This window comes from Perca fluviatilis, chromosome 4 (genome assembly GCF_010015445.1).
Source record: "Perca fluviatilis chromosome 4, GENO_Pfluv_1.0, whole genome shotgun sequence".
Classification (NCBI taxonomy): domain Eukaryota; kingdom Metazoa; phylum Chordata; class Actinopteri; order Perciformes; family Percidae; genus Perca; species Perca fluviatilis.
In genome coordinates this window covers 30,486,713-30,630,345 of record NC_053115.1, presented here as the reverse complement: position 1 = coordinate 30,630,345, position 143,633 = coordinate 30,486,713, and the positions used below count along the sequence as shown (strand labels likewise).

Below are 143,633 nucleotides of genomic sequence, written 5' to 3'. Positions count from 1 at the left end.
CTCCTGCCAGCAGACGATTATGTCTTCATGTTTTTTTTTTCTTCTGGTTTGTCACGTTCAACGTCACAAACGACCCAGAAAACAGGGTTGGTGAACAGTAGAAAGCAGCATGGAGGTCAATAAAATGTTACCTGATATCTTATTCAGTCTCTCTTTCAAACCCGGTGCAGACTTATTTGGAACGATGTCCGAGCGCTGATTGCTCGGAGAAGGACGGAAATTGTGGCAGAGATGACAAAAGTTACCGACGGGGGGCCGTTATTAGCATCACCCCCAAAATTAGCAGGTCCACCCGGGTGTCAGAGTCATTTGTCCCGGGGAGTGAATGCCGATTGTAACCTTTTCCATTAGAGACAAAAGCCATACGTGTCATTGTCATGGTTCCAATGGTTTTGCTGTGTTCAGGAGTGTAAAATTGGTCAGGATCCTTTGCCAGCTGCAGGATCCGAACAAGAGACAATGCATATTGGTCTGCCAAAATAACAGCGTGTGTCTGCTTGACACACTATTAGTCTTTGTATCTTTATTGGGACTCTAAATGGTAAATGGACCTGCAATACCAGTGTAATAGCACCTTTCTATCTTACTGGACAAAGCGCTTTACAATTTGCCTCTCCCATTCACCCATTCACACACACATTCGTACACCGATGGGGGCGGAGCTGCCATGCAAGGCGCCGGCCTGCCGCCAGGAGCAACTTGGGGTTCAAGTGTCTTGCTTAAAGACACGACTACCTGGGCATCAGGCAACATCAGGTAAAGAGTCACTTCATCACTGTCATGCTTGCTGTTGTGCACTTGGCTCACCAGGTTGAATTTGTAGCATTGGGCTCTGTTGGTAATGTCTGCCAAAACAGAAAAAAAAGGCTTTCTGGCAGCACATGCCAACGAAGCAAACAAACACGCTGGTCTGTTTCTCTGCTCCATCTGTTCCTGTGTCTCTTCTCCCTGCGCACTGGAAACAGAGACCACACACTATTTCTGTCTCTTTGAATATCTCTCACACGCAAACAGCCTCGACTGTACATCATAGCCAGCGATGGCGTCTCAGTGACGTCATGTATTCGATGCGTGGGCTGCGACAAGCTGGACAACCACGGGTGTCAATGTTTGTGTGCTTATTTTATTTTTTTCCTTTCTGTTTTCTGTCCATTCTGAGGATCACCTGACCTCAGAGTGAGACAAAAAAAAGAGGACTAATCACCAAAAGGTCCCTTCTAAGAGGAGGAAGAAGACATTAATCCCTGAGGGGACATTCAATGTTCATTATGCACATCACACACACACACACACACACACACAGGTCCGAAATATCAACGCATTCTCACTCCCTGTGCGTCAAAATGCGACACTTGGTCAGGGCCCTTTGGGGTTTGTTACTGACGCAAAAAAATCTCCTTTAGCGCCCAGCCCTTTGGCGTCATATTTGGAACCTGCTTGGTCGGGACTCTTGGCGTCACTTTTTGACACTCCGGTTCGCTGTTCACCGATTTTGCGTCAATTAAAAAATTTACATTTAACCGACATGCGGCACAAGTCAAGGACAGTTACGTTTAGGGAATGATCGTGGGTTGGATTACAAAATGCACGTTTGCAGTGACACTCGGGACAAGAACGGGACAGGAACTACGGTCTCCTGGGTGATTGAGTGTTGATTGACCCATCCACCGGTGCATCCTGTACAGCCAAATTCTTTAAAGGGCATTGTTGATTTTTGCGTCGGTATCTGATGCCGAGAGCCACGTACCGAGCGTCAGTACGAGTTGGTAATGAGAACGGGATGGAAAATACACACACACACACACACACACACACACACACACACACACACACACACACACATGCAAACAGGACCTATACACACGCATTAAATGAAGAGATGTCAAAAGCAGATCTGGGTTCGGTGCCTTGCTCAAGGGCTACAGTAACTGCTTCATATGTTTGTACTGTGGTGTTTTTTGAACAAGCATTAGTTCATGTTGCTAACAGAAGCTTACCTGTCCAACAAATCTAACACAGTATTGAAGTTGTTTAGAGTTTGTGCGTATTAGTCTGTAACTCAATTCTGATAAAATATTGTGAACAGTGAATGTGCCTGTGTGTGTGTGTGTGTGTGCCCTGTCAGTTGCATGACTGCTGATGGTATTAGTCATTCACAGAGGGAACCAGCTGCTCACTGCTAATGTAGTTCTTTGACATTTTGTGAAAACAGATACACACACACACACTCACAGGCATATTCGTACAGTATGTTCCTGAAAACACATAAGCTTAACATGCACGCACCTGCAAACAACTTTTAGTTTTTCAATGACATAATAAAGCTGCCTTTTCTTTAAGCACGCAGGTGTTACGTAACATATTCAGAATGCTTAAACATTTTTGATGAGATGAACTTTACTGATCCCACTTAGGGACATTTGTGTCAAGTGCCACAGCAGCAGGAAACAAGACCAGATGCATTAATAACGTTAAAAATGTTATTTTTCTCTAAAGAAAACTCCTATTCCTAATAACAAAAGGTAGGTAATATAAACACCATCGTGAATATTATCTGTAAAATGCATTGAGACAAAAAGACAAAAATAAAGCGGGAGACAAAGAGGTCGAAGATAGTGCTCCTGGAGATAGCAGTATGATAAACAGTTTACACCTACACCTAGACATTAGACCCCCTGCTAAGTGGATTTCTCTATATGTCAAATGTGCATTTTTGGACACTGAGGTGCAGATTTACAAGGAAAATGAAGTGAAGTGCATGTGTGCACTGTGTTTTTTTTTTTTTTTTCATCTAATTTGTAGCTGCAATCTGCATGATTTACTCAAACAGCAGCTCATTACGCAGTCAGCTCCTGGGACTGACCTCCACATGCATCCTGTTCTCATTCCCAAGTCGTCAAATACTGACGCTTGGTCGGTGTCTGTCAGCGCCAGATATCGACAGCGCAGCTCGACTGCGCCGCTGTAAGATCACCTGGTATGAAGAGCGACAGCGGTAGCGGGTAGTATGAAAGACCCAAAATTTGCATAAGGAGGTAGGTTGGGGTGGTGGATGTCCGTTACACGTACGTCCCGACCCAGAGCGTCAAACATTGATGCCAAATGGCTAAAGGAGAAAGGAGAATTTTTGCGTCCGTAAAAAAAAAACGTAGGAAAGAGGATCAGGGCCACATGTGAAAAAAAATGTATTGAGTTCTGAGTTTAAAGTCGGAATCCCGTTTACTCTTCATCCCTCTCTATCCCTTTCCGCTAAACACACATTCACAGTCACATGGCCACAAAATCATTATTTACACACACACACACACACACACACACACACACACACACACACACACACACACACACACACACAACACACACACACACAGAGTGAGTGATATAGCAGATGAAAGGCTGGAATGAGGAATTGAACCTGCATTCTACTGGCACTTTCCCAACATGTGATTGGGTTTCAGTCTGCAGCACAGAGAGACCGAGCCCATTAACTAGCATGTTCCAATACACACACGCACACACACACGTACATGCTATTTCACTTCACGAGTTAGAGCAGCATTCCTACTCCCAACTCGTCACACATATGGTACCCAGAGTGTTCGTACCACTTTGAAGTTAATTTTCAACATGCAGGTTATGGTTAGGTGTAGGCAACAGAACTTCTGACGTAGATGTCATACATAATGCAAGTTAAAGGAATATTTCACCGCTGGAAAGCTGAATATATCTTTAAATTGGGTCACTTATGTAGTAGAAATGTGAAAAAAAAATTGGAAATTGGTGCCTTCTAGGCCGAGAAAAGCCAGAAAATGTGTTTTGGTCTTATATGCATGAAAAACACCAAATCCCAGAATGCACCTGCTTTGTTGCTTTGAGTCCACTCCCAAGCCACGCCTACCGCTTGACAGACAGACAGAGGCATTCAACTCAACTCAAGCGTGTTTTATTGTCATTTCAACCATATACACGAAACGTTTCATCGTGACTCAAGTGGTGTTACACATTTAACATATATAAAAACGACATTATATAAAAATGACATATGAAACAGGCTACATTTAGTACACACACTTTATAGGCTCCGTAAAGTTCAGCTAACACATACTAGCATTAGCGCTTGGTGGGCTGTAAACACCGAGCATAAACATAGCCGTGAATTAGTGCAATGTAGAATGGTCGGCATTTAACAGTCACAAACTCCACCAGCAGTTAGCAGTTAAATGGATACAAATCACCACATTTCTGCGCTTCACTCGGTGTTAACACAGCCCACCTCTTTTACCTGGCGACAGAGCATCTCTAGCTCGGAGGGCTAGCAGGCCTGGTAGCTGGACAGTCCGGTACACTATTCAGGCAGGTTTCTACAACAACAAAAACACAGCAGTCTCTCAACTCACGTTGGGAGTTTCGTTGAAGTTGGATGTAGTCCAGTTTGTGGTCTAAACGAGCGGACACTTGCAAGCAGGATCCGTAAAGTTCAGCTAACGCATACCGGCATTGGTGTAGCTAAACACAGAGTATAAACACAGCCGTGAATTAGCGTGGAATGTCGAATGGTCGGCATTTAACAGTCACAAGCTCCACCAGCAGTTAGCAGTAGCTAGTTGGATTTTATTTCTACACCAGTCCGTTTAACACAGCCCACCTCCACGGGCTGGCGAGAGCAGCCTGGTAGCTGGATAGTCCCGGTGCAAGTACACTGTTGGAGTTTCGTTGAAGGAGGAGGTAGTCCAGCTTGTTGTTTAATGAGCAGACACTTGCAAGCAGGATGGATGGGACAGGTGGACAGCTAGCGTTAGCTTTCCACCGGCAATGCGTGTGCTGAGTATTGCGTCTGTAATAACGTTTCCTGCATATTCTCCGATCTGTATCGATGTATCCCGGTGGTACACACGTCCGGTAGTTTGAATGCAGATAATTGTTGTAAATGTTTTCTGCTGAAAACCGAGAGCCTGTTTAGCGAAAGCTTCAAAATGGCTGACAGTCGTTTTCATTCGGAATACCTCGGCCAGACTCGGCAGTCCAACCCCTGTGGGCGTGTTGAAAACATGCGGAAGTAGATCCTACTACTGGCTGTAGTCCTTGCCTCTGGCCCAAAAATCTTCCGATGACGCAAAAATCGTCATTTTACGTCATCGGAAGATTTTTTTCCAGGCCCCAAATGCAGAAATCTCTCGTCTCAGGGGGACATGAGGGAGGGAGGCACGGTCATTCAGAAATACTATCGGGTTTCTACTGATACAAAGCTAAATGCTAAATCGATGAAGTATCCCTTTAAATTGAGCCAACATTGACTTTTGGTTCCACAAACAGCGGCCTCCTGGGTGAAAGTCCTGGGTTTGTTTGACTCATCCATCCACCCCGACTTCCTCCCTAGGCAGACTTTGACGCTTTTTTATTTTTTTATCCTCCCTACACCGACTTCTTTGTTCTACGTCCTCTCACTGTGCTTCGGTTGTGGTCGCAGCGAGAGACACGCCAGATGTCAGGCTTTATTCCAGCAATGCAGGTCCGTTGATTCAGACTATGCTAACGTCAGTATGCTAATATGCTCACAATAATAATACTAACACGCTGATGTTTAGCAGGTTTAATGTTTACCCTGTTTTAGGGCTGGGTACCGAACGTCGATACTTTTATGGCACCGAAAAAATAAAAAATACTCCAATCCTATGAGTATTGAAAAATTATTTATCTTTCGGTGCAAAATTTCGGTTCCAAAAGCGTCTGACAGCCAAGCTGCTAGCGTTAAGGGAGCTATGCAAATTGTCAAATTATCAGTAGTTACAATAAAACAAAATCACCATGACAAACCCATTTCTTTCCCTTCACTGAAACTAAATCAATAAAATAATTACACATTTCTAATCAATCCCATCCCTTCGCCTCTCCCAGTAAATAAACCGCCTTCCTCCGCCTAACTGAAACAATTGATTTACACTCCTGCTGCTGCCATGTCCCGCCTCGATCTCCTGTTTCAACAGGAAATACATCACACTGGCAAAGAGCTGCTTTATTAGGACTCAAGCTCAAATGACTCATCTTGGGTTTCAGTGAGATTAAACACATCCCTCTTCATTGTGATTAGAGATTAGAAGAAAGAAGGACAGAGTGACAGGAGAGCGATGGGGAGGAGAGAGGTGACAAATGGAGCGGTAAGGAGGGAGATGGAAGGTCTGAGTTGGGAGAAGGAGACAGGTTGGCGGAGACCAACAACACGGAGGGAGGAAAGGAGAAAAGGAGGAGAGGACGAGGTCGCAGGTTTGAGAAATAAAGATAGCGAGCCACGTGGGAAGGACCGCCTCATCCTCCAAGACAAATCAATGTCACCTCTATATCTGCGCGACCACACACACACACACACACACACACACACACACACACACACACACACACACACACATAAACACACACACACACACACACACACACACACACACAGATAACACAATTTACAGTTTCTCAAAACACAATCACATTTCTCTTTTCTTGGTGGTTTGTTTGCTCTCATTTCTGTGTTTGTGTGTGTGTGTGTTAATATTTGCTTGTGATCATGATTATATAATAGCGCACATGTGGAGAAGTAAGTTCCTGCTTGCTACATTAGCCACTACTTGCACAACCCAAACTGTTGGTGGTCGAGTTGTATTGCGGGTAATGTAGGCACCAGGTTTTGTAGGGAGGAGAGATTTGACTGAGTTTACTATGACAGGTACACACACGAACACACACACACACACACACACACACACACACACACACACACACACACACACACACACACACAGTCACACACACAGTACAGGGCTACCTAGTGATCAATCATGACATGGTTATATAACCTTTATCTGTCCCTTCTATATGCCTGCACATGAATACACACACACGCACGCACGCACACACACACACAGAAAAGCATGGTGTCACAGAAAGGGGAGCATGAATACATCTTCCTTGTGTCACACACATGCATTCTTGTTATCACACACACACACACACACACACACACAACACACACACAGCTCAGTGGAGGTCTTTACCTCTGGCTGTTCAGCCTTCTGTCTCTTCCGGGATGGGCCCCAGAGACACAGCAAGACTGACAGACTGACGTCATTGTGTGTGTGTGTGTGTGTGTGTGTGTGTGTGTGTGTGTGTGTGTGTGTGTGTGTGTGTGTGTGCTTGAGTGCATGTGTGTGTGTGTGTGTGTCACACTCAGCCAGTGTACACGGTCCACAGGTCTTCAGATAAATGAAAGCATTTAATAATCAGTTGTAGTAGGATACTGAAAGATGTGTGAAAAATTGTTATATTATCTCAATAATAATCTGCAATAGATAGACATGGAGGCGTCCCGTGAGGCTGATCTGGGCCACTCCAAAGAAACGTCCCAATGTTCCTTTTTCAGGGAACCTTTCCCTATTTTTCTGTAGTTATTCCTCATCAGGGTCACTGGGGCAGATTAATGTTGGGTATTGAATCAATATACTGTGAGGGAATGGCATTACATCACATTTCAATATCAAAATCAGGTGCCAAAAATTAACATAGAAAACATGCAGATGCATAAAGAAAAGAAAAGGATATGAGGGTGTTTGTGTCTGTGTGTGTTTGTGTGAGAGATAAATAACAGCAAGGTGAGGAAGAAGATGAGGAGAATGAGAGAACCCTTTCGAACTGCTCTACTCTACTCATAAAAGTTTCAATGTTAATACCCAGCGAGGCAGGATTATGATGGAATAACACACATTCTATTGCATAATCTCAGTGGACTACATGGATGTGTGTACGTGTGTGTGCGTGCGTGTGAGCTTAGAGTTGGAACGATTTCAAAAATCCCCTGATTTGAACACTGGTGAGATCCCTCCCTGTTATGTTTTCATCTCTCCTCTCCTATCTGTGTCTCTGTTTCCATCTTATTCCATCAGGTGTTTTTGTCTTACAGCGCGTCACTTTAAATATACTTTTTTTTTTTTTCCTGCCTTAAGTTTTTTTTTTTTTTTTTTTTTTTTTTTTTTTTTTTTTGTTTTTGCAGTGCCTTGGCAACGCCCCGGTTTGGGCAGGCCAGGCAGCCAAGCCGGCAGGCAGCATGGACGTGACCTTTATGTCCTGATCACACTGTCCAGGTCAAGGTTCAGTTCTATATCTGGCTGTAAGTGATTTGTAGTCTCGCATTGTCAGACCTTCCTCCACAGCGCTGCGGAGGAGGGTCTGGCTAGTCCACACAGCATTCCCGGGATGGGAGAAAAACGTGGTCTGGTTTGTTGGCATTTCTTTAAACCAATCACAATCGTCTTGGGCGGTGCTAAGCGCTGGACGCAGCAGCGGGGCCTCTGCAAAACAGGCTCAGGAAGGAACTTGTTTTGGTGGAACGTGTGTACGTTCGCAGGTTGTTTTAGTCGTTGCAACAGAAAACTCAGATTGGACAGATAGTCTAGCTAGCTGTCTGGATTTACCCTGCAGAGATCTGAGGAGCAGTTAACCGTAGCCCTCATGAATTGACCTGAGTTTAAAATTCCAACACAAAGAAAGCGCAAGGTGAATGAGGGAGATCCAGCGCAATTTCCGGGGCAGCACCTGATCAATTCCGGAAATGAAACGTCATCGATATAGACTAAGTGGCTTTAGCAACTTTGCCAGTGTGTAACGTGTTTAGTTGTTCGTTATCAAAATCTGTGTTGCCCGTTCACAAACTTGTCCTTTTTCATGAATATTTACCTCCACCATCAATTCCAAGTATTCCTTTTGGCTTGAATATTTAGACACGCTTTGTAGGGACTCTTGGCGTCACTTTTTTAAGCTCTGGCTCAGGACGTACATTTAAACTGACATGCGGCACACGAACGAGACAGGTTTAGGTAAAGCTCATGGGTGGGGAATATACCGTTCATTGAGACGCGGGACAAGAACGGGACACCAACCCCGGTCTCCTGGGTGAAAGTCCTGTGTGTTGCTTGACCCATCTACCCCCCCAAACAACCACCTTACGCGGATTTACGGTCTTTCATACTACTCACTACCGTTGTCGCTCTTAATACTACTTCATTTTACAGCGCTGCGGTTGAGCTGCTGCTCTGCCCGGTGAAGGGTGATTTTTGCATCGGTATCTGACGCTGAGACACACCGACCAAGCATAGATATTTTGCAAGTTGGGAGTGAGAATCAGGAATAGTGTTGTTTGGCTTGTGCGCTCCATTCTGTTTGTTTTGCATTTTCACAGCCAGGGGTGTGTATTAACATCGGATTATAAATTTTTTTCAGCCCACACAGAAAACAGAGAACTAGGTGACCGTTAGGAGATATTCACTTAATTTCATAACAAGTGTATTGGATTAACATCACTTACTGCACCTTTAATTATAGCGCTCTAAAGGAGCAGAAATAAAGAAAAAAAACATGAACAGTTGCACGAAATCTGATAAATGTCCTGTCTTTCCCACAGGATTTAGTGAGATAGTGGTGTGTGGATCACAGACCCTCTAAGAGGGGGTCCGAGGGCAGGGTCCCCCAGAAGAAGATTTTATACATTTTAAAGCCATAGGGCCCTATCTTGCACTCAGCGCAATTGCCTTTGTACACCGACGCATGTATCATTCCTATTTTGCACCCGACGCACAGTGGACTTTTCCCTCCACAGACGCACGTCGGTAAATTAGGGAATGTATTTGCGCTCCCGGGGTGTTCCGCAAACGTTCCCTGGTGCTACTTTGCAGTTTCAGAAAACAATTCTGCCACTGACCAGGAAAAACCTGGTCTAAAGTCAGTGGCGCTAGTCTAAAGTCAGTAGCGCGTTATTCAGATGCTATTTTATGGACGAATGCTTGGCCATAATGTAGCGTATGCACAACGCGCATACACTTCTCTCATCTACAGCAGTTCCCATTTTTGAAAACCATACATAATTACAAAGAAAGATTTTACTGAAAATGCGCTTCAGGTGTTTGGATAGATCAGTAGGCACTTTACAGTACAGTCCTCAAAAAGTCGCAGCATTCTTTGTGGCTTGTTGTGTTTTACACAACATTTCCATGACTCGTGGATGTGTTGATGACATAAATGAGGAAATATTAGAGGACTTAAGGAGACGTGATGTTGAACTACGGTGGGATTGGACACTCCGGCGGAATCTGGTCCGGGAGTGGCAATGTGCGATGTGCTCCTGGTGGAGTGGGTGGACGGAGATGGAGTAGGGGAGGGGGAAGGGGCACAACAGGAGCAAGTGGTGCGTTTGGAGGCCCACGCTCCATGGCTCCAGACTTGAGGAGATGCACCCGAGAGGCCGCAGCAACATCGCCACCCGGTCAAGACGGGCATTTATTACTTTGCCGCATCTCGGACAGCTCCCTTAGTGTGGCCCTTAGTGCGTTAGTAGACGTTAGTTTCTGTCTCCCCCATGAGGAATTCTAAGTAATGACAACAACACTGTCTGCTCATCCACATGATGCAAGCCTTCGGTGGTCCCCACCCCACCCCTCCTCCACACAGTTGCTAATAGCGTTCTACCCGTCAAATCAAGGAGGACACGGAGGATTCAAAAAACATGATGGACTCTTCATCATCTTGTAATGTCCTCTTTGTCTGCTAAGCTGAACGCTGCTGTTGTTCTTTCTCAGCAGTTACGTAAAACGCCTCACTCGAGCTGCTGCGCGTGAATGTCGCCGGACTACGCCATTAAGTGAACATAGCCGTACTGAGAACTACAGAGAGAGTTGTGTGGAGCTGTCTTAATTAGCTTTGTAGCAACTCATTTAGCAATGGCTTGAACGTAACAGATGTTCATTAATATAAAATAGTTGCGCACTGTAGCTTTAGAATAAATTAATGAATGCAGTAAATTGCGACACAGAATATGGCATTATTTTCCCCAAAATATATGTATTGTTAATAAATGATTTATCATTAAAAGGAAGAAAAGAAAAAGGTATTTGGGGAAATATCAGAACTGCTCATTCAGCTCTCAGCCGGCAGACTGAGCTCTGGCAGGAGAAGGAGAGATCAGGAGACAAACTTCCAAGCCATGTGCAGACAGCGTATTATCAGAATAGAAGTACAGAAAGACCACCACAGCATCTAAACGGACCAAAGTGAAAAATCTGTAGGTGAGTTTATATTAGAGTGCGGATGGGCCGCATTTTTCTGTACGAGCCCGGCCCGTTCCGACAGAGCAGTAACCGAACCCGGCCCGAGCCCGACCCGAGCCCAACACAGTTAAAATCTCGTATTTTTGTCATACTAATGACACATGTACGTTTGTTTGTGTGGAAAGCCCGCTTTTATTAAGCAACTGTAGGAAGGCATTCGTAAATGTCAACAGATGAGCGCATCAGCGCACACGGGGCAACAAGCGCACGTTAACACAGGCGCGCACCTACATAATAAGCTGTTTTAAATTTAAAATGTTCAATGCCTTATCACGCTGATGTGACCGAGCCCGACCCGAACCCGAACATCATTTCTAAATATCTGTCCAAACCCGGCCTGGCCCGTTGGGTACCGGCGGTACCCGACCGTGTATCCATCCTCTAGTATACGTGCTGTTTAATGGGCTGCAGCTGAGCAGCCAGCAGACGTTTGACATTAGTAGTGCACGTTTCCCTGGTGAATGTTTGACCATTCAACAACAAGACATGTTGTTTGTGTTGTGAATCAGTTACATTTCATTCTGTAAAAACTAGGGCTGTCAAACGATATATTTTTCTATAGTTTCTATAGTTAATCACGATTAATCGCATGTTTTATCACATGATTCAAATTCTATTATTTTGCATTTCAGAACTATTTTTAAGTACATATTAACAATGAAAAGCAATTCTTACCAGTGCATCTTGATTGGGAATCAAAGAATGCAAAGAACGTGACTGTATGAACTTGATTTTAAGATTTGTATTTGTTTATTATTTATTGTCAATGAGACAGCCACAGACGGTAGCTATTAGCTAATTTGAAACGCAAAGCAAAGCAGCTTGTTTTCATTTAAAATCAGCAAGAAACGCTCCGAGGAGCAGGAGGAGGAAACTCCTGACATTTTAAGTAATGCAGTTACAAGTGACGAGTTACCATCCTGCCGCCCTCTCCCCATCAAGTCCTCCCTTAGCCACCCCCTCACACCAGCAAGGCAACGGTTAGGCTAACGTTAACGTTAGTGTCTGGCTGTCTGTATGCAGGAGGAACCCGTTTTTTTTGGGCTTATTTTAACTGGCCCATCCTGTTTTCTGGAGGTCCACCTACAATCAAAATCCTGGCGCCGCTAGTGGTCAGAACATGCCAACCGTAGTCTTTAAAACCCAAGACTTCTACGATGCTGACAGCTCTGCAGTTAGTTGCCACCCGTTTTGCAAGAGCGGTAGTAATTTTTTTGGATTTGGTTTCATCCACAGGTCGGCAAGTAGCACTCTCCAAAATAGTGCTTTGCCTGAGCCCGCTAGCATCAACCTGAGTCACGTTAACTGTACTATGCTTAGCTCGTAGGTGATAGCTCAAGCTTGACGTGCTTCGGTGATATTTTAATTCGGCTTTACACAATGTGCATATGGCTTTCGACCCGTCCGGGAGTTTTGGAAAATACAGTGCCTTGCGAAAGTATTCGGCCCCCTTGAACTTTTCGACCTTTTGCCATATTTCAGGCCTCAAACATAAAGATATAAAACTGTAATTTTTTGTGAAGAATCAACAACAAGTGGGACACAATCATGAAGTGGAACGAAATTTATTGGATATTTCAAACCTTTTAAACAAATAAAAAACTGAAATATTGGGCGTGCAAAATTATTCAGCCCCCTTAAGTCAATACTTTGTAGCGCCACCTTTTGCTGCGATTACAGCTGTAAGTCGCTTGGGGTATGTCTCTATCAGTTTTGCACATCGAAAGACTGACATTTTTGCCCATTCCTCCTTGCAAAACAGCTCGAGCTCAGTGAGGTTGGATGGAGAGCGTTTGTGAACAGCAGTTTTCAGTTCTTTCCACAGATTCTCGATTGGATTCAGGTCTGGACTTTGACTTGGCCATTCTAACACCTGGATATGTTTATTTGTGAACCATTCCATTGTAGATTTTGCTTTATGTTTTGGATCATTGTCTTGTTGGAAGACAAATCTCCGTCCCAGTCTCAGGTCTTTTGCAGACTCCATCAGGTTTTCTTCCAGAATGGTCCTGTATTTGGCTCCATCCATCTTCCCATCAATTTTAACCATCTTCCCTGTCCCTGCTGAAGAAAAGCAGGCCCAAACCATGATGCTGCCACCACCATGTTTGACAGTGGGGATGGTGTGTTCAGGGTGATGAGCTGTGTTGCTTTTACGCCAAACATAACGTTTTGCATTGTTGCCAAAAAGTTCGATTTTGGTTTCATCTGACCACAGCACCTTCTTCCACATGTTTGGTGTGTCTCCCAGGTGGCTTTTGGCAAACTTTAAACGACACTTTTATGGATATCTTTAAGAAATGGCTTTCTTCTTGCCACTCTTCCATAAAGGCCAGATTTGTGCAGTATACGACTGATTGTTGTCCTATGGACAGAGTCTCCCACCTCAGCTGTAGATCTCTGCAGTTCATCCAGAGTGATCATGGGCCTCTTGGCTGCATCTCTGATCAGTCTTCTCATTGTATGAGCTGAAAGTTTAGAGGGACGGCCGGGTCTTCGTAGATTTGTAGTGGTCTGATACTCCTTCCATTTCAATATTATCGCTTGCACAGTGCTCCTTGGGATGTTTAAAGCTTGGGAAATCTTTTTGTATCCAAATCCGGCTTTAAACTTCTCCACAACAGTATCTCGGACCTGCCTGGTGTGTTCCTTGTTCTTCATGATGCTCTCTGCGCTTTACACGGACCTCTGAGACTATCACAGAGCAGGTGCATTTATACGGAGACTTGATTACACACAGCTGGATTCTATTTATCATCGTTAGTCATTTAGGTCAACATTGGATCATTCAGAGATCCTCACTGAACTTCTGGAGAGAGTTTGCTGCACTGAAAGTAAAGGGGCTGAATAATTTTGCACGCCCACTTTTTCAGTTTTTTATTTGTTAAAAAAGTTTGAAATAGCCAATGAATTTCGTTCCACTTCATAATTGGGACCCACTTGTTGTTGATTCTTCACAAAAAATTACAGTTTTATATCTTTATGTTTGAGGCCTGAAATGTGGCAAAAGGTCGAAACGTTCAAGGGGGCCGAATACTTTCGCAAGGCACTGTAAAACGCGCCATTCAGAATTGTGTTGCTGCTGCATTTCTCCATCATGCCTGCAGCCAGCAGCAGTAGGATGTGTTAAGAGGAAGTATGGCAGCTTGATGATAAGTAAAGGTGCAGCAAAGGGTCAAAATAGTAGCCTGTTAGGCACGACGCGAAGCCGAGTGAAGTGAAAATAAATTAATAAATGGCGGCATGTGATTAATGCGATTCAAAAAAATTAACCAGACCTAAAAACACTTGTATGCAGGGAGTTTGTTTTTGGCTCAAAACGTAGCAATGCAAATATAGCCTAATTAGACTTCTTAGAACACAGTAAACTGAACCCTGCCTGGTGTCGCTTTGTTCTCCGCTTGTGACTGCTTTCAGAATCAACTCAAAGATGTCAAGCCAGTAGATGATAGGATACCAACCGTCGGATAACAAGGAGACTTAAGAGTCAGTGGTTCTTGTGCTTCAGGCTGCTGCTGTCTGGCTGTAAGTCAGTGTGACCGTCTGCCTGCCTATGATAGAACACTGACGTTACCCCCTTATGCAAATAGGAAGCAATTGGATTTTAATGGAAACAAGTTATTCATCTATTCAGTATTCAATGAATTAATGCAAATGCCTGGGGCACCTAGCCTGACCAGATGAATCAGCTTTGGCAGCTACATACAATACAGTTTAATTTACTGTTAAGCTGTAATTTGAGAAAGTTTGTGACCAGGCAGCCATTTGTTTTCCTGCTTATAAAACGGACCAAGCAGCGTCCCAACTTGCTTGAGAATTTCAACACAAAGTTGAAATCAAACTCCGGTGGATTCATGAGGAATTGAGCGTCAGCGTCAGTTCTGGCAGGCCAGGTAGTCAAGACGCTGCTAACGCTATTGGCCAACAACACGGTCCATCAGCTGATCTGCTCCAGCTGAGCTGCATCAGCTGATCTGGAGTAGCGCATCAGCTGATCAACATCCCTCGCTGCTTAATGGCTACACTCAAACAGGGCGCCCTATTTAAAGCAGATTCAGTTTGCTCCTACCTGCTTGCTGCTCGCTTCTCTGCCGCCCGCCACCTCCCCAGCTCCTCCTTGTCGTGTATAACGTGGCATTTGCTTCTATGTCATCGTTGCTGCTCTGTTCATATGGGGGAATAGTTCAGCTCACACAGTCCTAAACTGTGTGAGCGTTCCCTAATGCTGCTGCTGTCCTCTGACTCTCTGCTATTTCATGGTGCTCATGAAAGGTCAGATGACTCCCTGAACAGAGCCATACCGCCAAAAATTTTATTCTGAATTTATTAGCTGAAATGCAATTATTCAATAGAAATTTCCTAAATCATTTTTATTGTCATGTGTGTTCTTGACTTAATGGACCTGACAGAACTATGGTAAACTTCTCCGCAGATCTCTGCAGGGTAAATCCAGACAGCTAGCTAGACTATCTGTCCAATCGGAGTTTTCTGTTGCACGACTAAAAGAACTTTCGAACGTACACACGTTCCACCAAAACAAGATCCTTCCTGAGGCTACTTTGCAGAGGCACCACGCTTTGCAACGCCCAAGACGATTGTGATTGGTTTAAAGAAATGCCAATAAACCAGAGCATGTTTTACTCCCATCCCAGAATGCTGTGTGGACTAGCCAGACCCTCCTCCACAGTGCTGTGTAGGAAGGTCTGGCAATGCGAGACTACGAATGAAAGAACTCAGATTCCAGACTGACACGCATTTGCGAATTATTCTTGTGATGCCAGGCTAGATTGATTGATTGATTTTTTTTTTTTCGGTAACTAAAAAACAGACATAAAAACATTCTTGGATGCTTAGTCAAACCCAGAGGATAGCACATAAAAAGTGCAATGCAACATTATTTCCAGTGTGGACAATCATGAAATCAAAAATTACAAAATGTAAATTTCTCCTATTTTTGTATATGAATTGTTCTCAAAGGAGAAGTGATTTACAGAACAGATACACGTATATGCTGCAGCAGAAAAATAACCCATGAAATGTAATTTCCGTTAAGATATACAGAGACAGAAAGACAAGTAGACTATATAGAGAAGGTTAAGAAACATATTTTAGGCAGATAAATAACCAAGACTGTGGGAAACTGAAGAAAAAATTACTCAGCAAATCAAACTCGTGGAGTGTAGAAGGACTGCCAGGTCGACAATTAAGTAAAGTAAGTAAAGAAAGACTTCTGATGAAATGCAAAACAGAAGACAGATATTCTGACAGAGGAGCAGATGGAAGGAAAAGGTGGGAGGCAGAGAGACAGGCGGTGACACGAAAAAGGCAGAGAGAGAAAGAGAGAGAGAGAGAGACTGAGGCAGGTACTTGTGGTAAAAGGTCAATGCTCCTGTGATAAGGCATGCTTGGACAGCATGCTCACAGCGAGCGGCCGGGCGCTGTCAACAGGATACCAGTCCACTTCACTGGCCACAGTTCACTCAGCAGAGCACACAAGGACAGGAGCATCGCAGTGTAAAGAGCCTTTTATGAAACATCGACAGGTTGCTGACTGAAAGTTACACAAACATGCAGGGGCGTAGCAACAAAATACTGGGCCCTGTAGAAAGGCATTCTCCACAGCAATTCATTCTAGCATCTTTTTGGGCCCTCCTCACACGAGGGCCCTGGGTACTCAGTCCCCTTTCCACCCTTCGTCCAACACCCAAACATGAACACGGACCTCAAATAAGAAAACCACCATATAAAATAGGGCTGAACGATTAATCGTTTTCAAATGGAAATTGCAATTTGACAGAATGCGATCAGCTAATCGTCAAGAGCGCGATTAATCGAATGTGAATATTTAGTTGAATGTTTGGCTTAACATTTGGTTTAACATATTTTATTCCTGTTTTTATTATATTCAGGCCTGCTGTTTTTTCCTAAGATAAATGCTGAAACAATGTTCCATATCACAGATTGTTTACAGAAATGTCATATTTTTTAGTGGATTCATCATTTATTTGTTATTCCTTCACCATGATGGTAGAAGGTGCAATATGTCGATGCTGCTATTGAACTGAGGCCTTTCAGAAATTTCAATTTACAGGAAAGAACTGATATTTTTTAATAGAATGTTTTTTTTTTTAATGATTATAACTTTAGCTTTAATGATAAATGTTCTGTGTTTGACTGTTCAATGTTCCATGCTAGTTAAAAGAAAAACACTGATATTGCTGGCAATTCATATCCATGTTCTTATCCCTGCATAAGAATATAGAGCAGTTTTGATGGTGTCTCATGTTACTATGCTCCATGACACGTTTTATATGTTACACAGTGAATATTGAACTTTAGCTGAACTTTTTTCCCTAAATCGTTGAGCCCTAATATAAAACAGGCCCGTGGGTAAAATGTTTTACTGTCCCGGAGCAAAAGAGATTATGATAAGTGTGTGCACAGGGTTGATAAGGTTGTTTATCACCAATTACAGGATCAGTTTGCTGCTGATATTTCTGACTTTGACAAACTCGCTTTCTCTGGCACGTATTAGCTGAACGGACAAAAAGTGAACGGATGTCGACAGTGGAGGGAGGAGGACAGTGGTACATGTTGACGCAGGACACTTCTGCGACGATGTATTGTGCATCATAGCTTAATGGAAAAAATAAATACAAAACCGACTGACAAAGCAGGATTATTGTTGTAAAGTTTTGCAAGCAGAGGCAGAAGGCAGGAACAGCGAAGTCAAATTAGATTTTAATTGTAACTAAATATAAACACACACACACACACACACACACGTGTGTGTGTGTGTGTGTGTGTGTGTGTGCTTATAAATATACAAAACATCTGTATTTAAAATGTAAGTTAAACATGTTAGGTTGCAATTTTCTGAGCAGCTTTCAGACCTAAAACACAGATTAAACACAGATTAAACATGAGCCTCAGAGAGGCAGGTTTTAAGGTGTCTTTAATGCAAAAAGTCAATTCTCATGGTTGAATGTGGAGCAGAGAGTAGCAGGGCTGAAGCTGGATGGCTTCAAGGCTGATACTGATCCAGAGAGCAGGCAGGCAGTGATGAGTTTTAAGGCAAGGGACTCCAATACTCTTTAAGCCAAGGACCCTTTAACTGAAAGAGAGAGATGGATCATACTTCATATATTGCATACAATTAAGTTGCATATTAAACTGTGCCTACAATAAAGCCTAAAGCCTCTGTACATACCTTTTTTTTTGCATAGAATACTAAGCTATTAAAATAATTGTTGGCATGAATTTATAAATCATGTTTTAATGTTAAACATTAGATTAGATTGACCCCAAATTGGGAAATTTCAGTGCTACAGCAGGAAAATATAAGACACACTGCACACATACGGAATAGAAGAGAAATAATAAATAGGACAGAATACAAGAACAACTATTCAAATATAAAGATGTATAAATACAAAAGGAAAGAATGTACAAACGTATACAAGTGGCAAATATAAATGTACAACCTACTTAAATAGTATTTATCAAGATGTAAAGATGTCGCACAGTGAACCCTCAGGATTAACTATCTGTGGATACAGTATAGGCCAGTAAGCCTATCATCAGTGGGAGTTCTTACAAATATTTGCTAATAATATGTTGGAGTCTTGTTAAGACATTTTTATTTATGAAAAACCTTATATAACAATAATTTGGTGCCCCCCCTGCAGTAACTCTGAGGACCCCTGTTGAAGATCTAGTGCTACGTTTACACTTGGCCAGCTATTTTCATAAACGTACATTTTAACCTCTCTGTTTTCATAAATAACTTTTTAATTGTGCACTGCTGTCAGTTTTCAGAAAAGTGTTCGTTTACACGTACCCGTGGATATATGCCGTCAAGAGCATGCCAAACCTGTAGGTGGCAGTGTAACGAGAAGCTCAAGCCCACGTTAACCAATCAGAATCTGGAAAATAGCAACAACAGAACCAAATCGCTTCCTCTCTCTTCTCTTCCTCGGCTGCCTAAACCTCCGTTTGTCTCAGTTTACATGCAAACGAAGTTTTCCCAAATCTCCACTCTGGCCGGAGTTTTTAGAAAGAATCGTTTTCAGAGGCGAATTCTCCGTTTGCGTGTAAACGAAGGGCACAAACGAAGGGAAATGTCTCCGTTTTTCAAAATAACCATGTACGTGTGAACGGGGTATAGATCTTCAACAGATGGCATGGGGACAGAACAGAGGAGAGCAGGAATCAGAGCAAACACTAGTAGTGCAGGCCACCGTCGTGAGGTGTATAACGCAGAAGGTCTGAGGCGAAGAGGAGTATGGTCTGAGCAGAAGAAGAGTGGAAACTTGACTTAGACTGGAACGTTCTGGCCAAGTTAGCACACAGGTAGACAGAATGATCTGGTGAAGATGGTGGGTTCAACCTGGGCTTTTGTACTTTTTAGGTGAGAAAATGATTGGCGGCAGCTGCGCTGGATGAGTGGCAGAGCCACCCCTGATTGGGTGACCACGCCCCCTGACCTACATGCACAGGCAGGGCAACACAGACAGGCACACAGGGGACAGGGGAAAACACACTATAGGAACTGGGAGAGACTGCCGCCCCGTAACAAAACAGTGACAGAGCAAGCAGATCGTCCCGATAAAACTAAGGTCGAAGCGTTGCACTAATAAAACACTTGAGATCTTGGATATTTCAGTGTGCCAGACAGATTCTCCTTTTCATTTAAAGCTAAATATTGTAGAATCAATAAATTGTTTCGGAAGCAACTTTTAACCCGTCGTCATGCAAACACTGATTTTGGTTTTGCTGGTTTCAGTGCAAAGTAAATCCTGATACACTTCATCGACCATTTTTGGCCACGGTAGCGTCATGGCTCTGTGGATGGCAAGGTCGAGACTGTCGTCCCCCGAAAAAAACTGCTTGTATGAGCAGCAATTATGACCCATATTTACAGTATGTTTTATTGCTATAGGCAGCGCAAACGTTTAGTGGCTGTAATTATAACGGAGCAAAGCAGGAAGTTTAAGTTTGAGTGCCAAATTCCGTGTCAGGAGGTAGGGCGGTGGATGGGTCGAACAAACACAGGGCATTCACCCAGGAGAAAATGAAAATGAAAGTAAAAAAAGTTTTTATTTTTTTTTTACTTTACAGAACAACCGGAGCTGCGTCACGTGCATAACCAGAAGTGAAGTAGCATAGCAAATGTACAGATTTTTACCCAAACCACAATCTTTTTCTAAACTTAAATAAGTAGTTCTGTTGCTTAGACCTAACCAAGTAGTTCTGTGCCTAAACGTAACCAAACCGTTGTTGGCAATAGGCTCGTTCGAGATGAACTGCGCCTCGCCTGTAAAGTGGACGAGAGCAGGCGGGAGCAGCTGGGAGCGATGACAAAAATCCGGTGTCAAGTCGGACAGTTTCCAGCCGATTCCAGCAGCCTTCAGGCTGAACAGGAAGTGACAGAAACACTGTGGCCCGATTCTGATTTAATAAAATGTTATCAGACCCATATATCAGCTCCTACACAGTCTCCAGTTGTTTTTATTATGACAGAGTTGCTGTCAAAATGCTCTACATGCGATCTTTGGCTGATTTTAATTAACAACCGTAGATGATCCGTAATCTTAACGGATTTAGTCTCTCTGACTTCTAAACGTAACTACCAGCCACACAACAGGTGTTCTGTACAGAATAAAAACTAAATCAGACAAATAGCAGTTAAAATCCCTCCAATTCAAAATCAATAAAAAGTATATTTAAAACGTCACCATGTTGAGTCGATTCTGAACCAATCAGCTGTTAGATCAGCTGAGAGGCCGGCGTTTCCCAGCGTGCCCTGGGTCCGCCTGGGGTGTTGCAGTCGGTGAAAAGCAACTGCGCTGCCTGCGTCTCAGAACTGCGGCCGCCTTGGTCTCGTGAGGTTATCGTTGCCCACGTGTGCATTACGGGATCAAGTCGGGATCAAGTCGGACACAAATCTAACCGGCATGCATTGGGCGGCGATCGCCGGTGATCGATTCTGCGCAGACCCGGCTCATCTCGAACGAGGCTATTGCCAGTCAGTCAAACCCTGTGCAGACATTCCTGATGGTTATAAGAAAAGAAAATAGTTCCTTCGTGAAACTGCTCACAACCAGGTCTGTGGAATATCTTGAGTAACCGGGTCGTAGTTTCTGGAAAGAGACATTGCTGTTGGGTTTTTCAAATGTATTTCTTTTTGGGCGCTTTGAGCACCACAAGCCGAGATCTATCAAGTTCCATTACGTTAGAGAGAAGGCTGACATCTCAACGGCCGATAACTCCAACACTGGGCAACTCACACCTAAACAATCTAGTTTGACAAATAGCACTACAGGTAAGAGGAAAGTATTTTTGATTTTAAGGTGAACTGTCCCATTAAAAGGTAAGACAACACTTAATCCTAAATCTCCACAGATGTCCCATTTCCCTTGTGAAGTGTAACATCCACAGGCAACTGTCACACAGATCTCCTGCTCTTTGTGAACTCATGAACTGAATCTTTAATGATTGATCCAGCGCCCCAGGATTTACTATGAGATTTCTGGTCTCACTGTTAGCTTGTAGAGCTGGTAAAGACAAGTCTTTTTGCCTGCTGTGATGGAGTTAAGGAGGTCAATAGAGGTGTGGAGTGAATGGATGTTTCAGTGGTGCTTCTTCTTTCACTTTTGCGTTTTAGTTTCACCCTGACAAAATGTAACCATAGTCAAAGCTGCGGTGAAATGTTGTGTTTTAAAGAAATATAGAGAAAGGCATCGTTCAGCATTTGAACCCCTCTTTGGGCTTTGATTCATGTGTTTCTGATGAGTTTTGCTTGGAAAAGGTTGGCGGCCGCCAATATCAAGAGACACAATGAGAGAGAGAGAGAGAGAGAGAGAGAGAGAGAGAGAGAGAGAGAGAGAGAGAGAGATAGATAGATAGATACATAGAGGGAGAGACCTTGTAAACTTGTCCTGCCCTGCATTGCCTCCACTGTCCCCCAAGCCACGCCCATATTCCCTCATGCACATTTTGATTGGTTGGGCTGCCAGCAACAGTCTGCTCTCCATCCCCTCTGTTTCCCCCTCCGCTCTCTCCCTCTCTCTCTCCTTTCCCCTCCCTTTCCCCCGCTCTCCATGCAGCTCGCCAGTGAATGAATCCAGTCAGACACAAGCTGTTAAACAGTACAGCCTCTCTCTCACTCTCTCTCTCTCTCTCTCTCTCTCTCTCTCTGTTGCTCTCCTTTATCATATCGCGCTCTCACTCTCTCTCTCTGTTCTTTCCCGTCTCAGAGGCAGACAGTCAGTGGAGCATCGGCACGGCAACGGGAGCGACACAGGACTTGACAGTCAGAGAAGAAGAGGACAGCGAACCTCGCTGACAGCAACACGACATCAGGAACATTTAGGGGCACAGCATCAATTGGAATGCGGTTCAAATCAAAGCAGAAGCAACAGATTGCCCCCAGTTGCAGTTGTTGCTGCAACTGATGCTCTCCTGGCTGATCCAAGCCTTGGAAATGAAGCAGATTTGCAACAGCTCCCGCAGCTGACGTCTCCTGGGTTTTGAAAGTCAGTTTCATCTGTGCGAAAAGAACTGCTTTTGCTCTCTCAAAGCACGAGGGAAAGGCAACGCTGAGCATACGGCAACCAAAAAAAAAAAAAAAAAGCTTTGATTCAGCCGGAGAGAGCAACACGTTTCACGCTGGGCGTCAACATCACCTCGGCCGCCAGCGTCCCCTCCCATCTTTCTATCCTTCGCCGGGATCTGAAGAAGACCAGGCGTCCTAGCTGTGAATGCACAAACAGGCGGAGGATGTGAGGTTGACATGCCGAGAGCACAGGTCAGGGAGTTTTGCCGTCAAACAAAAAGAGCAAGAACAGGTTTTTATCAGCGCGAAGACCAGGTAGGACTCGCAACCAAGACAACAACAAGTCCGTCAGACTATCACCTGCACTTCTGAGGACAACAGGGCATAAACAGGAGGATGTACACCAGCATCTGCCCGAGAACGGAAGCAAAACAAGAATCGCAAAAACTAGAGCAGGAATGACAGGAATAGAGAGATTCAACTCGGCCACGCACATCCACAGATAGATGTTCATTTGGAAAGAAAAGCATAAACAAAGATATATATATATATATAATCGATCAGAACACCAAACATCCTCAAAAGTGAGCAACCAACAGAGAGATCTCTCACTTCAGAAGGATGTGTTTGCATTTGGCCTGACGCTACAGAGAAACGTCGACGTCTTTCTTTGACTTCTACTTCTGCTGCCACTTGCCGCAAGTACGTTGTTGCGCCGATTTCCCTTCGGTGCGAGCGTCTCGGGGTTCTTGCCTTGACTCTTCTTTTTCCGGGGTGAGGTGGATCTGCCGTCGGGGGCAGCTGACAGGTATCCAAGACGCCGCGAGCCGTACTCCGCGTGAAGAATGCCCAGCCTCGCTTGGCCAAGCCGGCCGACCCGGGGCCGACCGCGGGCCTCTACATGGAAAGATCGCAGAGCCGCATCAGCCTGTCGGCGTCCTTCGAGGCCCTCGCCATCTACTTCCCCTGCATGAACTCCTTCGACGAGGATGATGGGGGTGAGTGGTGACACACACACACACACACAAAACCACAATGAGATTGATGGAGCCATACATAAAACATAGGACACGTGTTATATGTCACCTGTCTGCTGGAAAACTGATGTTTCCATCCACACGTCAGGCAGTATGTTATGTTAATCTGTCAGAGGACAGTCTCACTGTCCTTTCAACATGCGCATGGTCCTGCAAAAAGCTTGTATATTGTTTATGTTTAGTATTTATGTTGGCAGATTTTCTCATATCCAAAATCCCCATTTTTGTTCATGTTAAATTGCTAAATGTTGATCCAGTGGTTTGACTTAAGACACAGTATACCGTACACATTTTGCAATATGTGTAAAACATGATACTGACATTTATTTCTGAAACAGCTATCGTCTGGAAGACAAAACGATGTGATATTCGTTTAATCATCTAAGTGATCTATCAAGCAACCATACCTCCTAATGTAATGAATTGCTGCTTTTCCCTGTTTAATGCCATTTAAAATGAATATGTTTGTTTTTTGGACTGTTGGTTGGACACCATGTTGGGCGCTTGGAAATTGTGACAGCCATTTTCCCCTGTTCTGACATTTCATAGAGTCAATTATTAATCTATCATTTGAAAAGATAATAGACATATTAAATGATATTGGAAAAAGAAATGTGCTAGCTGCAGCCCTGGTAACATTACAGATACAATATAGATATGACTGATGTTTATCTGAATGGCAGATGTCCACTTAGCTGATAATGTTGGCATTTAACCAAATGAAATCCTTCAGTGTGTGTGTGTGTGTGTTCGTGCGTGTCCAATATATACTGTAGGTGTTGCGTGGTGTCTGCCACACAAAACTACAAGTGATTTCATCCTCTGAAATGTCACTCGAAATCTTTTTGAATAACAAGCGGCCCTTAAACCTCTTCATTTGAAGACAGTGTTCATCTCTTACTTTTTGCGGTCCCATTAGTTATTTTGTATCGCAGCCTGTAGAAGTCAGTTTAGAAAGGGATGAGATATGAAACAACATGACTCCTGAGACAAAGTGACCTGAGCAGACTCTAATGTCTTGACCACAATGGTCTGTCTTTACAAATTTTCTTTTCAAATATATCCTTCAATAGCGTGTGTCACGCATGTAATTTAAATTAAAGAAATTGCACGTATTTTATTGTATTTCCATTCAGAATCAATCAGATCATCTTTTTATCGTAGCAAAATCAGGCAAAGATTAGTGTGTTTACGTGTGTGCAGACACGTGTGTCTTGTGTTCAGGCGTGTGTGTGTGTGTCTTGTGTTTAGGTGTTTAGGTGTTTAGGTGTGTGTGTGTGTGTGTGTGTGTGTGTGTGTGTGTGTGTGTGTGTGTGTGTGTGTGAGAGAGAGAGAGAAGAGAAAAAAAAAAAAAAAAAAAAAAAAAAAAAAAAAAAAAAAAAAAGACCCTGTGCACACCTGCGTGGTTATGTCTGGTTAGCTATGATGAGATTGTCGGTAGGATCAAGTATTTCCTCAAATCGGGTGCATCAGATGATGTAATTCATTTAGCTCTGGAGTGGTATTATTGCTATATTACATTAATGTCATACTAATCCTGTCTGGAAAACTGCAGTACTGGGTTGTCTTTCACATACAAATTGAAGCAAAGGATACAAGTATACTGTATGTTTTTTTTTAAAGATTATTTTTTGGGGCATTTTTAGGCCTTTATTTCCAGAGGACAGATGAAGACATGAAAGGGGAGAGAGAGGCAGCAAAGGGCCGCAGGTCGGAGTCAAACCCATGGCCGCTGCGTCGAGGAGTAAACCTCTATATATATATATATATATATATATATATATATATATATATATGTGCGCCTGCTCTACCAACTGAGCCAACCCGGCCACACAAGTATACTGTATGTTGATAGAGGATCTCCCGAAATAACACAGAATTTCGTTAAACACATCACAATAGTCATGGGCTAAGCACCAGGCAGAGCCCCGGCGCCTCTGCAAAATAGCCTCTGGAAGGAACTTGTTTTGGTGGAACATTGGTGTACGTTCAAAGGTTGTTTTAGTCGTGCAACAGAAAACTCAGATTGGACAGATAGTCTAGCTAGCTGTCTGGATTTACCCTGCAGAGATCTGAGGAGCAGTTAACCATAGTCCTCAGAAATCCACCAGAGTTTAGATCGCCAACACAAAGGAAGCGGAAGGTGACGGAAGTCCGGCCGAAAAGAATAAAATCCGGCGGAATTTCCGACGGCAACGGAGCAATCCCGGTAATGGAACGTCGTCGATATAGACTGTGTCTATAAACCAAGTGAGAACGCGTCTGACACACATCTGCCGTTGTGTGCTACATGTGTGAAAGGGCAAGTTCATGTGAGAAAACAGCTTTAATCTTATTGAATGGGACGTCCTGGGTTCTTGATATTAATTCAATTTATATTCAATGATAGTAATTTAATTTTCATTGTAAGACTCACCTTACATGTCACCTTAAAACGGTAAGTAAGATGGGTTTAACTGTGTTTGTGCTTCTCTGAGTACAGGAGTGTCAGGTCAGCTAGCATATCTACTGTGTATATTTAACAAATGTCCTGGAAAATTGGATCCCAATGATGTCTGGGCACACAGGACACACACCCACAACGACAAAAAACTCGCCAAAGCTAATTCACGCTGTCGCTTGCTTCCAAGGTATGTGTGTTCGCTGACACTAATCAAGAAACAGCCGGATGAAGCGCGGCATGCTGGGAACATCACCTTTTTTTTTTTACTTCTTCTTTTTACACTTTCGAACAGATTTCAAACTGCCAACGCCCTGTTCCTCCTTCACACACCAACACACACACATACACACTCATGCGTCGTGTGCTCAGGCTCTTACTCATTCTGTCTTCCCACAGCATGGTACGACTCGTCTTGACTCTACTCTACTTTTTTTGTATTCAATGGAGCAGGTTGATGATGTGAGTGGAAGCAGGCGTGCCATGTCTGCTGCCTGGAGAAGCCAGCCACGCCCCCTGTCTGAAAAGGGGCCCGGGTATCAAAAAAGTGAGTCGAGTCGAGCCGTACCATACAGCAGAAATACGGTATAACACAAACGTACACCTACATGAGAACTCTTGCTCTCACAGATATAGGCCCTCCCATGCAGAGACGCACATTTACACACTTTTAGGATTGTCGGTTCTCACACACACACACAAACACACACACGCAGAGTCATGAAAGCAGTAGTGTGTGAGGTAATCAGAGCAGAGCGGCAGGCCGTGGTTTGTGGCTCTCAGTCTAATTGAACGCTAATATGGCTGCTGATTGTGGCTGACTGCAGATAAATAGAGGCCTGATTGCAGGTTAATTCTCTCCTTTTTCCGTCTCAATGTTTCCCTGTCAAGACTTCACTCTCTCAGCCCCCTTTTCACCCTGCGGTTTATAAATCCTGTTTGCAGGTTAACTCTATCTTTCCACCTTAAATTGTCTTTTAATCGCTTTGCCTCACCCTTTTTTTTTTTTTTACTCTCCCTTTCTTTCCCATCCCCTCGCTCTCTTTGTTTAACTGTCTCACTTCAGTTCAGTATACTTCAAATATATTTCACTGACAGGACAGGAAGGAAGACTGTTCTCACGGCAGCAGAGCATCAAGTGAAGTAATAAAAATAGATGGTAGAACACAGAACTACAGCCTGAACTGTTGTTTACATGTGGAATTAGCCGCTGATTTTGAAGACCTGGACATTTAACATTCCCACCATAGTTATGTTATATATCTTGGTGTTAGAAAATCAAAATGGGCTGTGATGGTGTGGGCATGATGCTCTAGGTTACAGGTAAGATGATGCAGGAAGTCCATTTTGAGTAATAGATTAATGAGTTGAAAGGCTTACCGAAACACTGTTCAGTGGTTCATAATGATATGAGGTGGATTTTACATCCTCTGTCTGGACTAGGAGTATGCACTTTATTTTATTTAATTGGACCAAACAGTGCGTTGCATGCATGGATTGGCCATCGGGAGTAGCGGGAGATTTCCTGCTGGGCCGGCATATTTGTGGGGGCTGCATGTGCTGCACGGTCGGAAGCTTTTTTTTTTTTTTTTTCTGATCGACCCACAGAGAGAAGAGAGATCATATGATTGGCCCACTTGTGTGTCTTTTATGTGAACGCTGGCCATTCATATCCTTGGTCTTTGGCTGACCGGCCCACAGAGAGGAGAGAGAGATCACATGATTGGCCCACATGATTGGTTGTGGTGGGCTGGTCTAGTTCTCTGCCTGATGGCGCAAGTCTACAGTGTGGAAGGTGTTTGGGTCATGTTTTTGGCCTCCAGTTCCTAATAATTTATTTGTTCAGCTAAATTCACTAAATCTTCTACAATCTGATCATCTGAGTGAAAGTAAAAGACAGATTTGATTTAAACATGAGTATAAGTGACAGATGCAACATGATAACATAACCTACACCTCTCTCTCTGACCTGAATTACAGTTTGGTGTTGTTCCTTTCTTTTCTCTCGTCTCCTCAGATGATCAGCAACAAAACACACACACACACACACACACACACACACACACACACACACACACACACACACACACACACACCCTTATGTATGTGTAATCTAGCAGCTCAGGTGTCAGATTTCACTGCTCTTGGTGACAGACTGACAGCTGAGCTGATTCTGTTAAATATGAAAAATCAAATGTTCACTCAGCCACTCATCGACTGACATAAAGCAACATCCAACATCCATTTGTCTTAAAGGAGAAATTCCCCTAAAAGTCATAATGTTTACAGTATTGTAGCGCATTCCAGAAGGTACTCACTGTCCCTCAGATGTTCTCGTTGTACATTTCCCAGAAGTGTTCTTGACAATGGCTGTCCACTTCTGCGATGAATCTCTTCCTGTATGGTTGCAACTCTAAAAATAAGCGTTTGCCATCTCTGTTTTACATAGTCAATGGTGGAATAAGTACACTGTACAAGTACACTATAAGAGAGAACACTGATACTAGAGTTTGATTTTACTCCAATACAAGTACTGCATTGAAAATGTTACTTATGCTCCCTTAGCAGAGGCACATATGATATGACGCAGTTTTTGACCTATTCATATGAGACAGCTGACACAGGTTAATCTCCCGTGCTTGTGGACTCTTGTTGTACAGTACAGGCCAAAAGTTTGGACACACCTTCTCATTCAATGCGTTTACTTTTTATTTTCATGACTATTTACATTGTAGATTCTCACTGAAGGCATCAAAACTATGAATGAACACATATGGAATTATGTACTTAACAAAAAAGTGTGAAATAACTGAAAACATGTCTTATATTTTAGATTCTTCAAAGTAGCCACCCTTTCAGTTATTTCACACTTTTTTGTTAAGTACATAATTCCATATGTGTTCATTCATAGTTTTGATGCCTTCAGTGAGAATCTACGATGTAAATAGTCATGAAAATAAAGAAACACATTGAATGAGAAGGTGTGTCCAAACTTTTGGCCTGTACTGTATGTACATCACTGCAGATTAAATTTTTTTCCTATACAGGCCTAATTGAATTCCCACTCCGGACACATTTTAAAGTATCTGCTAGGATTAATATTTAGTTAAACATGGTTTTCCCACATAAAAAGAAAAAACTTCAGACTGGGTTCAGACAGGAGGCAGAAGTGGCCCGAAGCGCTGCCCGTTTTCTTTTAAATAATAATAAAGACCTGCATTCTAGATAACTAGGACTATAGTTAAATAAATTAGCCAACTGGCTAACACTGGCACATTTACAGAAATGTTGATTAAAATGCATGGTCCTAATAAATAAATCAGTCCCTCCAGAAAAACGGGATTATGCGATCGCATAATTCAATGCATAATCAGCCAAAGTCCGCATATTGATGCAGGGCCGCATTTTTTCAAATACGACGCACTTTCGCCGCATAAATTGCCAATTTCCACACAAAATATGCGGGGCTTGCATGATTTCATAATCCCCGCATTTTCGTTGCAAAAAAAGTCCCATATATCTTAGCAGAAAGATGAAACATTGAAAAATGTTGCGTTTACTTCACACAAGCACAGCCATTTTCCCCTGTTGCCTAGGGAACGTTATGAAGTGACGTAATTATGCGACGTGAACATCATTGAAAAGCAGGGTGTTGGGCAAATCACTTTTTTTGTCTTTTTCATCAAACCATAGTTTTTGCAAAATATCCTGCATATTCCATCGCATTTTTTTAAAAAACGTGCTGCATAATCAAGGATTTTTGCCCGCAATAATCACAAAAATACTCTACATTTTTCTAGAAGCCCTGATAAATCTTAAAACCAATTGGGCTGTTCAGACAGGGCGCTCCACAATCTACACTAATAGTTTTCGGCGTCCCAATGAAATCAGCTACTAGCAGAGGTATCAGAATGTTAACTGGGCGCTATGCATTGACATATAATGGACCAATAGACCCCGTTGCTCTGGACGGAGACCAGTGAAGGCTATTAGAATCACTTTTCCGGTGATCTCTTGCTTTACTGCGCAGCCTCCAACTGACAGAGACAATGTAAATGTTACGTGAGCAAGTGAAAGTTGTAAGTCTTCTGGTAGCTGTGCCAAGAGAAATCTCAATCATTCCCAATCTTACAGAGACGGAGAGCGTAGGTATATGTAAGGAGATAACATAGGCACAGGCTAATTATTGCTAACTAACATGCTAGTTAACATTAGTAATTAAACCTAAACAGCTAATGTAAGTCGAAACTGCCTGCAAGCTTCTCCTGTACTATACGGCAATTCCTCTACTGTGCGACAGTAAGTCACGTGGTTATGACACAATCGTTAGCCTATTTTTACAAAAACGTCTGCTACGGAGCCATAACGTGATGTACAAGGTAATGGAGCCTTTTATACATTGTCGTGTTTCTTTAGAAATAAACAATGGACAAATAGAGTCTTTAAACGCTTCAGATGTAAAGTTATTCGCAGTCAAGTGACGTAAAAAAAAAAAATGGCGGTCAGTGGAATGGTAACAAGAGGTGATCGCTTTGTAGCAACAAAATGGCGCCATCGGAGGTTCGAGTTCTGAAGCGAAGCTTACCCCCTTGGCGCTATGCACTTTTGGCCATTTCTTTGCGTTTTTGCTCGCAGGTTTCTTTAAAGAGCTCCCCCTACAGCTTCGGAATAGATATTTGGCAGTTCCAATGTTTACTTGTGTCTGACCCCTCGCTCGGTCAGTCTGCCGTTTCCTCTTTCTCTGTTCCTCCGACGATGCTTTCCTAGCTTTCTGCTTCTTTATTGCCGGCTCAGCCATGACAATAGTGTGAAAAACTCCATCGCCACCTTGTTAGCCGGTTCCTGAATGGGCGTATGTGTGCAGTGCCTTGAAGCAATTCGTTACATCGCGAGACCTGATATCACGCTATACTTCCTGACGCTAGTTGCAAGGATGTTTTTTCCGCTCACAAGGCGCTACGGGGAAGCGAGACGACCACCATTCAACCCGAAAAAAGTCATATAACCATTCCAATGACTCCGAAGCTGTTCAGTTAAGGTAAATTAAGCAAAAATAAGTGTAGTTAGAATCTTTTATTAGTTTATGTTGCATGTTAGCCTGTTAGCTTGTAACTGGCAGTGGCTGACAGCTATGATGACGGTGTGCTGTGCACAGGGGGTTTCAGGTATCTTTTCTGGCTTTTGCATCTTAGACAGCGATTGGCTTTCGAATCTGTTAAGTGCCAAATGAAGCTCAGCGCAAATTCTTTCAGGAAGACGTCATTACCCCAGTCACTACTCCATTCTTAAATCAAATCAGCTGTTCAAGAAGTGACGTGTCAGTTAAACCAATCAGACTCGACCACGAGATTCAAGGGCCAATCACAGCCTTACAACTCTGCTTTAAATCTGTTCTCTCCTTGTGCTGTCAGCTGTCGTTTCAGGCAAAGCGCTCGTCCCTCCTCCTCCCCTGCCTCCTCCGGTAGTTTTGTTTCTCCCAGCTGACCGCTCCGTTGCCTCTTCGGTCCTGTCTCTGGTCTCTTCACCGCCGCCACCAGTGTCTGGCCTCCATCGGGGGTTATGTTCCTATTCCCTACCCCTTTAAGAACATTAATTCGATGGAGTCCAATCTCCAAAAGACTTTGTACATTCAATATCATACAGTTGTACAATAAATATTTTTGCATATCTGCAAACGAAGTCTCTCCTGATTGAAATAAAGGTTAGCCGCGGCCGCGGGTACCTTTGAATCTCAGATTTTAGTGGACATCTCTCCCTTCAGAAGACGAATGTGAAAACACCTCTACAAACTTTGCACAAATATATGTCAGTAAAGTTAAGATATGACATTTTAGGGGACATAAACAAAAAAAACAACAATATATTAAAGTCCATTTTCTTATTATAGATACCATACTTTAGACCTTTATACCAATAATGACATGCAAAACTACTGTGCACTGAAGAAAATGTTCCGGGCAAGCAAAGGTACAACATTGCCAAAAGCAATTTTAAAGAAGTAATGGTGTAAGTGTTTTAAGGAGTTTTATTTCCTCTCAGGCTTTTTCTTGTTCATTCTGATCTTTCCATTAATCAGATGGAGAAAAAAAAATCTCTAATATAGAAACAGAACAGGCTGCTGCTGCTGCTCAGGGAGACTAATTGAGTCTATATTTCTTTGTGTGAGTGCTGCTGTAATTCTCTGCATGTGGGAACCAAATGTTCTCAGAAGATGAGAAAAAATCAAAATCTTCCAAAGGGAGGATTCTTTTCTGGCCCCTAACTTTCTTAAATGGCTGATTTAGGACAGCATCCTGTTAGGATTAGAACTACGATAACATGTAAGTTAAAAGGTAACGTAGTACTCTATAGCTTTACATTTTAGCTATGTTTGTTTCTGAGTATACAGTATATCTGTGTGCATGATACAGAAATTAGAGAGTGTCCTAAAGGTTTAGCGGAAGCCAATGTTTCCTCCTAAGAGTCCTGGCTTTTTGTGACTTATGACAGCAACACTTTCTCACGCCCAACTCGTCAAATACTGATGTATAATGATGGTCAGGAACCCTTGGCATCACTTTTTAACACTATTGGTATCCCTTTGGCGTCATTTTACAACGTGCTTGGTCAGGACCCATTGGTGTCACTTTTTAACGCTCTGGGTATCCCTTTAGCGTAATTTTTCAACAGGATTGGTTAGGACCCATGGAATTACTTTTTAGCGGTCCGGTTACCCCTTTATTGTAATTTAAAAAACCGCTTGGTCAGGACCCATTGGTGTCACTTTTTAACGCTCTGGGTATCCCTTTGCCGTCACTTTTCAATGTGGTCGGTCAGGACCCTTGGCATCACTTTTTAATGCTATCGGTATCCATTTGGCGTCATTTTACAACGTACTAGTCAGGGACCCTTGACGTCACATTTTAATGCTTTGAGTATCCCTTTGTCGTAATTTTTCAATGTGCAAGGTAAAACCACGTAAAAGATGTACGTTTAAGTGACACGCGACACATGGATGGAACACGAAACCTGGTCTCCTGGAAGAAAGTCCTGTGTTGTCGCTCCTCATACTGCGTCATCTTACAGCGCCGTGGTCGAGCTGCTGCCCTGCTCAACGCGTTCCATACAGACGCTAAAGGGTGACGTCGGTATCTGACACTTAGGGCCACTGACCAGTCAGTATGTGTGCTTGGTCACAAGCTGTGAGAACAGCTCCATGGCAGAGAGTGTCAAATGTGTGTGAAGTGTAAGCAGGCGTCTGATATTACAGCAGCTAAGGTAACGAGATGTCGCTCATTGTGGGAGGATGTGGAACATTAGCCTTCAACGAATCAGAGGACGGATGAAAAAAGAGCGAAAGGAAGGAAAGATGGATGAGGGAGGAAAGCAAGTAGAAAGAGAGAGAGAGATGGGAGGATGAAGGGAAAATGTAAGCAGAGTTAGTTGATGGATGTTGGCACAGAGGTGGACAGAGTAAAGGGATGGAAAGCACCAAGTAGTATATGAAGAGAAAGAAATGAAGAGAAGAAAGCATCAATCATAAAGCATGCACGAAGGGGGAGACGGAACGACTGAAAGGAAGGAGAGAAGAGTGATAGAGGTGAAAGAACAGCAGTGGGAGGGAAGAAGTAAGAATTGAGAAATAAAATGGCTCAGGAGGTCTCTTTTTCCCTCCTTGCTCATTACCCTTGTCTTCTATCTCTCCTTCCTCTTGCATCCCCCCCTCCTTACCCTTCATTGTATCATCGCTCCATCCCCCCGTCTTCATTCATGTCAAGTCCCATGGAGGACAAAAGGGGAGACGAAGCAAACACACACACACACACACACACACACACACACAGAAACAAATAGGTTTCCAAGTCAAAGTAAATCTCGAATGGTTTTTAAAGAAAAAGATGTAGAGTAGTGTGATTCCAACCCGCAGGAGTGCTGCCAATGGGTAGCTACAATAATGTATAGTACCAAAATGAGGCAGAAAGATGCATGGAGCCGATGTCAATGATATGAGTTATGGAGGAGAAAGGGGGAAGGAGAAAGAGGGGAGAACGAGAGGAGAAAGGTCTCTGGTGGGCCACTGAGTTGGAGAGATGACCCAGAAAAGTCAGGAGCACAAAATGGGACTGCCAGCAAAGGAGCTCTATTCTATAGGGAGGAGGAGGAGGAGGAGCAGGTGAAGGCTGCAGGTGTTCATTTGTTATCCTGAGCAGTACGGCAGTAGGGAAGGTGTTCTTCAGTGTGTTAGAGTCTGGTGCACCAATATCCGCTGTGGTTGTTGTTTTCAAGGCAGTGTTTCTCAGCAGGATGCAGAAAAGCTGCACCAGGCAGCGGTTCACATCAGCAGCGCCACACGTTAGGGAGAGGTTTGATAAATTAGCATTTCATTACCCAGCGGTATATGACATCATACATCAGTATGTTCATCTTTACCAAATGAAGAACTGAAGAGCTATGGAGGTAAGGAATAATGTGTAACGTGTTAACAATAAACTGTCAAAAAACAACTAAAGCTATGTTATATTATTATTATACGACATAACCGTGACGTGACACTGCCATAACTATGACATGACACTGTCATGAACGTTTATGACTTCTGTCATTAAGTGTCATTCGGTTTTCGTCATGACAAGTTGACATTGTTTGGGTTGTCTTGATTAGGACAACTTGACATTAATCAAAGTGACATTACCAGAAGTTGTCTTGGTCATGACAAGTTGACATTCAATTTGTTTGGGATGTCTTTGTAATGACAACTTGACATTAACCAGGATGACATTACCAGAGGATGTCTTTGACACTTGACTTGACATAATGTCATCCTGTTTACTGTCAAGTTGTCTCAATAAGGACACAGAAATGTAATGTCAAGTTGTCATGACAAATACATATTGTTAGCTGTATACTACTATCCCTGTATGGATGGGATATTATTTCTATCTTTGTCGTCGGTCTGGCTCAGGTTAAACTTTTTGTAAAAAATGAACGAACACAAACAATGAACGCCACAGAACTATTTTATTATCCAGTTTGACAGTCAGTTGTAACGGGAAAAAGAACATAAATAAACTAATTTAACGTAAATTTTCTTTAGGGCTTTATTACGTGGTATCGGATCGGTGAATAAACTCTATGGTATCGGTATCGGACCATCTCTAGTTTTAACCTTCTCTTAAAATAATACAGTAGTCTCTCTTTGGTACACTGGGTTGGTGGATGGGTCAAACAACACAGGACTTTCACATTCTGTAACCCCACCCACGATGTTTTCCTAAACCTAACTGTCCCGTTCTTGTGCCGCATGTTAGTTAAACGCGCCGCGACACCCTTCATAATCACATGTCACCTTTTATTCCTGCACTTAACCATTCACACGTCTGCCTGATGATGATGAGAACCCATGGAGATCCAAATGGAGGTGGTCGAGTTAGACACTAGGAAGAGATGGAGACAAGGATTGAAGGTGGAGGAGGATGCAGGGATGGAAAGAGTCTGAGAAAATGAAGCCCGGTCAGGAGACAGAAGAAGAAGTAGTCTGAATGATTCACTTGTAACAGGCCAGACTGTCCTGACAGGCTGCATTGTGCCAGACTGAGTGCAGGAAGTCAAGTTGTCATGTGGGCTTCAAGTGGAGACAAAGCCACACGAGACGAGCTCCGCAACGCCTCTTCAAACATACCATTACATAATGAATGAGAGTGCGATTTCATCCTTAATGCCACAGCCGGTTAACAGCCGGGGCTTTGTGTGGTAATGACAGGAAATCACTGAGAGGCAAATTGAATGTGTTGATCCGCTTTGACAGCCACCTCCCTTATTCTCTCACGACAGGTGAAATCCTCCCTTTCCTGCTCGGGCAGTTTGTAGATTGTTCTGATACGAATGTCTGTTCATAAAGAAATAGAAATATTAGTAAGGAGAGGGGGGGTAGGGTGGGGGGGGGGGGGGGAGACCAGTTTTATCCTTTTTTCTCATTTATTTTCATCAGCCTCTCTCAGCCTCTTCAGTCTTCGCCTCTCATCACCTCTAATTTTCTGCCTTCACCTCCTGCTCTCTCTCTTGTCCCTAGTCAACTACTGTATTTATCTCTTCTTACACGCTTCTCTCCTTTTCCTTGTATTCTTCTTCTTCTCCTCCTCTCTCTATAGCCCCTTTCCCACTGGACAAAACAACCACTAACACCTGCACTAACATCTGGCTTTTGTCTTTAGTGGGAAAGGTTATAATTGGCATTCATTCCCATGACAAAATGACTCTGCAGTATCCACGGGTATTTATCGGCTCCAACGCCGATGGGCAGCGATGGAAACAAAACACCCGGGTGGACATGTTGGCCTCTTTAGCGCCACAACGCTATGAAGCGCGTCAAAAATTGGCGCTCAAATATCGTTCCATATCGGTTTGCACAGCGTGAAAGAGAGACTGAATGAGTAACAGATCAGGCCTTCATGCTGCTTTTAGTGTTTACTAACCCTTTGACACACCCAAATAAAACCAGAAAGGCATACTCGTTTACTCGTAATGGTGAAGAGGTCTGCTGCCTGATTTGAGCTGATTTTACTGCATTTAAAAAACACAGCATATATGCGCTAATTTTGGTTAAAAAAAAGCTATATGTGTTCTGGGTTGATTTCAAAAATGTCCAAACTCAAAGGAAAATAGCATCTGGGGTTTGCTTTTCCGTTGCTCCGGGCAGCATTGTTATCAGTTACGGTAACATTATACTCAACAAAGTTAGCGCTGAGATGCAGGCGAAATGTGGCAAAACAGGCATATATTGCACAGCAGACATTTTGACTTGTTGTATTCATGTATCACAGTAAGCCATAAGCCGTTTCCATTTCCATTTTCTCCTAAAAATGAATTGCATGGTGCTGGTAGCCGTCACCTTTGAACAGAGCCAGGCTAGCTGTTTCCCTCTCTCTTTATGCGACGCTAAGCTAACTGGCATTCTATTTAACAGACATGAGAGTGTTCTCATCTAACTCCCAGCCAGAAAATGAGTGTTTTCCAAAATGTGGAACTTTTGCCTCAACCAGATGTTGTTAGTGGCCTAAACCGAACAACACATGAACTCCAATCTCCAGTGTCAAGAGTGCTTTGCTCTGTACGTCCAATCATCTTGCTTAGCCTCCTCCCTATGACATCTGTACAATATAAAGATGTGTCATACTTCCCTCCAGTTTGTAAGGGACAGGGTTGAATCCCAGACACTCTGAACACACTAACAGGTATAGGGCTGCAGCTATCCATTATTTTAGTAATCGAATATTCTACCGATTATTCCATCGATTAATCGAGTAATCGGATAAGAAATACTTAGTAAGAAATACTTAGTAAACAGCAATAGTAAATATTTATTATTGCTGTTTACTAAAAAAAAGGAAACCTGTCGCTTGTATATATACAAAAGACTGGTTTCCTTTTTTAGAAAAAGCAAAAATTTGTATTGCCAAATTCCAAGACCCTTAAAAAGAAATACATTACAATAGTACATTTTTGGTGGCCCAAATGTTAATATTTTTCACCCAATTCCCCTTCTTGCCTCTGGCTCTTTGCACTGGATATGCAAAACAAAAGCCTGTTCACTGACCAGAGGGTTTACAGCAGGGCTACTCAACTACACTGTTCTGGGGGACACATTTTCAGAAGCCTAATACACAGTGAGGAGCATAGCTATATCTATGGTGAGGAGAAAGAATAAAGAATGCATGATGACGTCATTCACGTGCATATTAAGTAGCCATGCTGGGGGGAGGAGCCGGTTTGTCTCCGGCAGCAGCTACATTTCCAAAGATTAGAAGCAAACTAATAAAAAGTTACACTACAAACCGACAGCTTTCGTTTTAGCTTGGTAAAACATCGCTATTAGCAGAGTAGCATGTTGTAGGCTAGTTGTGTAAAACATCGCTATTGGCAAAATAGCATGCTGCAGGCTAGTTGTGTAAACAGCGCGGTGGACGAGAGCAGCAGACGTTAGCTACCTTGTGTCGGGTTGGCTCCGTGGAATGGATGAGTACACTGGAGGTTTGTTACAGAGGTGATGTAGCAGCATGTTTGCAGCTTAAAATGATCCCAAAATTTCTGTCGTTTTCTCTCGCCTGTCTCTCCGTTTTAGACCCTCGCTATTTTCGTCTTCCTTCATTTGTAATATGGGCCGTCAGTCTTGTGTCCGCAGAAGCGCAAACCTCTTGTGCGCTAGTAATAATCCTCCGTGCGGAAACACAGTGAGCCGTACAACCTTAATTACATTGATTAAACGAAGCTTCGAGGCAAAGAATTTTGCTTCGAGGATTTTTTGTAATCGAATTATTCGAGTTATTCGAAGAATCGTTGCAGCCCTAAACAGGTATGAAATCTGAGTTAATGCATGCACTTTTTTCAACCTGGTCTCACAGAATTCCGTGAAATGAACACGGCCCCTTAAGTTAAGGAAAAGGTCGTGGGTGGGCTTACGTTTCCATGACACGCGGGACAACAACGGCAAGGTTGGGTTTCAGTAAAGAAGAACGGCAAGGTTGGGTTTAGGAAAACAATAACGGCACGAGGGACAACAACGGGACGGTTGGGTTCAGGAAAAGAAGAACGGAACGGTTACGGTTGGGTTTAGGAAACATAACACGCGGGACACAATCCCCGGTCTCCTGGGTGAAAGTCCTGTTGTTTGACCCATCCACCTCCCTATGCGGATCTTCGGGCTTTCATACTACTCGCTGCCGTAGTCGCTCCTAATGCTACGTCATCTTCTCATTGACTTTACATTGGCATTGTTTTCCGTGGCCACACGGATTTTTCACACATTCCGTGCCACCGCCACGTAATGCGCTCTTAACAGTTCGTGATCATTTCACGAAATTCTGTGAGACCAGGCTGGCTTTTTGATGCCCTGAAATGTGTGCTCCAAGCCGTGACAGCATCAAACACACGCCATGGCTCACAACCACACCTTCCCTCCATCACTTGTTTCACCGGCGCAGTGCTGCGCAATCACAGAGAGCGAATACAAAAACCCTTTAACTTTAATCTTTGTTTATGATCCACATTTTAGTGACAATGAAGAGAGCAATGAAGCTAAACACCTCTTCGGTGTCATGCTGCTAATAAGATTAAGTTGGAAACTAAGTGTGTGTAGTTATCTAACGTGATTGCCGGTCTTATTAATGACTCTAATTGAATCTAGTACTGCTTACATCACACTTTTGAAACCTTCTGAAGAACCATAATTCAGAGAAGCGTCAGATGTATCTCGCCTTCTGCTGCAGTGTCGCTGAATAATTGAACGTGAAGGTGCACATTAGCTCTGATTTCATTTTCTGTGTAATTTCGTGATGTGATTATCGTGTAGAAAAGTGCATTAACTCTTGCAATAGAGTTACACGATCTGTAATTACAGCTGCATGCTGCAGACATCATTTCCCTTCCCTTCGGTATGTTCATTAAGTGAATGTGTGGACGTACAGAATCGATGTAAATGTGTCTTTATGGTGAAGCATAAAGCTGTACTGCCTGAACCAAGGGGCGAGCAGTAAAAGAGGCACTTCTCTCCACATGCCGCACTTTATAGCTGACTGCTGCTTCGTCCAGTCATTATCTGGCAAGATGCTGTTTGTTGCTCGCTGTGCTTATGAGTGTCTGGGGAGCGGTCGACAGCACGAGATTTGCCATCGTTGCTATGTTTAAGGACGCACGCGCTGATTTTGTTATTGCTATTCAACGGTGTCACCACATTTTCTCTCTGCTCAGCGTTGACAGTTCAAACAGTTCAGTTTAGTTTCAGCGATTACTAAACTGATTCCGAAAGGATTCTTTAAAAGTGCAACCTATTGTTAGGGCCCCACTGAAAGTGCAACATCTGTTTTTTTTGTTTTAGTGACAAAAACCCTCGCGCTTCTGTAGGAATTACTGTAGGGCTACATCCACACTAATGCATTTTCATTTTAAAACACATAACTTTTGCTATCTTTTTATCTATCTACTATTTATCTTTTTTTGCCTAGTGTCCACACTACTCCGGCGTTTTCAAAACCCTGAAATGGAGACTTTTGAAAACGCTGCTGACCCTGTTTGAGTTTGCGTTTTAGTCTGGACAGGCGGAAACACAGACCTTTGGAAACGATAACGCCTCGACATCAGCCTCGAGTATCGGGGGTTAACATGGATAAAAAAAAAATCCATCAGATCACAAATGTGTTCTATGTGTTGCATTAGAGGGCACCGACGGACAAATGTATTGTGTTGTTAAATTTGGAGAACTTAAAGACGGAAATTTGCAACTTAACCTCTTCTAAAAGTTATTTTATCTATTAAGTTTTTTATTATGCAAATATGCATGTTTGATTGCTTACAAACTCTTCTCTCGGTGCAGAATGTGTCTGTTGCATCAGCCAGTCAGAATTTAATTCATCGGTTTGCACCTTGGGACAATTCCACTTGTGACCCTCATGCATGTTAACAAATTGTCTCTGCTTTAATAAGAGCCAATCCATCATCAGAGTGTTTCCTATTTTTAAAATGATGGGGAATTATTTCAGAGGGACTCCTCCAGTGGAGCTCATCGTGAATTATAAAGAGTCGCAGCAAAAGAAACACGCCATGCTGTCCTCTGATACAATAAACATTTTAAACCGTAACAGCTGTTAGGCTTTCAGAGTGTATAAAGCACTCAGAGGAGGGGTGGATGAGGCGGATCACCTAAATAAACTTTGAATAGAACTTTTGATGGTTATTGCTTGTAAAAAGTGCTTTTTAGGGTCGTCTTAGTTTTGGAAAATTACAGAACATTGTTTTTATAACACATTCAAGAGAAAGGTGTCCTTAAACATGGCCTTTTGTGTCGACATAAAACCATTTCATTTATTTTTTATTTATTTTTTACTTATTTTTTACTTTGCTTCAGGAGCTCCTTTGGAGCCCCTTTCTAATTGCATCATGGCTTTGTTGTAGTCGGGTCTTCAGAGTAGTCTTTTCATTTCCAAAAGTCCTTGCTCAGACATTTTCCTAATTTTACAAAGTCCTTGTTGGAGCCTTTACTTCCATTTTGGACCAGTTATTCCTCCCCGCTGCCCTGCAGACTCAAATACAGACCTTGGCAGGAACAAATCACCAGAGTGCCAGCTTTAATAGAGGGGGAGAGGACTCTGTGTGTGTGTGTGTGTGTGTGTTGTGTGTGCTTTCTTGGTCAAAGATCCAGCCAAGATCATGTGAAATTTATTTTATTGGAAGCACCAACAGAATTGGTCCCCCTTTAAAGTGATTTGCTCTCCCGTCAGCAACACGGTCAAATTGTCCAGCCGTTGCACCCACGTAGAAGAGAGAGAATGAAGACACACTATAGCCAAAAGACTGTGGTTTGGTTTCAAATAAATGGATTTCACCAAGATCTTCTCAGGGAGTACAATATAGAGAGCCTAAGTCACGCCCTTCTACTTCCGGTCCGTGGGACCTATCTTTCGAAAAAATATGAACGGGAGTCAATGGAGAGGTAATAATTATTTTTTGGTCCAGTTCGAATTGTAATATGCATTTCACAAATTTGAAAAGATAATTTTACATGTCAAGAGATAAACGATTTGATGTAAAGAAGTAGAACAACATTAGGTTTTGTGTGAGATCGCTTAGTGAACTACATCTCTCGTCTCGAACAATATACGGCACCAGAGAAATATGGCTGTCTCCTTGTCGAGCTTTACCGTCTTCTTCCAAGACGAAGGCAGAAGTATCAAAAGAGGTGAAAACCATTATAAATCGGTTTAAAAACCCACGGGCATCGTTAGCTGTGACAGAAGGGCAGACAGAACCGTGAGTGGAGGGAAAATGTGGTGACGTCAGTTAAACGACTTGGACTTGTAGTCCGTCTAATTTCGTATTTTCCCATAGCATTTTACTTAACTATCTTGCGACAAACTGTGAAATTCTTGACATGTAAAATCATTTTTTATTTTGAAAAACATCATAATGTGTAATCCAAGGCACAAGTCGATCGGGACCAGAAAATAGTTTGTCTTTCGCCATTGACCACCGTTCATTTATTGACCACCGTTCATTTATTTTTCAAAGATAGGTCCCATGGAGGCAAACGGAAGGGGCGGGACTTTGGCTCTCTATGAAGATGTATTTGTTGAGTTCATTTACATAATGTATCGAGCATTAGTCGGATAGGCCAACTCTTCAAAATATCTGGACTTTATGTGCATTCGCTGCAGGTCTGTTACATGTTAAGCCCATCTTATCATGAAGACTGAACAACAAGTCCTCCAAACCAGTGCTTCTCAAACTTTTTTCAATAATGTACCCCCTTTAAAATATTTCTTTCAGTGAAGTACGCCCTGACCAGCGCAAAACGTTTTTGGTAGAAAAAGAAGCCTATTAAAGAGGTACAGTGCGGCGTTATCAGTGTCTGATTTACTAAACAACAACCTTGTTCCTGAAAAACACTAAAATTCTACATTTCAAATATTTGGAAGCCATCATTAAATTCATGTATTATTATGGTATTATTAATTATTTTAGGAATAATACATAACTAATGTTTTTATTTTTATTTTTAAACCTTACGTACCCCCTGCAGTACTCCTGCAGAACTACAAAGTACCCCTAGGGGTACAGTCTATGGCATACCCCCATTTGAGAAACACTGCAATCATACGATAATATAGGTTGTTTATTGCTACCCTGTAATATGACCCACAAGAGTGTTTCATAAATCAGCTCCGCGAGCGGTGGCAGAAAATACGACACACAGGAGTGTTCTCCATCATCATAACCACCATTAACGTTGTGAAACTGTCTCAGTTTGGTTATGTTCAGTTACCAAACTACTTAGTTAATGGAGCATTTCACCACTGGAAAGATGAATGTGTATTTAAATTGGGTCATTTATGTAGTAGAAATGTGAAATTCTTTTTGAAGTTAGTGCCTTCTAGACCAAGAAAAGCCAGAAAATGTATTTGTGGTTCATGTGCGGCTCGTACAGGTAGCCACGAGCATCAGATTCGCGCACCAGATCTTCAAAATCCCCTTCTGCCATATCATCTTCAAAACTACCTTCCGCCATCGTAGTTATCCTACTACTCAGCTTTCTCTACAGAGCAAGAGCCTAATAGCTTAGCTTAAAAAAAAGATGGCTGACACTATTTGTACATTCTGGGAGTGAGGTTCCACCCCCTATAGGCGGGTTGAAAACATGCGGAACTAGCTCTTACTACTGGCTCTAGTCTCTAGCCTCTGGCCAAAAAATCCTGGAGGATTTTTTCCAGACAAAAAATACAGATATCTCTCGTCTCAGGGGGACATGAGGGAGGGAAGCACGGTCATTCGAAAATACTACCGGGTTTCTACTGATACAAAGCTTAATGCTAATCGGTGAAGTATCCCTTTAAGTTTAGAAAAAGATCGTGGTTTTGGTTAAAATCAGATGTTACTTCACTTCCTGTTAGGCATATGATGCAGAACATGACGCAGCTCTGTTTGTTCCTTCACTGACCAATCAGCATTCATCAGCAGAATGCTAGCGTGTTATGGGCAACAACGACTCAATCTGTAAGAAATCAAAAGGACATAAGGACTCGTTCATTTAACTTTTGACCTATAACCCATGTTGAACTTGCAAAAACTACAATCAAATCTGAGATTTCTCAACGACAATCAGGCCAAAGAGACAAATTTAGCCATCTAGCGCCATAGCGTACCATTCATTTTGTACTGTACCGCGATCACCCCCAGTGGAACTCTGGTGGAACTGGAACCAAATTCGGTACAATGGGGCTGAATAGGGAGTGGAAAGGCTTTCCGTAGACCGGCTTTGGTTTGGCCCAGTCCCCCTCCACAACTTGCCTTGTGAGGAAGTTGGTGATCTTGTATTTTAGTCCCTTTCCTTTCTGCTGTGCTCCTGTCATAATTACTACAGCCACCAGAGGTCACTGCCACTCTAAACGTAAATATGTGTCGTAATTGCTGCTTCAACGAAGGACTTATGTGGGCGTGTTTTGGAGGACAGTCTCAGACTGAAAGTAGAAGGAAACGTTTTGCTTTGTCTTCTTTTGAACATAACATTTAACATGACATTTTAAAACCATGAGTTTCAAAATAACCTGAACTAAAGGTAGATTTCTTATGCTCTAATAACCTGCTTCAAACTGCGTTGTGTTGCCTTACTTCCCATTTCACTACAGTATGCATTGAAAGCCTGTCTGGTTGAGAATTCAGTTTAATGCTGAGTGTGATCTAACTTTGTTATGCGTTTACAGTAAGTCTTTTGCTTATATCAAGTAGAAGAAGAAGAGAAAGAGAAGAAAAGTTGATTTTATGGGGTCTCGTCCGTCTCACAATGAAGATGAATATCAGCATTGTAATTCTCTGGGAAATAGTTTATCAGTTTGTTGTAATGTTTCTGTGACCTAGTACCTGTCTATTTGGAGGAGCAGAATATGTGATCTTTCCTTTTATCATCGTGCTTTAGCAATGCTCTCCGCCTCTAGTTTTATCTCTGTCTATCTATCTTTGCTTCTTTCTTTCTTTTGTTTGTAAAGCGTCTTTGAGTTCCATGTAAAGCGCTATATAAAACTTATGTATTATTATTATTATTATTATTATTATTATTATTATTATCCGTATCTGTTCTTTCTCTCTCTCGTTCCTGTCGCTCACACTCTTGTCTTGTTTTTAATTCTGTCTCCTTCTCTTTTGCGTCTCGACAGATCTTTTTTTTCGGAGTCCCTCCCTCTTTGTCTCTCCCTCTTCTCTCCGTTTGCATCTCGTTGTCTCTGCATCAGCATAATATATCAAAGTTGGTTCTACAAATAAAACACATTATATCTCACAATTTATTTATTTATGTATTTAAAAAAGAAGAAGAGGCAAGGCACACCAATGTGTATGAAAATGATATGCACTGGAGATATGTAAGCCTGTGTGAGTAAATAATGTATTAATATTGTGACGTCAGCGTCCTCATATCCTCCCTGCTGCCAGCACACTGAACACATCCCTGGAGAGGTTTCAGGGAGGGAAGGAGATGGCTGACTGGGGCTCAGCCAACGTCCTCACAGTGTTACAAATTCATGACTGATTCACAATCTGTGGTTACATTTAATCTTTCACTCCTTAAGTGTTTAGCTGACCTAATACAGTGGCTAAAGTAGATTAAAAGTGTATTATAGTGTGTTGCCTTTATCTGTGACCTCCATTGGTGATTGGCAGGAATTGCAAAAAATGAATTACAACTTGGCACTCACGGTGCCCAGACGATGTTTTCCTAAAGCCGCTGACACACCATCCCGACGGCTGACCGTCGGCAGAAAAGGCAGTCGGACTGATCAGTCTGCTCCCCGAGGTCCAAAAACTGCCTCGGAACCCACCGAAGCGAAGCCGTCTTGAGCGTACGTTCTGCACGTGCGCGAGAAGTAATAAAAAAAATGAAAACCGGAAATGACGAACGTGGGTCTGGCTTCTCCAGCCGATAGTAATGTTTGTTTGAAATACGATGTCTTATGTTACGAAAATAGTTCCCTGAAACGTGTTTCTGAAAACATTTTAAGCGAGAAATAGGCCATGCAGTTGCTGAATCTGTCTTCATTTCAGATCGACAAAGGTTAGTTTGAAAAATTTTCGTCAGATTTTGAGAGGCGTTCGTCACTCATCCCGCTCGTTATTTCCAATCAGATTGGTGGAGTGAGTCCGACTTCCCGCCCTTCCGACCCAGCAAGTCAGGTCGGCCAAAATGAAGGTCGGCGGCCCCTCCGACGATTTTCACGTTGGTGTCAGGGGCTCAAAATTTTTTTCTCCAGTGCCATCATCAGGTTGACATTTGTGGTTTTGAGTCTCATATTGGATGTCGCCCTCAATATTCACTGAAAAATAACTTTGGTGATCCTGTAACGTCTTCATCATCATCATCTAGCTCCTCCATCAGGTCAAAATTCCAATTAATCCAACTAGTGACATTCCCATCAGCCTCAGATGTGCTTTGTGTTTAGTGGTACTTAGCTAATTTTAGCATGCTAACACACTATACATGAATCTAAACATGGTTCATGTTAAAAGGGGATCTATTATGCGAATTCTTTAGGTTCGTACTTGTATTCTGGGTTTCTACTAGTCTGGCTCAACGGATGTTAATTACTGGGATAAAGCCGGACATCCAGCACGTCCCTCACACACTGGATGTCCCTCCCCTTTTGCTATCTCAGCTATCTATTTTGCACAACCTGATTTCACAGAATTCTGTGAAATGAACACCTTAACTCAAAATCTGTGGCAGTTTCACGGAAAAGCAAAAAATTCCGTGATGGGCCCACGGAAGAATTCTGTGAAATGAACACGGATTGCCGAAAAAACGTGGAAACAACGGGATGGTTGGGTTCAGGAAAAGGTAGTGGGTGGGCTTACGGTTCAGTGACACGCGAGAAGAACAGGACGGTTGGGGTTAGGAAAATAACAACGGGGAAAGGACACGCCACACGCCGGAAAATAACTACGGGGAAAAGACACGCTACACGCCGGGACGCAAACCCCGGTCTCCGGGGTGAAAGGACACGCCACGCGCCGGAAAATAACAACAGTGGAAGGACATGCCGCACGTCGGAAAATAACTACAGGGAAAGGACACGCCAGGATGCGAACCCCAACCTCCGGGATGAATTTCGGCTTTATATACTACTCACTACCCTAGTCGCTCTTGATGCTACGTCATCTTCTCATTGACTTTACATTGGCATTGTTTTCCGTGGTGGGCACACAGAATTTTCACCCATTCCGTGACACCACCACGTTATCCGCGGTTAACAGTTCGTGATCATTTCACGGAATTCTGTGTGACCAGGCTGATTTTGCAAAGGCACCGTTTCTGCATCCGGGATTTAGCGCCACCCAGGACGGTTGTGATTCAGAACGGTCTAAATTTCTGAGGGTTTTGCACAACAGGGACTACTTTTACATACGGTTACCTCATTATTTGAAGCTTCGGCCACGTTTCATATAAACATCCGAAATTGGAACATTATAGATATGACGCTGCTAAACATCAGCATGTTAGAGTTAAATAGTGCAGTATTCAATCATTTGAAGATTGAATTCCTAATGCTCTAATCAGATTATGCTGATCCTGTTAGATGTAATCCAGCTCGACATTTTCATTTCTCTGCACTTATTTCATGGTGTGTGTGTGTGTGTGTGTGTGTGTGTGTGTGTGTGTGTGTGTGTGTGTGTGTGTGTGTGTGTGTGTGTGTTTAAAGCTCATAGCAGGTCAAACTCAGCGCAGGATAAAAGGTCATTAATGAACCAATGATGAATTAAGATGTTTATGACAGAAATGTACAATCAATACATGGGTTTAAGCAGAGTATTGGCAGCTGCTGGCCCGCTCAATAACTCTTCTGCGTCATCGGGAAACTTAATTTACCCTGAGTACCTCCATCCAATTTTCCAGGGACATTTTCTGTGGCCGTAAGGAGAAGAGATAATGTAAAGGGAATCTATACATGCAAAATTACACACAGAGACGGTGTTGAAACACTTCCTTTTAACCAGGTAAAGATTTTTTAAAGGTTTTTCTGAAAGCTATTGCATATAGCAGCACTCCCCAGGTATCATGGTTCGTTAATTGGAAATGCTGCTGTTGGTATGTTGCTGCAGTATGCCACATGAAAACAGTATGTCACTGTTATTCTACTGGCAGGTACTGTGTAAAATGGGAAGCTAATACCATAACAGTGCACAGTGCTACTTATTATCTCTCACAGTTTCAGAACAGGCAGCAGGAGAATAATCCAAATGCAGACGAAGGACTGGTGCAGTAAAATAATTGACTAACTAAAGGTTTACAGAGTCCAAAAAACAGCTTGTTTTCTCACTAAGTGACGGCAGTATAATGGTACATATCAGGGAAAAAAGCATGTATATATTACATTTTTATAGTTTGTGTTTATGCCGTTTCAATAGTAACCGCTACAGCTTCCTCGCCCGCCATTTCAAGTTTAAAAATAAGTTGGTGGTCCCATAGCTTCTGCTCCATAGCAAAGATGGCGGCCGTTGAGTGCGAGTAGTGTCCAGCGATCCACACGCAACATTTTGACCACTTTGAGAGCACCATCCGGGTACTCTTAGTGCATTGCATATGGCCACACTTCGTCCGTGTGGACGCATTTTAAAAGGAGAACTCTTGATTGCTAGATGGCTCTGAGTACGTACATACAGAGCCCCCCTCCTCGTCTGCTCTTACCGGAGCAGAGTGCAACCTGCTAGCTGCACGCTAGCATCGGGTATCCCCGGGTGAAGCCAGGTTTCAGTTATAATCAAAACACAGCAGTCACAAACGTAGCGATTTCCAGCGAGTTGAAATTCCAAGTCGTCCTTTTTATGCATATTAAGCCAGCTACGGACCTCCGTTGTATCAGCTGTAGTTGGTGGACCAGCTACCAGAAAATAGGTGACTTTGAGCCGGGTACAAAGCACCGCGAGCTGCCGGTCGTTTTGGCCGACATTACGGTTAAATTTAGTCCACAAAATATGAGCGTTTTGCCGCGACGAAAGTTAAGATTAGGCACCAAAACGACTAGTTAAGATTAGGAAAGAGATCATGGTTTGGATTAAAACACTCCTAAGGAACACGCATTTCCTGGGTGAAAGGCTTTAGTTTTCCCTGGGAACTGAACTCCGCTCTCTGGCTTGAAAGTCCCTGCAATCTATCAATCTGGGTCCTAGGGTTAGTTTTGGGTGGGTTAGGGTTACATAGGCCTATTTGCCATGGAATTTGGCAGTAATGGTGGAAAGAGTAACTATGTTCCCCAGTCTCATACAAAGAGGGGAACATAGGACCCGGGGAACATAGACACGCTCCCCAAATAGCAAGTGTAAGTACAGAAGTGTGCGATTTGAGACAGACTAGGGCACTAATGCTAGGTAAAAGGCTGGGGCACGTTCAAACTCAAAATGGTGTGCACCGTTTTGCAAGTTTCCTGGTTGAACGACATGTAAGATATGTTTTCTCTCGGTTGGTGGGTGGGTCTCTCGTTTAGTGGCTGTGTCACAGGTGACACCCAATCAGCAGAGATGTGTCTGTAAACTCGTGGTGATAAAAAGGCAGAGCGCTTGAGCACACAACAGGGTGTTCAATGCACCCACGTTTCAGTTGAATGTGTACGCTGCATTTTACCGCAGTAGGTGTTTAAGGCTGTGCTAATATTAATAATGGTCTACCAGAAATGTTTCATATTCTATGAGATCATCATATGTTGGTAGTGTCGCTGCCCTGTGAGAACCACGTATCTCTAAAAAGTGTTTTTAACTTTGAATGGTGTCAGAAAAACAGCCCTGTTTTCAGCTCTGTGACGATGCATTTTCCAGCTTTTCCAAGAGGCTTTTTTATTTAGCTTAATAAGTAGCAGAATTTTCTCAACACATAAAGGAACACTTCAAACTTCATTTTCAAACATTCAATTTCAAAATCACCAAATTTGGGGATGTTTTTTTTTCTGGACAGAAAGGGGATGAAAAATGCTTGATATTGTTACAATGTGTGACATCTTAAATTTCCATCAATGGATTTTTGTGGCATATAATAAACCCAGTGTTGACGATGATTGTGCATTTTGGCTGTTAGCATTCAACAATTGGTAAAAATACAATTCCTAGCTAGCATAAACCATCAATCTGTGAATTGTCTTTCCTTTCCTTGCTTGTTAACACAGTCTACTCTTTAAAAATCGTGAAGCTGCTTCACTTAAAGTCTTACACCATCCCTGGGCATTGGTGGACATTTTGGTTTTTCATCTCTATTTCTATTCTTTTCAGTTTGTTTGTGTCTTCTCTGGTTCCAGACTTTAGTAATGAAATCGCAAGACAGTAGGAAGAAAAATAAATTAAATCTTCGACTCCCCTGACCATAAACAGATCCTGATTCATGTGGTGTCTGGACTACTTAATTTATTAATGACATTTGCATCAATCAGCTCATGACTTCCACCTTAGTCACATTAGCTTGTAGCTGCAGAGATACTGTGTGTTCCAATACTACCACGCTATTAAATATGGCTAAATATGGCAAGACTTGTAGAATGGAATGTGTTGAGAAAGATGTGCAGATTGAGATGTGTTGTTTGTGGTTTTTTTGTTTTTTTTTATTTAAGGATGTGGAGAGTTACCTCTCCAAATAAACAACAAGCACTACCCCAGCCAACATTTGGTGCAGGATTTTATCCAAACCTCCTGACAGCACTGCAAATGCATCCACTTGCAGCACTGTGTGTGTGTGTGTGTGTGTGTGTGTGTGTGTGTGTGTGTGTTGTGTGTGTGTGTGTGTGTGTGTGTGTGTGTGTGTGTGTGTGTGTGTGTGGCGGGGGGGGTTTACACAGTGGGAAGTCCTAGCCCTGTCAGTGTTAGTGCGACACACTATAAGATGAACTCCCTACTTTCTCCTAAGGACTCCTTTTTCTTTTGAAACCCTTTCTAAAGTTTCAAAACTCTCAACTAGGCTCTATTCGTGTCGTGCTGAGAGTTGGTGACGTATCCCTTCGCCCACCCACATATCCTCCTGTACCTCCACACTGAGTCTGTCACAAAAACTAATGAAGACAGTCAGGGTAGATCAGCTCCTCTGGGTGATGTATGGGGGAGAAAAAAATTATAAAAACATCATGATGCATTTTAGCTTGACCTTATTTCACACACCCAGACTTTGGGAGAATCCTTGTCGGGGTGCGATAAAGAATCATATGTAGAAAGTGTATCTTCCTAAATATCGCCGTACACAAATAATTTTCCTAAAGATAGTTTATGCCATCTTAGGTAGTTCTTATCACGCTGTTTGTTCAAGTGTTCATTTTTCTGATAAGTTCGGTTAATTGATCCTATAAAAAAAATTGGGTGAAACGACACGACTGCAGCTGCGAGGGGACTCGCGATTGGTCGGGCCTGTGTATGGGCGGGATTTTGAAACTGCGGCTCCATCTGCCTTATCACTACTGCGCACTGTGCGCAGATTCTGGCTCCAAAATTACAAGATGGCACATGATGAACATGACTTTGGCTTCACTTTGTACAGTGGGAGAAAGTGGAGACGCGTTGCCCATCTTTATACGCAGTCTATGGCTAAAACCTTTTAATCCATCCTGTTCCTGAGTTAAAATGAAGCAACACTGGGCTGGGAAATGGCCGGGAAATGGCCAGGCAATGCTCCGTATGTGAAACCTCCATGGATGAATAAATGGTTAAATCAAATAAAATGGATGTACTGCAATATCCAGTGAGTGAAATTGCTCTGTCGCCGTCAGCCCACTACCTACAGAAAGAGAGAGAATCTGGCATAAGGTACCTGTCAGAGCAAGATAGAGGAGAAAAATATGACTTTCCCATGGTGGTGCTATACAGCCTATGACGAGCGATGACTAATGCTGGAGATGAATAAGAATCTGCTTTTTGAAACCTCTTGGCACCACAAATGACAGGCGAAGCAGAACGTTGCGGGCCGGAAGACAGAGTCAGAGCTAATTACTTTATTGGTAGATAAGCATTTTGGAACCTTTCTCCAAACTAAGGGTTTCTGCTTAGTACACCATGCTATTTTTGAACACCTGGGAGCTACTCTACCAATGAACAATTGCAGATTTGCACAAGGAAGCCTGGGCTAAAATGCCTTGCTCAAAGACACATGAAAAAGAAGTATCAAATGTATCAAGCTGGTGTTTGCTTGATGCGTAAACGGTGAGAGCAAGTCTTTTGTTTCAATAACGCCTCTGTTTGACATCAAACAGCCACCATTAGTCCAGAACATGTATGCCACATGCAGGAAAATAATTCAACTTCTAATACTCTGTAAGTGCCTCGATGTCTGAATAATGGCTTATTAGTATTGGTAGACAATTGTCCCACCCTGGCCTGTTGATTAAGTCATGTTTCCAGTTATCAGTCATTACTTCCTGTTTTGTTTTGTATTCTCACCTCTCGTCTCATTTCAGATACTCAACTTCCTGCCTTGTGCGTTTTCCTGCCTCAGCTGTGTTCAAAAACTCAATATTCCCTGTATAGTGTTTATTAAATAGTGAACTATATACAGTAGGGAACGACCAAATGAGATTTCGGACACAGGTATAGCGCCAGTTATTTGTGTACATACCGAAACAAACACTTTTAATCTGTCCCTGAAACAAACCGAGCACTTATAAGAATAGTAATAGGTTATTTATTTATTTATATATATATATATATAGATACTCAGATTAGCTTTGCATTGTGGGTATTTTATAGTGGACTATATAGTGAATGAAATTTAAGGCGGAGAATTCAAACACAGCTTGTCTGTTCTGCCCTAGTCTATATCCTCGACGTTCCACTTTTGGGATTTCTCCGTTGCCGACAGAAATTCAGCCAGATTTCAGTCATTTAGGCCGGATCGCCGTTGCCTTGGGCTTCCTTTGTGTTGGAATTTTAATCTCCGGTCGAGTTACGAGGACTACGGTTAACTGCTCCTCAGATCCCTGCAGGGTAAATCCAGACAGCTAGCTAGATTAATCTGTCCAATCTGAGTTTTCTGTTGCACGACTAAAACAACTTCCTTACGGTGACTATTTTGCAGCGGCACCACGGGTTGTCCCGGTGCCTAACACTGCCCAAGACGATTGTGATTGGTTTAAAGAATTGCCAATAAACCAGAGCACGTTTTTTCCTCCCATCCCGGAATGCTGTGTGGACTAGCCACACCTTCCTCCGCAGCGCCGCGGTCTGGCAATGCGAGACTAGTTCCGCCCTGATGTTCTCCACCTGTCCATCAGCCCTCATGTCACCTGTCCCTCGTTACCACCCTTGTTACCTTGTGTATTTAGTTTGTGTGCTCCCTTTGTCTCCCATCAGTCGTTGTCTACCCAATGTCAAGGTTACCAGGGCCACGTTCAGCCCACACAAAACGTAGCAAACCGTTTATTCAATGCACCAGCAATAGTAATGCAGAAACATCAGATACACAGTACAACCCAGTCTCATGGCAGTTCGTGAAATAGTCACGTTATTTAATCTATTGATTAATGTTCACGGGGGCGTTGTTGCGTGTGGCGTTTTGTTTCCCCGTTAACCATCCCGTTATTGCCGCGCTTTCCCTGCGGCCGTCTCCTGGTGTGTGAGGCGTCCTTTCCCCGTTGTTTTTTTCCTAAACCCAACCTCCGCCATCCCGTTATTGTCGCGTGTCCCCCACAGCCGTGTCCCGGCGAGTGAGGCGTCCTCCCACGCGGCCGTTTCCCGGCGTGTGAGGCGTCCTTTCCCCATTGTTTTTTTCCTAAACCCAACCTCCGCCATCCCGTTATTGTCCCGTGTCCCGGCATGTGAGGCGTCCTCCCCCGTGGCCGTGTCCCAGGGTGTGAGGCGGCTGTGTCCCGGCATGTGAGGCGTCCTCCCCCGTGGCCATGTCCCAGGGTGTGAGGCGGCTGTGTCCCAGTGTGTGAGGCGTCCTCCCCCACGTCCGTGTCCCAGGGTGTGACGTTTGCTTTCCCCGTTAATCTCCCTATAGACCATTTTGTGCTGGCCACCACGAAAAAAACCCGAGATTAACATGTTGTTGTACACGAATCAATAGATTAAAAATAACGGGACAATTTTACGAACTGCTATGAGACCGTGTTGTACAGTAATAGGAAAACACTAACAGGGAACATTTCACTGCACAATAAGTACTTTTACTTTTGATACTTAAAGTCAATTTTACTGTCTCCTGCTAGTTGTACTACAGCACTTACTTAAAAAACAATAAGCATATAGCTATTTTTGAAAACATTTTTGTATCGCTTTTCAGTGTTGTAGTTTGTAGACGTGCCGAAGCACTCGTCTTGCCATCTCAACACTAGAACACCGGATCTAAACAGAGGTATGAATTAGCACAACTTTTATGCATTTCTTTCACATCTACTGCAGCCATATTCATTGCGTTCACTCGGGAGGAATCACTTAACATGGCAAGGAACTTGTAATGACATCACGAACATGTTAAGAGGCTAAAAGCACGTTTAAAACCTGCCCCGTTTCAGCCTCCTGGGTGTGAAAGCTAGCAGTAGCATAACTCAGTGTAGTGTGTTTTTTCTCGCTGATGACAGCACTTCGTGACAACAAACAACATAGCTACGTGTTAAAATCGACCGGAATTCTCCTTTAAGTAAAGGATCTAAATAGTATTCCACCACTGGCACTGGTTGGATCTGCACAACAGAAGCTTTAACATGTTTTTATCTAGTGTAGTATGCAGACATTTGGCTTATTTGAATATTGCAAATTCTAGGGGACATTTATGGCAAAGCTGCTTAGAAATCTTAACTCTAGAATGAGTCCTGGGCCTGTATGTGTTTTGAGTCATTAAGGCCAGTCACAAGGAAGCCTCTGACCTACCTTGTCTATCAGTATCTCTGTCTGTCAGTCAGTCTGTCAGTGTGTTGGCCAGATAAGTTGGCTGAATGGGGGGCAGCTATTCTTGTGTCTGCTCTGCTTTCATTAATATCTCTCTGCTGGGAGACAAACTAATGAGTCCTGGCTCTCTGATTGCTACATCACAACTTTTGTGCGTCACGTCAGACACTTTTTGTGCTACCTCACAGTTGGTGCTCTGCATCACATGCTGTGAACTACATTCATACAAACACAGTGGGCTATTTTAGCAAGGGAATTTTTACTTTTTCAGTGCACAGAGAACAGATTGGGGGAAATGCTCTTGCTCATATTGAAATATGAGATTATATATACAAATATGTCAATATATACAAATATACATATATATGTGTGTGTGTGTGTATATATATATATATATATATATATATATATATATATGTGTGTGTGTGTGTATATATATGTGTGGTGTTCACCTTCAGCAACCGTAGCAAGATATAATAACAACACGGTCTCATGGTAGTTCGTGAATTGTTTTCGTGGTGGCCAGCACGAAATGGTCTATATGGAGATTAATGGGGAAAGCAAACATCACAACCCGGGACACGGCCGCGGGGGAGGACGCCTCACACGCCAGGACACAGACGCCTCACACGCTGGGACACGTCCGCAGGGGACGCGTGACAATAAGGGGATGGCGGCGGTTGGATTTAGGAAAAAAAAAACACGGGGAAAGGACGCCTCACACGCCGGGAGACGGCCGCAGGGAACCCGCGACAATAACGGGACGGTTAACAGGGAAACAAAATGCCACACGCGGGACCCGATCCCCGGCCTCCTGGGTGAAAGTCCTGAATTGTTTGAGCCATCCACCACCCAAACCAACTTCCTTACGCGGATTTTCGGCATTTCATACTACTCGCTACCATAGTCGTGCTGTGATCGCAACATATGCTTCCCATTTATATACATTCGTTTACATTTTCGTGCTGGCCACCACAAAAAAAACGACCATTTCACAAACTGCCTATCAATAAATCGATTACTTGCAGCTGTTTGACTTTTAAAGGACACTGAGAGGACTAACTGACAGAGTTGTGTGGGTGTGGTGAAATAAAGGGGAGAAATCTGGTTGACAGAAGCATACTTTGCAATTCCTCTGACTTCAGACACAGTGAGCTACCAGATTTTTATTTGGCTGGACTACACTTAAGATCCCAAACATCTGGATAGAAATAAACAACAACAGCTGGTCACAGACGGGAACAAGTGGTCCGACTTAGCTTTCCAAGCAGATGTTGGCTGTCCAAACATCTGTTTCCTTATACCCCTAAACATTTGTGTTTCAGGATCATTACCTGTAGCTGATGTGGATTGCTCACTATTTAAAAAGCAACACGTAGACTAAATCAGTGCTGTAGACAGAAATAGTATTTTGGGCGGGCCAGTACAAAAGTGAGTGGGCCATTTTCAAAAAGACAAAGTAGCATAAAGGACAAACTGAAAAAAACAGCTACCATTTTACCTTCCAACATATACTGCATTACAACGGCAATAGAAGTACTGTCTACAACATGCTCAACCAACAAAGCTCAGTCTAAAATGTTTGAACACAACAAAATAGAGGAAAACCTGTCAATTTTAACCTATTCAGGCTCAAATATATTTGAGCCGGCAGAACCAGCAGCATTAGCTCTGCACAGCACGGTTATAAATTGAACCATTTTATAGCACAAAGTGGCAACTAAACATGAATCCAAAGAGCAGAGAAGGCATTTACATACTGCATGACATAGAATAGCCTACATCAGACAAAAATCACACATGTAACATATCCTTTGTGCATTCATAACAGCATTGTTGCTTCAGGACTATGGTCAGATCATGAGCAACAAATGCTCTACCAGCAGTAAAAGAAAATCAAAGAATAATAAACTTGCAGCCAAGCATTGTTTGAATTATAAAAGCTATAATGAAAAGTGGCCAGCAAAGCGCCAAATCTTACAGTGTATCGAGTCCACGGCAGTGACAGGATTAAAGAAACCTGAAAAGTACATCACTCACAGATAACTTATGTTCTTATTTAATGTGGGCAAAACACAAACGCGTTTCAGCTAGAAGCCATCAATCAGTGTTCACGATTTCTTACTAAATAGGAAGGTTAGTAGGTAACTTAAATAATAACGCAAGAAGCATGAAACACATTTTACTTAATGTTACCACTTAAACACACTCCTCTCTCGCTGATGGGCTGTCAGCTCCAAATGTTCTGCAGAAAAGCTCGTCCTTATTTACACTGTATTCCATCCAAGAAAACTGTCCATACCACTTTAAAGAGAAGCCATTGTTGTCGCGGTATCTTTTAACAGTACATTGCTTAACCCTTGTGTTGTCTTCCCGTGGAGCATGCAACTTTTTGTTTTCCTTGGTCAAAATTTAAAATATAAACTTTTTTTTTCAGCGTTTCGGGTCATCTTTTTTAAAAAATGTTATCACTTATCTTTCCTCTACGTTTTTTTGTCACTTTTCCTGAAATTTTTGTCACTTTTCCCGATGTCTTGTTGATTTTTTTCTGCGCTTTTTGTGACGTTTACATTTTCTTTTTACGTTCTTTTATCTTTTTGTTTCTCCCAAATGCTATGAAATTGTAGCCTGACAAGCCAGACCCACATCAAGATGTTGGGTCTGGGAACTCCCCATTGACAGGGCTCAATCAGAAAGGCGGGATAAACGGTTATCTTTCAAATTCCCTCTGCGCGCAATAGGATAGCGCTACAACCAGGCAGAGCAACGAAGAAGGTAGCGGAGCTAGTTGATAGATTAAACTTTTGCCGTATCCGGTCGGCAAAACTCCGAACACATCTTCCTTTTTGAAGAATGACTTCAGTGCCGTTCTTTGTTGTTTTCTCAAAGAAAAGATTAACTCCAAGTCTTCCAGAAGACCTCTGTTCCCAGCAGCAGCAGCCATAAGCCCCGCCTACCGACTCTATACACGATGTGATTGGCCTGACCAGAGTTTGGTTTTTCCAGCTCGCAAGCCAACGGAGAGTGCCTAGACCCCCCTGGCTGCAAAATAAATTTGCTGCCGCTAGGGTGCGTCTAGATTTCTAAGCTAATGAATTTTGAATAAAACACCCACATTCAATGAAAGTAGTGAACTGATAATTTATTTTTGCTTGTGAAGAGTGTTGTATGTAACCATCTACGTTATTTTTGTTTGCAATTTGGTTGAAAGAAACCCAAATTTCTGATAGAGAAACTATTGAAAATTTGTCAAATTTCATCAGAGGAAAACAAGAGGGTTAACACATCCATGGTACATTGTCTAAAAAGCCAGCTAGCTAACGTTAGCTCCTGAAGGCAGCCAGGAGAGTCTGCCTGATGTTACCATAGTAACCAACTATGTTCCGACGGCGTCCTAATTGTTTGAGCCTTATTCTATGGTTTAAACCGTTTAGTTTTTTTCAGAACAGAAGACACATTAAACACATACAACTAGTTCTGTTACTATTTTTTTCACATACATTTGAATTTTTTTATAAAAAAGCATATTGTTTGATCAAACTTGACTAAATCAGCTCTCAAAGGCCTTCTCTCGTTTTCGTATATGAAAAAAAAAATGATGCGTCAGAATAATTTGATATATGAAGAATTCTACACAATCATAGCAACTTTAAATTCACTGTATGACATTGAAATAATGGCTCTAAACATGCTTTGCACAAACACCATTCAAGGTTCTAATGACTTTTTTTGGACCACATTTATTTTGGTGTCCGTTTCTATGTATAGTTATGTAATGGTTAGGGGAATTGCCCGCTTATATTTTCATGCGTTTTGCAATCAAAATCTAAAGGTTTTTCAAACAATAAGTCAGTTTCCCTGGTAACACCTGGGAGGGTTTGACTAATATCTGGAACAATTCTTCCCATCCCATAAGGTTCTGCTCCAGTAAATAGGACAGACCTTAGATACAACCTGGCAATGGGAGATATGTCTAGTCCGCTCAGCTCATAGAAGCCCTTGGCAATGGAAACCCTGCTTTAGCTGTGTCTCAAAATAGTACATGTGCAGTTACAGTTGATTTTTTTTTCACATTTTTGGGACTTACCAACCGGCAGAGCGGCTAATACTAGACGCTGACTGCAGCTAAAAGCACAGAAACAGAGATAGATGCAAAGATGCAGACAGGCAAAGAAAAAGAGAAAGCATCTCAGGTCTAATGGTATGTGGAGAGCGAATCGGGATAGAAATGTAGTAAATAAGAAAAACTGTCAATCTTCTACATTTTAATCTTTTATCCTGATTGCCTGGTGAGATTGCCTTTCACTCTGCTACGCGTAAAGCTTGTTGAATTAGATTGAACTGAAGTGAGATAATATCCCATCAGCGCCATGAAAAGGGTGGCCGTGAAGCAGAGTGGCTGATGTGTCTCCAGCCATTATCCACTTGCTATATTAGTTATGTAACTCTACTCCGCCTCAATACACCACCTGTGACAAGAGGGGACAGCAGGTTATATATACACAAACACACTCAGACAGCAAAGCTAATAGCATGCCTGTGTGTAAAAAAAAAAAAGCTCTCCGAGAAGGCCTCACCGCATGTTTGGGTTCCAACCTGGTCTCTGGTGGGAACTGTGTCTGGTGGGACAAGCTGAGTCCCGTATCACTCCATCGATGACTCTCTCATTATTCCCGTTTAAATAATCATTAGTTTACTCAGTACTGAGCAGTAAGTCGAGGTTTCGAACACTCAGTCAGTCAGTCAGTCAGTCAGTCATCATCATTTTGCATCATCACTGACAGCTGTGGAGTCACCCATTTTCAGCGTTGCATTATGGGACTAACGCCGCCTTCCCACTGGCACTTGAAATCAGCTCCGATACGGCTGCGAAACGACCGGAAGTCATTCCTTTCCTATGGAGATTCGCGGACCGCATGCGAATGGGGTCCGAACGAGTGCGGTGCGGAAAAAAATCGTGTCAGTTGGTCATCCGGATGTGTTCAAAAAATGTAACTCTTGCGACAGGCTATGGACGGTTCCTATCCGACAATTCCAGCGGAAGTTAGCACTGCTATGGTACTGATAAACAAACTTGCTAATGCTAATTGGTTAGTTAGCAGCAGCCAACAAACTATTGACATTATACCGCTATACACATTTAACATTTAACATTTAACCGACCTGACATGTCAATGTCCTGGGCAACTTTTCTCCACGCAGCAGCTTTTCTATTTATATCTCTATAACCCTCATCAGAGAGGTCATAGAGAATCGTACATTCAAACACTTATTAGTCGTTCTAGTCGCTCCGCCATTTTTGTGAGTTGCTTCCAACGCTTTTCAACGGTGTAGTACCCCCGCTGGGGGCGTATTGCGTATTACGGAGCTGATTTCAAGTGCTAGTGCGAAGGCGGCGTAAGTGTACACGTTTCACACTCAAGCTGTGCTGGAAACAGATTCCCTATCATGGAAATAGTGCACTATAGTACACTTTGGGGTTTGTATTTGCCGCGGTAAATTTCATTCGCTATATAGTCCACTATAAAATACCTACAATGCACTGCTAATTTGAGTGTACATACGATGTACCCTACATTATACTCTCGTATCCCGGTATGCAATGCGGCCACGTTTTCCCGGAGGGGAAGAAGAAGCAGAAATCACCTCTAAAACTGAAAAGGAAAAATGGAGCAGGCTTTCGTTTCTAAACCATGTAAATGTAACACGGAACACACACATATATATACATACATACATATATACATACATACATACATACATACACATATATATATATATATATACATACATATATATATATATATATATATATATATATATATATATATATACATATACATACATACATACATACACATATATATATATATATATATATATATATATATATATATATATATATATATATATATACACATACATACATACATACATACACACACACATATATATATATATACACACACACACACACACACACACACACATACATGTTACAATCCTCCTGGGTGCTCGGTTTGTTTCAGTGACGTATTAGAAGAATTTTAGTTTCAGTTTGTTTACATGATGCTGGGCGCGCCCGCCTCCGTCACACAAACAAAGGGCGCATCTCCTGACGCAAGTCACGCAATAATGTGTTTTCAGTGTAGTGTCCGAAATCTGGTTTGGTCGTTCCCTATATAGTTCCCTATTTAATAAACACTTTATAGGGAATAGTGAATGAGTGAATGAGGAAGCGGTTTCGAACACAAGCTTCAATGTTTAGACACTCAAGTAAAAGGGTGGCGGTACAGCTTAGTGCAGGCTGTTCTCATGAACCATATGTTCATATAGCTATGCAAAGTAATGCACTGTAAATGTGTTCCACTTAATTATTGCTGCCAGCACCACATTTACTGCCGCTGTATAAGAGCGCCAAGATCCGCGTAGAGGAGGAAATCAGGGTGGTTAGATGGCTCCAAAATAATAGGGATTTCAAGTGGTGGAGTTCATGTCCCAGAAGAAGTCAGGTGGTCTGGTGTTTTAACCCAAACCACAATCCTTTTTTTCTAATCTTAACTAGTCGTTTTGGTGCCTGAACTGTCGTCGCTGCAGGACAGTCACCTTTGTTGGCTAAACTCAACTGCAACCGCCGCTGAAACGACCGTCACCTTTTTTCGGCAAAATTGAACTGTAAAGACCACTAAACTTAACTATTATGTGTGACCGGTTGTCACGTGACCGGCCGGCGGTCACCATCATTTCCTAGGATATCATACGAAATGTTGTGTATAAGTTTTTGTACGATATCATAAATGCGTTGTATAGTGTACTAAATAGTGAATAGGGTGGGATTTTGGAGACAGCAGACAGTTGTCGCTGTTCCCAGGTGCCACACCGACAACTGTTCACAGACAGACAGACAGACAGAGACAAGGCATAAAAAGAGGACATACACACAATCATGCACCCACACACAAGTGCATGCATTTAAGAACCACAACTCTTCCTTCACATTCATTGGTGGTATTTCAGGAATTGTGGACTTCTTATGAAACATCTTAGAATTAAACAAAAAAAAGTCTTATAATTATTAAAATAGTTATTTTGTTTACTGTTATGGTGGACTCTGCCTAGCGTGAGAGTGATCACTGCCACCCCCTTCTCTTTTTTTAGCTGAGCCTTGGTGTGTTAATTGTAGAGACTTTTAAAGTGGCCCACTGTCTGCAGACTGTGAAGCATATCATTCTGTTAATTTATTTCCCAGCGTTACGGGGCTTATTGGGAGCGTTTGATGCTGGGGACACAGTGTCTACCAGTTTCATTTGAGTTCCTGCAGCAAACAAAAATGTTTGCGTCAGCGTCAGTTCTGGCAGGCCAAGTAGTCAAGACGCTGCTAACCGCTATTGGCCAACAACACGGTCTCATCAGCTGATCTGCTTCAGCTGAGCTGCATCAGCTGATCTGCAACAGCTGATCTGCATCAGCGCTTCAGCTGGTCAACTCCCCTCGCTGCTCAATGGCTACGCTCAAACAGGGCGCCCTACTTAAGCTGCTTCAGTTTGTTCCTAACTGCTTGCTGCTCGCATCTATGGAACCCACCTCACCCCCAGCTCCACCTTGTCTTGTATAACGTGGCATTTGCTTCTATGTCATTGTTGCTGCTCTGTTCATATGGGGGAATAGTTTAGCTCTCCCAGTCCTAAACTGTGTGAGCATCCCCTAATGCTGCTACTCCTCTGAACAGAGCCATACCGCCAAATTTAATTCGTAATTTATTCAATACAATTTCCTAAAGCATTTCTATTGTCTGTGTGTTCTTGACTTTAGTGAACCTGACAGAAATAAATTTGTTTCATGAGAAGTCTGTGACTTCATGCAGACCTTTGAATGCTGATCCTTGTAAAGATGAGCTAGACTTGTGACTGTTTTACCACAGTGATGCACATTGGGCTGCCGGTCCCACAAGCATTAAAAGTGCACCCTGACCCTATTTTCATTGCTTGCAATCCAGTGACTTTAGGTTAATGCCACTCTGAAGCTCACTGTAAATCAATCTGAATGAAATGAACGCTGTGAATGCAGGTGTATACTTCATGCTGTAAATATCCAAGGCACACCAGGTATTATGATAATAATAATAATAATACATTTAATGTATGTAGCGCTTTTCAAGGTACTCAGAGAAATGTCTGTAGTGTATTATGCACATTTAACACAAGTTTGACCTTTCTACTGGGCTGCACTGCCTGTAGTGTTAATGTATGACAGTGCCACTGTGCCTACTCACAGTCTAACACAGTAGATAACGGTAACATAAGGAGCCAGTCATGAAGCAGTAACCCAAATCTGCCAACGTCTTGTCCCATGTGATCTATAGAAATAGCACCGTTCTAGGTCGCACTTTAATAACTACAGAACTAACTTAATGGCACTCTGTGTGTGTGTGTGTGTGCGTGCGTGCCTATGTTTACATGGACACATTATTCCGGTTTTTGCCCTTATTCTGAAAAAGACAATATTCCGACTAAGCTGTTTGCATGGCTAATGAAAGTGAATATTCCACTAATATTCCCGTTTGCATGCAGCCGTGCAAAATAGGATTTTTTTCAAAGGTTTTCCACCGGACTTGTTGGACCGTGCAAACACAGCATCCCTCCCTTTATTCCTTCAACCACCTTTTTTTGAAAAAGTCAGAGTTAAAATGTTTTGCTCATATTCAAAAACCTGTTAACATCCAAGTTGGAAAATGCTTATTCGGAATATCCCAACAGAATAAGCTGTTTACATGACCCATATCAAATTCAGAATATTACTTTGCATGTAAAAATACACTGGGCTAGATTTATCAAGCCTTTTTCGTCTGTTTCCAGGCGCTAATTGGTCGCAAAGACGGACTTAACCGATGCGGGCTATTTACAAACAGGGCGCACTTGGGTAAAATCGCAGATTGTCTGCCACATGATCGAGAAGAGACAAGTTGCGCTTTCAATATGCGTTCGTGGGAGGGTTGTGGGGAAAGTGGGAGTTCCACCGAAAAATTAGTGCAAAGTGCACCTAATTATATATTCCGTGGTATTTACAAAGACTGTCAGTAAGAGCGCGCCTCTATTCTGCGGGGGAAATTCTCCGCCTCTTAAAAGCAGGTCTAAACCAGCCGCAATCGAGTTTCTTCGTAGACCTTTATGCCGCTGGTGAAATGGCAACAGTAATTTGAGCAAGACTAAGACATAGGCGAGGATGAAAATATTTTTAACGCAAGAATCACACTTTGTCAGTGAACACAACATCATTTAGCGTTACAGATTAAGCAGCCATGCAATATTAGAGTTACTGGAAGAAATCAAAGATGACATTGAATCTCCCACTCAGCGTTCACATCCCATTCCAGCAGTTGTTAAACTCCTCGCTACATTACAAATATTGGCATCAGGATCATTTCAAACAGTCATAGCATCAGCAGTGGGAATACCGCAGTCTGCACTCAGCCATATGTAGTATCTGGACTTTTAACGGACCTTTTATAAACTTTGTCTTAAGCTTTGGGTAACAAAGAAACCCAGATGAACTTTAGCCTACATTCGTTGGACACTTCTCTGAACATCTGGGATGCATTATCAATGGCCTTCCGAGATAGAGCCACTTGGCTTGAAGCCAATGGTCAGTTATCGATCCCACCCCAATCTATGGAATATAGATGTGGTCCACACACAAAGAACTTTAGAGTGACTTTAGAGAATCTGAGAAGCTGTCCTCTCCGAGTTCTGCAGAGCTTGTACATGATGCTGATTTCTTTGATGTAAATAAACCTTTATAATCAAGAAACAGTGTCGACGGATTCCTTTCCACACAGCAATGCAGCATCGCTACAAAATACACCACACATATCATAGCACAAGTACCGCTTTGCTACAGCGCAATTTACGGTATAGTGGGCGGAGAAAGACGCTGATTGCCTGATGGGTGTCAGGGTTGATAAATACTACGCAAAATGTGGAAGCATAGCGTGCGCTATTACCGAACTTGCATAAACAGACGCAGCGCAAACTGCGCTAGTGTTAGTAAATTAGGCCCTCATTGTCTGGATTTGATCAGTGGCTTGAACACTGGAGGTGGAGGAGGGGCAAAAATACATGTATTTTACTTCACTGTTTTTACCTTTCATCCACTAATTCGGTGGATTTTAGCTTTTATTCAGTCAGAAGACTTGAAATTCACTAAGCTCCATTATGTAAATGATTGAATTACCATTTTAATAAAAATAGTGGGGTGTGTGTGTGTGTGTGTGTGTGTGTGTGTGTGTGTGTGTGTGTGTGTGTCCCTGTGTGTCCCCACTATTAAGAGGAAAACAACTTACACGTCCTGTCCTAAAAACAAGGTCAAAGTCCTCGTACTAGAGAACTTCATTATAAACTCAACCTCCATCAACACACACGCCCACACAGGACACCTTGCAGCCAGAGAGAGGTCCCATAAAGTGTGCCGTGCATCGATTTCCAGGTCTATTTTGCAACAAGATGTATGTCTCTGCTCTGAGGAGGAATCGAGTGCTTTTGTCCTTGGCCTTTTTAAAGCGATTGCTCATCACTGTGTCCGTCCTTATTCTGACACTGATGGGCTCACAGCAGGACAAAGACATAAACAGCTTCAACTGAACAGATTAGAAAAACATGTGGGGATCATTTATGTTCTTTTTAATATTTTAGTATTAAAATGTTTAGTTTTTTGTTACCAAACAATTAGTCCGGATCGACAACTGTTAATTTAACGGATGGTTCTGGCACCGCTGGAAGTTCTGCCGGATGTCCCTCACATTTACCCTTTCTTTGTGTTTACGCTCTAAACTCCGGTCGCTTTGGGGAACAGCAACTGGAACCTCCGTGCGAGCAAGCTTACGTTACATGCTGAAAATGGATAGTTTTGAAGAAAATTTGGTTAGTGCAGTAAGGTAGGCCTGCATGGTTTGTTCAGGGAATGATTGTTAAGATTTAGGGCCCTATTTTAACGATCTGAAACGCAAGTATCAAACGTGAAAAGCAAGTAGCTTTGTGGGCGGATCTCCGGCGCTGTTGCTGTTATACCGGCGGGATAAATGAGTCTTGCGCCCCACGCATATCTAAAATGGGTTGGTCTGAAGTAGCTAGGTGTGGTTTGGGCGTAACGTGCAATAAACCAATCAGAGTGTAATCTCACATTCCCTTTTAAGAGCAGGCGCACTTGTTCCATTGTGGATTGCTATTATGACGGTGGATTTGCCAGCGGGAGCTGTCCGGGATGCGGCAAAGTAATAAATGCCCGTCTTGACCTGGTGGCGATGTTGCTGCGGCCTCTCGGGCGCATCTTTAAGTCTGGAGAGGATTGCTGCAGCCATGGAGCGTGGGCCTTCAAACTCACCACCTGCTCCTGTTGTGCCCCTTCCTCCTCCCCCAACTCCATCTCCGTCCACCCGCTCCACCAGGAGCGCATCGCGCATTGCCACTCCCGGACAAGATCCCGCCGGAGTGTCCAATCCCACCGTAGTTCAATATCACGTCTCCTTAAGTCCTCTAATATTTCATCATTTATGTCATCAATACATCCAGGAGTCATGGAAATGTTGTGTAAAGCACAACAAGCCACAAAGAATGCTGCGACTTTTTGAGGACTGTACTGTAAAGTGCCTCCTGATCTATCCAAACACCTAAAGCGCATTTTCAGTAATAGTTTTCCTTGTAATTATGTATGGTTTGCAAAAATGGGAACTGCTGCGTCCGTGTAGATGAGAGAAGCAAAGTGTATGCGCGTTGTGCACACGCTACATTACGGCCAAGCATGCGCCCCTAAAATAGCATCTGAATAACGCGCCACTGACTTTAGACTAGCGCCACTGACTTTAGACTAGGTTTTTCCTGGTCTGTGGCGAAATGGTTTTCTGAAACTGCAAAGTAGCACCAGGGAACGTTTGCGCCTGAACAGTGCCTCCTCTTTTCGCTGAACCGCCCCCGGGAGCTCAAATTCATTCCCTAATTTACAGACATGCGTCTGTGGAGGCAAATGTCCACTGTGCGTCAGGTGCAAAATAGGAATGGTACATGCATCGGTGTACAAAGACGATTGCGCTGAGTGCAAGATAGGGTCCTTAGAAAGAATATATTTACGCCATTTAGTATCTAACTGAGACGTTTTGGGACCGATTGGGGGGGGATTGCCTATGGACACAATATACACGGCGATACTACGGTGGCCGGGAAGTGCAATGCAACATTACAAAGAATGAAACACTTTTACAAAGCTCGAGACAAATTTACATTTTGGAAAACAAATTTACATTTTGGAAAACAAATTTACATTTTGGAAAACAAAATAACATTTTAGAAAACAAATTTACATTTTGGAAAACAAAATAACATTTTCGAAAACAAATTTACGTTTTAGAAAACAAATTTACATTTTGGAAAACAAAATAACATTTTCGAAAACAAATTTACGTTTTAGAAAACAAATTTACATTTTGGAAAACAAAATAACATTTTAGAAAACAAATTTACATTTTAGAAAACAAATTTACATTTTAGAAAACAAATTAACAAGATGCAAAACACTTTTACCAGTCCGAAACAAATTTACAAATGACAGATTCTTCACGGAAGGGAATGTACCCACATAACCGGAAGTGATGAGGTGTTGTTGGTGAGCGCAAGTCAATTTGTGTTGTTGTGAGTGAGTATATGGCGTGAATGAAGTTTATGGTGACTTTACGTGGTGGTCGGTGTTTGGAGTTTTTATATGACCGCGGACCTGACGGAAACATTGGAAAAACAGGGAACGTATCGACAGCCGCGGCCGGATCGGAAGCTACAGCAGGGGGCAGCTGAGTCCGTCTGCAGCTGCAGGACCTGGAGCTCACTGCCCATTCCTGGGAGCCAAAACCGACACCACGCAGCTGGAGACCCAGGCCGTATTGCTGGGCCCGCTGGAGGGAAGGGAAGCCCGGAGAGAATCAGATCCAGGCTAAAACGGAGCCGGACTGTCACAGCCTGCTGAAGTTTAAATCACAGGTTTCCTAAAGGGAGTCTGGCGGGACTCGGACTGTGGACCACCAGAAACACCGACTTAAAGTCTCGTTAAATAAATAAATACATGCAGAAATAAATGAATCATTAGTGGGGGAGTGAGCCTGGACATTTCAGTCTGTTTAAACTTCACTTTGAAGCAGAACCTCTTAGTTCAGAAGGGTGAAGTTTCCGTTTGTACTCATATCTGTGAACTGATTATAATAAATATTCTTTGTATTAACACATTAATTAGTCTCTTTGTCTTTTTGTTTAAAAAACTAGAACATCGCATGAGATTTTGACGATTTATAGTGATTTTATTTCCGTTAGACCTTTGCCTACATTGACGCCTGATGCATTAAGGACGGCCCATAGACAGTATATAAGGCAGTGCCTCCCTGTTCCAAGATGGCGGCTCTATTGGTCCGATCCATAACTGCCGTAGTCATGGCGACATGTATACAAAACCTCATCACTTCCGGTATGTGGTACATTCCCTTTCCGTGAAGAATCTGTCATTTGTAAATTTGTTTCGGGACTGGTAAAAGTGTTTTGCATCTTGTTAATTTGTTTTCGAAAATGTAAATTTGTTTTCTAAAATGTTATTTTGTTTTCCAAAATGTAAATTTGTTTTCTAAAATGTAAATTTGTTTTCGAAAATGTTATTTTGTTTTCCAAAATGTAAATTTGTTTTCTAAAATGTTATTTTGTTTTCCAAAATGTAAATTTGTTTTCTAAAATGTTATTTTGTTTTCCAAAATGTAAATTTGTTTTCCAAAATGTAAATTTGTTTTCTAAAATGTATATTTGTTTTCTAAAATGTTATTTTGTTTTCCAAAATGTAAATTTGTTTTCCAAAATGTAAAAGTGTTTCATTCTTTGTAATGTTGCATTGCACTTCCCGGCCACCGTACGATACACTGGTAAGAGCAAATGACGTTATGAATCCAGCAAATTCAAATAACTCACGTTACTGTATTGCTTAAACAGTTAACTTTGGTGCAATCATCCACCAAAAGTTCCTTGCTGAGACCATTTACAGATGCCCCTTTTTTGTGACCTGAGCTTAGCGTGCCCAATACGATTGTGATGGGTTTAAAGAAATGCAAACAACCCCTGACCGTTTGTTCTCCTATCCAGGAGTGTATGTGTCTCCATGCAGCGCTGTGGAGATAGGTCTGGCAATGCGAGACCACCAAACAATCAACTCCCTCAACTGGCCTAACTGTTTTCTTTGAAAATATTGTATCTACTTTGGTGGATAAAATCCCAGTTCCACATGTGTATAGCAGCTGAATTAATGTGTGTGTGTGTGTGTGTGTGTGTGTGTGTGTGTGTGTGTGTGTGTGTGTGTGTGTGTGTGTCTGTCTGTTTTCCTGCAGTGGATACAGAGGGCAGGAAGTTGAAGGGAACCATCCAGAGGAGTACGGAGACGGGTCTGGCTGTAGAGATGCCCAGTCGGACCGTCCGACAGGCCAGCCACGAGTCTATAGAGGACAGCATGAACAGCTACGGCTCAGAGGGGAAGTAAGTCACTCATTACGCAAACATAAACCTGAGTCTGACTAAAAAACAATGTAGTCGGTTTAGCCGGATCCAACACATTCTTATACTAATTTAAATTTTTTTATTAGCTGCGACCAGACGAGCTATAGCTCGCTTAGTCGCTCGGTCGACAGAAATTTCCCATCCCTTTGGCGTCCACAGTTTTCGCCCTAGGTGGCTAAAATTTGGCATGACAGTGTTTCTGAGGATGTGTGTGTGTGTGTGTGTGTGTGTGTGTGTGTGTGTGTGTGTGTGTGTGTGTGTGTGTGTGTGTGTGTGTGTGTGTGTTAATGCATGAACGTGTGGATGCATTTTTGGATGTGGTCGCAGCTTTTGCGAATTTGCGCTTGTTAATTTGGGCTTTTATTGGAATCCTTATACTATAAGTATAGAGGCAGAAAGGAAACAAGGGGAGAGAGAGAAGGTCAAAGGTCTGCAGCCAGAATCCAACCGTGAATGTTGCGGTTATGTTGCAGTGAAATTGGGTTACAGTTAACCGTGGGCCCAGGAACTAGCCTGGAAGCCCCGCCCACAACATATTTCAGGTCAGGAAGGTCGGTCTGGACTTGATCCGTTGTGGAGCAACTATGCTCAAACCAGAGCTGTTCGGGCCAATCAAATTGTCAGGGCGGAAACTGCCACCTCTGCCTTTCCTCTGTCGAAGCCTGCCTTTGACTTGCAGCTTCTCCGTTGCTCTGATTGGTTGTAAGGCTGTCCAATTCAGTGCAGAGGCATTGTCTTTCCTGGTTCGGTTGAAACACGCCCCATAATCACAGCCCAATGGAGCAGTATCAGACTCCTATTCTGACTCATATCTGAGTAGGATGACGTCAGGCTACCCAGGAACAGAGTTTGCTTTGATTCTGAAACCAGGATATTATTTGATCCCATAGAACTAGGGTTATTTCCCCAAAGACTTCTATAGAAACTGACTTATTTTTGTAACCAGTGGAGTCGCCTCTGCTGGAAATGAGATAGAATGCAGGTTTAAGGCTCTTCCGCATATACCTTTTTCACGGCAGACATTTTGACTTGTCATAGTAGGAAAAGCACAGCTGAAATTGATAACCTTAACAATGGCTCAATTCCATCCAGTGTCCCAGTAAGATATTTCAGTGAGTCAGCATGCACAATACCAGGGCCTCTCCTGAGTGGAATGCAGCCATCCCTGATGGTTTTGAATACACCTGTGCTTTTACTACTATGACACGTCGACATGTCTGCCGTGAAAAAAGGTCTATTGGCTTCACTTTTTGGACCCGGAAGTTGCAGGTAGTTTAAGACCACATTTAAACGACATTTGTAGGATTCATTGGCATCTATGGAAATTTTGCACTCAGAAAAGCTATTTTATTTTCTTCCACCTGCTCGTGTGTTTCTATCACCCATCTAACAGAAACAGTTGGCAGGGGTGACGAGAGAGAGAGAGAGAGAGAGAGAGAGAGAGAGAGAGAGAGAGAGAGAGAGAGAGAGAGAGAGAATACACTAAATCCCAGTGGAAAAGCGCCTCTGACATCAGCAATACTAGTGTAGTACTTCTGAACACACATGCAGACCACATGCCAACCTGGCTACCAGCTTGAATTCCTACAGTTACATAACAAGACGAGGCAGACAGACAGATGGACAGATTGGGGCTGGGAGGGTTTAAAGACACACAGAGGAGCGAGGAGAACAAGGAGAGTTTGCGAAAATCAGAGAGAGGATGATTGCATTGAGCGTGTTTGCATGCATATTAATATTCCATTTATATTTGGACCAAGTAGATATTCTCTTTATGAGCTGCTGCATGGAGATGTTGTTCAACTTGTATCCCAAAGGAAACAGACATTTTTTTGCTAAAATATGACGATGCTAGCTGGTTTATTCTGTAATGTAAAGTTGATATACACTCACCTTAAAGATTATTAGGAACACCTGTAAGATTTCTCATTAATGCAATTATCTAATCAACCAATCATATGACAGCTGCTTCAATGCATTTAGGGGTGTGGTCCAGGTCTAGACAATCTCCTGAATTCCAAACTGAAAGTCAAAATGGGAAAAAAAAGGTGATCTAAGCAACTTTAAGCGTGGTATGGTTGTTGGTGCCAGATGGGCTGGTTTGAGTATTTCCCAATCTGCTCAGTTACTGGGATTTTCAGGCACAACCATTTCTAGGGTTTACAAAGAATGGTCTGAAAAAGTAAAAATATCCAATATGCAGCAGTCCTCTGGGCGAAAATGCCTTGTTGATGCTAGAGGTCAGAGGAGAATGGGCCGACTGATTCCAGCTGATAGAAGATCAACTTTGACTCAAATAACCTCTCGTTACAACCGAGGTATGCAGCAAAGCATTTATGAAGCCACAACACGCACAACCTTGAGGAGGATGGGCTACACCAGCAGAAGACCCCACCGGGTACCACTCATCTCCACGAAAAATAGGAAAATGAGGCTACAATTTGCATGAGCTCACCAAAATTGGACAGTTGAAGACTGTAAAAATGTTGCCTGGTCTGATGACTCTCGGGAGTCAGAATTTGCCGTAAACCGAAAGAGAACATGGATCCGTCATGCCTTGTTACCACTGGGCAGGCTAGTGGTGGTAGTGTAATGGTGTGGGGAATGTTTTCTTGGCACACATTAGGCACCTTAGTACCAATTGGGCATCATTTACATGCCACAGCATACCTGAGCATTGTTTCTGACCATGTCCATCCTTTTATGACCACCATGTACCCCTCCTCTGATGGCTACTTCCAGCAGGATAAGGCACCATGTCACAAAGCTCAAATAATTTCAAATTGGTTTCTTGAACATGACAATGAGTTCACTGTACTAAAATGGCCCCCACAGTCACCAGATTTCAACCCAATAGAACATCTTTGGGATGTGGTGGAACAGGAGCTTCGTGCCCTGGATGTGCATCCCACAAATCTCCATCAACTGCAAGATGCTATCCTATCAATATGGGCCAACATTTCTAAAGAATGCTTCCAGCACCTTGATGAGTCAATGCCACAAAGAATTAAGGCAGTTCTGAAGGTGAAAGGGGGTCAAACACGGCATTAGTAGGGTGTTCCTAATAATCCTTTAGGTGAGTGTATGGTTCAATGTTGGGTTACTCAAGCAGCATACAGTAGGTGTTAGAGTCACCACATACTGTATGCAGCTGTATGGAAAAAAGACGTGATTGAATCTTTGATGTAAATGCCAGATCCACACCAATGCCTTAATCAGATTGAGGCTAAGTATCAGAGAGTCAGATGCAAAAAGAGTGAGAGACTGAGAAAGTGCACCAGGAAGGGAGAGGTGTAATCTGTGTTTTCACAGAGTTTTGGTTCATTTTCTCAAACCGTAAAGTGTTTACTCCTCTCGCGCCTCATCCAAGTGGGCTAAACTAAACGCACGTCACAAGCCAATCACATTCTGTCCAGTCACAGTTTTAATTGCAACCCTGTGTCTTGGAAATTATGTTTTTATACTTCTAATTTGCAACTGCAAATATGCTTTTTAAAGAAACATAACGGCGAGATTATAATGGGTAAATGTGTTAATTAACATATCTGGCAAGTCACAAATTGTTGATCCTGAATGTATCAGCAAAATGTTCACTGACAACTTTTCATTTTTTTTACTACAATATCTGCTTACAGCAACTAGAGCATGCTAAAACTTTTTTGTGGTTATGTTTATGCATTCACAGCACTCGGTTAAGGTTAGGGAAAGATCGTGGTCTTGGTTGAAGAGATATTTTTCTGGTTTGAATCCTGCTCTGTGTCCTCGCAGAGCAGCCAAGGTCTACTGCGGTATGGCAGGTGGCTTGAAATGCAGATCTACCTTCCGCTTCCTTTGTGTTGGCATTCTAAACTCTAGTGGATTTCTGAGGACTATGGTTAACTGCTTCTCAGATCTCTGCAGGGTAAATCCAGACAGCTAGCATCTGAGTTTTCTGTTGCATGACTAAACCCGGACACATACAGCCGATAATCGTCCGTTGGACAGTCTGGTGAGGTCAGTGACTCAGTGTGTTCCTTGCCGTCGTCCGTCCGAGGGGCCGTCGTCCTTCATTTTGGCCGATTTGACATGTATAATCGGCGGGGTGGGCACTGCCGGCAGTCGGGCTCAAATGACCCATCTGATAGAGTGCTAACCCGGAAACGGGGAGCGGAATGAGGTGACTAGAGTCTCTCAAAATCTGATGAAAATCTTTTAAACTGACCTTTGTTGAACTGAAATGAAGACAGATTCACAACTGCATGGCCTATTATGTTTTAAGAAACCCGTTTCGGTGAACTATTTTAGTACAATATGAGATCGTATTCTGAACGAGCCGCCATGACAGTCTGTCTTTGAATTTCCGGAGAAAAGAGACCCACGTGACGCGTTCGTCCAATCAGCTGCCGGTTTTCATTTTTGGGGCGATAATACAGATTAGCGCCGCCTGCTGTTACGGAAACATATTAGGTCTCGACGCTTAGGTGTGTTCCAAGGCACTTTTTTCAAAAATTTGGGGAGACTGATCAGCCCAACTGCCTTTTCTGCCAACGTTTGGCCGTCGGCTCGGCTCTGTGTGTCCGGGCCTTAAAACAATCTTTAAAACGTACACGTTCCACCAAAACAAGTTCCTTCCCGAGGCTATGTCACAGCGGCACCGTTGCTCCATGCGGCACTTGGCACCGCCCAAGACGATTGGGATTGGTTTAGAGAAATGCTTTTTTCTCCCATCCCAGAATGCTGTGTGGACTCGCAAGACCCTTCCCCGCAGCACTGTGAAGGAAGGTCTAGCAATGCGAGACTACACAGACAATAAGTCTGAAGTCAGAAAAGGCAGAGAGAGAGGGGTGCGCCACAATCAGCTTATTCTCCACGAAAGGACAAGTTTAACATTAACCATACAGTTTAACCACTGTTATTTCTAGAAGCTTAACTTTCAGTTAATTCCCTGTGACCCTGCATAGGATTAGCGGGTATACATTATGAATGGATGGATGAAAATTACAGAAAAATAGCTTACTTTAAGCCATGATTTTCTGGGAAGCATCAAAGTCATGGCCTTAACAAATGATGTTCTTCCTAAATTCAAAAGATGGAAAATGTCTGAATAATACTATTGTTGCATAATAATTGTATTATCTCGTGGTTCTTTCAGACAGAGGAGCTGAGTGGTTCAAATGCTAATCTGTTTATATGCTCTAAGCTACAAGCATAAATACATTTAAGAGAAACTACAGTTGAGTCATTAAACTCAGCTGTACCACAACATTATTTAAATCAGCAGCAGCAAACCACTGCTTTTCTTCCTGTCTGTCTGTGTTTCCGTCAGCTGTTTGGCTCAGTCTGCTGATTGAAAAGCTCTGTTTCTGCGAGCATGAATAAGCACTTTGTTAGCTTACACCGTCCAATTACACTTATGAGCTTATTGATTTATCGCAATTAAGAACCAGGCTAGTGTGTGTGTGTGTGTGTGTGTGTGTGTGTGTGTGTGTGTGTGTGTGTGTGTGTGTGTGTGTGTGTGTGTGTGTGCGTGTGTGTGCGTGTGTGTGTGTGTGCACCTCATGTGTCAGACATGGTCAGTAAAGACACTGTTGACATTTGGTTGGGTTGTTCAAGGAATGCTGGTTATGGTTGTGTTAATCGATATGAGTCCCAAAGTGAATTAACCTGACAACATATTGTATTTTATGTGATTTCACTGTGTTATGATATCAGTCTAGAGTCTTTAGAGAAGTGGGCATGGTTAGCACACTGCCAAAAAATGTGGCTATATGCGACCCAGACCACATCTGAATGCTGTCTGAGTGATTGGATCTTCACGCGTCTTGGGTGCATTCACACCTGTACCTAGAGCCATCCACTTGTGATTTAATCACCCAAGACACATGTTAATGCCAGGTCTGAACTGGGCCTAGAGACAGGGTTGAGATTTGCCACTGAAAATTCTTACAGTCAGATTGATGTAGGAAAAACCCTACATTCTCATTTTTTAGCCAGCAACTGTTTGGTTCACCAGCAGAATTTATCAACTGTAGCTAGCTTGCTTATTCTATTCTGTTAAATCTATAAGTTGGTCCAACTTTTTTCTGTGTCTGGCTGTCTTGTTTGAAAAGGACAATATGGCAAAATAAACATAAGTATGTAATGGCTATGTACCGTATGATGTCATAATGCATGGTTATGATGCAAATAAGACAAGATAAAATGTGTTGTGTCCTGGTTAGGGCTGCACAATATATAAGGAAAATATCTAATTGCGATTATTTTGACTGATATTGTGATTGCAATATGATTCACGATATTGGAGGGAATTATAATTTTTGTATCATTTTTATTGAAAAAAATATTTAAATGAAAAATAAATTGAAATGATTAAAGTGTGATTTTTGCGACAATCTGTACCAAACAAAGATTTTTTTTTTTTTCGGGGATGTATCTGCAGCACCACAATACTTAATTAAGAAGAGTTTGACACATATTTTGCCTTTTAATAAATATTGCCCCTCCCTGCGATTTGGATATTGCAGTAGTCCATATTGCGATTTCGATAAAATTGCGATTATTTGTGCAGCCCTAGTCCTGGTATTATTGTACAATACTACTATAATAAAGAAAAATAAGCATGAGGTTAGACTTAATCTTTTCTTGCTTTGGATGCTTACTATAACAACCTACACAAAGACTAAATTCGATTTTTCATTCAGTTCGTGTTTCCAACTTCATATGTTGGTAAGGACCACCTGAATGAAGCAATAATTCCTCACCTTCATTCCCTCTTAACACATTCAAACCAGGCTTTGACTTCATTTTCATTTAAAAAACATAAATGATGATGAACTGTTAGAATATAATCCTAAATGCTGAATGATATAGGACCTTGAATATTTAAAATAATTCCAGGGTGTCATCTGTTCGCAGCCGCGGTTTACATTGAGCGTCACATTTCTGCGAAACCGCTGCGTAATCCCCAGATGTGCCTCACACACATCAATAATATAATCTAAAGCTCAGGATTTTTATCACCCAGTAATACCCACTCGGCTAATGTTGTTTGACTCATTACATGTCAGCACTCTTTATACACACACACACACACACACACGATTTTATCCAATTATTTCTCCAAAATCTAATTGTCACAAACTGGGCCACACGGCCACGACAGAAAAGAAAGATGCACACAACAATGCCCATTTACAAATGATTTATAAGAGAAAATTTAAACTAACAGCGTGATGTGTGATCAGTAAGTTCAGTAGTGTCAGTCGTTACATGAGTGGAAGACTGCATGCGCAGAATAGCAACCAAAAGCCATGATGATGTGTCAGAAAGGAGAGAGCACACCTGAGCCCAAGAGGCTTTTAAAAGTTCACTGGCCCACAGAGCCCAGGTGTTGCCAGTGTTACTGATGAAACCCAGGAGCTGCCACTCTACTGATGACCCACCTGGAGTACCTGCAAGAAAATCAGCCAGCTACAAAATGGCACAGTAATATGTTGATTTATTAATACAATGTACAAGCATTAGGAGCACGCATGCACAGGAGTGGAAACCTGGACCACACAAACATTTAAATATGTAAATAATCAGAAACACACATGGACATAAGAACACACAATAGCACAAACAAATAAATCTGCATAAATTAATACTAAATTTTAAAAAATGACCTGCAATAATTTAACGTTTGCCAACGTCTGCGTAAATGACTAATCTTGGCTAAGTGATTTTGTGTGTTGATCATAGTGGAGAGAGACTGCCTTGTAAATAATTTTGTAAGGACAGCTGTGTTTGGCTACTCAGTGAGAGGTTAATATTAAATGTGAGCCTGTGTGACTTTGTTGGAACAATCTAGTAAATATTTTAGTACTTTTTTTTTTCTTTTATTTAACAATGACGACAACGCTGTTGGGTAATTTACGTCACAGTCGTTGTGGAAAGACTGATGTAAAAAAAATAATACACCTGTTTCTTTAAATGTGCAGCTAACGTAGTCTCATCAGAGCAGGGATATATAAAGATTGAAGAGAGAATGAAATATGAAAGAAGAGACAAGGGGGGTGGAGATGGTTAAAGTGATGAAGAGGAAGAAAAGGGAGGAAAGAAGATAAGAACTGCCATAATAAATAATAAACATACTAAAGTTATGCGGTTACAATAGTCCTGGTCCAGGGTGTTGGACCATGGCATGGATGTGACTAAGTGCTTGGTCATCCAAAAAAGTGGTACAAATCAGGTGTTCCTGTATGTTTGGTGATATAGTAGTCTTGCATTGCCAGACCTTCGACCACAAACCTGCTCTGGTTTATTGGCATTTCTTTAAACCAATCACAATCGTCTTGGGCGGAGCTAAGCACCAGACGGAGCCCGGGTGTCTCTGCAAAATAACCTCAGGAAGGAACTTGTTTTTGTGGAACATATGTACGTTCAAAGTTGTTTTAGTCGTGCAACAGAAAACTCAGATTGGACAGATAGTCTAGCTAGCTGTCTGGATTTGCCCTGCAGAGATCTGAGGAGCAGTTAACCATAGTCCTTATAAATCCACCGGAGTTTAAAATTCAACTGCAAAGAAAGAGGAAGGTAACGGACACGCCCAAAAAGAGGGACATCCGGTGGGATTTTAGGCGGCAACGGAGCAATCCCGGAATTGGAATGTCGTGGATATAGACTAGTGATATAGTAACTTGCAGGGCTTTTGGTTAGCTTTGTAGCCGGGAAACTATAGCTAGCTGCAAACAAGCTAGTGCTAGCCAGTCACGACATTCCACCAAGCTAGCTGGATTGCTAAATTAGCGATAAAGTCAATTCAAGAGACGTATTTGTACCATTGGCTCCCGTCTCACAACTGACAGCAAACATGCTTCCTTTGTGTCACAACAACCAGGCACCCCTAGCAATGGAGAACACTTCAGTTGATTAGCCTTGTGGACTTCAGGGCCGTGGGCCAAACTTGAACATAATATATTGGCATTGGTTGTAGGATTTGTTAAGGAAATGTCCGGTCCAACTCCACATTAATCTGTTTCCTCTCTTTGTGGCAGTCGTCCAGCCCAGTTCCATGACCCGCATGTTAGCCGTTCATTTTTAGACACAGAAGGTGCAGACAAAACTCAAAACTTGCAATTTGCAATGGTGGACAAAGTTGGTAACAACTTCAGTGGCAGCTTCTGCTGTGGCTTCTTTTATGTGGCAGCGACTTCCACCTTTTCACTGCTCCCTCTCTTTCAAGGATATACTGTAGTGGCTCTTACACCTCAGGCAGCACTCAGCAAATATAGCAGCCATTAGCTATAGTCATAAAAAAATTGTGTGTTGTCACCAGGGGTTAATGCATAGACTGTTCAATGTTAGCGGATGGGACATGGACCAAACCAAAAAAGTCAAACACGTCAAATAATTTTTTTCCAAAGATGGTTTCGGTCATTTAAGGTAGTATTTACACACTGATTTATGTTTAAGTGTTCATTTTCTGATAAGTTTGGTTTTTATTAGTTATTTGATGCCAAGAAAAACAGGTGAAACGTCATGATCGACAGCTGTGATTGACTCGCGATTGGTCGGGCAGGTGTATGGGCAGGACTTTGATACGGGGGCTCCACCGCCTGAGCACTATATAAAAGGTATACTGCGCAGACTCTGGCTCCAAAATTACAAGATGGCGACGCCCGTATCCAGAATATTTTGGCTTCACTTTGTACAGTGGGAGGATGTGGAGACGCATTGTCCATCTTTTTGTACCGTCCATGGTCGTCAAAGTGTTGCCAGCTCTTTTCTAATGAAAGTAGGTAGTACTAGCTCCAAAAGTCGCTAAAGATGCCAGATGATGTCATACACTCATTTCCACATTGGTGACATCATCACGTATCATTTGCATAATGCTTATTGGTTGTGTCAGCTAACTGCCTGCTGCTCACGGCCAAAGGGGAGAAGGAGTAAGACCCCGTGCTGTTGGCAGAGAATCCCTGGACTGTGATTACTCTGAGCAGCATGCATGGAAATGAATTATAATATAATATATCTTGCTTTTCCTCTGATGGTTTGAAGTCGCATAATTGTCGCTAGTGGCTGTTTAGCAATAAAGTCGTTAAGATGTTCTAAAAAGTTGCTAAATCTAGCGAGAAAGTCGACAAGTTAGCAAGACTGGTTACACAGGGTTATTTGAAATGTTGTGGCCATAGCTTCTGCAATTTTTGACTCCATCAAGATGGTTTACAAATACACTTCTTTCACTGCAGACATTTAAAGCACACTCATAGCATTAATGATGGCTTTGTCGTGTAAGAAAGCACGCATGATTTTAATTTTAATTATACAAATCAATAGTAGAAATTGACGTTAATCCAACTAGCGAACTGATTGTGAGATTGTGTAAGTAAGCCACAGCTGTAGAGACTTTCTTGCCATCGAATAAGTGGTTTTGAAATACTTTCCTTACTCACTTAAGATGTTTTCTGAGTGAGGAAAGACTAGTTTCCAAGTTGTCAAAAATTCACTTCATTGTTTCTTCTGTTTTTCCTTTTCATATATATATATATATATATATATATATATATATATATATATATATATATAGATAGATATATATATATATATATATATATATAGATAATATATATATATATATATATATATATATATATAGATAGATAGATATATAGATATATATATATAGATATATAGATATATAGATATATATATATAGATATATAGATATATAGATATATATATATAGATATATAGATATATAGATATATATATATAGATATATAGATATATAGATATATAGATATATAGATATATATAGATAATAGATATATATATATATATATATAAAAGAAATTATGTTACATTATGTTGATAAGACAATAATTTTAACTTGAGCATGTCCAGGGTGTTAGCGGTGCAGTGTCATACCCATAGCACCTTTTAGTCTACTTTTTACTTGTCTCCAATATGACATGGAGTTTGCATACTACGCAAAATATTAAAATACTTCTAATAGTAGTATACACAACATTGTTAATATACTGTATGTTTCCTTTAAAAACTAATACTTGTATGCTGTCACACAAGTAAAATTTCCTATGCAGGCATTACATTAAGCATGGAGGAATTTCACATTATAGTATTGTTATTTTTTTACTGACAGTAACCAGTCCAATGAAACTACCAGCAGAGTTAGGGAGGTGTCAATCTATCAATCCCAGTCACACACCCTGAAAGGAGGTTTACCGCCCGAAGTAATTGGGTGGGTGGACCATGGCTGCAGGACCTATAGGCAGAAAGCTGCTCACAGAAACCAATGCTCATCTACCATTAGTGGGGGCTGACATCCTGGTTCAGACACAAGTAAAGCATCACAGATAGATGATATACATCAGCATCAGAACCTGTTAGAGTGGATTTGTCCTTGCATCGGACACACACACACACACACACAGTTGTAGTATACCTGGCACTTTGCCACAAAAGCACTCTAAGCTGATTTCTTTGCATACACACACAATAAGGACACAACATTAAAGCAACAGTCTGAGTTTAATTTCAGGGAGCCAATTTGAGAGTTGGGAGTTTAATGCCTACCAATACACTGGAAGACTCTGAAAAGACTTTGAAAAGTCTAAAGTCTGATGATGGGAGCGCGACCCAACTCTAGCAAGACTCTCATGATTTCATTCCTATATTGGAAATTGCTTGAAAAGTTTTCTTGGTATAAGGTTGGCATAAGTTGAAAAAGGACTGATCACTTCCTGTTTTTCCCTTCTCCCATCTCCTTATTCCTCCAGGCCGTTTTTGTCCTTTTGCTCTGTTTCTTCTCTCTTGCATTCTCAAGTCAACACAAGAGTTAACCATCTGTCTCTTTGTCTGCCTCTTTCACTCTCTCTCTCTGCAGCCTGAACTACAGTGGCATGTGTTTGGCATCGGATGCACAGTTCAGCGACTTCTTGGATGGGATGGGACCCGCTCAGTTTGTTGGGCGACAAACACTGGCGACAACATCCATGGGTAAGAGAGGACGTATTTTTGCCATAACCGTTTTGCAAAGCTTTTCCCCCTATGAGCCACAGGAGCCTCTCAGCAGTTCATCCATGTTAACGAAGATGCAAGACTAAAAAAACTTAATCTAACTCTAATCTCTAACTTGAGATGGAAAATGATTAAGATTCGATGTTCATAACTATCACCTTTTATTTTGTGAAAAGCTTCTGAAACTCTCCACATAAAAGATGGCTTTGAAAATTGAAAAGCAGCGTATTTCATCATAAAACTGCACCAAATGACTGCTAAAATCATTTCACATTGGCAAAAGAAAGTGTCCTACTGCAGAGTTTTTCCTTATCGTCCCTTTGCACATATTCAAATCCAAGCCGTATATACTGGATATATATTGTATGCAGCCTGTCCTCCACAGCAGTGATCTACTGTAAGTGGGTCAGTTTCCTCGCTGGCAGCCAGACAGTGTCCTTGGCCCGCCAACAGTGACACTGACTGGACCAACTCCACTCCAAACCTGCAGTCCAGTCCAACATTATATAATGTCAGAGAACCCGGAATAACTTGGCCGTTATCTGCGTTCTGTCACTTTCAAAGGAATGCATTTGTCATTTGGGGATATTTAGCTGCAAACTGTCATCCAATGTTCCACTTTCTTTACCTGCTCTTTGTCGTTTGGTGCTGTTTAAAGCCGAAACAGTGAGTTTATCATAGCTTAGTTGCTAAAAACTGCCATCTATTGGGGCTAGAAATGACGTTGATGAGAGGGCTGAGGCTGAACTAGGGCTGCACAATATGTTTTTTTTTTTTTTTTTACGTCATCGCGATATCAACTGTCGCAATAAACACATCGCGAAAGGCTGCGACATATTGCCAAAGACACTCAGGGCCCTATCTTGCACTCAGCGCAATTGCCTTTGTACACCGACGGATGTATGATTCCTATTTTGCACCCGATGCACAGCGGACTTTTCCCTCCACAGACGCACGTCTGTAAATTAGGGAATGTATTTGCGCTCCCGGGGGCAGTTCAGCGAAAAGAGGAGGCGTGTTCTGGCGCAAACGTTCCCTGGTGCTATTTTGCAGTTTCAGAAAACAATTCTGCCACTGACCAGGAAAAACTGGATCAGTGGCGCTAGTCTAAAGTCAGTAGCGCGTTATTCAGATGGTATTTTAGGGGCGCATGCTTGGCCATAATGTAGCGTGTGCACAACGCGCATACGCTTTGCTTCTCTCATCTACACGGACGCATGCCGTTCCCATTTTTGCAAACCATACATAATTACAAAGAAATATATTACTAAAAATGCGCTTTAGGTGTTTGGATAGATCAGGAGGCACTTTACAGTACATGTGCCGTCTTCGGTATTGCTCTATACACTGACAGCCAGCTAAACTCTCCTAACATCAAGACTCTGAAGAAGACAATCGTTCCCACGTCCACAGGTTTATTGACGTTTCAAGGAAAGTGGGAAACTGTAACATACAAAAACAGACTAATCAATTCTATGCTAGCTTTTAACATACTATATAGCCTCTGTTCAGAATGTAATTTAATCAATTCAAATATTTCCTTTCTACCGTTACACAATATAATTCATAACTATTAAACTAGTGATTATGCTGTACAAAGATATTTTTACATGTAAACAATATTACGTTCATTCATACATATGTAGCCTGTCCTGTGACTTATAGTTGCCTAGCAACCATGCAACGCTAGTCACAGCACCAAAGCCAGCGATCACGGACATTTGTAATATAGACTTAACACAAAATAACACTGACATCAAACTAATGATCTATGAACCTATGTAATTATTTAAAAAACAGTGAAAGAATACATACCAACGATGCTACTCTAGGCATAAATGTAGGCAAATGTAGCTTTAGTTGGCTTGCTACACTACAACCATGAATCACTGAACCGTTAGTTTGTAGCGTTCGTTTACTTCCTAACTACCGCTCACACGACATAGCGGTTACCAGCTGAGAGTCTTAAAGTGACAGCAACGTAAATAGAGAACTCATAAGACTTGAGGCAAATTAACTTCTTACTTTTAACAGCTTATTTATAACAAAACAGTACAGTCCTCAAAAAGATGCAGCATTCTTTGTGGCTTGTTGTGTTTTACACATTTCCATGAATCATGGATGTGTTGATGACGTAAATGAGGAAATATTAGAGGACTTAAGGAGATGTGATGTTGAACTACGGTGGGATTGGATCTGGTCCGGGAGTGGCAATGCGCGATGCGCTCCTGGTGGAGCGGGTGGACGGAGATGGAGTGGGGGGGAGGAGGAAGGGGCACAACAGGAGCAGGTGGTGCGTTTGGAGGCCCACGCTCCATGGCTGCAGCAATCCTCCCCAGACTTGAGGAGATGCGCCCGAGAGGCCGCAGCAACATCGCCACCCGGTCAAGACGGGCATTTATTACTTTGCCGCATCCCGGACAGCTCCCGCTGGCGTGCGCCAGGCAAATCCGCCGTTATAATAGCAATCCACCATGGAACATGCGCGCCTGCTCTTAAAGGGAAAGTGAGAGGACGCTGCTTCAGACCAACCCATTTTAGATTTGCGTCGGGCGCAAGAGTCATTTATTCCACCGGTAAAATAGCAACAGCGGCAAGAGATCTGCCCACAAAGCTACTTGCGTTTCACGTTTCATACTTGCGTTTCAGATCATTAAAATAGGGCCCTCAGAGATTTTTTTGTGTTAGTTGAGAGAAAGTATCAGTAAAAAACTGCTATTTAAAATGTAACTGGCATTTTCTTCTTAGTGGTGCTTTTTATAACCAATTCAATGTTCAATTTGTGCAAAATCTAAATACTGTTGGAAATGATTTCCTTTCATTTGTTTTAAATGCAGCAAGCAATTTGTGAATGCTGAAAGCAACAGAAATGCAGAACTGAGTACACTTTGATATCTGTTTATTTATATTCAACAACGGTATCGCATATTGCATATATTCCTCATATTGTGCACCCCTAGACTGAATCATGTGTTAAAGATGAAATAAAACAATGAGCTAAAAGATGCTAAAAAAAAAAGCTAACTGGATTTAATGATAAACTCCTACTGTCATATTTAACTTGAGGAGGATGAAGTTCAGAGACCCAAGACTCACATGATGTTTCTGTTTCCGTGTAGTCTCGCCTTGCCAGATCTCCACAGCACTGCGTCAGGGCTGGAGTATGGTCTGTCTCAGGGCCGCCCCGTAGCATAGGCAGTATAGGCAAGTGCTAAAGGCGCCATCCATCAACAGGCCCCTCAAAGCCCACACAACAACATAACTACATAGCCTTTATTAGGCCCTATTTTCTGGATTGCCCGAGACATAGCATTGTTTCTTAATGGTGTTTTTGTGTGGTTTTTTTTCTTGAGAAAAGAAGATACCACACACCGCTCTTGGTCAGCACCACAATTTATTGATATTACCAATGTTTCGGTCTCTATGGACCTACGTCAAGAGTGTATGTTTCCAAAATAAAAACATCCTGAAAGACATAAAGCTATGCAGCTTCTTTGTGAGCAATGATTGGTGGTGGAATTGGCTGTGATGCAAAGGGGCACCAGCTAAAATCTTGCCTAGGGCATCAAATTTGTCAGGGCCACCTATCTATTCCGGGATCTGCTTTATTTATATTTCTTTAAACCAATCACATCCGTCCTGGGCGGGGCTAAGCCCCGATTGTTGACCGGCTTTATCCCAGAAATGTGCATCCGTTGAGCCAGACTAGTGTCCGTGCAATTATCAGTGGTAGAGAAATGCTGACTAAGTCTGTTTTATTTTTATTATTATTATTTATTATTTATTGAGCAACCAAATAAATAAACAATGATCTTCTTTAAAGATGCATAACAGTTGGAAAATAGCCTAAGCTCTGTGCTCTCTAGACAATACTCTGACATCTATGACTTGTCTCGTTGTCAGCAGTTACTGCATTTGACCTTTTCCTGTCCATCTCAAGAAAAAGTCCCTACAGTCTGTTAAAAAACAATTTACATCACTTCACTTGTGTTTAATGCATTGATGAGTCCATATATTGTCACTCATTATACTGTAGGCATGGTAAAGTCTTTGGTTCAGATGTCCCGAATCGATACCGATTTGCCTAAAATGCTTGTATCGGTATCGTAAAGCATTTGTTTATGTACCGATCCGATTCCACATTTAGCCCAGAAGAAAATCTACTCTAAAGTAGTTTATTTATGTTCTTTTTCTGGTATGACAAAAGTGGATAATAAAAGAAAGTTCTATGGCGTTTTTTTTTTTATTGTTTGTGTTTGTTCATATTTCACAAAAGGTTTAACCTGAGCCAGGCCGTACAACAAAGATATAAATCATATCACATCCATACATAGTATACAGCTGTTAAAACATAATAAAATTTATGACACACTGGTATCGGATCAGTACGCGGTAACGGCCAATACTGAAGTTCAGGTATCAGAATCAATATCTGGGTAGCAAAAAATAGTATCGGGCCATTCAGAACACCTAAAGATGGAGCTTCAATCTCTGTTGCTCCTTCAAAATCCTTGAACAATTTATTTACATTAAGACAGACTTTCACATGATGTTACTTGATGCAAACTTTCCTGACACCTCACAAAACGTAATCATAATGTAAAAGCCAGAATTTTGAAGAACTTGATTGAATGATGCACGCGTTGACCTCCTCCATCCTCATTGCTAAAGTACACCTGTGTTTTTCTCCCATCCAGGTGACGTAGAGATCGGTCTGATGGAGAGGAACGGGGGTCTGGAGGTGGAGGTAGTCCAGGCCAGAGGACTCACTATGAAACCAGGTTCAAAGGGACCTCCAGGTACCACTCTTGTCTGTTGAGTGCTCGATCAAAAGAATCAAAGCTGTGTTTTCTACAGGGTGTCACGTTTCCTCAGAAACATCACATGTTCAGAGTCAAAACATAAAATTAGAATATTTCCGAATCAGGATCAGAAACAGAAAAGGATTTATTGCCAAGTAAGTAACACTTAAAGCTTTAAAGCGTACATTTTTTTTATGAACGTCCATTACATTCAAGCCATTGCCAAATGAGTTGATACAAAGCTAATTAAGACTATCAGCTCCACGAAACTCTCTCTGTATTTCTCAGCATAGCTCTGTTTAGAAGATTGGTGTAGTCCGGCGACTTTAGTGCACAGAAACTCTAATGAAGATAATTCCTTCTTCTGAAGAGTCCATCATGTCTTTTAATCCTCCGTGTCCTCCTTGGCTACTAGCAACTGCATGGAGGAGGGCTTGTATCATGTGGACGCGCCGACAGAATTGTTGTCATTACTAAGAATTCCTCATGGGGGCAACACAGAAACTGCGCACCATAGCTTTAAGAGGAATTTGCCTTGGTGGAAGGTGCATACCTAAAAATAAACACATTTAAACAATAACTGTAAAAGAAACAATAGCACAAATAAATGAATATACACAATATAACTGTTTTAATAATAAGTAACAAAAAGGCTTTCCCATTAAAAAAAGGCTCCTGTTCATCAAACGACAAACAGGGGGATGTGGGATCCCTAGGGAGTCCTCAGAGAATCAATGCAGGGGGCCTCCAAATTATTAATTTTTTTAATAAAAAAAAAAAAACTAAAGTCTTAACAGGAATCCATCATATTACTAGCAAATATATATCCCCACTGCTTACTGGCCTATAGGTAAGGTAGTCACCAGCCATCCACAGATGTGTGCCACATGTATGTTTAATATTAAAACCTTTTAATAGCTTACTATTCTATGCACAAAAAAAGGTATGTATGAAGGCTTTAGGCCGCCCTAAACGTTCTTGTGGGCCCAATTTAATATGCAACTTAATTTTATACAATATATGTGGTAGGGGGTTCCTGCTCTGTCTCTCTTTCAGTTAAGGGGTCCTTGTTTTTAAAAATGTTGAAGACCCCTGTCTTAGAACATTGAAGTTCCCACATAACATGAATGCACCACAAGACAGCAAATAGCATCAGCTACACACAAACAGGACAGCCTGCAGCGGACGTGTTGAATCTAGTGGGATATATCCTCCAAAAACAGTTGTGGTACTTGACGATATGAAAGATGCATGAGTGAAAAATAGGAAATGGTGTTTTCTGTGTTCAGGGAGTTAACACACACAGCAGAGGGAGATGATCCGCTAAATAAGTAAGATCTACATTTGTCTCTGCTAATGCTGTAGTGAAACACGCCGCATGTTGCTGTGACTTTGAATGCTGCTCTGTAGTATCTGTACGGTAAAAAAAAAGTAGTCCTTCTGAGTGTGTTTTAACAAATCGAGAAATAGTTTGCCAGCTATAATGCCATCAGATTGAACACAGATCAGCGCAGACAGAATTTTCTGTGTTACACTGTTCGGACATACACAGATCTTTAGAAACAATGAGGTCATGAATCCAGAAATGCAAGCGAGAAATGTTTAACCTGTAGTATTACCTGGTGACCTCAATTTTTCATTTCTAAATTCCCCTGCAAATGACCTACCATATTTCGCAGAACACAGAGGTCCTGTGATAATATTAGTCCCGTGCGAATGGACATTGTTTGTGATTTGGCAGTGTCGTGTATCATTTCATCAAGGTTGTTGTTTCCTGTGCACCTTTTTAACCCTCTCGCAAAGACGGATATGGGGTGGCGGGGGGCTGAGGACGCCGCCTTTCATGGCCAACCTAGTCCGGAGAACTGCCCGACCGGAGACATCTGTCTCGAGTCAACGTGCTTCCCGCGGCTTCATCCGAGGGCAGACGGTGGTGCTATGTGGGTGTCATCGTTAACGTGATCCTGTTTAAATCGATCTAAAACGAAAACCATAACAGCTAGAGCATTCCTTCTTTTTGCAGCAGAAAGCTAAGGCTTCCGTCTTTCGCGGGATCGCGTTGTACGCTCGTCCTGACGTCTTCGTGTTATGCCAAGTCTGGTGCAAAACCTGGAATGTAACAATTTATATTGCAGGTAAAACCATCGAAATGTCTTTACACTCTGCTCATTAAAAATGAACATATCTCAAAACTAAAACAATTTGCATAGTTCACATATTTTGTTCATGTTCCTAATATTTCGGATCATATGTTTTGTGTGTTTATTTAGTCAAATTTGAGTAAAAAAGAAAACACAGGTCCGATTTTTGAATTTTTTAAAATTTATGACACAATTTGAATATCTTAATTGTTATGGTTTATTGACTTACATAACCTTTTAGCTTATAGGCAGTCCTTCCAGAAAAATTTTGAGTTTTTTTGCAATGAAAAAATGCGATGGAATATGAGGGATATTTATGCAATTTTATGCGATGAAATTGCGGGAACTTGCAAAAACTACGGTTTGATGAAAAGGAGAAAAAAAAGTGATTTCCCCCAACACCCTGCTTTTCGACGTTCACGTCGCGTAATTACGTCACTTCATAACATTCCCATGGCTACAGGGGAAAAATTTTTTGCAACGAAAATGCAGGGATTATGAAATCATGCAAGCCCCGCATAATTTTTATCAATATGCAGACTTTTGGCTGATTATGCATTGAATTATGCGATCGCATAATCGCGTTTTTTCTGGGAGGACTCTATAGGTTGTACTGATTTTAGGGATGTGAAGCATTTGATAATACTTTAAGAAATGACACCAATGTAAGCACTGGCTGACCATTTCTATTGCAGAGTTGGAAGGGTTAACAGCTCTTCAAGTACATTGAGATTTTGTATATATTTCAGGTGCAATGATACATGAAGCTGAAACCCCTTGGAGGGTGCTGTAGTTTTCAAATGCAGAAAAAGAGTCATTGCCAGACCTTCCTCCACAGGGCTGCAGTGGAGGGTCTGGCTAGTACACACAGCATTCCCGGGATGGAAGAAAAAAAACGTGCTCTGGTTTATTGGCATTTCTTGGGAGGCGCCAAGCACCAGGCAGAGCAACAGTGCCTCTGCAAAATAGCCTCGGGAAGGAACTTTTTTTAGTGGAACATGTGTACGTTTGTTGTTGTTTTAGTCGGGCAACAGAAAACTCCGATTGGACAGATAGTCTAGCTAGCTGTCTGGATTTACCCTGGAGAGATCTGACATCCACCAGAGTTTAGAATTCCAACACAAAGAAAGCGGAAGGTAACGGACATCCGGCCGAAAAGAGTGAAATCCGGCGGAATTTCCGGCGGCAACGGAGCAATCCCGGAAGTGGAACGTCGTGGCCTACTGGACAATGGCACCTGTGACGGGGGCTGTAGGCACGTTAGCATTGTCTCTAGGCCTGTTTGGGAGGGCTTCAACAACCTGAAGAGGGGTTTACATTCTACTTCTATTACAAACACATGATAGGTTTTTAAGGCGCATTTAGCAAATATCAATATAACATCAATGCCAATTGTTACGGCCTCCATTAAAAGGAACAAACAAAGGCTCAAAAGGGAATGGAGGATGCAACATATATAAAAAGAAGGATGCCAAACACCAAGTTAACAATAATCCAACAAGCTTTATTAAATAATAAATACTCCCAAAAGTAACAAACAAAGAGAAACAAAAAGGGACTGGAGACCCCGGCCAAAAGGAACAAAAGATGGGAAGACGTCGGACCAACCTCGCAGTGGGTCGTCGCTCCCTGCGTCTCCCCCTAAACTAACTAAAAAGGGTAAACTAATTCTAGAACAAACAAAAAGAACGAATAACTGAGCTACCTGTAATTTCCAGCCCAAACTAAAACAAACTAAAACAACAAAACTCCAGCACCTATGTGTGCATGAAGGTTGGGAAAAGAACAAACCTACTTGTGGAAGAAAGAAAGATGAGGAGAAAACTCCTCACTGGTGTGCTGCCAGTGTGCTCTCTCATGCTCTGCACTCTCTGCCTTCTTATCACCTCCCCCACTCTACCTGAGCACTGATTACTCTCAGGTGTGCAACTGGCAGAGGGAGGAGGGCAGAATGGGAAAGAGAGAGAGAGAAAGAAACAACACACAAGAGGCACATGTAACACCAATAACAACTTTAATTTAAATGTCAAGATTATAATGTAATAATAAATAAATACATACATACAATTACAGGATTTTAGTATTCAGTTAAGTCATATTCCTGGCATTGTGTGGAGGGTTTTGAAGCAGCATTTAGGGAATAAAAGGACATTTATACAGAAATCATATTTTAACACTAAAGGTGCCCTCTGGAGTCGTCTTATAAACAAGCAAACTTTACGTTAATAATCAGCTTCGACATGTTTATCCTTGAGGTCTAACAAACGTGTTGGATGCATTTCTTAAAACATATCAGAGTGGATTTTTCTAGTTTGAAAGCTGCTTTTCCTGCTAGCAGTATTCTTCCCCCCCTGCCTTTGATGGTGCATTGCTGTGTTTCTTGGCGCACCTGTCAATCAGTGGAATTAATAACGTGAAATAATAACATATGCGAGTGATTTCACAGCATGCAAGTTTCTCCTTGTCCATGAGCTGCTAATGGTCTCTATCACACCAGGGTTCCTTTAAAAGAATATAGAAGATGTGAAAACCAATGTACAGACTTTGGAATTATATTAATAAGTTGGCTGCAAAGCAGTAAATCACCCGAGCACTAAATTCTTGAAGCGAACAATCAGCTATGATTAATTGGATCAGTTAACCTTTATCTTTTTTTTTTTTTACAGTGTTAGGATAGGATAATCCTTTATTGATCCCCTAATTGGAAATACAGGTGTTGCAGCAGCACAAGACAGAAATGAGTACAGATAGAGAAGTACAAAATAAAATAAAAAATACGAATAAATTAATAAATCAAAACAAAAACAAATTAATGATATGTGCCTGTTATAGGAAATAGAAACAGGACTAGCTGTTCTTTTATTTTTTTCATTTTGCAGCATGTTGGATTACGTAACAACAAACTATTAACTCTGATTGTAGCTCCCCTCTGTGGTTGCATAATATTAAACCAGCCATTGATCCTAATTGCATAAGAAAGATAGGACAAAACAGCGTCTGCAAATAAGGAATTACAAAAGCTAACAAAAACTGTGAGAGAGACACGGATAAAAGAGAAGAGGACAATAAACAGAGCAAAGCACGAACGAGTCGGAGCAGAGAGAAACGTGTGGAGAGCAATTTAGTGTGAGTGGAAGAAAAACATGGTAGTGAAAACAGAGAGATACAGAAGTGGAAGGAAATTTAAAAATAGTATAAAGACCAAGGTGAACCTTGCTCCATATTTCAGTGTGCCAGGGTCTGATCTTTAATCTTGTCATATTCTGTAACATACAAAGGCTTAGGTGTGTGTGTGTGTGTGTGTGTGTGTGTGTGTGTGTGTGTGTGTGTGTGTGTGTGTGTGTGTGTGTGTGTGTGTGTGTGTGTGTGTGTGTGAGCTTGATTAACTATATTCGTGGTGTCCAAAAACCGGGAGTCCAGTATACTTGTGGGGTCCCGACAGCTTTGTGGGGCCAAAATGCTGGAACCCACAAGTTTAAAGGGCTGTTTTAGTGGTAAGACTTGGTTTTAGGATTATGGATAGAATTAGGTTATGGTAAGGGTAATGGTTAAGGTTAGGCATTTAGTTGTGATGGTTAAGGTTAGGGTTAGGGGCTAGGGAATGCATTATATAAATGACGGGTCCCCACAAAGATATTTTAAACGCACTGTGTGTGTGTGTGTGTGTGTGTGTGTGTGTGTGTGTGTGTGTGTGTGTGTGTGTGTGTGTGTGTGTGTGCGTGCGTGCGTGCGTGCGTGCGTGCTGGCACAGACTCTGGTGATGACAACAATCGTCAAAAAAGTGTTATTGTTTTTACTTATTCTGATGTTTTCTTGAGAACTTTATTGATTTAGTCCTTTTTTGCACACAGAAAACCAGAGAAACTATTGGTTTCAAATTAGTTTTTTTTTCAATACATTTTCCACAGTGCAACATATTCCCTCTACTCTACTTTGCCTTTGTCTACTCTACTCGACTGAACTCTGCGAAACTCTAGGGAACGATGGGTTTGATGAGCTAGCGCTAACACTAGCGAGCTAATCTGCAAGCAGGTTTGCTCCCAAACATCCTCACACCTAAACATCTTTATAGGTTGATTTCCAAAAACTCCCAAAACGACACATACGAACGTTCTACTTTAATGATGCGCAGTGGCGGTTTAATCATGTGACCACTCTATTTAACGTATCGGGCGCAGTTTTAAACACGTAGTTAACATTGGGAAACAGAAGAGGTTACGTGTCAGGGAGTTCACGTTTGACTTTTCTGTCTGCTGTCGTTCCAGCGGCCTACATCAAAGTTTACCTCCTGGAGAACGGGATCTGTGTGGCCAAGAAGAAGACCAAGTCAGTGAGGAAGTCTCTGGATCCTCTCTACAACCAGGTCCTGGTCTTCTCTGAAAGCCCACAGGGGAAAGTGGTGCAGGTGAGATACACCATCATGGCTAACTGATTCACAACCCAGACAAACCAGCAAATAGTATTAAATGAAACAGACATTAAACTTGTTTTCAGTTTTTACAGTTTACAGTTTACTTTCAAAACAACCAAGAGAAGGATGAGATAGCAAATGTATATGTGTATGTAAATGTATATAAAAGATGGAAACCACTTACAATATCCTTTATTGCCTTGAACCATGAAACCTGACTCAGTTAACACTGGAAGTGCCAGAATTCCATAACTAACTATTACATAACATAATTGCTGTGAGCGGTCATTTTGACTCCCAGATTCCAAACTCTAGAATCTCTCATGATAAATACCCAATTGGGATATTAATGCATTTATTGTGTTAATATATCTTTAGAAAATTAACACCAAAATGTACATTTTAACAAGTTTAATTATACATTTGAGTAGTAATAGTCTGTTTCGATAATTCATATCATTGCATAGTAAACCGTAATTATTTCATACGTTCATATCCCGAAAAATATGTCATGGAAATTTTATTCAACTTAACTCATTACAGCCAAATAACAATTAAAAGTATCTTATTTGAACATTTATAACCTAACCTGGCACTGCCTTCGTTTTGGCGTCTTTTGTGGTGCGCGGCGCTGCTCGGACCGTGCGCCGCTGCCCTTTTTTCCTCCATAAACTCCGCTCTCAGCTCCTCTACCAGTTGCTGCACGAACTTCCTCTGGACAATTTTACTGCTGGTGGAGAGGATGTGTGCAGTGATTCCAGCCAGTTCGAGGATGTATAAATTATATGAACACGTAGACAGCCACCGGCCATCTACGTGGCTGAGCACCCGGCGCTTTCCTTCTGATTCACAACAGAGTCCATCGACGCCGTATTTATTGTAGTAGCCTACGTTACCGACTCTGGCTTTGCCTTCGGCCCTTCGGTGAAGCCCACACTTGTTACTCGAGACCGCTAGTGACGTTTCTCTGACAGAGACGATGATAGTTACTAATCAACCAAAATGCATCTTCAGTTGAAAACCAGCCTTATAACGTGCACAATGACAAAGCTAACAGGCTAATGTTAAACAGGTTATAATGTGTACCATGTTCACCGTCTTAGTGTTTTATTTGCTAACTAGCACTCAACACAAAGTACAGCTGAGGCTTTTGGGAATGTCATTAGGTTTGCAGGTATTTCAAAACCCCCGAATGTGAACCTTATTATAGGACTTTGTGCCAATCCAACCGGTAGACGTTGACATACATAGGCTTTAACACAGGAAACAGCTGTTCCTGTGCGGGAAGTACTTTGTACTACTTAAGTAGTACAAAGTACAAAGTACTACTTCAAAAAAGTTTTAACCCAAACTACAAACCTTTTTACTAATCTTAACCTTTTTGTTTTGGTGCCTATACTTAACTGTCACCTCTCTGTCTCACGGTCACCTTTTGGCGGCTAAACTTAACTGTTCAAACATTATTGGTATTATTCAACTATTCAATGACATTCATACTAATTAAACCCATTCCCACTTTTTTTCAACTATTCTCACTACTTCACCTTCTTCTTACACATTCAAGCCATCAATGCAGTGTGGCGTCAGCCTTTCAACATACAGCATTCACACCGCAATTTCTTCAGAAATTGCATTCTCTAGTTAGTATTAATCTTCTGGGGAACATGCATGTCTGCACAAAATGTAATGGTAATCCATCCAATATTTTTCTGAATCAAAGTGGTGGACGGACAGACAGCCCGGCATTGCCATCCATAGTTAGATAAAAGTTAATTCATAACACCAATCACATACCAGTCCCACCACATCATAAAATAGGAAGAAAATTAGTTTCACCAGGATCATGCGTATTGATGAGTGTATGTTAGAAAAATCGCTCCCGGCTGTCTTTTCGTGAGAATGTAGAAAATGTTGAGAAGCTGTAGAGGAGACGCAGCAAGAAGAGGCTGGGAGGAAGAGCTTGACATTTACAGTGAGCATCTGACCTGAGGGACCATGGAAGCCGTTTGAGCTGATTTTGTTCTTTCAGTTGTTTGAGCTTCAGCTGCTCTCAGGAACAAATATGCCACAAAAGACCAACTGAGAGCGTCCTTCTCTCCAGGTCATTCTAGTCTCCCTCCATCATTTTCTTCTCTCTCCTTCAATCTTTATTTCATTCCATCCTTTCTTACTTCGTCTCGCGTCCTTTATAATATTTCCATGTTAATTAAAGAGCCCCTATTATACTCCTTTTCAGCGTCATATTTGTACTCCTAGGGTCTACTAGAATAGGTTTACATGCTTTGATGTTCAGAAAAAAACATTTTATTTTTTTTATTTCATTATTGCATGTCGCATATAGCTTTCTCCCTTAGAGTTTGGGCCACATAAAGCCCCCAAAAAGTCAGAAAAAAAGTTGCTTAGCTATCATAGAAAAAAGTGCCAATATTGTCTAGAAAAGCACCACAAACGTAAGAAAAAGGGGCAAAAATATCAGAAAAAGTGCCTATAGCATTGAAAAATGCACCAAAAGTGGGTCAAAATTTATTGTGAACCTATATTGAAATGCGGGCCGGATCAAAATCGTCAAAAGGCCAGATTTGGCCCTCGGGCCTTGAGTTTGACACATGTGACCTATGGGCAGCACAGATGAACAACTGGGCTGACATTCTCAATCAGTGACATCACTAATTGAGGAATTTCAAACAGGAATGTGGGCGAGGCGTTTCAGGCAGTTGAGAAAAAGTGCTGCCTGTGTACTTAAAACATCGACTACATACGCAACAAGCTATATAACACACTAGAATGACAGGGGAAATCCAATAAAGCACGATAGGGGATCTTTAATTATTCCTTTCTTATATGTATTTGTTCTTTCTTTCTTAATGTAATGGTTAAATAAGATGTTGTAACACCAACAGGCACGTCCGTTATAACTTGTATGTGTGGCAGGTTTCCTCAGTAATCAGCAGGTGGAAACAGCGGTGTGTTTTCAGTGGAGAGGCCTGCAGCTCTGCTGCTCCGGTCGCTGTGTAATTAGCCACTAAACGCCTCCCTCTTAATTATCTGCTGTCTGTGTCGCTGTGTCCTCCGAGTTTCATCAAACTCATTCACAGTTGATAATGAAAATTGCTGAAATCAGCAGTGCTTTACAATTTCTCACTTCCTGATTTAGCAAAGCAGAGCGCTGCCTAAGTGCACACACTAAAAATTCATTCAGAATCCTTCCTCAACTGACTCCATGACTGACTCTGTTTTCTTTTCAGCTTTACAAAGCACATGCACATTATGATTGTATACACGTTTATTTAAATGTCTATGTTGTGTGTTTTTTTTGTCACCTTGTATTCTGACATCACATTTGAGTATTTACTTTAGATGTGGAGGATTTAGGTTGCAGGTTTTACATGCCTTTACTGTATTGTTGGTGCATGACAACAGTACGGGCAACTGCATACAATTATCTCATACTATTTATATCGGGGGAGTTAAAGCTATATATTAATTATTCTATATTCTATATTAATTAACGTCCGTTACATTCAAACCATTGCCAAATGAGTTGATATAAAGCTAATTAAGCCTATCAGCTCCACAAAACTCTCTCTGTATTTCTCAGTACGGCTATGTTCACGAAATGGTGTTATCCGGCGACTTTCACACGCAGAAGCTCGAGTAATGTGTTTTACGTAACTGCTGAGAAAGGATAACAGCAGCGTTCAGCTTAGGAAACGGACGAGGACATAAAGATTACAAGATAATTACCAAGAGTCCATCATGTGTTTTTTAATCCTCCGTGTCCTCCTTGATTTGACAGGGTAATACGCTACTAGCAACTGCATGGAGGAGGGGTGGGGGTGGTGTGCGATCACCGAAAGCTTGTATCACGTGGATGCTCCGACAGTGTTGTTGTCGTTACTTAGAATTCCTTATGGGGGCGACAGAAACTATAGCTTTAAAGTGCCCATATTATGCTCATTTTCAGGTTCAAAATTGTATTTTGAGGTTGTGCCAGAACAGTTTAACATGGTTTCATTTTCAGAAAACACCATATTTTTGTTGTACTGCACATTGCTGCAGCTCCTCTTTTCATCCTGTCTGTTCAGCTCTCTGTTTTAGCTACAGAGTGAGACATCTCACTTCTATCCCATCTTTGTTGGGAGTTACACATGCGCAGTAGCTAGGTAATGTGCAGTAGCTAGGTACTGTGCAGTAGCTAGGTACTGTGCAGTAGCTAGGTACTGGGCTACTAGCTAGAAGCTAACGCTGCTAGCGGTTAGCTACCTCGTTCTCAATGGCAAAACACTGCTACAACACACACAAGTTCACCCTAATCTACAAAAGAAAATGTATAGAACTACTTACATGTTCTTGTTCTGCAGGTATTCCACGCAAAGTTGGAATTGCGCCCTCGTTTAGAAGAAGTCTCCCGGCTAATCCTGCCTTGTATTGACTGAACTTGGAGAAACAGCTAGCTGATGTGGTATTAGCTAAAGTGGTTAGCACACACCAAATGTTTCGGCCGATGACGTAGATTTTTTCATAATATGGGCACTTTAATACTCACTCACTATTCACTATTCCTCCCATGCAAATAGGACTTTAGATAACAGTCATAGCCAAAACAAATTCAAACACCTCATCACACTTACCAGTACAAAGAAGATCATGTATTAGATTGAATATCAGCTGAGTAGCATCAGCTATAAAAGCTCTGGGACTTCACTTCCACTGCACATCAGCTATGTTTTTACATCTTTATTTCTTTTCCGGTGTGATAAATGCACTTTAAATATATGAGTTATCTAATATGTGAAATGGAAAAGTCTGCAAAGCAAACACAGACATAATCGACAAAGGTGAAACTACCCAATGGCGACAAATAGACATTTACAGCTTAGACGGGTTGTAAACGGAAGCAGGAGTCATTTGCATTCAAGTCAGCGCCTTATGTGTCATTGTTTGAAATTGGAGCTTACATAAGTCAAAGTTCTTTTTTTCGATATTTTGTATATATTGAGCAACTCACACATGCCGTGGGGACAGGAGTGTGTGTGCTGGTTTTGACGGAAACAGGTTTGAACCTCTGTGTGCTCCGCGACGAGGCTGCTCTGCTCTCATCCTCTCTGACGACTGGCATATAATCTTTTTTTTTTTTTTTTATTCCATACGCTACTGAGTGTTTGGTTTGGGGTTTTCTGGAGCTAGTGCAAGCTAAATGTCAGCTTATCCTGATTCCTGTGCTTGTCTCTGAGTGCATTTAGATGCAAAAGATCTCCATCGCGTTGTTATTTAAACATGAACTGTTATTCACATAGGCTTTATTTTGGTAATAACCATTGTTGCAAAATTAAATATATAACAAGAGATTAGAGTTTAAACAAATAACGTTGACCAACAATAAGAAAAAATAACAGCTCATAAGTTAGAATATATTTCCCTTAAAGGTGCAGTAGGTAAGACTCATAAAACTAACTTTCTGTCTTACTTGCTGAAACTGACCGTATGTTTGAGTAGAACTACATGAAGCAGGTAATTAAAAAAAAATAAATCCACCGCTCTCTCTTACAATCAGGGCCGGGGGGGGAGTGTCTAACTGTGTGTCAATCACTGCTCATGCACACACATTCATTCTCCCTTGTGGGGGGAGGGGCTTAGGAGACTGTTTTGGGCTTTAGCAGAAAGGGGGGAGGGACTGAGAAGTTGTCGATGTTCAAATTTGTTGGCTAAGTCCTGGACCTTCGCAATCCTACCTACAGCACCTTTAACGTGTGACAGCAGTTGATATATTTTTCAGCTAAAGCTGCATTTTTTTCACCGTCCACATACATTTTTTCAGACCAAATTTTTTCAGACCAGGGAAAAGTAGCAAAATCCAGGATTTATTGTATTTTTCTCACTATGTGTCACTCTTATCGCTCTCTCTCTTTACCATCATTCTTTATTATTCTGTCTCTTCTAACCAGGGGGAGTTTCTGATGTCGAAAAACTGCGAGTGGCTCAGATAGAGACATGCTGGGCATTTGAAGTAATCTCTCTATCTGATTCTATACTTGAGGACTCAGTCACACCAGCATTTATAACAGCAACATATCTGGCCGATATCAATCCATTTAAAGGGAATCGCTAGATTTGATCCCCAAGGCGAGGAAAACCTGTGCAGTGACCTGAATTTCCATCATTGATCAATTGCAAGCTGTCTTGTGTTGCACCCTTAAGTAGTCATTCGGACACAAAGCTTCCAGCATCACCTACATTACAGAAGTATGTTGCAACCTAATGGAGGCATTGTTAAGTTGAAACAGGAAATGGCCTTAAAAATCTAGAATATGATTGTCTGTGATGGTTCTTAATCATCCAGGTCATAGTTCTCTAAGGACAGTTCAAATCAAGGGCAACAGGACTTGGTTTACGGTTCTCGAAGACGTTTTGTCTCTCATCCGAGAGACTTCGTTGGTTCTGACTGAACGGTAGGGAAACCCAACTGTTTAACCTGCGCGGGGTTGTTGTCAAGGTGATCGATACTTTGTACTTTAGTACTCCCGGCTGTTTTAAAGACAGCTGTTATGGTCCTTGGAGACACTCGAGGCCAAGTCTTGAGTGACCATTGTTGGCATTCTCACATGATGCCAAGTGTGAGCGTTTGTTTGGTTTCCTTGGAAGATATGAAAGGACAGCATTAGATTTGGGGGAGAAGTGGCGTCGCAGACCTCCTCCACTGTTCCTCCACGTTTTCTCTGTCCGGGTGTAACTGGCTTCCTTGTCACCTCTTTCAAACCATCTGTTTTCTCTGTCTAAAATGTGTACCTGGTGGTTCTCAAAAGAGTGTCCCTTATCCTTCAGATGTAAGTAACCTGCTGAGTCTTGACCCGAGGCGTTGGCACTTCTGGGTTGGGCCATGCGTTTTGTGTGAAGGTTTTTTTTTGTTTCCCCAGTATACATGTGCATTATACTGAACATCATTGTACGCTATAGTATATCCAAGCTACGACAAACAGCCCCAAACCAAAAGTACACTAAAGGACTTTTGACCATATTGTGTATTTTGCAAGAATGTCCAAATTCATTTTGCTGTCCCATTTTCAGAGCACTTACTCTTCCTTTGAATTCAAGTCCATCCATCCATTGTCTGTATTCACTTATTCTCACTTCAATGCAACATGCTGGGTTTTGTTTTTCTGTCAAATCCCTTTTTGTCTTTCCATCAGCACCTGCAGTGTGTGTGTGTGTGTGTGTGTGTGTGTGTGTGTGTGTGTGTGTGTGTGTGTGTGTGTGTGTGTGTGTGTGTGTGTGTGTGTGTGTGTTTGAGTTCCACTCTCTAGAAAGTGGACCAGGAGAGGATCTAGAACACTTTATTTCTCATTGTCCATAATAACACTCAGCCATTTTCTCTTGTTCTACCATACATTTCTCCTTTTCCCAAATCTCTCTCTCTTCTAAGTTGTAGTGGTTGAGGTCAGGATCTAGTTTGGAGAGCTGATCGCGGGCAGACAGAAAGAGATTTCCATTTTCTTTTTTTTCTTTTTTTAAAGACGGAGGGATTCGATTGAAGCTGATTTGGCCTCTGGGTCTCTGTAAAAATCACATGCAGACACACACACTCATACATATACCAAACGAATTGGTATGCTGGCATGCTCAGACACACAAGACTGCCACACGAGCAGACAAAAGCAAAAAGACAGATATTGATTATTTTGTCCGCCGCTTGACAACATGTGGGGCCATCTGAGATGAGCCCTGATGTTATCAGCATGTCAGTGGACAGAGGACACCTAAAGTACAAACACACACACATACACATTTCTAAGCAGATACCACCATCATCTCCTCCTCTATCCCTCGCTCACTCCCTTACACACACAATCCCTCTTCATTTACTTTAAAGGTCCAGTGTGTAACGTGTTTAGTTGTTCATTATTAAAATCTGTGTTACGAGTTCACAAGCTTGTCCTTTTTCATGAATATTTACCACCACCATCAATTCCAAGTATTCCTTTTGGCTTGAAATTTTACATTTGCATTTGCATGAACTGGGGGTAGACGCTCCATATTCATGCGCCATCTTGAAATACGTTAGCCGATAAGGGACATACAGGACATACTGCTCCGCCTTTCGCATTTTCGCTGTCACATGATAAACTCCCAGGTGCTGCTAATGGGTATCGTAGCTTCCCGGCCCCGGCAAGTTTGAAGAAGGAAACGTGGAGGACCACACGTATTCAAAATCCAAATTTCAGGAACAGGAGTCTTCTTCTTCGCCCAGAAAAAAAGGATATTGAAAAGAGCAAGAGACAAGAGACAGCAAGCTGTAATGCGTACTTTGAACTGCGTGGTGCGAGAGAGTTGATTGCGATATATGATCTCAACGCTAGATGGGAGAAATTCCTACACATTGAACCTTTAATTGAAATCTCAGCCTGCTCTGTGCCGCTGTAACGGAGATAGAAACTGTCGAGATCCAGTATTTCTCCCAAAAAGATTTCCAAACAATCTGGATTAATGCTAAATAACAACACCCTCTTAACCTTATCATTTTGTCAATAAATCTTTCTGGTCCTGCATTACCTCCAGGGTGCTTTCTGTGCATGATTCAAGCCAATATATGCACTAAATCCCTTGAAATAAATTGATTTCTCTTCAGTGGGCTGGAAACATTTAGAACACCTGTAGACAGAACATTGCGGATCAATACCTTCCATTCAAGATTATGTGATATCCATGACAATATGTGAATATTAAGATAGATTGAAAATAGACTGTGAAGTGCAACGTTACATTTTTCCACTGTCAGGTAAAACTGCATGTTTCCCAGACTACGTACAGTAGGCTTTTGTTGTTTGCAAGATTGAGTTTAAAAAAATGAACTACCATCACTTACATTTAAATATATATATATAAAACCTATGTATTGCAGATCATCAGTTCAGTCATCATTATACTTTTTTTTTATTAATTATGGTGGCAGTAAAGTAAACAGGGAAAAGGAAACTTAAAGTTAAATATTGTGCTCATTTTCAAGATCATGTCGTATTTTGGGGCTTCTACTAGAACATGTTCTAATGTTCAAAAAACACATTAGTTTTCTGAATATCACTGTAGTTACACTGTGTCTGAAATGCTCCGTTTTAGCCCCTGATCGATTCACTTTTTTCAATCATGTCAGTGATTATTTTTGTAGCACACTTGGTGTAAAAGCTGTGGATTTTGAAGTCTATTTTCTTAGTATGAAAACAAGTTTGAAATGAAGCTGAAAGAAAGCTCAGTTTTTTCCCACTTTGATTATTAAGTGTTGCAGGGACATGCAATTAACATTTACACGATATGCATGAGTTATGCATACGAACCAGTTCCCTTTTTGCATAGAAAAAAATACAAATATGACACATAAGACACTACAGAAAATAACAAAATGAAAGTAGGTAAATAACATGAATCAATTTTGAAGAAAGCACACTTTCTTATTATGTGTAATAACTGTACTACGACATATAAACCGCACAAATGCAAACTGAATTGAACATATACTTTCTTCCTCCTAATTTATATCTTGCCACCCTCTTCCACAGGTGATTGTTTGGGGCAACTATGGACGGATGGACCGCAAATGCTTCATGGGCGTAGCTCGAATCCTGTTGGAGGAGTTGGACCTCAGCACAATGGTGATTGGCTGGTACAAGCTCTTCCCTACCTCCTCCATGGTGGACCCAACGATGGCGCCACTCATCCGCCACTCCTCCCAGATGTCCCTGGAGAGCACCATTGGGCCCTGTTGTGAGCGATCCTAAGACTAGATAAAAATATATAGATCTGTTGTTGCGACTCAGATGCCATTGCTGTCTCAACCAAATCCTAAGACACATTTTTATATAGCCTATAGCCCAGCGCCTGGGTCACCCAGGTGGTACTGCCCCTGAAGCAGGTAGGTGTTCAGTATCTTACTTAAGGGCACTTTGACAGGTCTAACCACACTGAACCACTCCCCTGATTTGGGAAATGACTTTACTAACTAGTAGGTCATTTTGGCACTCATTGGAAATACTGTACTTTAATTCTTTTGATACTGTATCAAACAGTTTCCCGAGACTCACAGGAAGCACATTTATTTTGTTGTTGCAACCGACCGGACCGCCCCTCAGACTCACCGGAAAATGTTGCTCTCTTCAGATCTCTTTGAGGAGAAAACAAAAACCTACTTAATGAGGATGCTTCAAAGGAGGGCTCGGCTGCCGACATTGATCACATCCTATTGGGACCACAACACACTGCGGGCTCAGCTTTTGCTTCCGCTACGCGCCTTCACAGCCTACATTCGATTCTCATTCCCAGGACTCCCTGTTGTCTTTCTGCATCCTCATTAAGGGGCTGGACAGCTCCTGAGTGTTATCTGTCCATCCACAAGTCTGGAGCGAAAGTGAGACTGTCCTCAGACTGTTTGAGACACCAGCCTCCCATTTTGCAGGAGCATGAGGACAACAGATTGTAGGTGAATGGATCTGTGCACAGCAGAAGTACAGAGGACTTTAAAAAAAAAAAAAGAATTATATATATATATATATATATATATATCCTATTTGTTGTAACCAAACAAGACATCTTGGTTTCAAACACTCTGACTCAAGCTGTTTTTGGTTTTTGTGTCACACATTTGGCCCTTCAATGTTCATTTCATTTGGTACTATGTGACTGCGAGTGGAGGCATTAATGAAAGTCCCTTTCATCTCCTGGAAGGATCTAGATTTCAACCTGATCTTGGGGATCCAGAGTGCTGCTGGGTTTCTATCCTACCAGTTACTACCAGGTATTTACCTGCAGTGCCAGGTTTTAATTGGTTCCTGAGTGGATTTATATGGTTTAAAATAAGAACTAGCAGGTACTGAGTTCCCAAAGACCATGCTCCAGTATGCCCCAAGGACCTGTACATTTTCATTACAATCAATCGTGACATTAGCTGATTTTTTTCATCTGTTGTGGAAGGGGATTATCAGATTAATCAGCCAATGTTGTGTTTGGTAGGAAGGAAAACATGCAGCTATGTGGGTTCTTAGAAGAAGTGATGTTAGACCACCATTTAACCCGGTTGTTTCATAAATCTGTAGCAAATTGATTGGGTTCAAATTGTTTCCGGCTTATGCGAGCAGGTGCAAATTGATTGAATTTAAATCTGATTGCCCGACTTCAGGAGGTAATTATATTTTAGCCAGATGGGATTCAAATGTAAAAGTATTTATTGTGTGTCAACCACAACCCTTCCTGGTGCATAACGTTAGTTGCAACTGAAGATGCATCCCAAAGTGGAAAAATGGCAGATCCAGATATCTGGTGTCACAGCCAAACTAAATTGGATGTTATGCATAGAGTGTAAAAATAGTGGACGTAGCATCCATGACGTCACCCATTGGTTTGTGGACTGCCGTTAAGAAGCGTTAAGTTTGGCGATACGGGCTTCGCCATCTTGGTTTTTTGCAACTGTGTGTGATGATTTTTGACGAGAGGGTGGAGCTGTGGATGAGGACGCAACCAAGCCAGTATTGTTTAGGGTTTCAATGGCGCTGCACTAAGCTACACGCTAATCTTTCTGAAGCGAGTCAACCAGTGGAGATTTACCGGGTGTGTAAACGCGGACCTCCGAGAACTGCCGCCATTCATCTGCATGTACGGCAGTACAGAAACAAACTTTCGCTCAAGTTACCAGCTAACGCTAGCAGTTGCTAGCTAGCTTGGTTGGCAGATTGCTCAACATGATGATTTTAGCTTTAACTTTGATGAAGTGAAAACAAAGTTTTAGACGGAAAACATGGACAACACCCAAAAACAAGTTCAAGGTCAGTGTGTCCACGCCCCTTAATCATCCCCTGCTTTATTGTCTGTTTTAAAATAAATGGGACCATAGTTTACAAAATCCACATCATGCTGTATTGAAGAAGACTTTAAATTAGCGGTTGCGACCATAAACTCATTATGAAAATGTTTACTAAGGTAATAAATAAAGTGAGGAGTAGGGTCATTTTCCCATAGACGTCTATAGAAACAGACTTCTTTTTGGAGCCAGAGGAGTCGCCCTCTGCTGGAAATTAGATAGAATGCAGGTTTAAGGCACTTCCGCATTGGCTTCACTTTTCAGGCCCGGAAGCTTCGTCCATTATTTTTACAGTCTATGTTGTTATGCATGCAATATATTGCATTAGATCACGATTAGAATTCAAAGCGGCTAATGATGGATGCATGAACCTATCACGTCCAAATGCGATGTGGTTAAACCTTATCAAGATACAATCTAATACAACTAGCATGAAACAGCCAGGTGTGAATGGGGTCTGAAATAAGGAATGTTTTGTCATCATTTGGTTCAATTCTGTTCTGTGTTGTTCTAAAGTTTGTGTTGTTCTAACGTTTCACATCCACCTGGTAGTGCAGGTCACATCAAGTGCAGGAGGAGGTATTGCACCTGTGCTGTAGCACTGGCACATGATGCTAATACAATAAAGACAGATGTTTCCAAAAGCATAGAGGTAGCCTGGCTGACAGTGTAGGGCTGAGAACTTTGCTGTATATCCCAGTTTAATTGTAGTTCGGAATGCTCTTTAGCTTATAGTCTAGAAGTAGATTTTTAAGATTCCTTATCTCTTTAAAAAAAAAAAAAAAAAAAAAGCTTTGGCTAACAGTTGTCTAATAACGGTTTCTATTGTGCCAATTTTTACCAGCAAGTGTCTTCTTCCTCTTCGTCAATTACCTTGCGGCATGCGCTATTGTGAGGGAGGAACAGAAACAAGCGCTCACAACGTCTGACAGCAGTATTCAGGCTGTGCAGAGGAGCGTCCCTTTTATTCTAAATTACAGTCCTAATCCGCAGACAGCCAAGGCACCTGGTGATTAGCCATGCTATAACTCAGTATGGAGAGAGGAAGAGAGGGACGAAAAGGAAAGAGAGAGGAAGGAAGCATGAAATGTACTTTGCATCATCCAAACAAAGGATCTGTCTGCACTAACGTCAGGTTTTACACATTTCAAGAAGGGACACAAAAATAGGGTGAATTTAAAGGGAACACAAGGTGCACTCTGCAGAGGAATTTAAAGTTTATCAAATAACAAAAGAATATGTATTTAATTTGGGCACTTTGTGATTCTTAATGTCTTTTTATGTGTAAATATTATGGTTGTTAGTGTCTTTTGAAGTGAGCCAAAGTTAATCTATAATAACTTAGTTGATTAATGTTAACTCTCTGAGGAAGGGAAGGGATATCCTTGCTAGTTACTGTAAGATTGTAGCATTAGCTGGTAGCATCCGCATGACTGATTAAAACTTGTAATTAATTAGCAGACTACTTTATAAGACTAAGCATGAGCTATACGCTACACTGAAGGCAGAGAAATGAATTAAAGTATGTTGGGTTGATACAAACATATGTAGCAATTGAATTCAGATTCAAAGTTTATTTGGGGCTTTTTCCTTTCACAGACAACAACTGGGATCTGTAATAAGAGACAAAAAACATTTAGATTTTTAACTTTGAAGCAAGATTTCAGAACAAAATCAAATTTCTCTTATACTAATCACCTAATATTTCAAATAAACCATACAATCTGGAGTAATTTTTATCTGAAAAAAACGTTTGCAAAAGTGGCCTGTCTTTTTGCCAGTAGCAGTGTTGCAGGGATATTAATACTGTATTTATTTAAAAACAAATCAGCTACTTTCCGTAAAGCAATAATCAAAAAACATCCAGTCATTGCAGTTTTTAGTTGCACAGTCCAAACTGTGGAAAATGGCAAGCTTAGCCAGTGGTTTTCCCTGCAGTCAGATTCATCAAGTATAATTTTCAACAAGACAATTTAGGTAATCTTGTGGCATATGTCTTATATATATCAGGAATTTTGAAACATGTGATTCCATTACATGTTACTGCTCAAGTCGTAATGTCCTGCTGTCCAAGAGAAAACTTTAAGCATGCAGGATTTTTGATTGACAAACCCATTGACAATAGCTTGAAAAATCTGAATGCAGGAACCAAAAATCAATTGTTAAGATTTCATTTCATGTCATTTAAACCCAGCACATTCATGCTTTTGTTTTGTCATGTGGTCTCTAAGGAATCTATGTCAAATTCAAAAGGAGCTGAAATATAGTACTCCATGTTACATAAAAATTTCTGATTTGAAAAATGCGGGATCATTTTTCACAGCCTAAAATGACATTGAGTAACATGGATTTTGATGTAATGATAACAATAACTGCCTGGTAGAACAAAAAGGGACTGTGTTTAAAAATGATGAGGTGATATTAGAAAAGTTGATAAATATGTTATAAATATATTTCAAATCAATTAACTCCTCTTACTGTGACCCAAGGAATGTGTTTTTGTCAGTGTTCTTTTGTGCCAAAATGTAAACGTATATTGAGGGCTGATTCCCAATTAAGGACGGATGAAAGAGAAAGTTTACACTTAGATTCAGAAACCCATCACCCACTTCAAATGTTATGTTATCAGTTGTTATCAGTAGCATAGATAGGTATGGCCTTGTTCTACCTCCTAGTTTGCTTAGTTATTATGTATGGAGTAGTCTCGCATTGCCAGTCCTTCCTCCACAGCCCTGCGGAGGAGGGTCTGGCTAGTCCACACAGCATTCCGGGATAGGATAAAAACATGCTCTGGTTTATTGGCATTTCTTTAAAGCAATCACAATCGTCATTGGCGGCGCTAAGCGCCGGACGGAGCAACGGTGCTGCTGCAAAATAGCCTCGGGAAGGAACTTGTTTTGGTGGAACGTGTACGATCAAAAGTTGTGCGACAGAAAACTCAGATTGGACAGATAGCTAGCTGTCTGGATTTACCATGCAGAGATCTGAGGAGCAGTTAACCATAGTCCTCAGAAATCCACAAATCCGGAGTTTAACTTTCGAACGCAATAAAAGCAGAAGGTATCGGACATCCGGTCGAAAAGAGCGTGATCCGGCGGTATTTCCAGCAGCATTGGAGCAATCCCGGAAGTGGAACATCGTGGATATAGACTATGTAGGGAGTGATGTAGTAGGGAGGATGTCTGCGTGGATGGATGGGTCAAACAAAAGTAAGACTTTCATTTTGTGAAGTGATCGCATGTGTACATGATCACTCCCCCCAGGAGACCGCTGTTTGTGTTACGTTACAAACGTACTTATTTTAAAGACTAATTTATGCTTCCTTTACGTACTTAAATAGATACGTCCATTTCAAACGATGTAACCATCACTGCCCACATACTACCATGCGTCCTTTGTGTTAGCATGGATTTTAAGCAATAAATTAACTAGAGGGGGCTCAAATACAATCAGTATCGCACGGACCTCCACTTTTCCTTCGCTACCGTCCAACTCACATTTAATTCCTGTCCAGTGTCCTCCCAGCTGGTCTGTAGTAACTGTAACTGTGTCCCTGTTCCCAGGCTAACATCATAGAGATAGAGATATGAATTTATGACCAACTCGCCTAGCCTCTCCTCCAAATGTTCTGCCATTTTCTTTGTCGTGTCCCGTGGTCGTGTCTCGCTTGAACTATTGGCTACACTGCCCCACGATTTTCCCGTGGTACTGCTTTGTTTTGTCCGTATCAGTAAGCTTTTAGAAAACCTGCACAAATACGGATGAAATGAACACAGAGTATGGACAGTATACATATCTAACGTTGAGCATAAATGAGCCTTAACCCAAACCATGTTTTCCTAAACTTAACCAAGTATTTTTGTTTCAATTTATAACGTTATCCACAAAACGGCGACCATGTGAATAGATAATAACGGCTTTCTAAACCTACCAGTAGGTGTAGCAGGCCCCTTCTGACCTTTATCTATGAGGCTGATAACCACTGATAACAATTCATTCAATCAAGTGATAACATTCGAAACAAAACAAGCAAAGTAGCTACATTCTGGTCTAAAGAAATGACTTTGCGTCCAAAAAGCAAGAACTCTGTGGCTGAAACAAAAGCAATATTGCATGAAAACGATTTAGATTTAGTGGAGATGGATCACAAAGAGAGTTAGGAATGTAACGTTTTAGCGGTAACCATCATAGAAGTTCCCCATCTGTTTACATCTAGCCTGCAGCTGCTGCCTGTAAAACACAGGTGAACAGATATGTTATAAAGCATTAAACAAGGTTTACAAAGAGCTGATTGTTCATTGTAGCATTTGAAAGCTAAAAAAAAACCATTCCTCTCAAAGGGTGGAGCAGCATGGTAACAGTGTTGTGGTATGCATGCAGTGAATGATGGGTCTTCTTTGATGGCTACAGCTAACCCTTGCAAGAAAATGTTCTTCTGCAGTTGTTTGCGAGAGAGACAAAATAAATGCCCGCATTGCCAGCAGGATTAAGAGTGATTAATGCTTGTTTATTAAAAATGTATTGTGTCATTTTGCTCATCAAAAGCTTCTTGTTCCCCCGTCTAAAACTGTTTGTGACATTTTTGTAACTTTGGAGGCAAACGAACGAGCTAATAGATGGTATAGTTGACATATTCAGCACCAAAAATGTACGTTTTTGCATTCACCTATATTTTGATTGTGTCTGCCACATGGATGTTAATTATGTACTACTATCAATTGTAATGTAAGTAGAGGCCTTAAACACACCGATGTACATTTTTTCAGGGCTAAGGACTGAGAATTGTCACAAAGTAAATCAAAACGACGCAAAAAAAAAAGTTTTACAGTGTCACCATTTTAACCCATCACCTAAAGTAATTTAAGTGTCATCCACTGTATAGGAATGATTACCTTTGCGTATGTTCCTAATGAATTTCTGATATACTGATATTTCAACTGACTATTTGTGTATTCTCCCCACTCCTTGGTGTGGGCTTAAACAAACTGAGCAACAACAAAAAAAAACATTTTTGCGGAGTAGATACTCAAACATTCTGACCTGTTTCTTAACAAAACCTATTTTCTAAATTTAGAAAAATTACACTGTTGTTTCTTTATTGATCTTTCAATGCACATAATGGGACTTTGTGGTTTTAATTGAGTAGAGTCAAATGAAAACAACAAAAGAACATTCTTAATCTAGCCATCTGCACCATCTGTAAGAATTTTACTGGAGTCCTGATGAGGTACTTTTCCACTCTAACTTTTAGGTTGACATTCTGCAAAACCAGACCGTTATCCATTAGTACTACTCTATCATCTGGCACCATAAGGGGCCATTGCCCAATATATATAGAGAAAGCGCTATAGGGACAGTTGTATTTCATACAGCATATTGTGCTACATGCGTGTTCAGCTGTTCAACTTTTAGATGTAAAACAAAGGTAACATGTTTTCTCTGACAATGCAATTCAATGATGGATAGCCTTATTCTTGATATGGAAACATCTGTAACTTTGAGTGTTTGCATTCCAGCCCTCTGGCTATATTTACATGTGCACAATATTGTAACTATTGTTAAAAAAAAAAACGGTAGCATTTACATGGTTTGAAGCAGGTGTACCATCGGTTCCAAAAGTATTTTTCCTCACTGTAAATTAACATTTAAACATTCATTTTAAAGGACAACAGAAGATGTGTTAAGGCAATCAAAAACCTTTGACTTTCAGGCACCCTTGGGTTCCCACAGGTTTGGGCCCGTAAAACCGAGCTGGCTGACTTCTTGTTGCCTCTGTGCACACGAAAAAGGCATGGACATAAGTTACTGATGCAGCTTTTAGAGATTTTAAAATGTTATTTGATCCAAAAGGCTCAAATTCTGAAAATCAGGATTTTTTTAATGCCATTAAACCAGTGCACAACTGAGTAGTTTATTTCCAGAGCAATGCATCGTTTTTGTTATTAAAGCCCTGGTAGCTTATTGCAGGTGAGAAGGTGATTGTAACCTTTTTCTTTATTTAGATTGAAGTTATAAGAAAACAACAGTGCCCCTGTTTCTCGATGGAATCATGAACCAGAAGCACATTTGCTCCTCTCCAGGTTCTCGCTTTTGCATTCAAATTGCAAGTTTGCAAGTTTCTCAACACTGGGCGACTTTTGAGTTTTGACTCATGGTAGCCGGTGCCAGGATGTTGTTTTGAGGTAAACTTCACCACAATTTGCATCCTGTTGCGCCTCCAGTAATTTTGTTAATGTGCATGATTCACATTACTGTCCTAACTGCAATACAACTAAATTGTTGTGCTCATGTGTGTGTGGTCATTGTTGGTGCAATCTGAGCTAACCTTGATGCAAAATTGCAGAAAAGTTTACCTTTTAAAGTTGTGTCGAGTTTAGGGATGGCATATTTGGTAACCCTGATTATTCACACAAAGAGTGTGCAGGCAAGGCAGGGAAGTTCCTGTCTGTTTTTGCAGAACATCAACCTAAAAAGTATATCTGGGTAGAATTCCATTTGAAGTCCTTCAGTTCCTTCTGATACTGAAGCTTAATTCGTCCATATCTCTTTCCTTTTCAAGTACACGGGTTTTACTAATTAGAAAGAACGAGAGCACTATTTGTGTCCTTTTCTTTTAGAGTGACAGTGTGCACATATCTAGACACATATCATATCATGTTCTCTCCGGGGGCAAGAGATGGAGGAGTGGGAGGATGAAAGGGTAGATGCAGCTCCTCTGCGGCTGTTACGAAACGGTAGTGGTGGATCCCAAAAGCAATACATCTCCTCCAGTCCGCTGTACTGCAGAGGCAGCGGTTCCCAAAATGTTTCCCTTAGAGGCCTTCGTCGACCCAAACCTCATAAAAATGTCCCTCTACATGCCATCTGGTAGATCCTCTCATTCAAAGCGTCCCACATTACCACGTTTGAAAACATTTTTAGGTTGGGTAACCCCTGTGAGTCAAAGTGCCATGGAGATCCAAAGCTGTGTTTCTCAACATCATTCCATGTTAAATTACCTCTCACCGATGAGTTCACGTTTCAGTCACAAATTGCCGCTAATGCATTGCTGGTGTCAAATCATTTGGGCTCCAATCCAAAATCTTCGTAATAACTCCTCCTTTTATTTCTGCCATAATGGTTTATGATACAAAGTAATTTTAAAAAAAAAAGCATTCACAGCCTTAAATTCTCATCCCTAAACCATCCGAAGGCCCCTAAAATAGAAGAAGGTGATGTTTTGGTTTTGGGATACTAGATGAGACAGTTTAACAGGCCTTCTCGTGCTGTCAGGAACATGTGATATGGGCAACTTTTGGAAGCAATGCTGATGGAAAATCAATTTTCATCAGTGATAAGAATGCATCCAGAAAAGGTTTACTGTGTTTTATTTTCCTCTGGTTAAACACATTCATCTCTTCAGGCTTTGAGTCATTGGAGCGACTACTGTCTGACTTGATCACCTCATTTAAGGATCTCAAACTACCATTTACAAGTATATTGTAATTTCTTAAAGTTTTCAGTACTTTTCATCCCATCCGTAGATCGGCGTCACCAAATGATAGCATCAGCTAATGTTAGCAAAGCATTAAGCAGCCATTGCCCATCTGCGTTGCTTTCCATTCGTTGCTCGTGTATTACTGCCTTGAGGACCTGAATGTTATCAGAAGAGTGGCAAAGTGGTGTAACTATAGTTTTATTCACCGCACTGTCACATTTGCAGATTCTTTGGCTAACTGTTATATTGTTGAGTAAATGCACAATTTGGTGTATTGTTATTCTATTCCAGCTGTCAATAAAATAGTTTAACTCCATCATTAGATGCTTTGATTGTTTTTTTTTATTCATGTATGTGTTCTATTAATGTTGGTAATGGTGTGTACAGGCACTGACCGTCAATCCAAGTTGGACCGACGGTGAGCGACCGTCGCCCTAGTTTGTGCGGTGTGTCCCACGCCGTCGCCACACGTCCGCCTTCGTCTGCCTTTTTTTGGCCTCAATAACCTGCAAATCTCTTGTGGGAACAGATGAGAATCGAGTAAAAACGAGAAAAAAAGACACAGAGGAGAAGAAGGAAATACACAATAATAAGAAGCGTTGTGAAAAAATCCGGTCGCGTTTGTTTTGCGGTTGGAATCCTATCACCTGCGAGCAGTGGCGAGCTCGGAGAACAAAGCGACACGAAGCAGGGTTCAGTTCGCAATGTTCTAAAGGTTTAATGAGACACACAAGGATATACGTATTTTCTAACGATGGCTACATTCATTTCGTAGCGTGCAGTAAGATACAAGAGAGTCAGGATGGGCAGAAGGATTGTCTCAAGGTTTGTTCACACAGATAGGAAAAAGAGTGTTGCAATTTAGGATACAAATAAAAAAGATGAGAACGACTTCCTTCAGACTTCTCACAGAATGGAATGTGGAACGTGGAACATTATTCGCAACAAGAAGGACGGAGGAAGAGAATGAGATTGGGAGCTGGCGAGGGAATCAGAGGAGAGGAGGGATTCATTTTGTCTGACAGACAGCAGCTAAGGACGACCAAGTAGGAAGCTTTAGTCTGTCTGTCTAGATGGAATACTCTCTGTCTCTACGTCCCATCGCTTTTTACCCCAGCTACGCTCCTTTCTACCTCTTTCTCTATCTCCCTTTTTTCTCTTATAGTATTTCTATTGCTCTCTTTTAATCTCTCTCCCAACATCACTCACTATTTCTCCCTCCCTCCTTCCCTCTGTCTTTCTCTCTGGCAGATGTCCAGACTCCCTGGCGACCAAACCGATCAGCTTGTATTAGGGTGTCTCTCTCTCTCTCACACACACTCACACAAACACAGACACACACACACACACACACGCACAAACACAGACAAAGCAATTGTGTAACAGCAAGGCAGGTCACACTAATCATACACACACACACACACACACTGAGGCAAAGGAGTGACTTGCATGCACATGCGCAGACTGACAGACAGAGAACCACATCACACACTCACTCACACATGCAAGTGCTAGCATGACGTGCATACACAAAGACCCAAAGACTAATTCACACACTCAAATTGGATGAACCAGCAGGAGGCCCTCAGATGGTGCAAATGCAAATTGAGACATAAATCATTTTTTTTCTCCACGGGGGAAATTACAATTCCAAACAACAGCATGTTTCACCTCAGTAAAACACAGACACCCCGGAAAGAGTTCCCGCCTCCCCTCTTTTACGTCTTTTTTTTCCTCTACTACTCCCTCTTTCTTGGTTCCAATTTTGTATCTTAGTAATTTGTAGGGGAAATTTACTCTAGCATATGAAGTCTCAGTAACAGTTATATAGTTAAAACTGCCTGGTAATTGATTGCTATAAAGCGCAACCAAGAAGCTAGCGGTTAGCCACCTCGTCTCGGCTGCTGACGTAGAAAGCCCTGCAGATTTTGAACAGCTCACCCGGAGACTGAAGGCAGAAGACATTCGGAAACTTGTATCTCACTCAAAACCCAATGGATGGTTTTTTTTTCCAGGTTTGTATGCGTGTGGAAGCACCAGAAACACAAAATATTACGCCAAATCGCAGAAAAAAGTGATTTTTTCATAATACGGGCACTATAGTGTCAAACATGAAGTTGATTCTGGTGCAAAATGACCTTATCTTTAAAACACGGGGTAAGAGTCTTAAAAATGAGTAAGAATCGTTAAATGGAACCCTTAGGAATACACACAATGCATTCTGGGGGAAAAAAAATGTAAATGTAATTTCAATAAAAACTAAACACTTTAAACGACGGAAAAAATGAAGACATATGGGTGAAAGATAATGTAGTTATAACATTTGTGCAGTTGTGATCGTGCCACATTGTTAATAGCAAACATCTGGACCGTCCCAACTGTCCCAAATAGCCTCTAAAATCCCTCACCACTCCTCTGCTCCACCCCTTTTCTTCCACTGCCTCCTCCAAGGGACACCACGGTAGTAGAGGGGGATGTAGTGATGGTGGAAGGTGAGGAGGTAAAAATGAAAAAGCTCTGCGATTTGCTAACAGTGTGTGGACTGACAGCAGCGGAGTCCACAAGGGCTTAAGACTGTCTCACTGCAGTATCAGCAAGTGCTTAAGGGCTCTGGCATGAACTTCTGGAGACTTCGCCAAGGATTTTTAGCAAGCGTGCAACCCTGTAGACTGTTCACAGTGAATAGCCCTTAATTCATTGCAACAGTGTCATCCGTATCCCATAAGGACACTGGGGAAGCATCCAAGAAACACCAAAACCACCACGTTAAAACCACAACTACATTTAACCCTTCTTACTTATTTTATTGGGTTGTTTGTGAGGGGGGGATATGTGGCTTGTGGCTGCCTTATTGGTCTTAATTAAATGTGCTTTCACAAGCACAGCTAACCTGTTTGATGCGGTTCAAACTAATTATTGCATTGCATTTGCCCCTTTAGTTGCAATTCGTTTGGGCCAGTGTGAAAGCTGTTAGCAGACCAAACAACTGAATCAAGACCAGGTCATAACGTCTTGGTCCTGTTCCAAACAAACTACTTACTGTATTTTGTGGTAGTATATATGGCTAAACTACTATGAAAACAGCTGGGGACCTACTATTTTAATGTGTCTAGACTTGGTTGTTACTAATTAAGCTGTCAGACAATGGTCAGTATACTTTCCAAGTATGCCAAAACTTCTTCTTCTTTACGCTTGTAGGGCTATGAGGACTCACTGTAGGCTATTCCGAACACTTGACCTTTTCCCGCAAATTCTTTAAATAAATAATTCAAAGTTATTGATATGGCAATATATATATATATATATATATATATATATATATATATATATATATATATATATTATTTATATTATATATATATATATATATATATATATATATATATATATATATATACTGTAAGTCATCCTTTTCACCTCCTCTTTCGACTCTAACCAGCCTCCAGTTTCCAGAGACAACGTTTAGGAGAAATCAATGTGAGTTTCCAATTAGCGTTGAGAAATTGGCAGGCAGAGGGGAGAGGCTTAAGATTGCAGGTTTTAAAACATCATCACCTGCCAGGAAAATGACAGAAACACTCTTAATGTCTCATAGAATATTGTTGCGTTATTGTAAGTAGAAATTTCCAGTCGTTTCTACTGACAGTTTTTTCAAGATTTTCAGATTTCACGAACGATTTGCCCAAAATCTGTCAAATCAAACTTTGGTATTCATGTAAGACCTGCGCCCAAAGACAGATAAACCAACCAGGCGTATCTTTTCGCGCAGTTGAAGGTAAGTGTTCCTGAAGAAAATATGAATGTTTTGATCTGTACTTATTTTGTGTGGAGATAACGTTACATGACTTGGATGTGTTACAGTATTCTTTTGTTAGTTGTTACAGCCCATTCCAACTGTAAGGTTGCTTATGTGTTGGGCTTTAGATAATCTGAATACTTGCTGATGAAATAACCCAGAATCAGAATCAGAAAAGGATTTATTGTAAGTAACACTTACAAGGAATTTTCCTTGGTGGGTGATGCATACATAACGATAAACAGACACTGAAGTTGAAGATGAATGTATTATGTTATTTATGTCTTGTTGACATTTGCTTAGTAGCTCAGTATTCCACACTAACCTGTTTAATAAAGGAAAACAGGATATCAGAATTAAAATTTCACTCTTTATCGACTTCCATGTGTACTCTGACCACAGCAAAAATGACAACATTTCACAGTCTCAATAGTAAATGGGTGTTGACATGTGTGTTTATATACAGTACACTAATCTCTATCTGTGCATGATACACCACTCTTCTGTAAGAAGACTCACAGGCTTTCACTTTGAAAGAAGAAAATGTTCAACATTTTGAACACCTCTAAGTTTAATTTTACACAATGACAATAGTAAATGTCCTAAATGTTAAGTTAGGGTTAGTGCCCGACGAGGTGTCAATTGTGGCAGAGGTAACCGTCCTCTTCTGGCCTCCCTGTTGTCCATTAATTATCTGATAATGGACACCTCGAAGGGCATAAACCCGATTATACCATGGTCACTTGCCAAATGACATTTTTTTAAGACCATTAATTTATATTTTCATGCGTTTTGTAGTCAAAATCTAAAGTTTTTTTTAAACAATAAGTCTGTTTCCTTGGTAGCACCTGAGGGTTTGACTAATACCTGGAACAATCCTTCCCATCCCATAAGGTTCTTATGCATCCAAACTGCTCCAGTAAATAGGACGGACCTTAGATCCGACTTGGCAACGATAGATATTTCTAGTCCACTCGGCTCATAGAAGCCCGGTGGCTCGGAGAGCTACGAGCCAGACGTTAGCCAGCTAACGCTATGCTAGCAAGATTTAAAGTCAATAACGGTTGACAATCAGTAAATATAATCTGACAGTATGTTTAACAACAAGACTAGCTAGCTATCCAGCCAAATCAATATCAAGACTTTCACAAACAAATGATCCACCATGTGTACTGTCAGCTGGAGCCTGAAGTAGAGAATTAAACAGCGAAAGGGATGAGAGATCATCTCTCATCCCTTTCGCTGTTTAATTGAAGGACGCTGTTGCATTGAAGGACTACACTGTTGGAAAAAAGATATTTAGATTTCCATTTAATTTAGCACATTCATTTAGGAACAGTAAACTTTCAGTTTCATCCGAACTCCTTAGTAGGTGTCTTATATGACTTTATAAATGGACACCCTGCAGCCAATCAGAATTAAGTATTCACCCAGACCAAGTTATGAAATTAGGTAAAACCCATTTCAATATACAATCATTTATGTCAAAAACATCACACGATACACTCAAAAGACAATACTTTTTTTCTAAACATAAATAACAGTTAAAGTTGCAATAGACAGGTTTTTTGCTTTAACTTATAATGAAGTTAATGTTCATTGCACAATGTAATGGCTAAAGAATAACGACCCCATCTGCGTTTAGATTGGTTCGCTATTAAGCCTCGCTTTCACATTTCTGTCTGCCACTGGGTAAGATCTCCTGAGAAAATAGAGGCTTGATTTATGGCAAAAAGATGAGCATAGCACTTGAGTTGCGCCTATTATGAAGGTAATAATATAATAACACAAAGGCTTCGTAGTCTGAACCAAGAGCGCAAACTCTGTCAACAGCAGCACATTACAGCTTCTCTACTTCCGATCTTAATTTCACAATAAGCACACATTGGCATGACCAACCCATTCTCACTCCCAACTTGCTATGAGCGTCAGGTACCGACAAAAAGAATCACCCTTTAGCGTCTGTGTTGACCACACCAGGCATATACATACACATTTTGTAACCCCAACCATGATGTATTCCTAAAACTGTCCAGTTCAGTAAATTTAACTTAACTCCACCCAAATTAGTTTCCCTAACCCTAACTAAATGGTTTTACCCTGCACGTTGAAAAGTGACGCCAAATCGGTCCCGACCCCAGAGCGTCAAAAAGTGACGGCAAGAGTCCCGACCAAGTGCGTAGAAAAATGACTCCAAAAGTCCCACTGCGTCTGACTGAGGCGCTAAAAGAGACTTTTTGCGCCGGTAAAAAACACCAAAGGCAAGTGATAAAGCGTCACTTATTTGTCGCGCTGGGAGTGAGAATGTGTTGGCATGGCAGGCATTGTGGTGGATGGTAGCGTGTAGGAGCATAGAAAGCAAGACGAGCATGGTTAGCATGCTAAAGATAGCTTCCCTTCATCGGATGACCTGTCAGGTATCTGAGACGAACTAATGAGTCTGGAGTCTGTGTGTGTGTGTGTGTGTGTGTGTGTGTGTGTGTGTGTGTGTGTGTGTGTGTGTGTGTGTGTGTGTTGTGCGTGTGCGTGTGTGTGTGTCTTTTTGTGGCCTCCCTGTGTACACCACCTGTGTACACTTTTTCTTTTTTTTATAATGTATGTACATTTAAACTTTCAGATTTTGACTTCCATGTTTATTGTGTGTAATATCTTTAATCATACTGTGTTTTTTTTCTGTCTCTTGCAAACATTCCTCCCTTTTTCTTGTATGATGTAGCATTTCGGTTAGCATTGGTAGCATTATTTCTCTTGACGAGCTGATGTGGGAGATGTGCAGGTGGGTTTGCATGTGTTTTGTTCATGTTCATAAGACATTACATCTGTCCTCAGTCCCTCACTGTAATGATGACATCATCGTCCTGTCCTTTCCACAGCATCTCCCCTTCAAAGTCCAGCATCTTGTGTTTGCGGCAGCGCAGCAAGATGCCCACCACCTTATCCGAGATCTTCACGTAGCGGTCAAAGAGCCGGCCGAAGGTAATGATGATCCTCCCCTCTTTATCCTTAAACCCCATGTCTCTGATAATCCACACCAGCTCCTCCATCTCCCTGTGGATGTGTTTCTGGGCCCTGTCGCCCCTCTCTGCTGTCTTGGAGCCGTCTTTGGGTCGTCCGTAGCCGGAGTCGCCCTTGCGGAGGCGATTGGCCATGGCATACTCGTAATCAAACTCCTCGCTGAAGGGGTTGAGCTTCTGGCCCTCCATGTGCTGCTCAGACCACTGCTGCCAGCGGCTTTTGATGTCACTCGCAGTGGAAATCTTAATCTGGAGATGAAAGAGGGTTGTTAGGTTAACATCAGACTGTAAAAGAGCATGTGAGAATTTCCATATGAACAAGCAAAGCAAAAGGTTCTTCATTACAGGGGCACATTAACATAACAATTTTACAGTATACACAACACATTCTCACACCCAACTCGTAAAATAAGGACGTTCGGTCAGGAGCCTTTCTCGTTCTTATTTGACGTTAAAAGTCTCCTTTAGCGTCTCATGTAAACGTGCTTGGTCGCCACTATTGCCGTCCCTTTTTCGTCCCTTTTGACGCGCTTGGTCGGGACGGGTGAACGGAATCGCGGAGGTTGGGTTTAGGAGAAAAACAACGGGGAAAGGACGCCTCAAAACGCGGGAAACCCGCGGAGACAGCAAAACACCAACAAACGCCGGAGCGCGCGAACCCGGAGTCTCCTGAGTGAAAGTCCGGTGTTTTACCCATCCGCCACCCCAGCCACCGTCCTTACGCGGCAATTTCCCATTACATACCACTCGCTAAATCTCATCCAACTGCGGCTCTCCCCAGTACGTTACACAAATACGCCGAAGGGTGCCTTTTTCGTCGCATCAGACGCTGAAGGACACTGCCCAAACGTACTTATTTTACGAGTTCGGAATGAGAACGGGTTGGTATACACAGTGCAACGGGTTCGTATGATATCCTACAGAATTTACGGTGGTCATCGGCTGGTCCAATGACAGTTAAGTTAAGCGGTCTTTACAGTTAAATTTAGCCGAGAAAAGGTTACCGTGAACCGGGTACTGGTCACTGTGAGGTGCCAATCGTTTCAGTGGCCGTTGCCCAACCTCCCCCATCCCCCTCTCTCCACCCCTCTCTTCCTCCTCCCTATCCCCCCTCCTCTCTCTCCTCCATCGGTATTTTCCTCAGCTTGCCAGGCCTTCAGATCAGTGTCACCATATCTCTTTGGTATTTGCTTTCTAAAAGGTGAAGACTTGTCACGGTGGGACCTTTTACAAGACTCTGTGAACCTTTAATGCTTCTGATCACTCTTTTTCTTTTCTCTATTTAGCCTCCATCTTTGGTTCTTGGCATTTGTAACTGTGGCGTTTCCAACGATCAGCTGTCAATCAAATTGTGTGGCTAGTCATGTGACCAGTGGTGGCAAAGTACTGTACTCAAATAATAAACTGAGGCATCTACTTTAGTACATTTCAGAGGCAATGTCGTACTTTGTATTCCACTCCATGTATCCGACAACTATAACGACAAGTTACTTTTCAGATTAAAATGTTCATTCAATAACTTGATGAAGATTGATTGGTTTGTTTAATGATCTGGTATAATTTTAAGACTGCACAAATAATTTATAAAGCAAAAAAAAATAACTGCAGTCTGGAAACATATAGTCTATATCCACGACATTCCGGGATAGCTCCATTGCCAACGGAAATTCCGCCATTTTAAACTCTGGTGGATTTCTGAGGACTATGGTTAACTGTTCCTCAGATCTCTGCAGGGTAAATCCAGACAGTTAGCTAGACTATCTGTCCAATCTGAGTTTTCTGTTGCACGACCAAAACAACCTTTGAACGTACACATGTTCCACCAAAACAAGTTCCTTCCCGAGGCTATTTTGCAGAGGCGCCGTTGCTCCAAGACGGTTGGTTTAACGAAATGCCAATAAACCAGAACACATTTTTCACCCATCCCACAATGCTGTGTGGACTAGCCAGACCCTCCTCTGCAGGACTGTAGAGGAAGGTCTGGTAATGTGAGACTAGGAAACACACAACGACTGTTCACGTATAGAGATGGCGGTTATAACTTAAATTAGAAACAACAACATGCTCGGATCAATCTCAAAATGATGTGTATTTCGATTTGTGGGGTGGTTTTTTAGAATGGTCTTGAAGAACCGTTTAAACAAAGTATAAATACTGTAAAATGCAATTTTAAAAAATGTACAAAAGACATAATTTTGAAAGGTACTGAAGTGAGGAAGGAGATCTCGCTGATTTCAATAGTGGCTGTTTTTTTTGTTCTTTTCTTTTTTCTTAATAGCTTGATAGAGTATGAAAAAAACCTTAAAGTGCCTCCAGTTCTCTTAATCAGACAAACCACTGCTAGTCGAGCTGTAGCGTTTGAGTGTGTGCATGTGTGTGCAAGAGTAGTATTTTGGTATTTTTTTTATTCTGTTTAGTTTATCTTATTGGATTGTGCAATTGTCTTTGGTAATTACTAGGGGTAGGACTTGACATTCCTAGGCTTTTTCCTATCCCTTTTGGGTCTAGTGTGTGTTATGTTAAAATGATTTGCCATTATTTATTTTTTTTGTTGTTCTTTTATTCATTTATTTTTTTAAATCGTTTGAAATCAATGAATAAAAATACTGAAGTGCACATTGTGGCTGATACTTCTGTGCATTCGCTAATGTTAAATTGGAGAATTATTTATTGATATTTATTCAAATGTTTAAATAATTCTCCATTTTTACTTTTGTTACATTTTGAAGGCAGGACTTGTAATAGTAGTAGAGTATTTTACATTACGGTACAGTATAGTATACTTATACTCAAAGCTGTCAAAACAATATTTTCATAAAAATGTCAAAATGTGTAAATGTGAGAGGTGACCACACAGCCGATTCAGAGCCTTTTACTGTCTTTTTGCTCATGTTGTGCACCTTTACTGTTTTGGTTCACTCCTGGATATTTTTGTAACGTGTAACCAAGAAGATGGTGGAGACCAAACTAGAGCTGTTGTTTGTTTGCTTGCCAACATATCTTAACGACTTCCGGCCAAGAAATCTGCTCTACCGTTAAGCCGACCTCTCTCTTTGTTCACATGTTATTATTTAACATTCATCAAACCCGTTAAAGTCAGATGGAATTTGCATTACAATATAGATGAATAAAATGAAAGACATAGAATGTCTTTACACTCTGAGGCTTTCTTATTTTTCTCTAAAGTATTCTTGTCCCAGTGTCTGCCTCTCATGTTACTGCCTCTCTCGTCCATGCCCCTACCCCTCCCTGGCAGTTCCACCTGAAGGTCAGTTTGGAAAACATGTTGCAGAGCATGACTATATTCATTTACATATATTCCATTGCGCTGCGGTCCAGCGTGTGTTTTCATGAGTTGGCCTGCCTCTCTGCATAGTGACTCCTTAAACAAGTCAAAGGGGCCTCCTGCTGGCTCCTTTGCCTTTTATGGGAGATATTTTTGTATTGGAGTTATGCAACTGTTATGCTGTTTGCTGTCCATGAAGGAGTTAGATTTCTTCAGGTGACATCAAAGGGACCTCTGCTTAAACCGGTTTGTTCACGCTGTGTGACTTGTGTGGGAACATTTTTGCAGTAATTTAGGGTATTTATCTTCCACTGTGTGTTTGATTTAGGGACAGGAGAAACCATTATTGTAGTTTTAGAGAAAGCAGGCTGGAGAAACTCATAAGTGTGTGCGTATAATTCATTATTATTAAAAGGCAATAATACAACTCTAATCTAACTCTAATATAACCCTGCCATTAACAACAGTGAAATGATTCTCTCACAACCTCTATTGGCGCTTACCCACTGCTAGTACCACCTCTGCTCGGCTCGGCTCGACTCGGCCGCGGTGCCCCGTCCTCCATTTTCCATTGCAGATTCAGTACCGCCTCATGCGTGAGACGAACGAGGCTGATCATCATAGCGACGTCGCAGGAAACTGCCGTGACCTAACGCGACACACACACACACAGAACGTCGAAGGTGTGTTGTTTTTGATTCTCGGCATGCGGCTGTTTGCCACAGCCAGAGCTAGCCCGACGCATAAGCGAACTAAGCGGCTGCTTAGGGCCCCGTGGCTACCAGAGGACCCCCAAGAGCGCTTGAAATTTCTCACAATTGAGCTTATTAAAGATAAGATAAGATTTAAAGATAAAGTGTTGCTGCTAATTGGTCTCACATTAGTCTTTAAATGCTTATTTGCACATTATGAGTAACTAATATTTACAATACACAAGTTGGTTTAGTGCCAAGTGCAGTGGCAAAACCTTACAATGTGGAGAGTCCCCAAACCAAATCCTGCTTAGGGCCCCCAAAAGTCTTGGGCCGGCCCTGGCCACAGCCATAAGACAAATTTAGTTTCAAAAGAAGCTGGAGGCAGCAAAAAAAACCACCTCTGGCTAAACTATTTAAAAATGGCGGGTTTGTTCAGGACACCCCCGTCTGTGGCTAGCAATGATGACGCAGTGATTAGTGACGATTCTCTCCGACCAGTCGGTAGTCTGCAGGTTTTCACGTCAACTTTTGGTATCGCCTCAGCTCGCTTGGAACCTCGACGGAGGTGATACTAAAAAAAGTACCTGTTAGCAGGTACCAGGAACTTTTTTTCAAAATGGAAAAGCAAAAAAGGCGAGTAGAGTCGAGTCGAGCAGGTGCCATGTAATGGAGAAACGACACACCTCTGCAGTCAGCCTCATTAACAAGACCCCAGGCCCTCGGTGACACTGACTCTTAACCCACCACCACCACCCAACAAATAAATGTCACATATGAGTTTTCTGGTCATATTGATAGCTTGTCTCATATTCACAAATGTAATTTGATGTTTCCAAGTTCCCCATACCATCTCCTTTTTAGGGCTGCACCCTCTTAGTTAGTGAGTCAACTAATCTGTTGTTTTGGTCTTAGTCGAATTAAATCAACTAAGTATTTAGTCGACGCCATTGTACAAGTGTTAGTCGACAAAGAATTTCTTTAATCGAGGACAGCCCTATACTCTATTCATTTGAAGGTAATTTAAAGCAAGATTGACATATTATCACCTTGTAACGTTGTGAAGGTGTTTACCAACAATTGCCTATTTTACAAATCTAGCAGCCATGGAACTATATTATCATCCATTTGGAGTGGCTAAAGTCTCCACTATGTTCACCAGTTGGTAATTTGGTACTTGGCAGGCACATTTGTTTTATCAGAGGTTTTTGCTGAAAACAGCTGTATCCCATTGCTGAGAACTGGGCTGATTAGAGCACAGAGACTGAAACATACCAATAGGATGAAAAGAGGCTAAAAAGCTCTGTATAGCTGAGAAGTTAGGTTATAATTCTCTGTGGGTTGATCACTGCAAGTGGCACCTTCCACATTATACACAGTTATTGGAGCCATTGTTAATATAGGAATATTGATTGTTTGGCAATGTTACATAACCATTTTGTGTTGGGTTTGTTTACGCCGAGCAGCTAAATTTACAAGGAAAATCTCCCCTTAGCGTCTGTATGGAACACACCGGGCAGAGCAGCAGCTCGACCGCGGCGCTGTAAGGTGAAGTATTATTAAGAGCGACAACGGTAGCGAGGAGTATGGAATACCGAAAATCTGCGTAAGGAGGCAAGTTGGGGTGGCGGATGGGTCAACCAACACAGGACTTTCACCCAGGAGACCGGGGTTGTCCCGTTCTTGTCCCGCGTGTCACTGAAATGTACATTCTGTAACCCCACCCACCATCTTTTCCTAAACCTAAATGTCCCGTTCTTCTGCCGCATGCCAGTTAAACGTACGTCCTGACCCAGAGCGTCAAAAAGTGACGCCAAGAGTCCCGACCAAGCTCGTCTAAATATGACGCCAAAGTTTTTTTTTTGCATCAGTAACAAACACCAAAGGCACCTGACCAAGCGTCACTTTTTGGGTTATTAAACTTAAACTTTTTCCCATCCATTTATTATCCTTGTGACTAACCACTCTACCTTGGGCCTGTTGGTCTGTTTCTTGGGCTGGATGTCACCGTGTTCATTTTTTGCTTCGCTGTTGTCGCTGAGCCCGGCCTCCTCTCCCAGCCCGCTGTCCTCTGTGTCAACACTGCTGCTCCTTGACCCCAGCTTCTTCTCCTGCTGGAGCAAAAGCTTCCTGTCTTGGATGACTCCACCCGCTCCTCCTCCTGCGCCCTGTAGCGCCCTCATCTGGCGCCGGCGCGTCGGTGACTCATTGCCCAGGAACGGCTTGCACTCCTCGGGACCCGACTCCATCCTGCCTCGGATGGCGTTGACCAAATCGCTGCTGCTGCACTCGCTGCGTTTTGGCTGCACAGACTTGGTCACTGAACCGGTCCGAATCTTACTCCCACTGGCGTTGGCGTCATCAGCCGTGAATACACGCGGGGTGACGGTAAGTTTGACGTCATGGTTACGTACTTTTTTGTCTACCTCTTCAACAGATGAAGGCATCCAGCCACTCGGGATGGCGTCCTGCTTGTCGGAGTGTTCACTGGCCCAGCCCTGCCAGCTCTTGGCCAGGTTAGCCACCATAGCGGCGCATTTTATCTTCCGTACTGCCCGTTTGAAAGCCTGAGGCTCCTGTGGTGAAACTGTGGTGGTCCCACCACTACTCATTGTCACAGGATACCAGAAGGGACGTTTTCCAGAAAGTTTTTTTTTTTTTTTTCTTCGAATGCTGTAGAAATCTACTATGCTGTTGGACAATTCATACAAAACCTTGCAGGATGTGTTGTGGCAATTACTGGAGTTAGCGTGTGTCTTTGGTTTCCAGTCCTGGAAACTCTTTGAATTTCTCAAAAAAAGGCTCTGGTTGTGTTTTGGTAAAAATTCTAGTTGAGTCAATAGAAGAAAAAAAACTACTTTTGTCTGAGCAAATAGTCAGCTTCTGTTGGTTCCAAAATTCCAACTCAATTTTTAGAAACACCTCACTTGCAAAGATAAACTTGCTGGATGATCATGGACAGAAATCCGTTTGCCTCAACCTTTATAGCCGGTGTGGATCTTCACAGCAAGATCGGGAGCTGTCAGTCGGTCAGTGGGTGAGTTGCTGTTGTGAAGAGTGCAATGGCTTTGGCCTTAATCCCCTGCTGAGGCCCCTCTGGCTCCACACCGGGCTTTAAATAGGGAAGGGTCATGAAGGAAGTGATGTTGCACGGTGTCCTCTTGAGACAGGAAAATCCAGTGTCAACATTCTTTACTGACACATACCCCAACACACACACACACACACACACACACACACACACACACACACACACAGTGACCGAGGAGTGGAATTTCTCCCAATGGGATCCAGGGAACAGGTGCCCAGTGTTTTATAGCGACTGTGTGGTTTCTGTCCTCACACACAAATATGCTGAAACACAAACAGGCCTCCTCTCTGAGTCAGCCTGTTATACATGGGGCAGTGGTGGAAGATGTATTCAGATCCTTTACTTAAGTAAAAATACTAATACTGTAAAATAATAAAATAAAATACTATAAATGTCCTGCATTGAAAATGTTACATAAGTAAAAGTATGTAAGTATAGAGAGCTAATCATTTCAGCTGAACTTGTAGGTTGTTATATTGTTGGGTAGTTTAATTTATAATAAAGCATCATATTTTATAAACTACAGTGTTTTGTGTGTAAAAATCTTAATTTGTAAAGTAACTAGTAACTAATGCTGTCAGATTAATGTAGTGGAGTAAAAAGTACAATATTTCTCTCTGAAATGTAGCAAAGCAGAAGAAGAAAGTGGCATGAAAAGAAAAGACTTAAGTAAAGTACAAGTACCTCACATTTGTACTTAAGTACAGTACTTGAGTAAATGTACTTAGTTACTTTCCACCACTACATGGGGGACCCGCGTGCGTGTGTGGATGTGTTCATTGTGTGTATATAGGAATGTTTTCATTTGAATACTCAACTTTCCTTTATGGCTCAACAAATTATGCTTCGATCACTTACACACTATGTGTGTGTGTGAATTCCTAAACTGTGGGTGACATATGCATCTGGAGTATGTGTCTGAGTTTGTCTGCATGTCTGTTCATGTGTAGCTGGAACCTTTTCTGTCTCTGTGTGTAATTGTGAATATGTGAGTGCGAAATTTGGCTTATGACTCTGGCTCTGGCTCTGGCTCTGGCTCTGGCTAGGACTTTAACAGAAGTGACTCCATAATGACTTCAAATGTAACTTACTCACTTGTTGTCAGCCCTCATCTGATGTTTTTTATGATGGTTGTTATTGTTTTTTAATTATTTATGTTGCTTGTTTGACTGTATAGTGTTTAATTAGAGTTATGGTCTGTTATACGCCATCTATGTGGTTACAGTTAGTCTGAGTTTGAGTTTTTATTTCCATGTCATGCCAAGCATTTCGCCCATACCGTAACAGCTATTTATCAAATATTGAAACAGTATTAGATGCATTTTCCGGTAACTTTCAAATAACATATGTATGTGCAAAATGTCAAATAATTTGTACCCTGAAAATAAAATAAAATAAAAGCTATCGCCCTCCTAATAAAGGGATTATTGTCTTATCTCCCAGGGTTTCTCAAAGTAACTGGCTAATTTAAAGCTATAGTGCGCAACTATTTTATATAAATGAAAGTCTGTTAAATTCAAGCCATCGCCAAATTAGTTGATACATAGCTAGTCTATATATACAACCTTCCACTTCCGTGATTGCCCCGTTGCCCCCGGAAATTCCGCCGGATGTCCTTTTTGCCCGGATGTCCGTTACCTTCCGCTTTCTTTGTTTTCGAATTCTAAACTCCGGTGGATTTATGAGGACTCTGGTTAACTGCTCCTCAGATCTCTGCAGGGTAAATCCAGACAGCTAGCTAGACTATCTGTCCAATCTGAGTTTTCTGTTGCACGACTAAAACAACTTTTGAATGTACACACGTTCCACCAAAACAAGTTCCTTCCTGAGGTTATTTTGCAGCGGCACCGGGGCTCTGCCCGGTGCTTAGCACCGCCCAAGACGATTGTGATTGGTTTAAAGAAATGGCAATAAACCAGAGCACATTTTTCTCCCATCCCAGAATGCTGTGTGGATTAGCCAGACCCTCCTCCGCAACGCTGTGGAGGAAGGTCTGGCAATGCGAGACTAATGCAAAGCTAATTAAGACTATCAGCTTCACAAAACTTTCTCTGTATTTCTAAGTATGGCCATGTTTGCAAAACGGTGTAGTCCGGTGACTTTCGCGTGCAGAAACTCAAGTTAAGATAATTACCTCATCTGAACAGTCCATCATGTTTTTTTAATCCTCCGTGTCCACCTTGGCTACAAGTAACTTTGCGGAGGAGGGGTGGTGGTGGTGTACGATCACAGAAGGTCTGTGTAATGTGGATGACAGTGTTGTTGTCATTATTTAGAATTCCTCATGGGGGAGACAGAAACTGCACACTATAGCTTTAAATGTTATGCATGTGAACAGCCAATTTAGTTTAGTTAGTGTATTATCCATATTTTAAAAAACGGTTTCTGTTTAATCTTACTAAACAAAGTAGTAGTTCCCAGTAACAATAAAGGATAATAGAAAATACAATGAAACATATTTTCTACATCATTAACATGGCAAATTTAACCAATCCACTTTTCTTCTTCTAGACGGACACACCGTGTGTGAGAGTTTAAGTCTGACTATTTAATCCAGTAGTCTCCCTGATACCAATTTTTGAAGAAACAGGACAAGGATAACATTTATAAAGTCACATATAATAAGTCAAATTAATATATATACAGTATATAGTTTTAAGGGACATTAGGTGGGCTTTTTCTGCCTTGTGATATAAAATGAGCATAACCTTACATACTTTGCATAAACTTTGGAACAACCAGATTTTTTTGTTTCAATGATCTCAATTCTGTGCCAAACTAACATTTTCAGTATCAAATCTGTAAGTCTTATAAACTGACAGCTTCTTTATGTTTATCTGAAATGAGTCTGTTTGCATTTGTAATGAATAAAGAAGCTACTTTGCTACAAACTAATGAACCTGTTTTATTTTCAGTACACATTCCCCAATGATTACTTTTGTATGGCTTGTTATAATATGTAAATTGTGATGTAAGTTTATCCTTGGAAAATCTTATTAGTGACAGTCATTATAATCAACACAGGGGAAAGTGTATCAATACCAGCAATGTTCCTGTAGATTGAGTGTCAGAATGACTGAGAGATTTCTTGTGCAATTAAATGAGCATATCCAGTTATTAGTGTTCATTACACAGAATTAAATGAGACATTTCAACACAGAAATCTAAGATAACTTCCAACTGGCACCAGTGGTTCTAATTCTCTTCTATCCATGCTTTAATTCTTTGTTATTGCTGCCGGCCTTATTCATGTATGCCTCTTATACCACCTTATGCCACCTCACCATTCTTATCATGCTCGACCTCACTGCAGCTTTCGACACCACCAACCACTCCATCCTCCTGTCCCGACTGGAAACCTACTGCAACATCAGTGGCACCGCACTCTACTGGCTCTGTTCCTATCTCACCAACAGACAACAGTTCATACACATCAACAACTGCACCTCCTCCGTTGCTCCTCTGTCACAAGGCGTCCCCCAAGGTTCGGTGCTTGGTCCTCTCCTTTTCATCCTTTACATCCTGCCACTCGGAAATATCATACGCAAACGTGGTCTTCACTTCCACTGCTACACCGATGATGTCCAGATCTACATTTATACCAAATCCATCACCAAGTATACTATATCATCCACCCTGACCAACTGCCTCACCGATATTCAAACCTGGATGAAAACCAACTTCCTCCAACTCAAATACAATAAATCCGACTTGATGCTCATTGGCCCAAAATCCCTCACAAAGAACACCCATAACTTCGGTCTCACTGTCAACAACTCCACCCTGTCTCCATCCCCACACATCCGTAACCTGGGAGTCATCTTCGACAGTAACCTCACTTTTGAAAACCACATCAACCAAATAACCAGAACTGCCTTCTTTCACCTCAAAAATATTGCCCGTCTCCGCCCATCAATCACCTTCTCTGCTGCCGAAACTTTGATTTATACCTTCATCACTTTCACGTCCTTCAGAACCTCCACTGTCTCCCTGTTTCCCAACACATCCAGTTTAAAGTCCTCCTCCTCACCAGCCTGGTCTCACAGATTCCGTGAAATGATCACGAACTGTTAACAGCGCATTACGTGGTGGTAGCACGGTGTGTGAAAATTCCATGTGGCCACCACGGAAAACAATGCCAATGTAAAGTCAATGAGAAGATGACGTAGCATTAGGAGCGACTACGCTAGCAAGTAGTATGAAAGCCCGAAAATCAGCTTAAGGAGGTTGGTTGGGGTGATCGATGAGTCAAACACAGGACTTTCCTCCAGGAGACCGGGGATTGTGTCCCGCATGTCACGTTTCCTAAAGTCGCTTTCTTCTTTTCCTAAACCCAACCGTCCCGTTCTTCTCGCGTGTCACAAAACCGTAAGCCCACCCACAACCTTTTCCTGAACCCAATTGTCCCATTCTTCCCGTGTGTCACGGAACCTTAAGCCCACCCATGACCTTTTCCTTAACTTAAGGGGCCATGTTTATTTAACTTAATTCTTCCGTGGGCCCATCATGGAATTTTTTGTGATTCCGTGAAACTGACACAGATTTTGAGTTAAGGGGCCGTGTTCATTTCACGGAATTCTGGGAGATCAGGTTGTCCTCACCCACAAAGCCCTCATAACCAGGCTCCTTCCTACGTCACAGACCTGCTCCACTGCCACAATCCCCCCTGACTGAGCTTTCACCATTGCAGCCCCCTCCCTCTGGAACTCCCTACCCATACACATCCGTGACTGTACTGACCTGTACACATTCAAAACACTAATCAAAACACATCTCTTCAGATTAGCTTTCCACATACAATAGTCTTACATTTCTCACCTGATAGTTACTGGTTTTATTGTTTTTAATTGCTTTTAATATGCTTGTTTAATGTATTGGTTTTATTGCTTATCTGTTTTTAATGTGCTTTATGTGCTGGTTTTACTGTTAAGGGTCTTTGAGTACCATGTAAAGCACTATATAAATAAAATGTATTATTATTATTATTATTATTATTATTATTATTATTATAAATTAGAGCAGAAACTTGTTCATAACCAAGCCAAAACACATGAAGAAGCACTTTAGTTGTATTTGGTGTTGATCATGACATTTAGTTGAACTTGTTGCATCACAGTCATACACAGAAGGCAACGTAAAGATAAAATATTGGTCAATCTGATAAACCAAAGCATGAATATTACAGTAAAATGTTGAGTATGATACTGTTTGTGAGATTGAATAATACGTTTCAGTCCTGCTAAAACATTTGTATCTGTGTCACAGCCAAACAAAGCCGAATGAGTCTTCTTAGTGTCTAATGTCTACTGACTGAAATAACTGGGGCCCAAGCCCTCGCCAGCTCAGGTTTCTGGCATGTGTGTGTGTGTGTGTGTGTGTGTGCTTAAAGTTCCCAGTCCTATGCCAGCAGCTGCCTCACATGCACACTCCCACCGCTCGCTGTGCACAGCAGGCTTGCACAGAAATAGACATGCCTGGCACTTGAAAGCAATGAGATAGGTGTGAGCGCGGTGTGTAATGATACAAGTATTTATACGTGACTTAATCAGAGGAAAAGTGCTTTTTATACTGTATGTGAACTGTGAGTCACCGGCTGGATAATAATGTTGATGTGTGTAGGATCACTCTTTGTGTTTCTTCACCTGCAGCGTAGAGCAGGTTCTGCTGCAGAGCAGTAAGCTGGCAGGGAGTCTGTGTATTGCTTAAGGGCACTTTAGTAAGCTTTCAGCTCACTGAAATTATTCAATTTATTCCATTATTTATTTTATTTTTTGGTAACAAAGTAAAGCAGACAAACCCAAAGAAATGGTCAAATAAGAATAATGGTATTAAATAAATAAATGGATAAAGAAAATGAAAATAAACACAACCATCTTCCAACCAGTAAAGATAACATAATAATGCATACTAATGCACACTAGGGCTGCACAATATATGTCGTTTTTTTATTGTCATCGCAATATCAGCTGGCACAATAATCAGATCACGAAAGACAATATCAAACTGCACTTTTTTAGTGGTGCCTTTTAAATTGAATAAATAACAGAATGTTGGCAATTATTTACTTTCATGTGTTTTAAATTCAACAAGCACTTAGTTGTATTTTAGCAGAAAACTGAAAACAACAGAAATGCAGAACTGAGTTCACTTTAATATCTTCTTGTTTATCACACGTAATATCGTTATCGCGATATTCAACAACGTTATCTCATGTCAAATATTTTCCTCATATCATGCAGCCCTAAAGCACAACTATATCTGTCATAGTGGAGTTTGTTTTAGATTTTTTTCTTCTTTTCTATATTTTTTAAATTGATATTGATATGATAATCAGTTGTATGCAGGCTGCAAAGTTCCCATCTATGGAAAAGGAATTTACAGTACAGTTTGGTCATTAAACAAAAAATATTTGAATCTTTGTTACAATGAAATGCGTTTCTGTTGACGGAATCTCACATAGCACAGGCCTCCATCTGGTCAGACTCATGGTGATAAGCTGTTGGTTTACTGGAAGGAGTAACACGCTATAAAATGCATGACAAAGCAAACTTTTGAACTATCAATCATTCTTTGGAGTTGCCGTGACTTGAAGTTTTCAGAGATCGATGGATCTAATGTAGTTGGGTTTGCTCGGCATTAATGAAAAAATGTTTCGAGGCAGTAAGAGATTTATGAGCTGGACTCAAACATGTGATGTTGAATAGTACAAGCATGTGAAAGCCCTCTGCAATCACTCTTTGCAGACATTGGAATTCCATTGTTTAACCAATTGGTCAAATTCCTAAATGTGAATATGCAACTGAACCAATGAGATAAGGCTCCTTAAAAGGACTCTCCCGGATAATGCAACGATCATACAGGTTTTGAAAATCTGCGTAGGGACGGGGTCTGGGTGGACGGATGGGTCCCTCAACATAGGACTTTCAAGCGGGAGATCGGGATTCGTGTCCTGGAGGACGTTACGGGAAAAATGCAGGAAACGCAGGAAACGGGTGTTCCTGTCCCGGGAGTATTCAGGGGACCAGTGTTTTTTTCTAAACTACAAACTTTTTTCGTCCCACCAAGCACTAATGCTACCAATGCGTTAGCTGAACTTTACGGAGCTGTCAGTGAGCTCCAAAGCGCACATAGGGATGGACTATTTATTGTTGCTGATGATTTCAACCACGCAAATCTCAAGAAAGTTCTCATATCCTACCTTCACCTCACGGTGAACCTAACTTACAACAATCAGTGCTCTGTTACAAGTCTACTTATGCCCTGTCTTTTGTTGTCTGTTGTCTGTCCTGTCCCTTGTCTGTGTTAAATGCTCTACTTTAAGTAGTAATTGCACTTTATGTATACTCTATAAGGTGTGTGCACTCAATGTAGCCTGTCTCGTATGTCGATTTCATATAATGTTGTTTTTATATAATGACGTTTTTATAAAATGTCGTTTTTATATATTTTAAATGTTAACACCACTTGAGCCATGGTGAAACGTTGTTTCGTTTCACTATATACAGTGTATATGGTTAAAATGACAATAAAACCCACTTGACTTGACTTGACTGCCCTGTGTAACCGGTAGGTGTGGCTTGGGAGTGGCCTCGTAGGGAAGCGAAGCAAGTGCATTCTGGGAGTTGTTGTCTTTCATCCACATGAGCCAAAAATACATTTTCTGGCTTTTCTCGGCCTAGAAGGCATCAAGTTCTAAAATTATTTCACATTTCTACTACAGAAATTACCCAATTTAAATACATATTCATCTTTCCATCTTTCACATAGGCCTAAGGTGACCGCTTGTCGTGATTTTGTAAGATATCATACAAATTGTTGTACATAAACATTTTTACGATTGAGAGGCCTTCCACTAGATGCCACCAAATCCTACACACTGCTCCTGTTCTAGTTTTCTCAACACATACATCTTCAGCTTTCTCCCGCCTTTAGCAGCGCATATCACCAAATTTGGACTTTGACTTTCAGAACCAGAGCTACCTGAAATAGCTCCTTCCACTTTGCAGCTATATTACCTGCACATATGCTCCTCTTAAATTGACTTTTATTTCTCACATAGTACTAGGCCTTTTTTGTTTAAGTTTTAACTCATTGACTGTAACCAGGTGTGTAGATAATATTGAGGACATTTAAAAGTGGGAGTTTCATGTAAAGTACCTGGGGAGGGGAGTTACCATTCAATAATTAAAACCACATGCTGGCCTTTATTTACCTAAGGATAACCTTTTTTTTTTCAAAATATTTAAACTTGACAACTTTTAGCCCTAAATAATACTACGATGACAAAACAAAATACTTTGGAATAATAAACAAACCTAAAATCAAAAAATGTTACTTCCCCTTTGGAATTTAATTTCTGGCAGACGTCCATGTGAGGAAACAATTACGGAAAATAGCATTTAGCTTAGCTTGAACATTCAGGAGTGATGGTGTCATTTCCCTGTTTGCTGCACCATTCAATCAATACTACAAAGAACAGAACACTGAGGTCAATTACCCTAGAGAAGTGTTTTTCACTCACAAAACAGCAATCTGAGTAGCAACACATTTGATCCCAGATCTTTTTTTTTTTTTTTTCTGTGTATGTATCTCTCATGCATAGTGAGTAAATTTGTGTCTAATTGGAGGATGTCTTTTTCTGTGTGTGCTGACGCCATCGCTGCAGGAAGGCGAGCCAGAAGTGAGATCTCATTACTGGTTGGTTTGGAGTGCCAGTCCTGGCAGAGAGAGAAACACACTGCGACTGCACAGACTATGACACACACATGCTCACACACATTTGTCTATACTTGTGAGCGCCCCCAGTGGCATTATACATTCCCTAACACATAATTATAACCTAATAAACACAGCTACATGGTTAAGTCTACCGCTACCAATAACCTAAACCTAATTATATTAACACCGAAACTTACTCTAACTGCCAATTGAGGTAACTTCTTCAAAACTGTTCATGCTTTCTTTTTCCTATTTCTTTTTGCAATCAAATGTTTATTTCGAAATTGAACAATAGAATAGAAATTCTACAATTTTTTTTTTTTTTAAATGCGCAAGTAGGTATACCAAGACAGAAAACATACAGAGGAAACATCATAATACAATATCCATGATTTTAAGGGTCTAAAACTCTAATTTGTTCCTCACAACATAAAAGCTTTGGAAAAATGTAGAAACACAGGCCGGAACACATATATGCATACAGAGAGTACAGGTTAACACACACACACTCACGCACACGCACACACACGCACACGTACACATACACACAAACGTCTGATCAGGGCCTTAGTTTCACAGCGAGAAGACAGATTGGAGTCAGTGTGAGAGGAGAATGTTTCCCTGGCTACCCGTGACAACGGTGACATCATCTGGCAGCTATGGCGATGATCAATGTGTTCTGATCCATCCCTGGTGAAAAGAGCAGCTACCCTTGGCTCTGGATCCTCTTCAGTCTGGATCAGCAGAGGAAACTGTTATGCAAGAACAGTTACAGTGTGCACCAAAAAACAACACACTTAAAATGTATTTTTGACTCGGCACTGCACTGTGTGGTAATGATGCTGTTGCAAGTATTTTATTTTGAAATTCTGCCTCCCAGCATCTTTTTCTAATCCAACAGAGGACTGGGGGCCAACCATGGATGTATTAAGGAGAACTAAGTTTTAAAGATGGCGTCCCATTCAGTCCTGTGAAAGTTTCTCACCAGGCGCATTTGACAAAGAAGCCTCTGCAGGCTTCCTTATGCTGCCATGTTTTTGGGGCCGTGGAGCATGTGCAGAGTCATTTTCCAGCCGAGCCGGTTGAGAGCACTCCCCTGAGACTCCCGCTGGCCAAGCTGGCTGACTTCCTGTTGGCTCCCCGCACACATTAAAGGGATAAAATAATGTAACCTTAACGGCTCCTCTTTAAGTCAACGCTGGTGATGGCTTCTAGCTGAAACACATTCGTTTTTTTGCCCACATTAAATAAAAAGAGTACTCATCTGTGAGTGCCAGCATTTCGTGTTCTTTGATCCTTGCCACTGCTGTGCATCCAATACAGAGTGAGTTTTGAAGCGGTGCGGGAGACTTTCCAAATGTTATTTGGACTGAATGGATCAAATTCTGAGTTCGGGGGGGGAGGGGGGGGGGAACGAAAAACAAGGAATCTACGTGACCAGTGGGATTCGCGTCAATCCGGGGGGCGAGGGCGGTGAGATGTTGCTGTCCGAAGCGTAAATTTTGATTTAGCTCAAGCGACCCAAACCCAAACACCCCAAAAAAAAAAAAAAAAGGAGGGGGGGGATTAGGGGGGGCCTTTTTTTAGACTATATATCTTCAAACGTTACAGTTTGGGCTGAAAATGACAACAGAAATAAACAAGTTTTGCCGATTTCACATATCTCCACCATTCATATCAACGGCCAGTTGTCTACCCAAAGGTGATTGTTGTGTTAGCGCGACATAACTGGTGATTCGGTCTGGGGTTCGGAGGACTTCATCGTTCCACACAATTACCTTGATGCCTGCAAACGGACATGGAAGTTCCCCTCAGCTGTCCAATGCGATGAAGATATAGTTGGCCTATGTGATATGATCATGTAAGAGTCGGAACATATCACAAGTTCACGAGTTTTACATGACAACTTACAGTACACTGTTTGTATTTAATCGTATATCAAGGCATACAGATAGCACATCATAAAGAAAGACAATAATATTAGTAAATCGGTTACACTTTACCTGATGGTATCCGCATAAGAGTGACATGACCTTGTCATGAACGTGTCCTAAACATTATAAACAAATCATAAACGTTTATGACATATCGCATGCATGTTTATGTAGCTGTTATTGTTGTTAAGAGACGTCGTCACGGGGTAAGAGGTCGAAGGCTAGAGGTCGAGGGGTGTGGCGATGACATCATCGATACGCAAGTATGTGGTTTCACCGTCCAAACAAAGCTGCGAGGGCGGCGTTTTCGAATTTTTTCACCCTGTGACCAGGTTTAAAAAAAGTGCGTCTTCAGCCAGTGTGTCTTCAGGCAGTGTGTCTTCAGCCAGTGCGTCTTCAGCCAGTGCGTCTTCAGCCAGTGCGTCTTCAGCCAGTGCGTCTTCAGCCAGTGTGTCTTCAGCCAGTGTGTCTTCAGGCAGTGCGTCTTCAGCCAGTGCCGTCTTCAGCCAGTCGTCTTCAGCCAGTCGTCTTCAGCCAGGTCGTCTTCAGCCAGTGTGTCTTCAGGCAGTGTGTCTTCAGCCAGTGCGTCTTCAGCCAGTGCGTCTTCAGCCAGTGCGTCTTCAGCCAGTGCGTCTTCAGGCAGTGTGTCTTCAGCCAGTGTGTCTTCAGGCAGTGCGTCTTCAGCCAGTGCGTCTTCAGCCAGTGCGTCTTCAGCCAGTGTGTCTTCAGGCAGTGTGTCTTCAGCCAGTGTGCCTTCAGCCAGTGTGTCTTCAGCCAGTGCGTCTTCAGCCAGTGCGTCTTCAGCCAGTGCATTTCGGGATTCGTTTGGAAGATCGGCCAAAACGATGCAAAAACGTGCGTTTGCACCAAAAAGCATTTCCGTGTGGATGGCCCCTCAGTGTCATTCGGTTTTTGTCATGACAAGTTAGGGTTAGGGTTAGGGTTAGGGTTAGGGTTAGGGTTAGGGTTCATGTGTCATGACAGTGTCGTGTGTCTTATGTAGATACCTTCAAGTAAAGTGTTACCGGTAAATCTCATGCCAGTGGTATTGCATCTCCCTTTTAGTGTCAGTGGTGTCATGAAGACATTGAATGAATTTACAATAATTTTTCCTTTTCAAACTTTTGGCTTCACTTATATGTTTGTGGGTGCTGGAATTTGGACTGGCTCTGTTTAACGTATGCCGGCAGGGTGTATACAGTAGTGTTAGTGTGCAAAGAGTGGTAGTACCAAAACAACAGTTTTAATTTCAACAGTTATTAGGGCAGAATGGCATCCAATACAAAGCAAAGTAGCTGTTTGCAACAGATGCATATCCTGAACCAATAAAAGATTAAATTAACTTGACATTGACAATTATAATACTGGTAAGGACATACTTCATCATTAAGCGATTAAGAACTGAACTGAGCTGTCTACATACCAAAATTACTGAATTTTGAAAGTCAGTATTGAAGTGAACTTAGTGCTTAAAGTAGTTAAATATGAACTAACAAATATACATGTCAGCATTTTGAATGGCCATTTAATTCTCTCTATATTTGTGAATTTGGAAAGAAGAGGGGTAGCGGTCTGTTGAGTTAAATTAACCTATAAAAACGGTGCTGTGAGCAGCAAACATAACTTATTTATCTCTTTAAATCTCTCTATCAACTATCAGTGTGCAGCAACAGAAGTACAAGTTGGACAAATAGTTCATGCTTAGTGTTTGGTGTTTGCATTACTTTGAGTTTGTGTAGAAGAAGAAGGAAGAAGGTTGGATGCTGTAGCACTTCTCGGCTTTTTTTATTTTTTTTTTATTCTATTTTTGCCATTACGCAGGAGAGCAGAGAGAAGGGACGGGGAAGTGGGACTGCAGCAGATCAGAGCATGAAGCGCCGTTCACAGCCGCACCGTCGCCCAGGCAAGAGCCCGCCTGAGACAGAAATAAACCTGACAGGCGTTCTTTAGTTCTGCACTCCCTGCTCTGTTCCCTCTTAACTGTGAATATGACACAGCTGAGTCACACTGTCTTGTGTGTTCGTGACACAGAGAGAGAGAGAGAGAGAGAGAGAGTTTGGTAATGTGCAGTTCATTGGTGTGTGTGTGAATGTCTTTAAGGTGTGTGTTCACACGCGTGTCTACAGAAACACCTAATAGGATCAATCGACTTCAATCTTATGTCTTGACAATACACCAACGCACTTACGCACATCTCCTCTTTGAAGTGTGTGTGTGTGTGTGTGTGTGTGTGTGTGTGTGTGTGTGTGTGTGTGTGTGTGTGTGTGTGTGTGTGTGTGTGTGTGTGTGTGTGTGTGTGTGCATGTGTGTGTGTGTGTGTGTGTGTGTGTGTGTGTGTGCGTGCGTGTGTGTGTGTGTGTGTGTGTGTGTGTGTGTGTGTGTGTGTGTGTGTGTGTGTGTGTGTGTGCATGTGTGTGTGTGTGTGTGTGTGTGTGTGTGTGTGTGTGTGTGCGTGCGTGCGTGCGTGTGTGGCTTGTCTGGGCTAAGTAAAGCGGATTATAGCGGTTTACCATCTCGCCATTGTTATCGCAAATACAATCTAACCGCTGACACGATTGAACAAACAATACAGACAGTGATGTGTGTGACACATTTATTCACATGTTATTAAACTCTCCTATTCCATTTAAAGCATCAGCACAGCATATTGATACGCTTGTTCTACTATTTCTTAAAGGGGTGATAGAATGCAAAACCGATTTTACCCTGTCATAGTTGAATAACGACAGTTCGGTGGGTAAATAGGACATACATAGAAGCTCAAAGTCCCGCTGACACCCCTTTACTATGAAAATTTCATATTTTGAAACTGCCGCTGAAAACGGGCGAATCCCAACAAAGCTGGAAGTTGACGTCAACCTCCCAAAAACCGGAACCTTTGTCAGCCCATGGGTGTATTAAGAGAACTGTCACGCCCCAACATTTACATAGGCTACACAACTGATCTGAGATCAGGTAGTCTTCATAATCTAGGTCGCGCATATCTCTACTATTCCATTACAAAATTCACTTCTGAAACTTTTTTATGCGAGAAATCAACTATGTAAGGCTCAAATATGGGCCATTTTACGAAAATGGATGGCTAATTGCAAATTTTGTGCAACTGTGTGTCGGAGTTCAGCGGCTGGTGCTGCCTGTGTTGCTACCCCGGCCTGCTCTGAGGTACTTGGAGCTCCGTCACGACTGGCAGCCCACAGCACTCCATACCCGCGCAAAGTCACTGGTTTTTGGATAATGGACTACTAAACGCTGGTGCTCTGACAGAGCTCCAGGGCCTGCAGCTCCCCTCTTCCTGCTAGCTAAATGCCCGGTGTGTGTGAGTGAGAGCACGGTCAGCGAGCTTGTTACGCCAGCAATCTGTTACCACAGGTTCCAGTTAATCTTTTAATGTGTGCAATTATAATGTGTTGAGTTATTTAAACAAACTATTGGGGAAATAAACGCCGCTTGTCCGCGAGTCTCATTGATAGAGCCTGCGGCTGGACGTAGCTCTATCAATGAGAGCTAGCTAGCCTCCTCTTAGAATTCCTCTGGAATTCACAAATATTCATTAACTTGAAATCGGACACCGTTGTTAGCTTTATAAAACCTTTAGGGAGATGTTGCATAAGTGGCGTGACGAAATTCAAACTGTAAATATACTCAAATTAAGGCGAAAAGGAAGCTAACTATCCGTGATTTGTAGCTAGGATTGAAGGGACAGTCACAGCTAACGAAACACCTAGTCTTCACAAATATTCATTAACTTGAAATCGGACACCGTTGTTAGCTTTATAAGACATATAGTTAGATTTTGTGTAAGTGGCGTGACGAAATTCAAACTGTAAATATAATCGAATTAAGGCGAAAAGGAAGCTAACTATCCGTGGTTTGTAGCTACACATAGCTAGGATTGAAGGGACAGTCGCAGCTAACAAAACACTTTGTCTTCACAAATATTCATTAACTTGAAATCGGACACCGTTGTTAGCTTTATAAGACATATAGTTAGATTTTGTGTAAGTGGCGTGACGAAATTCAAACTGTAAATATAATCGAATTAAGGCGAAAAGGAAGCTAACTATCCGTGGTTTGTAGCTACACATTGCTAGGATTGAAGGGACAGTCGCAGCTAACGAAACACCTAGTTTTCACAAATATTCATCAAATTGAAATCGGACACCGTTGTTAGGTTTATAAGACCTTTAATTAGATTTTGTATAAGTGGCGTGACATGTGTGTAACATGTGGTAACAGATTGCTGGTGTAACAAGCTCGCTGACGGCGCTCTCACTCTCACACAACGGGCCATTTAGCTAGCAGGAAGAGGGGAGTTGAAGGCCCTGGAGCTCTGTCAGGGCAGCGGTGTTGGTAGTCCCTGCTGTGGGCTGCCAGCCGTGACCGAGCTCCAAGTACCTCATAGCAGGCCGGGGTCTGTGAAGGAAGGCAGGCCGGGCGGCGAGGCAGCACCGGCGGCTGAACTCCGACACACAGTCTTACCAAATTTGCAATTAGCCATCAATTTTCGTAAAACGGCCCATATTTGAGCTTTATATAGTTGATTTCTCGCTTTAAAAAGTATCAGAAGTGATTTTAATAACGAAATAGCCCGATAAACAATGTATAACTTTGCAGTGTCTGAAATATGAGAGTCTCCCATGTGTTTCTATGTAGTTTGCTCAAACCAATCAGCGCGTAGCTCATTCTGAATATTCATGAGCATACCATATTTGGAAGAAAAGCTCTTGTTCCAAGTAGAGCCATATTCACAGGGTAGTTAAGGGCCTAATAAAATATCATTCGGGCAATTTTCAGCCCAACCAATGTTACATACCCCATTAGGAGACCTTAAGGAACAGTGTAAAATACCCTATATAATCATTCTATCACCCCTTTAAAGGTCCCATAATCTGATCATTTTCAGCATCCACCACCCAAGCCTGTATCCTTATGTGGATTTTGGGTCTTTCGTACTACTCGCTACCGTTGACGCTCTTCATACTACGTAATCTTACAGCGCCGCGGTCGAGCTGCTGCTCGGCCCGGTGCGTTCCATAGAGACGCTAAAGGGGTGCATTGTGTGTCGGTATCTGACATTGAGAGTAGAGGATGGATACCCGAACCAAGCCCGGTGGGGGGGGGCAGGTTTGGACAGATATTTAGAAATGATGGACGTGTTCGGGTCGGGCTCAGTCACATCAGCATGATAAGGCATTGAACATTTTAAATTTAAAAAAGCTTATTATGTAGGTGCGCGCCTGTGTTAACGTGCGCTTGTTGCCCCCACGGGGGGCATTTCTGAGTGCTTTCCTACAAACGTACATGTGTCATTAGTATGAGAAAAAAAGATTTTAACTGTTGGGGGTCGGAGGTCGGGCTCGGACATATATATCTTAATGCCTGTCGGGCTCGGGCCGGGCTCGGATAGAAAAATGCGGCCCGATCCGCACTCTAATTGAGAGCCACTGTTTGAGCCACAGCGTCAGTATTTTAGGAGTTTGGAGTGAGAACGGATTGCACAAACACCAACATATTTGTCCTGCTAGCACAACTGCACTGTTTCGTCGTGTAATGAAGTTAGTAAAGTGAAATTCACAACAGTGTGCCAACAATCGTTTTTCTTCCATTTCCTCTCTTTTGTCGTCGCTCCGTCCATTTCTCTCTCCAACTCTTTTATTTCCCCCCCTCTTGCTGTTGTGATAACAAGAAAATGAGTCTGCACTCTTATAATGGAGATCAAAAAGTGATATTAGCAACAGTATTGCCAACATTTGTCACTTTTCAGCTTTTCTCTCTCATTCCTTCCCTCCTTCCGTTGCTCTAATCAACCCAATAAGTGAGTCTGTAATAGTGGAAGATATTTGATGACACGCAGTGTTGTAGCAGAGTTGCTGTAAGTGCAGCAGTGCAGTCATATCCAAACCCATTAGATAATGGAGCTAATATTGGGATGGAGCAGATAATGCCGTCCTCAGCTCAACTTTCTTCACGCATTGTGGAACGTATGGATTTGATTCATTTCCCGGACACTCGGTTTTAATTGGCTAAAAGGCATCAACAATATTTCATTGTTATTACGACAATTTAAAATATCTTACCATTGCATATTCTTTGAAAAACTGACGGAAATGAGTAAAAATACATAGGACTGCTAACTCATCGTCTCACACAGCTGAGTCCAACCCAATTCTCTTGAATTGTAATGAGACTGTGTTGGCCTAATTCAGGACAGACGCAGGACAAATGCACAAGGGAGGTAGTGTGCAGTGGCACATACTGTAGTGTATATGCAGATTACATGCATGCCAGATAGTAACAACTGCTCTTGGTCTAACAAGCTGCGTAATAAACGATCCCTTCATTCTGCAGCAAGCTCCACTGCACAGAAAAAAATATTGCTGCTGTCAAATATGGATTTAATATATTCATCATGTGCAGCTACCACAGTCACGTGCAGCCTCTTATTCTTTGGTGCTTATTGGTCACCATCTCTTAGTATTAACGAGTAGCTCATGTCAGAAACAAACAAAATGATGTCTCCTGGATCATTGCTCTTCCTCATTGACTACGATTACATGCACATACTGTAATATTCCGGTTTTGGCCCTTATTCCGAAAAAGACGATTCCGACTAAGCTGTTTGACATGGCTAATGGAAGTGAATATTCCACTAATATTCCACTTTACATGTAGCCGTGCAAACCAGGATTTTTTCAGAGTTTACCAGCGGTGACAGACTTGTTGGACCGTAACGAACACAGCGTCCCTCTTTCATTCCAGCTTCTTGGAAAGGTCGGATGTTTCTGTGATGTTTGCGCGTATCCAAAAACCTGTTGACAGCCAAGTCTTTGATAATGTTTAAAAGTAGCTGTGTTTCTTTTCTTTTGGGCATGCATCTCTACCGACTCATTTTAAATTGGCTGGTTGGTTTGTGTGCAGCAACCATTGCGTCGTACAGAACTGACTGTGAGCCGTAAACTGGCCTTAAAGGAACACGCCGACTTAATTGGGAATTTAGGTTATTCACCGTAAACCCCAGAGTTAGACAGGTCGATACATACCCTTCTCATCTCAGTGCGTGCTATAGGGCTGTCTGACTGCTCCAGCGGCATCAGGCCAGCACAGAACCTGCAGGTAACTGGTTCCAACTAGCCTACTGCTCCGAATAAGTGACAAAATAACGCCAACATGTTCCTGTTTACATGTTGCGATTTGTAGAATCACAGCGTGTACAAAAAAACAATGTAACATGAGACACAGCCATCTTCTAACCGTAAACAAACCGGGAACTATATTCTCAGGCGGAAGAATATAGTACTAATGATTTGCTTGTCTGAAAGTATAGGTTCCCTTATTCG

The 143,633-nt window shown here is 41.8% G+C and overlaps 2 protein-coding genes across 2 annotated transcripts; one reads left to right on the top strand and one right to left on the bottom strand.

Annotated features, from left to right (window-relative positions):
- The first annotated feature begins 22,293 nt into the window (after positions 1-22,293).
- On the top strand, positions 22,294-104,378 carry rims4 (regulating synaptic membrane exocytosis 4). Its single transcript, XM_039797918.1, has 6 exons — positions 22,294-23,693; positions 68,927-69,071; positions 80,962-81,074; positions 85,793-85,894; positions 92,304-92,443; positions 101,998-104,378. Exons 1-6 carry the CDS (start codon positions 23,597-23,599, stop codon positions 102,214-102,216), a joined length of 816 nt encoding a protein of 271 aa, XP_039653852.1. The 5' UTR covers positions 22,294-23,596; the 3' UTR covers positions 102,217-104,378.
- Positions 104,379-116,857: 12,479 nt separating this feature from the next.
- Positions 116,858-125,652, bottom strand: abraa (actin binding Rho activating protein a). Its single transcript, XM_039799187.1, has 2 exons — positions 124,524-125,652; positions 116,858-118,824 (listed from the first exon to the last, which is right to left on the bottom strand). Exons 1-2 carry the CDS (start codon positions 125,163-125,165, stop codon positions 118,387-118,389), a joined length of 1,080 nt encoding a protein of 359 aa, XP_039655121.1. The 5' UTR covers positions 125,166-125,652; the 3' UTR covers positions 116,858-118,386.
- Between the last annotated feature and the right edge of the window lie 17,981 nt (positions 125,653-143,633).

Bases quoted from the DNA above. Each gene is read 5' to 3' on its own strand.
- rims4 (XM_039797918.1), top strand. From the start codon at position 23,597: ATGGAAAGATCGCAGAGCCGCATCAGCCTGTCGGCGTCCTTCGAGGCC. The intron at 85,895-92,303 runs GTACCACTCTTG...CTGTCGTTCCAG, and splicing joins AGGTTCAAAGGGACCTCCAG to CGGCCTACATCAAAGTTTAC. The intron at 92,444-101,997 runs GTGAGATACACC...CCTCTTCCACAG, and splicing joins CACAGGGGAAAGTGGTGCAG to GTGATTGTTTGGGGCAACTA.
- abraa (XM_039799187.1), bottom strand. From the start codon at position 125,165: ATGAGTAGTGGTGGGACCACCACAGTTTCACCACAGGAGCCTCAGGCT. The intron at 118,825-124,523 runs GTAGAGTGGTTA...TTTCATCTCCAG, and splicing joins AACAGACCAACAGGCCCAAG to ATTAAGATTTCCACTGCGAG.